This window comes from Astatotilapia calliptera, chromosome 19 (assembly GCF_900246225.1).
Source record: "Astatotilapia calliptera chromosome 19, fAstCal1.2, whole genome shotgun sequence".
Classification (NCBI taxonomy): Eukaryota; Metazoa; Chordata; class Actinopteri; order Cichliformes; family Cichlidae; genus Astatotilapia; species Astatotilapia calliptera.
This window is the reverse complement of record NC_039320.1, coordinates 26090768-26234946: the sequence shown is the minus strand read 5'-3', so window position 1 is coordinate 26234946 and position 144179 is coordinate 26090768. Positions and strand designations below refer to the sequence as shown.

The 144179-nt window shown below is 41.9% G+C and overlaps 4 protein-coding genes across 6 annotated transcripts; all 4 read right to left on the bottom strand.

The window, feature by feature from the left end:
- Positions 1–3339: 3339 nt before the first annotated feature.
- Positions 3340–9204, bottom strand: vsx2 (visual system homeobox 2). 2 transcript variants are annotated; one of them, XM_026151024.1, is made up of 5 exons: positions 8445–9204; positions 7970–8054; positions 7360–7483; positions 4738–4918; positions 3340–4362 (listed from the first exon to the last, which is right to left on the bottom strand). In XM_026151024.1, the coding sequence occupies exons 1-5, from the start codon at positions 8860–8862 to the stop codon at positions 3983–3985; spliced, it is 1188 nt and encodes a 395-aa protein (XP_026006809.1). In that variant the 5' UTR covers positions 8863–9204; the 3' UTR covers positions 3340–3982. The 2 variants fall into 2 exon arrangements, with proteins under 2 accessions (XP_026006809.1, XP_026006810.1); XM_026151025.1 differs by having other exon boundaries at positions 3340–4299.
- Positions 9205–13150: 3946 nt separating this feature from the next.
- On the bottom strand, positions 13151–25991 carry lin52 (lin-52 DREAM MuvB core complex component; the record flags this gene model as incomplete). Its single annotated transcript, XM_026153004.1, has 6 exons — positions 13151–13546; positions 22539–22622; positions 22811–22877; positions 22977–23014; positions 23100–23174; positions 25859–25991. Coding segments are annotated over 6 exons (453 nt in total), but the record flags the coding sequence as incomplete, so codon positions are not given.
- Positions 25992–26451: 460 nt separating this feature from the next.
- On the bottom strand, positions 26452–35116 carry pomt2 (protein-O-mannosyltransferase 2). The gene is made up of 21 exons (XM_026152161.1): positions 34017–35116; positions 33857–33941; positions 33667–33771; positions 32787–32895; positions 32458–32566; positions 32180–32339; positions 31978–32084; positions 31812–31894; positions 29990–30099; positions 29821–29887; positions 29636–29696; positions 29466–29544; positions 29176–29327; positions 28998–29089; positions 28832–28908; positions 28671–28742; positions 28539–28598; positions 28353–28458; positions 28134–28274; positions 27755–27866; positions 26452–27165 (listed from the first exon to the last, which is right to left on the bottom strand). Exons 1-21 carry the CDS (start codon positions 34307–34309, stop codon positions 27060–27062), a joined length of 2286 nt encoding a protein of 761 aa, XP_026007946.1. The 5' UTR covers positions 34310–35116; the 3' UTR covers positions 26452–27059.
- A 4742-nt stretch (positions 35117–39858) lies between these two features.
- Positions 39859–129042, bottom strand: LOC113011632 (latent-transforming growth factor beta-binding protein 2). 2 transcript variants are annotated; one of them, XM_026151208.1, is made up of 41 exons: positions 128060–129042; positions 125379–125452; positions 111485–111755; positions 93896–94155; positions 92825–92998; positions 89776–89976; positions 88099–88382; positions 86938–87040; positions 76350–76424; positions 71503–71625; positions 71244–71408; positions 69498–69818; positions 68315–68334; positions 68050–68086; positions 66994–67068; positions 66004–66129; positions 65424–65552; positions 65126–65245; positions 64684–64803; positions 61156–61275; positions 60842–60964; positions 60605–60730; positions 60362–60487; positions 60041–60166; positions 59797–59922; positions 59177–59302; positions 58097–58222; positions 57719–57838; positions 57458–57583; positions 55662–55784; positions 54886–55014; positions 49240–49368; positions 47512–47646; positions 46272–46469; positions 46077–46172; positions 45343–45471; positions 45052–45192; positions 44717–44887; positions 44284–44553; positions 42003–42152; positions 39859–40540 (listed from the first exon to the last, which is right to left on the bottom strand). In XM_026151208.1, exons 1-41 carry the CDS (start codon positions 128527–128529, stop codon positions 40365–40367), a joined length of 6240 nt encoding a protein of 2079 aa, XP_026006993.1. In that variant the 5' UTR covers positions 128530–129042; the 3' UTR covers positions 39859–40364. The 2 variants fall into 2 exon arrangements, with proteins under 2 accessions (XP_026006993.1, XP_026006992.1); XM_026151207.1 differs by having other exon boundaries at positions 44717–44890; positions 128060–129041.
- Positions 129043–144179: the final 15137 nt, after the last annotated feature.

The following is a 144179-nucleotide window of genomic DNA, read 5'->3' as shown; positions in this document are numbered from 1 at the left end:
AAAATCATTCTCTCTTGCTTAATTTCACAATGTTGATGCTATAGGAAATGTCAACAGGTGAGCAGGTGAGGAAACATAATGAAATGTTCTTGTTTTTTACACCAGCTACTCATAAATCTGCTATACTGGGGAGACAATAGAGGATTATTCAATGCAGCAGACGTCAACAACAGATTAATCAAATGATTTGAGGGTTAAAGAAGCATAATTATTGCACAAAGAGACTAATATATCATGCAGACACTCAGCACACTGATTTCAGTGAAATTTAAATATTAAAGAGATAATAATTCTAATCCAGAGACTTGTAAGAGACAGCCAGCTGGGTCAGTGTGGCTTTCCAAAAAAAAAGAAAAAAGAACCTTGGAGATGAAATCAGTCCCCGGGCAGCACAGATCATTTAGCCACAGTATCAATTCCATCTCCATTAACCCACAGCAGACAGCCTCATCACAGAGAGCACCAGAAGACTGACAAGAGATGACAAATATTGATCAAGATATCAGATCCTGTCTGCTCAGAAGCTTGTTATACGACCCTTTTTCTCTTCATCCTGACAGATATGAATCGATGATAAGATGGAAATGATTTTCTTGGATTTTTGTACATGGACAGGATTTTGTGAAATATGTAATTGAGAAGCTGTGTTTTAATTAAATTTACATGGACATACGTGAACTCAGGGCTTTTGATTTTAAATGCTCAAGATTGAAGCTCAAGACTGCCACCGTGTGGCCAGAATAATCGATTTCTTTATCAACCCAGAGCATTTTACATTTTATGGTATTGATAGATAGAGTGCAAATACTCTACCTATCTATGTTAACAGACTGTATATGCACACTGTTTGTATTTATAAATGTTATGTTAGTGTATAGTATGTGGGAAAATAAAATACCAGTGCATGAATACGTGCACAAATCATGGCACACATGCTTTTGCTATGGTTATGGGCATATAACGATTATTTTATGAGATGTGGATTGATCGTTCAGATTAAAAAGGAAAACAAAAAAGAGAGAAATGGAAATTTTGCAAGTTTGCAGACAACTCAGCCATGTGCTGATAATGAAATCTCCTGAGCAGATATTGAGTTTTCACCTGGAGCTTTATTATTTCCTATTAGTATTATTGTCTGTTTTAAATCTAGCTTGTGGCGAAACCTTCATGCACAAGAGAAAGGCATGTTATTCATCACACGAAGAATCACTTGAGGTGAGAGTTTTGACTTCTTTAGTTGTGCAGTGGCTTTATTTCTATGGTTTGGGGTTTTATTGTTAACTCCTGCTTGTGTGCTGACATTTGAACCACATACTTTGCAATTTCTAAACCCACCAGAGAACCTGTCATCATGTTCTCAAATAAAGATGTAATGAAAAGCCATCTGCTCAGCCAGATGCTCAGGTTTTTGATTGTACTGATAGGGTTATGCAGCAGGGGGCAGAACAGCACCACATTTCATTACACTGCGGTTTATCTATATCTCCGTTTGATTTCAAGTCTGCGTAAAACTGGAGCCAAGAGGCTTCCAAAATGATCTGTATGCACTTAATCTCACTCATAAAGTCATATCGCTCAGAACCCCATCAAAAAGAAATTGAATGTTAATATTGCATTAGTCAGAAATCTTTCCATAAAGCTCCCCCAGATATCACTTTGCATGGATTGAGATGATCTTATCATGGTCTTCAACAAGCAGACTGCCCATCAAAAGGGATACTGTGAATTACCTCCTCATATCCAATGTAAACAGCTTGATCTTCACCAAATCTGGTCTATAATAACCTTCTATTTCACTCTCAGAGGATTAAATAGCTTTGCACTTTAGAGGAATAATCCTAGCTCTGTATATGTCTTGGCCTCAATAACTGAAACGGGCTGAGGGTATGTGCAGTAGATGTGTATGTATATTGCCATTCATTACGCTCACTCGATTTCTTCTTCAAGGATGGTGCAGTAAGGAGGATGCAGTTTAATGTGATGTTTATTTTCAGCTTTAAATTCTTCAGAATAGTAAGAAAGAGGAAGATTGAGAAGGAGAGAGAGAGATAGCAACTTGTAAGAGTTCAAGAGTTTAACTTCAGGGCGCTTTAGGAAAGACAGGAACCATCAATCGCCAATTAAGTACTGTTAATTGGTTGGCAGTTGCCTCTTATTGGCACCACAGAAGAAGTCATGAGACCACCAGCAGGGTTTATCCTCTGAGGATCATGAATGTCAGTGCAACATTTGATTGCAGTTCATCCAACAGTTTGTTGAGACCAGCAGAAGGGTATAAAGCTAAAATAAGATATCATTTAGTGATACATAAACTGGAAACATATGTCTAGGTTAGCAAAGGATACGAAATAAGATTAGCTTGAAACCAGTAATGGTTCTTGTGAGCATGAAATGTATCTGCTGCAGTGTCCCTTAATGCTAGATCTATCAGGTCTGAAGATTATTCTGCAGCTGGTTATTTTTATGCTCTGCCCTGAAAATATAGCAGGAACAAATATCACAAATGATGACATCTGAAATATCTTTCTAAGGTTATAATCAAGAATTAAACCTTCCTTAACATTGCTGCTCACAAATTAACTCATCAGTGGAGAAGAATCTTCTTAACATCAACATTTCCTGCTATCCTGGCACATCCCAGAGCATTTTTACCCATCATTGTTGATTGTATGTATACTTATCTCTGTCAACAAAGTAATTAACAACCTTTTCCCTATCGACTGACATCATGATTTCGAACTGAGAGCCATTCACTCTGGGGCCACACTGAGCACAGTCATCCCTTGCCTTTTGAAATTGCTCTCTGTTTAATTGGAATGGAACTCAGTTGTTCAACTCATTAAGAAGCCCCATTAGAAAGTGTGTGAAATGTGATATGGATTATAGCTAATGCGACCACGTAGATGTGTTGTAAAGCTGAATTCAAATGCCCTGATAGAAAGTTTTATAAACAGCCGGGGGAGAAATGAAGATTACCAACAAATGAAGCTGTTAGACTTTGGCTAAGTATTCAGATAAGAGGATGAAAGAGCTTGAGTGTTGGATGCTAACAGCATCTATTGAAGTGATTTGAAATCAGGCTAAGGTCATCCTGCTTCACTCTCTTCTCCTGTCCCAAAAGCTCTGGTTCCCCTAGTTTAATCTGAAATTGAAGGCTCTCAACTGCGACAGATTATGGGGGGCTAACCCAAGCATGTAGCCAGGGGCGGTCTCCTAATGAGCCCAGCCAGCAGAGCAGCAAGTGACAGCAAGTAGCTACTCCAGCAAGGAGGGGGTCTTCAATGCCATTCAATAGTTAGAGCAACAGGGTGGTAATCGAATCATTTAAAGCAAAAGAACTGACACCAAAACCCGCATTTAATAAACAGTGATTTCTATTTTATGCTTTGTATTTTGAGTGATACATATTTTGAAATGAAAACACAAACATTTTTAAGACTACATGAAAACATATTTCAAATTTGTGTCTTTAGTGGGAGCGATTAATATATCAATTATTTACAGCACGATATAGGACAACATTTACTTTCTTTCTCTTGAAAGAGTTCTGTCGGTGGGGCGCCTCTTATCTAAAACGCCAGCACTTAGTAACTGTACAAGCAAAGGTTAAAATGAAATGCAGACTTTGACACACTGACTGCTCGTTGCAAGTACTTCATGTTGCACTGGATGAAATTCTGCTCATCTGGCTGTCTCTATATAATTGCGGGATCTATATACAGGGATATTTCTCACTCTTGCTCTTTTCAACCTTTCTATATGATCAAGCAACAGCTGTATGTTTTGAAGTGAATCAGGGAGGGGGGGAAAGTGCATTTGCATCTTGTGTGCAGCAGCAAACCAGATGAGTTTTCTCCTTAAAGGAGTCCAGATGCAGACCATCTGCAGGACAGTGAGTCATACCAGGTAGGTCCATGCTTAAAGCAGCCAGACCACTGGGTTCACTCGTGAAAACAAGAGTCCTCAGCGAATTCGACAGTCTCTATGGACTTTTTTGCTCCTCTGGTGAACTCAGGGGGTCGCTGGCCTTCTCCTCGGCTTCCTGTCTCTCCGGTTTGCCCTCCAACTGTCTGTCATGAGAAACTGTTCCCAGCACTTTGGCACTGTGCTCCTGTGCCTTGGCCCTGAGCGCGGCAATGCTGTTCTCTCTCAGTTCCTCTTTAGAAATGACGGACTTGCCTTCTGACCTCTTCTCCTCCGCCTCGGCGTCTTCTGCCCTCTGAGAGCTCGGCTGCTGGGGTGCATCGTCCTTTCCTGACGGCGGGGGTGCTCCAGCCTCCACGGACTTTTTGTGCATCCCTGCAAAGAGTTGCGGGTATTCAGATTTAGAATAGCGTCTGTTGATTGGTAAGCCATCCTGGACTGAAAATAGCAAGCAAAAACAGTTGCGGTTTAGAAAATAATGTTTAAATGGACAGTGGCAATGCATGACCAGGGTACTGGATGAAAAATATTTTGCATGCTGATTTCAATTTAGGAAATATATTAGTTTTAAAAGGTCATGCTTAGGGGGGAAAGGGAACAAGACACGGGGTACTTGTGGAAAGTCAGAATAAACGCATTAATCTCAGCTTCTTAACTCAATGAAGTGCAACCTCTGATTATTTAAAATTATGATTACTCAGCCATCACTAACTGACTGAACTGTGCAGCTAAGATGTGCTTTACATCTACAAAAATGGATGAATTAGAAAAACAAAAGCGGAAAAATCAGTAAAAGTAAAACAAAAGCCTCACCAAGCAGCCAGGGGGCGCAGGACTCCATGATACCATCCTTTGCAGACTTGAGGATGGACTCTGGCAGAGGGATTGAATGCCTCACCATGGCTCCATACAGTCCATATTCAGCCATCACTGTGCTGCGACCCCAGCATTTCTCCCTCTTCCTCCACTTGGCCCTCCGGTTCTGAAACCACACCTGTAACACAGGAAGAAGTTCCCCAGTTTTTAGCTATATCGCTTAAGTCATCATATTCATCAGATTTCAGGTCACTGCAGCAGAGGCCAAAATACGTGCAAGAGATTAAATTTGATTCATTCAAATAACCTTTTAATTTTGAATGAATAGTTTTTGGAAACAGCCGAGATGGACTTGAATAGTGTTGGGGCTTTTGATTACTGTTACAGAGGATATTGGGAATGAGTTTTCAGTAATTTGGGAACCACAAGAAGAGGAAATCAGAGGAGTTTCACCGTGGCAGACTGTTTCACAATGGCAATCTTATTGAATCTGCTGCATTATGTGCAAGATGCAACAATTTGTATCCTAAACAGGTTTGGGCTTTTTTGATGGATCGTCTGCATATCTTCTAAGCCACCGATGAGAGCAAATATTGAGGAAAAAATCGGTTTGAGTTGTGTTTATCCAGCCAAAACGTGCTGTTAGTCCAATAATAAACGCTTAACGATGACAAAGAAATTCTAATTCAAACGTTTCCAGAAGGGATCATCAAACCCTCCTAAAATGTAACTAATTAATCCATTCCATCCACTTACTGCCATTTTAGGCTTTTCTAAAAGCACCCTTTTAGAAATGTTAAGCCTAGTCTTAGCTATTTTAAAGATGATCCATTTAGGAATCCAGTGCGATTCAAAGTGACTTAAGATAACAACTTAAGTCCTGTTTTGCTTGAGTCCATTGATTTCCCATAGCCTGCAGGCTCCAGGTGTAACAGATCTCTGCCTCCTGTCACTGCTTATCGCAAACTACCTGGTGGCATTATAGATGGTGTGACACAACAAGACACTTCACTTGGCTACAGCCAGCAAACTGCTTAAAGCCCGGAGTGTCTGTGTGTGCGCTGAGAGAAAGAGAGAGGCCAAATTGATTGTATAGCACAACACAGGATTGTTAAGCACTCAGCTTAGGCACCTCTGGCTCTGAGAGAGGAGGAAGGTGGGGGGGCAGAAAGAAGACTCGAGCGAGGACAGATTTTAAATCGAAAGCGATCAAATCGTTTTCAAGCTTTTTTATTAGATTTTTTTCTTCTGGTAATTCTGATGGATAACCTTTATTTCATACAAGATACTTTTTTTAATGAGAAATTGCTTATGTGCCCCTTAAAAAGAAGCCAGTGTGTAAGCCGCGAGGAGGAGCGACCCAGGGGCACGCCGAGGCTGATTGAAAAATAAGTTAATTTCAGGCCCAATCGATGGTGGGCAGGCGGGCAAATATCACGGGAAATTAAACTACCGGGACTCGTGGGATCAGCGCTATTGACCCATGCTAATAAATTCAATGTAGTTATTTCATTTGAACTCCCTGCGTCTCTCTCCAAGCAGCAGCAGCAGCCAGCCTCCCGAGCTCGTCTGATTTAACTAATTACACTCAATGAGAAAATTGGGTGTTAATTTTATTTAGGATGGGAGCAGGGTTATTTATTTATTTCCTTTTATTATTTATTCCAGGCCCTACTGTTGCAGCCCGGTAATGAGAACGAGATTAAAAGGCACCCCGGCAGATGGATGGTCCAGGTCACACTGCAATCTTCTTCCGCCTTGATAGCTTGATTAGGTCGTTAGCGGCTCCTTCTCTGAGAACAAATTGTTTCACATCCAACTGCGCCTGATGAGAGATTATCTGTCCTGGCGAGGATGCTGGAGGAGAGCAGTCTTTGTTCAGACGGGAGGAGGAGGAAGAGGAGGAAGGGGAGGAGGAAGGGGGGCCCCATCGCTGATCGATTTGCTGGGGCTCACTTAGACCATCGTCCCTTTAACATCAGAGCAGCATCAGGGGCAGCTGGCGGCCTCCACTCAAATATTACAGCGGGTTATTAGCACTGATGGAAAGGTGAAGGATGAGCGAAGCGCATTCGCCCGAACAGGTGCATATTCATGAGGAGAGCGATTAGAATATTCACACAAATCATTACGGCAGATGAGTTCAGAACGAACCCGGTTTTAAAGAGACTGTTGCTTATTTTTTCAGAATGGCCCACAAAGCCCAGATGCGCTGTTTAAAAATGTAAAATTAGATCGAATCCTTTGAATACAACGAAATGAATGTGAAACACTATGAGATACTTTCACTCTGCTGTTGCTTTGATTAGCCTGTTGTTCGTATGTGCAAAGCAACTGTACGAAAAAAATATGTACAAATAAAACTATGCTTCAAATGAAGCATTCCTTTATATTTTAAATGAATAATATGAAACGTCGCATTTTTACAGGCACAACTGGGCAAAAGTAGATTGAAATAACCGAACAACTTTATACTTCATATAAAATAAAATAAAATTCTTTGAACAGCAAAAAAAAAAAAAGAAAAATTGGAAAAGCTCCATGGTCTTTTTTTCTAATTCAATAAATATTCATAATTTTTTTATAATTTCTTATTATAATTATCAGGGGTTTTTATACCTGTATCCTGTCTTCAGGTAGCTCTGTTTTCATGGCCAGCATCTCTCGGGCATAAACATCCGGGTAGTGCGCTTCATTAAATGCCTTTTCTAGCTCCTCCAGCTGATACGAGGTGAATATGGTCCTGTGGAAACGGGTTAAATACAGGCGAGAAATATATATTAATGTGCTTTGAAAACAAAAAACACACGCACACGCAAAAACCCGATTTTTTTCTTTCTGACAAACTAATGAATACATGTGCATGTTTTAACACACACAATTTGCACTGGAGAAAAGCTAAAAAGGCGTTCAGCTTTAAGTGCCAGTTTTAATAACTTAAATAAAAACTAATCATAACATTACCCTGTTTTTCAGATAATTTTTTTTTCAATTTGCCTAGATGGCAATAATTTGAGAAAATAAAAGCTCACGTGCAGTAAATCCTTATGTGCACAGTTGTGAGTGCCAAAGAAAGAGTAAGACCAAAAATTAGAAATTAAAAATGTAAGAATAACAGCCACTGTGCATTTTATTTTATTTTATTAAGTTGAACAAAGGGATGTTGTATTAACATGAAATTTAACATTTTCATCATTTTTCCCCCTGAAATCCAGAAATCAGCACTAACCGGTGGCGTCTTTTCTTCCTTTTCTTGCTCTGACTTACTGACGACTTGGAGAGTTTTCGTTCATTAGAAGACAAATCTTCAGAGTCTGAGAAGAAGACGTAATGTTAAATGAAATTAAAAGATCAGAGCAAATGTTTGCAACGACACAGCACAGGTTTAAATAAACCTGTCACAGCCTAAAACATTCCAGTTCAAACACGATACTAATACTACTATTACTATTACTATTATTATTATTATTATTATTATTATTAATAATAATAATAATAATAATAATAATAATAATAATTATTATTATTATTATTATAATAATAATAATGATGATGATGATGAGGAGGAGGAGGAGGAGGAGGAAATGGAAGAAATCTGGAATCTGTCTTAATCCACAGTAACACAGTGAGTGGAAATGCGATAATAATATAACTGCTGTAATAATTTCACGGCTATGAATCATTAGAAAGTGACTGCAGATCACCTGAGCTGGCAGACTGGCTGGTGTCCAGCGGGCCCACGGACCTGCTGTGGGGCTGCAGGTGAACATCTTGCCCGTCAGACAGCACAGTCTCCAAAAACGCTGGCTGGCTGTAAAACGATGGAATCCCACCAGGGCCGATTAATCCCATCCCGACACCCACGCCGGCGGGGCCCAGCATGGACCTGGCGGCGATAAGGTGCGCCCCGGCCGGCAGCGAGGCCAGTGGGCTCCTCGGGGCTGCGGATGGCTCCTTATTCAGACCCAGTATCTCTTGGATGCCGAAGCCGGTGCACCTGGGCGGTGGATTGGTCGCGCCGCTCTTCGGCTGGTGGCTGTTACTCCCTCCATTAACACCCAGAGAGGTTTTCTCCGATAGATTTAAACTTTCCGACAACACGGAGCCCTGTTTCCCCGTCATAGTGTCTCCGATGTTCCTTGAAAGGCCTGTTTCTTATCACGGCGTCTAACAGGACGGTCCCCAGTGCATGATCCTCTGCGTAACACACAAGAGCCCTTTAGAAAATGGTCCTTTTATCCAACAGGTCCATCCCAACAAGAGGCAGAACCAGCAGCCAATCAGCTGCAAGGATTCGGGATTCCTGTGGATCATGGATGCATTATACGCCCTCCCGAATGGATATCTGTGTTTTCCTGAGGACTGCGTGGATAAATGAAGACTAGATCCGAGGTAAAGAGGAACAAGCGATCTTTAAGTTTGCAATCTGTTGGAAGAAATATGAACAATGAGCGATGGAACAGATACACACACACACACACACACACACACACACACACACACACACACACACACACACACACACACACACACACACACACACACAAAGCCAGTTCTCTCTGCCCAACCACTGGCTCATAGGAGTGGATAATTGATCTCCAGATGCTGTGGGAAACTCATCACACGCAAATCAAAGGCCCTCCCAAAAACGACAGCTGGACGACATGGACACAGTCTGCGCTGCACGGTCCTGCACAGCGTTAATCCCACAGCAGCAGCAGACTACACAGATTATAAACCACAGGGGGATTTTTCTTGGAGGATGTGGGAAATTAAACAGAATATGAGCAACGAACACACAAAATAATACAAAACTAACAAGAAACTCCCACAGCATGTTTTTTTGTTTTATAATAATAATAATAATAATAATAATAATAATAATAATAATAATAATAATAATAATAATAATAATAAATTATAATAATAATAAATTATAACATAATAATTTCATTCATTTTATTGCAATAACACAACAAAAGAAAAAATGTTTCTTTGCGTTACGGTTTTAATGACCTTTATCTTTATTATTATTATTAAAGATGCGGACCAAAATGTTAAAAATAAAAAATCTTATAAGGATAATTTAACAGTTTTCTTTTAAAAAAAATACTTATGATACATTTATTTGGAAAGCACAGAGGACAGGGATTTGCCCGCTGTGTGCAGAGATGATGCAAATGTTTTTCATTTACTTTCTTTACTGAGGTAAACGTGCCAGTATTATGCAAAAAAGCAATCTGTGTGGTAAAATCAGCATCGTCACAGGTATATCATTCTAATTAAAACCTGTGGGAATGAGTCATGTGGGTGGTGAAAGCGTGGGTCTCCGTTATGGAAAGAAGAGTCTGGTGGAGCTCAGAGCCTCAGCTGATCAAGACTTTAAAATTTGACTATTAAGAAGGAGAAAAAAATATTTATTGCAATCAGTGGTTGGCCAGTTGAAACTAATTAGGCCCTATTTGGTGGAAATTCTATTAATGACGAAGTCAATGTTATTAGGATATGCTAATGGCACATCGGCCTGCTGGGATCGAGTCATTTATTAACAAGGAAGAGTGCGAGTCACAGGGACATGGCAACTACAGGGAACTTAGTTCCCTCCCTCTCACTCAATCATCACTCCTGTTGCAATCTATACGTTTTTTTCTTCTCTTCTCATGATTTTGTCGGTAGTAGGATGGTTCCTCCTTTGTGTTTACTTTTATTAGTCCATCTCCTCTGAAAACTGGTCCGTGCGGATTTACATGCAGAAGAGAGGATGACTAATAGGGCTCGAGATTAAGGGAAGATTTAGTTCAGTCATTCGTGTAGATTAGGTTGCCCATCAAAGACCTGCAGGATCTAACGCATGTAGATTAAAAAGAAAACAGCTGTTGGATTTGATTGTTTTTTTCAGTTTGTTTATTTACCCCCCCCCCCCCCCCCCCCTCCGAGAACGCACATACACACACACCCTACATCATTTCTTTTCTTCCCCCCGCTCTTCGTGCTTCCGTGCTGCGTGTCCTCAAACATTTGGAAATGAAAGCAGCTTTCAGAGAGGAGTGGCCTGCAGAAGGTGAGGCTCTGCTAAAACAGCTGTGAGATTTAAAATGTTAAAAATAAAAAGGCCAATGCAGCGTATTTACGGGAAGGTCACACACACACACACACACACACACACACACACACACACACACACACACACACACACACACACACACACACACTGGTGAATGGATAAGTCACATGGACTGCCTGTGGCTTTCTTTTGAGGTGTCCAATCTGACTGTTGTCAAACTGTTCAAAAAACAAAACAGAAACGTCTTATGCAAGAGGTGTGGGTGCTCAATCAGTTTGAATCCTCGGTGTTGAAACAAGGTGCAGGCAACTTGATGACAGCGCACATGTAGCGCCGAGTCAGGGAGGGGGGGGGGGGGGGGGGGGACTACTAAAGCTCAGCCAAAAGCCTCTGCTTTCCCAAAGCACTTCCAGGGCATGATGTTATGCGATGCCCTCCTCCCCTCTCCTCCTCCCCCGGTATACTGAAATAGTTTGCAAGCCCCGCAGCTTTCTCATGGCTCCTCCACAATGGCATGTTTGGTAGCTGCCCGTCGGCATTGCTTAATTAGGCGAGGAGTTGATTAATTTGCACTAATTGACAGCTAATTTAAGGACTCGGGGCACATCGGATTGACGTTTGTCGGGGCACAGAGGCTACGTGAGGTCAGGGCAACGCACTGCGGATGGATGGAGTGTTTCTCTTTTTTTTCTCCCTCCATATGGATGACCAGCTCTGCGGGGACTGACCCGTTTCTCGAAGAGACTGCTTGGCTGGACTGAGGCTATACGGGTGACAGGAAGCCACAGTGCGTACACCATATTGAGGATGTCAGCTCGTTTAACACGTCAGCGCTCAGCAGACTGATCAATGTTCGCCAGTCAGCATCAACAGGTGTCTACATTCAGCCAGTCCCACAGACGGCAGGGGCACTTCAAATGGGCACAGTTGTTGCACTGAATGCATAAATGCGGGAAATGCAGACACACTGACTTTAAAATAATGCACTTTTTTATAATGTGTATAAGTTCTGCAACAGCCTACGATTAGAATCACAACATCGTCAAATGCACTCTGTAGAGCATAAATAAAAGAATGCATAATCTAAGCTTCTGCACTTTAATATGAATAGAATTTGCATGATTTCAACCAATCCCCTCACAAACTATTAACTTGTCCTGTTTTGATATAACATTATTACACGTTTTTGTGTGGGGGCTTTCACAGATAATATGAAAGTAGTTTTTAATATTTATATCTAGAGGGACTTCACCTTTTAGCAAACTAGGAAGTGTAATGCGCTTTAAAGTTATTGAATGCATTAATAAACGAAGGCCTTCCGAAAAGAGAATAGAGACGATAAAACTGGAAACACTCAGTTTATTTTTTGTGGCTTTAAAATATCTACAAATTATCAGTAAATGTTTTAACTTCATAAAGCCACCGCGTCACAAGTCATTGGTGACACTTGGTGGGATCAGATCTAAAAAATAATTCTTCAGTTTGATCCCTGGTTTTATTTCTGTTTCTCAGCACCCGAATGACAAACTCCAGCTTAAGAAGCGTGCACAGGCCTTCAGCTTCTTGAGGCCATAAATAAAGACGGGCTGGGCTTCTTTTCTGTCCACGCTTTGCGTCAGCGGCTCGCCAGACTGCGCGTCCCAGGACACTTCAGTAAGAAACACGGACAAAGCCAAAGTGCTGCATGAATACATATTTTCGGAGGGGTGAGCCAGGGTCCGTGTAGGTCACGAGGGGTGAAGCCAGTGAGGCAATGGCGGCCTCTGTCCGTGTGAATCGGAAAGACGACTGGGGGCTTATTACCGGCCTGGGGAGAAGTGTAACTTGTTGGGAGTGAGCGGCCAGAGCCCCTGCGACATCTCCAGCCGAGAACAGTCCGAGGCATTGTCTTACCTAATTATGGCGGATGGACTTCTTTTTGTTTCCCATTCGGCATGCCTGTCTGATTCTCTTTTTGCCCGACCGCTAGCTCCGACAACGTTGAAGTGTGCTAATTAGAAAAGAAATGGTCCTAGTAATTATGTCAACTCTTATTAACGGCGATGACAATGAGCAATATTATTTTTACTCAATGTTTTGTGTAGGAGACCCTGCTTCCAATGCTCATTAAAAAGAAAACATGCCCCGATAGCCGAGAAAGTACTCCCACGTCGGAGCTCCTTACATGTCCACAGCAGAGAGGTGCTGCACTCTGTGGAGTGGCAGAGGCATGAAGTTATTGCCCTAATTAAAAGAAGTTGAACAGTCTCTAAAAACTTTTGCATCACTACAGTTGGCTCCTTTGGCTGCAAACGTAATCAATTCACAGGAGACTTAAATTCTTAAAAAAAAAAAAAAGCAAAGATCTTTTCATTTTAATAGTTTATTAAATAATTTCACAAACTGAAAAAAAGTTTCATGTTCAAAAGTATGAATAATTAGGGAACATTTAATCAAGGTAGATCTACAAGTCAGAGAGAAATCCAGAGAAAAGCAACAACTTTCAAAAAAAAAGAAAAAGATTATTTAGAGAACAGCAGTTGTACAGAGGAGTCTGATGAGAAGACATCAGCAATGTTAGTGAGCATTTTGCTCTATTTAATCAGAATGCAGTCCTTGAACTTGACTGTGAATGTCTGAACATGTTCATAGCGTACTGGTGAATGCAACGACTGCAATCACTGTGAAATCCAAACAAAAAGATAAATCACTTCTTGGGCTTCTCCAAGATGTTTAGAAACTTTCCTCTGGTCATTTCTCTGGCTGGAAAACAAGAAAACACATATTTTAGATAAACTACAGCACAGTGTCAGAGACCTTTCAACAGTCTTCTTAGTAAGTTGTTAAAATCAGAAACAAATCAGTCTTGTGCAACACTTGGTTACAGCTCTAACAACTTCAGAAAAGCTTGTTAGTAATGCACAGCATGTATTTAATATCTCCAGTGTCACATCGGGAGGCAATTTATACAAACATCTGTTCATCCAGGACATGAAAATCAACATAAAATTGAGACGTAACTACCAAAGAGTCTTGTGATTACAAAATTGTTGGCTCGCTGTAGTGAGGTACAGGTACTTAGACCTATGCATGTATAAAAGTATTAATGTGTATGTGATTTAAGAAGCAAAAATGATTACAGGTTATGAATAGTGACAGACACTAACAGAAACATAATACTCATTCAAGTATTAAGATGAATAATTGAGTGAGTGAAGGCTTCATTGTTAGGGTTGCGCAATGAACTTAGTAGTTGCCAGCCTAGAGGTCCCATTGATAAATGTACGGGGCTGTGACAGGTCATCCTCCCCAAGAAATATTACATTATTCAGACAAGATGCACACTGTCCTAAAAAACTATGAGTTGCTAGTTTAGTTAAAACTCTGGATACAACTGTTTTAAATCTGTTGGTTTTCTTCCCTTTTTTCTTATAATTTAACTCTGTGGAAGCTGATGCTTCAGATGAGAAGAAATTTAAACATAATACACAGTGAGTGCAGCAGCCTCACTTGCTATTAAAATGTTATGTTATTAAGGGGCGGCCAATCAGAAAGAAGGGGAGAATTGAGGAAAGAAGAGAAGAGCCCAGTAAGGAGGATTATTTTCAACTCTGAAAATAGAATAAAATGTGAAAATTAAAAAAAAAAGAGGTGGAAAAGAGCATAATAGATCCTTCTATATTGCATCTACAGGAGATGAGTCTTCATACCGTTTAGATTTTCCATTATAACAGAGTGTAAGCTATTTAATTTGAAATGTGTATAATGAACAGCAATTTTATCACATCCACACACTAATAAAAGACCAACCCTACCAACACAGTCGCTTACTGTCACTATAGCACCAGATAAAGAAATGTATTCAAGTGGGATTCAGTGAACAAGGTTTTGCCAGCATCTTGGCACCGAGTCTTGAAAGATGAATGCTGAAGATCCTTTGTTAAAATGGCTTTCTCTGGGAGACCAATCATTGCTGAGGCTTTTCTATCAAAGACAAACCCGAGTGTGAATATAGAGACTACAGACAGTTTCCTGCAGCATCATCATAAACCCCACAGAGGCACCTTCTTGGTACAGTAATGACTCTACTCGAGATAAGAAGACGATCAGCCTCTCTGCTTCAACTACAGATTTTAAAAAGCACAAAGCTTAGATCGCCTTCTTTACTGTTACAAATGTTGTACATCAGACAAATAAATGATGACAGAGCAGCAGACAGCACTTATTTTAAATGGGCTTTAAGCACAAAGTCGCCCACCTTCATAACGCCTGTTTGGTGTCTGCGTGTGCTGGTGCAGAGGGGCCCCGCCTCCTCTGTCCAATGTGGCTAATGAAAAAGCCAGGGCAGTTAGTAATTTAGATGAGTTGCCCAGGGTGGAATGATAATGGTGCATCTGGGCGTGGGGGCCATGTCACCTTGAGGTGTCCATCATTAGGTTGAAGATGATGCTAACTGGAATGGGATGGGTTCATTTTCCAATTTTCCATCTCTTCAAATCACCCTAAACGGAGTCATCAACGGACCTCTGGCCACGCATAGGATTCTTTAGATTGAAGTGAAGCCATCAAAATTAGGCAAGGGAAAGCAATTACACTGGGATGACCCTTAAACTGGCAGAAAGATGGTGTCACTATTATTTGAAGCAGCATCAGAAGGAACAGTAAAAGGGCAGCAGTTAATATTTGCATTTTTAACATGAAATGCTTCTCTCCTTCTTATTATCAATTTCTCCAACCCGTGACGAGCTCAACCTGTAAAACAGATCAAAGATAGCAGTGCCTCTCCTGAGATTACGCGCCCTGCTGAATGTCTCATTAATTACGGTTCACTTCAGCCTCCCCTTTCTCAGATAGAAACTCAAATATCTAATATCATAACATTAAAGACATTAAAGTTATGAAATAGTAATGTGGGATTTATTTTCATAAAACGAGAAGTGCTGGCAGCGTGCGGGGCTCTGTGTGTTAGTGATAAAGTTTTTAAAAAATGCAAAGCGAGAACAAACTGTAACTAAATATACTGTCACTGTCTGCAGACAGACCACAGGCTCTATCCAGCTGAAACTGAAAGTACCTTAACCTAAAAGATAACAAAAGCCAGTATGATGTTTGAAAAAAGTTAACAAAATCTGAGAATATCCACAAAAACTGTCTGTATTTTTTCTCTTTTTATTTCTCTGTCATTTTTTCTCTTATTTTTGGTTCCAAACAGCTTAACACTCCTCATATGTTTTAACAATGCAGTAGCCCAAGCAGTTTCATAAAAATCCTCTATTAAAACAAGTTCTAAAAGTATTTTTAAGACTTTAGTTGAAGCTTTTTGCATCTGCAGTATAAAACAAGAGAGCTACTACTACTATTGCTATTATTTTAAAGGATTTGGCTCTTTTGCATCAGCAATGTTACTCTGCAATTCCACTGAAAATTTACAGCACTGTTACAGCTGCAGCCTCCAGCATGCTTCTGTAATATACTCATGTACAGAATTTTTATAAATGCTCAGAGATATGACAGCTACAATGTACAGAAAAAACAGCAACGTAGTAGAGTCTATGGCCTTAAATGCGGTGCAGCATTCTGCTGTTCATGCAACAGGGATAATAAAAATTATGCCTATTTGTGGAGTGATGATATATTCAAGTAAAGTACAAAATCTCTCAGTCACACAGTTCAATTCAATTTTATTTTTTAGCGCCAACATACAACAAGAGTGACCTGAACGTAATGACATTACAATATTAGAGAGTAAACTCCAACAATCAGATATAAGCGAGCACTTGGTGACAGTGAGAAGGAAGAACTCCCTTTTAACAGGAAGAGACCTCCATCAGAACAAGGTTCAGGACAGAGCAGCCAGATGCCATGACTGGTTGGGGGTTGAGGGGAAAGACAAGACAAAAACTATTGCAAGGGAAGATATATGTTAACAGCTGTCTGCAGTGGTTATCTAGTTAGTGCACAATAATCACACTTTTTATTGCAGGACTGAGTAGACTAGACATAAATAAAATTTTGAAGACAGCCTTTGTCTTCTCCCATTCAGACTGCATTTGCACGTCAATGGCTGTGTCCCAATTCAGGGTCTGCAGCCTTAAAGGCCGCATTTTAAGGCCGATTATGTCACAGCGACGCGACGAAGGCTGTCCCAATTCAAGGGCTGCTCGAAATGCGGCCCTCAAATGCGTCCTTCATTTCCCTGAATTTTAAGGACGTGGCGGTGTAGACTTCGTGACCCAACGTATCCCAGAATGCATAGCGCGGCGCTGGGTGTGGATAATTTTGCCGGAAAAAAACGGCGGATGAGGGGCGGCCGAAGAGTAAACTTTAAACTTTAAGTAAGTACTGAATATTATGTCACTTATTTATGTGCAAATGTTTAATAACGAAGAACATTAAAACATTCCTGTTGGCCACATGTCTGCAAAGTTATGTGACGTTAGTGACGTTTGTACTAACTTGGTTTTACAGCCTTTACTTTAAAATATACGCCGTTCAATAGCTGAGCTTAATCTCACAGAGAATGATCAAAGCTCATGTAGGAACAAACAAATGAACAAAAGATTTTGTCCTTCATTTCTGTCAAACACAGCTGTATGACACGTTTCCAGCTGTTAGTATCATGGTTGCTAGGCAACCTGGGCAGCGCAACGGAGGCTAGAGCGTCCCATTTCACAAGCCTCGCACTTCCGGCCTTAGCGGTCTTTAAGTACGCGGCCCTTGTGGGCCGTTAAGGCTGCAGACCCTGAATTGGGATACAGCCAGTGTTTTCTACTTCGTATCCATGTTCTCTTTTCCCTGTAACTCATTTTGGATTTGAGCCCAGCATCCATGTTTACAAAGTATAGACGGACCAAAGTGGTACCCTCACAACCCAAAAATCACACATAGATTGCCATATACTGTAAACACACTCAGACGAAATTATGTATCTCAGATAAAATGTAACAATAAGTGGTTGATCTTAATTACAATGTTTATTTTGCTGGATCTGTCTTTTCGAGATTTTCTATGACTGATCAAAAGAGACTCCAATAGCTGTTCATTTTTGGAAAATAAACAAAAGAGCATTACTACAGAAAACCTGACTCACTCAAAAGCTTGCTGACCAACGCACACAAACACATACACACAGGCTTTGTCATACACCCGAAGAGATCAGATCAATACTGATTAGGGAGACTTAGAGATTTGTTTAGTTGATTAGAAAGGTCAATCACTAATTTTGCACTAAGTTAATCAGCATCTTGTTACGACTACCATCCATACTAAATGGCACCTCATGGATTCTGCAGGCCATCGCCTTGTCCTGTTGATTTGTTACCATCTAATTATCATTTAGCCCTAATGGCCACAGATTCCATCATCATATGTTATGGTAGGTTATCAAACACAGCCACAACATACAATATATGTCAATTTTACCTAAATTAAACATTCCCCTTGGCTTGATTTGCAAATTTAAAAAAAATAATAAGAAATTGTACCTTATCAGCCCCATACCCTCTGGATGTGGATTTTGGCTCTGATTTGGTCCACTGAAACAATGGAGATTAACCTATATCTGCAAGCGGCTAAGTATGCCAGGAAATATGCCCTTTGAAGTATCAGAGCCTGCACTGTTGCAACCCAAATGTTGCTGCAATTTTCTGCTCCACACTGGTAAATCATCCTCACTTGCCAAATCCCATGTGGACGAAAGGAAAATGCAGAGGAAACGCAGTGGTGTAACATCTCACTTTCCTCTCATTTACAACAAGTGATCTGCGTGCCATTGTAACAGCCCCCCTCCTACCAATCCCCTGTGTATAAAATGAGAGTAATCATCACTTTGCCCAACCCAAATCCCCCCCCCCACCACCACCCAAATGACATGCTCCCAGTGAGCTCCCCGATGCCTGTTAGAAGCCAGGACCGATGACCACCTGGGTTAACTGAAGTCGCAGACCCCAAGTCTGACGGACCCGATTCACTTTCATTAAGCGTTAAGAGGACTTATCTGACCCTCAATGACCATCGCCGAGAGGTGCTCAGCTATTACGGGGTGTAAGCTTTATTTAATGGATTTAACATCCACTTTCACTGCCCTTGTCCCCAGGGATGAGGGAGACACAGAGGAAATGACACACACAAACACTCAAGCATGGAAGGACTTGGAGGCACACATATTCATCCAACGCACCCGCTGAACACCCCCGCCTTGCTACACATACACCTGACGCTCATGTTTGTGTTCAAAATTCAATTACCCACTTATTGATACTTCACAGGGATATTTAAGATGCAGACACGAGCTGTGATTTCCCAGGGGAGCCACTGGTTCCTCTTTATGTCCCAACCGAGAGAGGCCCACCCCTCCTCCTCCTCCACCTCCAATGCATTTTCGCCCGGCTGACACACACACACACACACACACACACACACACACACACACACACACACACACACACACCAAAACAAACACATCTGCACCTCCCAACCCCTGCCCCAGCCTATGCCTGTTCAAGAGGTGTCCTTATTAATAGGCAATCAGTCAAAAATCATTCATTAAAAAGCCTAAAAGGTTTTACACCCGCACTATGATTAGCTGGGAAAGAAAATCCAATGAATTCCTAATGCCTTTATGGAAATGAGGTGTCATTTCCGATCTGCTCAGGGAGGCAGCAGCAGGCAGGCAGGACTGAGGAGCAGTGAGTATGTGTGTTTGTGTGTTAGCTCTGCCTCTCTCACACAGCCCCAACACTGATTCTTGTATAAGATATGATGAAGCTCTGTCAGATACAGCTGCAACATGCTTACCATGGAAGGAGATGCTCATGTCAGCCTTTTGCAATATGTCTGTTGAACTACTTAAGAGTTTTCAAGATGATGAATGATGACGTGTATAATTATTAGTGCTAGTTATGAAATAAAACCCATCCATATTTTAGCAATGCCTGTGCGGGAGCCAATTTCAGAAAGCTAATAACAGAAAGCCTACAGGTACTAAGTGCTTAAGATGATTAAGAAGGTAAGAATTGAACCATCCTAGATGCTTATTTTACTTTCAGCACACATGAGGTGCCACTGTGAATGAGATGCACCACAATGCTGCCATTCATTCTAACTATGAGACCAAAGAAAAGCAGGGGACAGGTAAAAAGGCTAGCACAGGGAACTAGCAGAGGTTAGGAGGAGGAGGAAGAGTGGTAGCGGTGGTGGGGAGGTATCCTCTGTTCCTCATTCAGCTGTTGTCAGCTGAGGTACTTCATAACCACCCGCCCTGCGGTCAGCCCGCCCTGATGGATTGATGGAGGCACATTAGCACTAGTGGGGCCCAGTGAATGCAATCATATTCAGCAGCGGCATGCTTCTAATAGGCCGGAGATTGATCCTAAGGGTGTGGAGGAGGTGGTGGTGGATGAAGCCCCATTAGGAGCTGTCAAAGCAGGGTGACCTTCAGTCTCACCTTCACACAAGAAGATGCAACAGAGTTGGCCGGGGTATGTGCTGGGTGGCATCATGGCAGGAGAGAGGTAACGCAGGGTGCAACAGAAGCCACGACATATGATTGCACACCCAGAAGGCAACGAGTCGTGTCGTTTTTCTTTTTTTGGAATCGAATTATAAGTGATATTTTTCCTTACAATTTTTATAACAATGTGGAGATGACAAAATTATTTTGATTAGTTCTAGCGCCTGGCAAAATTTTGAGGGAGGAAAATATATTTAGGGTTAACTTTAAAACTTTAAAAGGGTGCATGTTCTGAATATATTATAGTAACCACTGCTGAGAAACATCTGATGTCACTGTTATAAGTTCATGAAAACACTCAACAACCACAACAACAACAAATTTTCTGTTGTTCTGTGTAATATGAATCTTCAATAACAACAACTAATGACACATTCTAGGGAAGACATGTTAAATGGCAGTCAGTTGAGGCCACAAGTGTGAGAGTGCAAAATCCCACCAGCTCCAGCAGCCGTGTTACCAGTCGTGTCAGTAGCTGAGGCCCTTCAGTGCATCCCAAAGGAACACTCAGCTTTCAATTACCTCCAATAACAGCACTTATCAGAGTCCTCAGCTTTCCCTAGAGACCACAGGCTTGATGCCCACGCTCAGTGGCCCACGACAGGGGTATTCATCATGGGGCGGAGTAACAGATGGGGCCTGAGGAATAGGCACGCGCCAAACCCTCTGGGACTAACTGGGCCAGCATCACACAGCCCTTTTTTAGGGTTGCTTGTGGGAGGAGGCTGTGTCCTTATCCCCCTCATATCCATGTTACATACATATGTACAAATATTAGAAAAAGCAAAAACCTACACTAATTCTGCTTAAGCGCATTCTAGGAAAAGGGACATTTCTGGTTCAAATCTCCTTTCTCACTGCAGTATGGTGGGCGGGTTTTCACTACTTGATTGTGCTCTGCCATTAACCAGCTCCAACTTTAATGGTCCACATGTTGAAGGGGGGAGGGCAGTAAATCCTGTCCTCTGCCCTCGCTCTGCCATGCCTCTGCGGAGTATGTTTACGGGTACTGAAGAGTGCACAAACATGATGAAAAAGTAGCTGAGATTTACAAGGCCTCCCCTGACAGCCCGGAAAAGGAGAAAATTAAACCAGAGAGCATTAAACAGGCACCGATTACAGGGCTGCTCTGACACCAATAATAACCGTCATTGCGTCCCGTCATCCCGGGGTACATGACATGATTGCAAAGCCTGCAGTCCTGCACCTATGACAGCTAACATCTTTATACCAGCCAGATTACATGCTTCTCCTGGTTTAGGCAAAGGCTGGGAGATCAGACATTTTTCAACTAAATAGATTTTAAAGTTATGGCTTATGCAACTAAAGCACAGGCACCCTGTTAATATTTATGTACCGACAGACATTTGTAGATGAGAGCATTGTAGCAAATCTTTGCCATTAAAATCACTCAACCATCTAAAAATCTCACATTGTTAGACAGTTGAACATGTGCTGCTTTCAAATTTTTATCAAAGCCTATCCATATTATTTTTTGCATTATTTGGCTCAGATTGTCTTTATTGACTCTTACAAAGTACTGCACTTCTAGTGTAATTGAGCCAAAATCTGACCATTTTGCCCTTAGGTGGTAATTTAATTGAGTTAGCAAACTTTCCATGTATATTTGTAAGCATAAAAAAATGCTAAGGTTGTATTGCCATGACAGGGGTATATCACAGTTTTTCACCACTTGCATGCTTCTAAACTGGAAAAATTAAAACCGATTTTTCTCTTCGGGAAATATGAGCACTTAGCTACATCTCTCTAATCCACACTCCACAAGGATTATGACAATGGTGGCACTGGGGGAATGGATTAAAAATAGATTTTGCATCCATCAAATGCTTAGGCATTTGTCTCCTCTGGGCGTACTTTTCTTTCTTACCATTCAAGTTTACCAATATTACCCTAAATACGGTATTTAAGGCGTTGAGGTCAACATGCTTGCTGTTAGACACAAGCTTTGGGAGTTGAAGTTACATTTTCATTTTTTTTTCTGTCTTTGGACAAAAGCATACAGGCCCACGTGAACTTAAATCTATTAGGATTTCTCAGTGTTATGATTCTTAAAGATGCTGGGAAGTTACTTCTTCCAGACAGAGAAGCAAAACCCAAGAGAGGCCTATGAGCACCATCTAGTGGTAACATGTGACCACATCCTTTTCGCACTCTCAGTGATTTTAAAGGTATAAAGGCTGGATTATCTGTACACTGGCATGTGTGTGCTGTTTGTGTACTTACACTCCTCTAAGCCCAGTTGGTATGCTAGATTCTGAAGTCCTTTGACCTTCTCCATCAGGTTGGCTGTGGTCAGGCTACCCAGCTCTACAGAAGGATAACAAGACCCATAATAAAAGCGCTAACCTAACTTCAGCAAAATGTTAACCATTTTGACAGGATTATATATTAAGTCTGCTTCTGTCCACCAGTCTTTCTGTTTAACACCAACTGTAACAAGTAAATTGAAAAATCTGTCTGGAAAAAACCCCATAATTTTAGCTATTTGGACCAACCTTTCAACATTTCAATATCCTCACTCTCCAGATCTGACATCCATTTTGGAGGTGAATTGCAGATGGGCTGTGATAAAGAGTTACAGATCACACATCATGAAGTGTGACAAGCCTATTTATGTTTCTAATGTGTAACTCAAACTCAGCCATATTAAATCTAACTCACAGTTTTACAAGATGCAGCAAATTCTGCGACTCCAGGCACTGTATGAGAGATCAGAGAATAATAAAGTTTATGCATAATAAAAGCTACGGTAACCAGTCACATAGGAGCAGGAGATAAACTTACACTGCTCTGGCCACAAGTCTGGTGACGCTCTATCCAACTTCTCAAAACTCAGCAATGACGACTCAAAATCATCACCTATCAAGACAAAGAAAACAAATTAGAGCCAGTAGATTTATGTTCCTACTGTAACCATGAGGGACGAACTGTGGGCGACGAATACAAGAATGACATTGTGGATGCAAGTGGCAAAATGATGCTTCAGCGTTTTCTTAGAGCTAATATTCCTCTGCATCAGAAGGAGCCACCTCAGGCATCTGACGAGCTAGGCACTAAATAGATGGATGGATTTTTACAGAGTAAAAACATCTTTATAAAAAAAAAAAATCTTTCACCCAGTGACAGTTGTGATAGGGTCCATTCTCCCTGCAACACTGAATAATCCTGAATAAGTGGTTTTTAGATACTTGTTAAACTGTAGCCAGCAGGGTTTAAGTGTCTCTGTTATGAGGAGGGAATTTTGTCAGCATGATTCGGGTTCACTTGTTCAGAAAAACATGGGTCTCCTAAAATCAATACATAGCTGTTTAATAATCACCTTTATCATATAATTAAAAACAATTCTATTTTGATTATAGAATAACAATGGTCCCATCTATATCAGATTCTATGGTACTCACAGTCACTAAACCTTATTTTGGACTGATAAGTCACAAGGCGCTCCATTAAAAAATAACAGATAAGGATCTATGTTTAGCAAGAATGGTGTTTCAGTGAAATTACAGGGATGTAATAGCCTTAAGAATTAACATAGAATTAAGTTGTCTATGTATACTTACAGCATGTCACAATTATATAAAAAGTGGAAAATGCTGGGCTGTTTACCAGCTTTCCAACAATGTATTTCACAAACTTTCACAAACACTGATTGACTGTGCACCATTATCTGCTCAGCAGTAACATGACCTGCACACAGTATCAGAATCAGAATCAGAATACTTTATTGATCCCTGGGGGAAATTATTTTTTGTTACAGTGCTCCATTTTAAACCAACATTAAGACAAGACAGACAATACGCTAACTAAGAATAGTACAATATATACATATATATACATACATACATACATAAGTCACTTATAAATAAATATTTGGAAAAGAAACATGTGTAGTTGTAGCAGCAAACAGTGTGTTAAGTGGATGCGTTGTACAGGGAGATGGCCACAGGCAGGAATGATTTCCTGTGTCGTTCAGTGGTGCTTTTCGGTAATCTCAGTCTCTCACTGAACGAGCTCCTGTGACTGACCAACATGTCATGGAGTCGGTGGGAGGTGTTATCCAACATTGTCTTTATCTTGGACAGCATCCGCCTCTCCGACACCACCTTGAGGGAGTCCAGCTCCATCCCCACAACATTGCTGGCCTTACGGATCAGTTTATTAAGTCTGTTGGCATCTGCGACCCTCAGCCTGCTCCCCCAGCATGCAACAGCATAGAGGATCGCACTGGCCACCACAGACTCATAGAAAATCCTCAGCATTTTCTGGCAGATGTTGAAGGACCTCAGTCGCCTCAAAAAATAGAGACGACTCTGGCCCTTCCTGTAAAGTGCTGTGGTGTTTTTAGCCCAGTCCAGTCCAGTAGTGACAATACAGGCAGAAAATTGGGTCAGAGCCAATCTGTTGGGCAAATTGTGTGATAACACCTTATTTTAACAGCCTTGGGCATCTTCTTCCATGTTTAATGTCATGTACAGTACAGTGCAAAAGTCTTGAGCCACCCATCATTTCTTTGCATTTTCCTTCCACTGAGCCAGACTTTGACCAGTGTTGGCTAGTAGTTTTTCTTTGGCCATTTGTTACTTTTCCCCTTATTTTCCACCTTATGATTAATAGCTGACCATTTTCAGAGGATTGTTTGTCAAACCACTTAACACTGATTTATGAATTCATTCAAGCATACAAAAGCACTAAACTCAAGAGGTATTAGGCACTTTGTTACTAGCAGCCAATTGCAAAACATAATTTTCTCTAATTTCTTCAGTTGAATCTACAAAGAAATGACAAATATAACACGGACTGAAAATATAAAATAGCATTTCGCACATCAAGGAACCCAAAGAGCTATTACCCCCAAACCTGGCATATTTACAGAATGCAATGTGCATCTGAGGAAAATGTCAAAGTATGTCAAATTACACAAAGACTAGATTGGATGGATTGCAATGTTAAATTTTGGGTCAAATTACTCTCAATTTGTATGGATGAAATCACGAGAGAGGTACAACAGTGAGTGTCTACAGTCATCTGTAAAACACACGGTGCTTTACTGTTAAACATACAAGATGATCAATTTCAAGTACACAGCTTCCAGTAATAAGAATAACGAGATGTACAACACAGAAAAAAAACGTTGGGAAAAAGAAGAAGAAAGCAATACAACCAAAACAAAAACATTACACTTGTTATGAAACTGGTCTAAGGAGGGATGATTTAACCTGTTAGTAGTACAGCAGTAACTAACAGCTAATATTTTAGCTAGCAGGATGCACAGCTTCAGCTCTGCGAGTCAGACTACACGAAAGAATTCAAGCTTGCTACCCGCTCTTCTTCCCCATTTACTGGACCGAACACCGGGGCTAGTGAGGGCTTTAGCCAACGGAAAAACATGTCCAAACAGCAAAAATACGGCACTAACATGCGTATTCTGTCGTCTGTGGGTCTTCAAATAAAACAGGATTATAGTTCTTAACGGTTTAATGTGCTTAAAGATCTCAATTTTACATTTTATACACAGCGTCGCAGGGTAAAGAATTAGAATTTACCTCCATTTGGAGACGCCATCTTCACAATAATCACGTGATAAACGACAGCCAATGGCAGCGGCAGCAGCAGCTCTGACAGTTGACGAGTGTATGTGGTGTACTTCAGAAACACGCCACCAGGCGGCCCGCCGGTTTATTGTTATATCCAGCATTAAGTTCAAGTCAGAAAAAAATAGAACGAACATTAAGTAACTGACGGTTATATTTGGGTCGGGGTGACTTCGGTTCCTACATTTAAACTAACAATATAACTTTGGGAGCACAGGAATATGTTTATACACCTGCAACCAAAGCAATGTATTATATTATATGTAATTCTTTTCAAGGGGACCAATATCAAGCTGTTGCAGTGTTACTTTTTATGTTTTTACATGGATATTACTGGAATGATCTTTTGAACTCTATGACTTTTATCAGATTTCTAAACATTTCTGAGCTTTTGGGGATATCTCAAGTAGTCAATCATATTTTAATTATCAACACTGAAAATACCATGTCTAGTAAAGACATGCTTCATGTTATTGTACAGAACATAAAAACAATTTAAAGGTTTCCTTCAACTTCAAAAATGTAGAAAACTTTACATGTATAGATACAGAATGCAGTATCACTGTTTATTGATCACATTAAAATGTAAACAGAGTCGGTAATAGTCTTACATAGTATAAAAATAGTGTGTAACACACAGCACTAATGGCTAAATACAGTACCAAAATACTAAGTAATGAGTAAAATCAGAAAATCCCTAATCAAAATACAGTCTAATAGTTTCTAACTGTACAAAATTTAAAAACGAAAATCAGGGAGATGTAGCATTTAAACCTTTAAAACTTACTTTTTAAAAACTTTTTCCTTTCAGGCACTTTAGCTTATTGTTTTTAATTACAGTACACGTTAAATCTAGGAACAGAAGTTGTGATGTTAGTTAAGGCCTCTCAGAGACAAAGTTAAGATTCCCACTTACACCACAATCGGGCTTTCACATTGCATTGAGTTAGGTCTGCCTTAACAAGCATTCTTCATGCATGATAGACAACGTCAGGTGCAAATGCTGTGACACAAATACTAAGACACGTAGAATTTCAGTCAGTACCTTTTAAGAATCACTTCTTTGTGCAAACACTACTCTGTCAGTTTTAAGTCCCTTATACTCAGAACAGGTGCAAGTCACATCATTAGTGTCATCTTCCTGCAAAGCAGACTAGAACTCCCAGGAGTCCATCCACTTCAGATCAGCCATGGCGCTGCCCGGCTCGTGTGCTAGTGGACCCGTCATGCCATAGGACAGCGGATGAAACAGGTAGAAACTGACAGACAGTGAATGGATCAAAGTCAGTTACACTAAGTAGATGAAATACTTCCATTCTTGTGCTAAAATGGGCTATGAGATCTAAAGTCACAGCAGCAAGAAGTTCAGTGTAATTATTCTTTTAATATTTAGTAAGAATTAGCAGAGAAGCTTCTTTCTGAGAGCCAGATGAGAAGGTTGTAATCCTATTAGAATATCTGTATGATAGTCCATCCAAACTTGAAAACTGTATTAAATCTACATGATATACATGACAATATATAGCATATTAAGAGCACCTGCTTCCTTTAACTTAAATGATTTATCAATCATGATGGGCTGTAGGTATTAATCTTGTCATTAACTCTCAACAAAACAATAACAATCCTTTAATAATTCATAATCCTTTCATCCACAGCAAACAGAGTCTGCTACAAGAACTTCATGGCTAATTAAACCATTAGGACCATCAAGAGCATCAATCAAAGTATAAAACAATAGTTGGACTATCATAAGGAACTACATTATGTAGCAGATACCTCACAGTAATGATAGGCTGTTTCTGACAGTGTTAAGAACAAGCTGATTCTTCATAGTACTCAGCTCACCTGTAAAGAATACTAAACAGAAGCAGCAGCTGCCCAGCTCGCTGGAACCAATAGGAATAAGGTGGGTGGAGTAGAAGGTCAGCACTTCTGAAAAGGATGTCTAACGTCAGTCCTGGAGGAAAAAAATACAATTATTTAACCAAAATTGCAAAAACTGTCTGTCAAGTATGCAAAACTGAGATAACTGTGTCCTAAACACTGTCGACTCTAATGCAAGCCATTAAGTGAAGTAAGCTGTAAGTGAAGTATTGGCGACACTTTCACCCACCAAACCTGCTGAAAAAAGGTTCTTATGTGTGGCTTCTACTTCACTTCTGTACCCCTGCACTCCCCTCTACACGTTATAGTTGGAATACAGAAATCCAGCACAGTTTGGTACCTGTTAACATGCTGCTGAAGAGCATTGCAGGGAAGTAGTGGTGAAAGTAGAGGATACGACCCATGGTAAAAAAAGGTGCATAATGCAGGAGCCAACCGAGCATCAGCAGTCCACCTCCTCTCACAAGCACAAGAGAATGCTCTGAATCACAGGACAATAACGCTTTACTTAAAGTCACGATGCAAACACATACTGTTAAGGCACCATTATTTACCATACCTATTCTTTGTTGGCCCAATGAAAAACCTCTTTGGGTGGCTATGGAAGCCACCGCCACCATGGTGAGATACAACCCCAAACTGGCCAGATTTATCCACCACACCACCTGAAAACCATTTTCACCATGAGGACACTGATCTGCTGGTTAAATGAGATTGTAAGCATAAAACTTAAAAACAAACTTACAGGGTTCCCCAGCAGGTAAACGCGGTACTCTGTCGCATTTACTCCTGAAAACCTCAAGCCCTTCACGGAAAGAAATTACATGAAGTTAAAAGATATTAAAAAAATAATTTTATTTATTTATATTTAAAGCACCTGGTAGTTGATTGGCCAGTGCCAAGGTTTGGAATTCATCTCATTGTCTTTGGGTTTTAAGCCACTATTTCCCTAAAAGACAATAAAATAAAATGAAAAGAAATGAAGATGCACTTTCTTTTAAAGCAGATGAGCTTATTTATTCTCTTATTATTACTTACTCTAAACATAACAATATGGGACTCCAGTAAGATTTCCAGAAAATTGGGCTTCAGCACAGACAGACTAATGTTGGGTACTGCCAGAACACACAATACACAACATGTTAGCTGCTGTCTGACATCAAGAAGTGCAAACACAAAATAGGAATGAATGAATTAATCATACATTTTGGATTAATATGGTCCTCAATGTTCCACTGAGAGCTTGGGGTCTCCTTCAAGTAGGGACTACAGGTCACCTCTATTTGTTCCCAGCCCCTAAACAGAAACAACACTTGTAGTGCGTTGTGTACAAATCGGTTGTGTACAAAGTCATCTCAAATTTAAAAGTATGCTCGTTTTACCACTTTGGAAGAGTTTTGCCAGAGGAGTAAAGCACACAGCCGGTAGCTCGATGTAGAAAGCGAACTTTGCTGCGCAGCACCTTTACTGGGTCACCCTTCCGACCTCCGCACACCTCCACCTGCCACAGGTCATTGGCGTCCCCTGTGCCATTCTAAGAACAGACCAAAAATAATTTTAGTGTTGGGGTACAGAACACCCATAAAACCCCAAAACAGAATATGCAATAAATCTGTCGAGTCCAACTGAATCTGTATTTTTAGTGCAGATGTTATGTTAAAGCCTTCCTTACAATGCCATAACCTGTAACCTGGAAGTGCTTCTTGGTCAGAGGCGCCTCATGGAGGTGACTGTGAAGGTTACGAGTTGTCCTGAAAGAAAAACACACACACAAAGAGATTTGGGATAGAACTGAGACTGAATCACTTTAAATAAAATGTGCATTTTTCTTGTCATACTTACTCTTTATGCTCCAGTCGAACGATATCACCATGGCGAACAAGATCAGGGTTGCCAGATTGAGCTTATTAAAAAAACAAAACCCCAAAACAATAGATATGAACAATAAAACAACAACTCTTTATCCCAGCTGGATTTTAACATTGTATTTGGCAACATTGTTAAATATATCAACGTCAGTTCCTCACAATTATTATCTTGTTGTCTGTGAACCACCCACAAGTTGTTGTAGTCCTTATGGAGGTAGGCTGTCACCTGTAAGCAAAGAAATTATAAGAAAACATTTAAAGTTAAAAAAACAAAGAAACTACAAATATAAATATATAAAATATTTCAGTTTTGAACAAGTAGCCTGACCTGCTGCTGCCTTGCGCCAACTCCTTCTGGGTATAAGTGCCAATGAGAGTGCAAATAACCTCCAGCAATACGGAGGTTTTTTATCGTAACGGTAGAGCCAAATGCCAGGTCTGCATGAGAAAATCAACAAATCATAGGATCACTACCATCGTCAGAAAATGTAAATTAATAAATTAAATTAAACTTTTTTTTGTTATGTCTCACATAACCACATAATGCACACAATCAAAAAAATTTTAAATAGCTAAGAGACTTAATAAAGTCCAATTATTTTACTGTTAAACAATTAATTTGCATTTAATAATATTTATATTATAATAATAATAATGGATTGGATTTATATAGCGCTTTTCAAGGCACCCAAAGCGCTTTACAATACCACTATTCATTCACTCTCACATTCATACACTGGTGGAGGCAGCTACAGTTGTAGCCACAGCTGCCCTGGGGCAGACTGACAGAAGCGAGGCTGCCATATCGCGCCATCGGCCCCTCTGGCCAACACCAGTAGGCAAGTAGGGTAAAGTGTCTTGCCCAAGGACACAACGGCCAGGACAGAGAGCCCAGGGATCGAACCGGCAACCTTCCGGTTACAGATGCGATTCCCAACCCCCTGAGCCACGGTCGCCCCAATCTGTAATCTTACAGAACATATTTCTTTATATTTTGCTTCGAAGGAGCAAGACTTTGTTGCAATGCAGTTCCTTATTTTAAAAGTGCTCTTCTAAAAGTCTTTCTCTGGACATCGGCTGCTTTTTCACTCAGTTTCAGTCCAGTCCTCGTCTCTGATCACAGCAATATTTTTTGTCTGTTAAGCCACTTAAGAATCAATTTTAAATTGTTTCTTTAGGCACACTGTTAGTAGAACTCTGGTACAATAACATGCCATTTGTTTCCATTTATTTAGCAAAGATAACACAGTTTGACAGGCACAAAATTATTGCACCAAGGTGATTCCCAAAGTAAAAGTGGAAAACCTGGCATACATCATGTGAAGTGTGCCGTAAAAATAATTGAGGAAACTGGACAAGTGGAGGACAAAAGAAGAAATGCCAGGTCTAAAAACTAACTGTAGGAGATCAACAGCATCTAAAAGTCATGTCCTTAAGAAATGCATTTAGTCAAAGCTGTTAGGTTTGCTTTTGCACTGATCCTGAGAATGAGACCGATCTGTCTTCCCACAGCCTTTCCCGAAACCAAACCATACAGTTAGAGGAAAGCACAAAATGAAAACAGAACTTATCAGTGAGAGAAACAGAACCCAAATTGCTGTCTCCAAGTCTTCTGTGATTTATGCCACCGCAAATATCACAAACATAAATTTGTGTGATGCAATGTAGAATTGCAACGGCTTCGACTTTGTAATAAAGACTCGGACTGCGTTCTACAAACAAATGATCAAACAATTAGTAAATAATGATTAGTAATCAATATATCATTTGACATTTACGGTAAATAACTATTAACAATTGCTGAATTAACGATAGATTTCCCATTTATCAGCAACAGTTGATGTCAAGGTGTTACATCATGGAAACAAGTAAAATAATTACATTTATTCAGAGTGTCTATTGAAATGTTTTGAAAAGTAACAAGTGGTCCTTGCACCAACCGCTTAAGGGATTAAACCCTTGATAGTGAAATCCTTATAAAACTTTCCCAGGACAGTAAAATGTAAGCAAACCTTTCAGCCCATCTGGCTATCATATTAGAGGAATGTCTACGTTTCTCTTTGACCTCTTTTTCCACTTTCTGAGTAGCGTTTAAGTAAACACAGCTGCAGTGACATTTGGTTTTATTTAGAGCTCTGTTTGCAACTCACACTCAGGCATAGATGCATTGTGTAGGTTGTTCCCAATTAGACGAGACTGAAAGGCCGAACTGAAGAAACCATCTCCTGGTCCACTGGCAAGAAAAAAAACATAATGATTACTCACATAATACGGTGAATGTCAACATATGTGTACTTATTAAACACCCATTCTCACCTTTTGTTCAGCACAACAAAGTGGACAGCAAATATTGTAACATAGAGGATGACGGGAAGCAGGATGAGTGCAAAAGCCCGAGCAAGAAAGTGCTTTGCAATGTCCACCTGGTGCCAGGAAACATGAGGAAAAGGGCGGTCAAACCTCCAATAACCACTGACGATATCGGCACCAGTAAGCTTAGTAATATCCTGCTGTTTACCAGCGAGAGACTCATATCTCCCAGAAGTCTCCATAGGTCCCAGATTGTGTTCAGTCCCACCAGGATGATGACAAACAGACCCACAAACTTTACCCCCAAAGCCCCAGCAAGGTTTATACCAGTAAGTACCAACCAAAGCCACCAGGAGGCACTGAAGGACCTGGAAAAAGAAGAAAGAAAAGAAAAGATTCAGTAGGGAAGAAGGAAAGTAGTTAATATTATTAACAGGCCATAGTGAACCTTTCACCTTTGACAAACAGATTCTATTGGTGTCCTACCTATATCTCTGCTGGTTGAATTTCACCATACTCAGCACTGCTGCCATGATGAAAAACATGAGTATAGGGTCTAACAGGATGTACTGGGAGATGGTGATGCAGCCAGTGTCTGTCAGAAAGGTGTTGAACATATTGATTCACCTCAACATACACAGTAATCAAAGGAGGTATCAGCTGAAAAGGAAGACGATGACCAGGATGGAAAATCATTTTTAAGTCACTCTGAGTCAGAGTCATAGTGTAGTCATTTCTTCACTGCTTACATACTGTTCGTATGTGTAAGAAATCCATAGCAACTTTCATCATAAGACAATTAAATGATGATTTACCAAATATGAGCAAGGTAGCAGCGATGATAGCAGCGGTGCAGGAGTTAGACAGCTCCAGCACTATAAGGTAGGCAAAGATGGGGAGGAAGGAGCCCAGCGTGGCGCAAAACTGCAGGAAAGGAGGAAGAACAAACAAATCAGCACCTTGAATTCATTTCTTAGGTATTTCTTACATTTGTCTATTAAAACTGTATCGGCAATCAATTAGGAAATTCCATGTCGACTGCATACATGCTTCCAGTCTGACAATCTCTGAGACATTTCTTCATAAAGAAACTACCAATTTTGAGCTTTCTAATATTTTAAGTTTGCATATAAAATATACATATTTTGTGATGAAGTTAGGGGCATTATACATTTTCCCCAAACTAATTTTTTAAATATTTACATTTTTCTTTATAAGCACAGCCCCAGAGGGTACATTTCAATACTTGTGAAATTGACAGACTTTATGAAAAAGAGCATACATTTAGTATGGTGGTTAGCAATACCTCACAGAAAGAACGTTGGGTTCAAATCGACCATCCTACTGGGACCTTTCTGAGTGGAGTTTGCATGTTTTCCAGGTACTTTGGCTTCCTCCCACAATCCAGAAAGATACAGTTTGTGGGGTTAGGTTAACTGGTGATTACGCAGAAAATGCACTTCAGAAAAGGCCCCTGGGATCAGCACAAAAAGTCTTTTTTTGTATTAACATGCAAACTAATTTCAATTCAATTCAATAAAAATTTAATTTAGCAGATTTACTGTTAAGAATCATATCATAAACCAGGATTTTTTAATCAGGGAAATCAGAGAGTGTCAGACAGGGAATTCTTATATTTGGTCAATTCATGTTTTGACCCAAAAAGCAGTTTTCCAAGTGTGACAAGCAGCATACCCCTCTCATCCCCCAGTAGTTTTGGTTTTCATATTTATCTCCTGGCTTTATGAAAGGAAAGGTGCCATCGTAGCCACTCATGTAACCAGCCAGCCCTATCAGCATCTGCAACAGAGTGTCAAAGGTCAACAGGTACGGGACTGAAGAGCCTTGCATGAAGACAGACCAAAGACATACTCTGCCATCTCACCTTCCCAAGAGGAGGGTGAACATCAAAGAAGAAGGTCCTGTTGATGTAGTAGCTCCCCATTTTTCCAAAGTGAGTCTCATCCCAGCTGAAAGACCCAAATCACTCATCTTGTAAACAAGACTCAAAGTAAGCATTGCTTCATGGAGTAAATGTCACTCACCACACATGAGGGGGCTCAGTTATCATGTAGAGGCGTGTAGAAAAAGACAGCCCTGCCACCAGCATTAGCAGCACTTTGCTTGGAGACTCAATGCTTTCTCGAGCCAAAAACTGACCAGATGGTCCGTTTGAGGACTGTGTGTCACCTCCTGCTAAGTGTCCAGCAGTTTGACTGTTCTTGTCCTTGGACACAGGAGTGAATGTGGTCTGAAAGCTCTTTTCTGGTGTGGGGCATGTTTTCCTGTTCCGTAGTGCTAAGGTGTTCCACTTTGGAGTGCATTCTGCTTTTGCCATTAGGAAAATAATCCTCTAATACAAACGACTAGATCCCTTTCCCACCAGGTAAATCAGTATTTGGGTGATACTACCTAACCATATGATATGTGGTGATACCTAACTGCGCTGTCAGGGGGCGAGGAGCTAGACTCAGCACGGATATAAATAGGAAGAAACGTTTGAACAGCTAGCAGCACTTCTCAAAGCTGTGTGTCAAAACAGGCGATACAGACAGTGAACGTCACACCTACTCTACTCAACAAATTACAACACATGATATCAGTTACACTGCCCCCAACTTAATGACAAATTTCTTCAATAACCCCCCTCTCTAACTTTCTAGCTAAGTACGCCGCTGGTCCAATGGCGACATTTAGAACGATATTAGCTAGGAGCTAACAGTCTACAATTACTGCTTAATTAATCAGTGGTTTTACATTAGGAGGAGCCCGGCACCTTACGGGAGGTTGTAGCTCGAGTCAATGAAACACGTTTGAGACACGCTGGCTTCTAGGAGATGTATTTCTGTGTAATACATCCACGTATTTATGTGGACGATGGATGATGAAAGAATAAACTAAATTTCCCAAAATCCTTCTTCTTCTTCTTCTTCTTCTTCTTCTTCTTCAGTCAAGTTTAACGGCAGCTTGCATCCAAAACTGTTGCATTACTGCCATCTCCTGGCTGTTAACCGTCCGTCACTCCTGAACCCTCAGATCCTCATGATGAGACCAGTACTTCTCAAAAAACGAAAAACCACCACTTTCCCTTCACCACGACTTAACTTTTTAACCACTTGTTCAAACGTAAGTTCCTCCCAAAATCCTTCTGGGATGCCGTAGGGATACCTACGGATCCCTGAAAGGGTCATGTTGGCATGTTAGGAATTTTTCTTTGAGATTTTTCTAAAATATTGTTTGTTAATATTGTTTAATATTGTGTTTGTACATTTCCGTTTTCCTTAATACACTCATGGTATACTCACCAGATCAGGGAGCCGCTTTTTAGACTGCGAATAAACGCATTTAAAATTTGGCCAATGTGGAAAGGCGTGAATACGTTGGTGTAGTTCAGAAGTAAGCCCACTAGAGGGAAATATAGTATAATAAGTACGTTTAATTAATAAGAGAACATCTCACGGTAGATTTTGTTAACACAGTATGCACTTGCTGACCCCACACTCGTTAGCCTAGTGGATACACATTTTTTAGGAACTGGATTTGGTCCATCACTGATCAGTCTTGCGCTGCAATGTTGAATCATTTTTCTTTGACATTTTAAGCGTTTAATTTACCACAGTTTGAAGAAAAACGGTCAGCATGTTTGTGTGTGTTCATATCTGTCAACCCCTGCATTTAAAACAAGTGTATTAATTTAAATAAAATGTTATTTTGTCATAGATCATCCTAACAAATAGTTGTCAAAACAAAAGGAAAAGTATTATCTTTATTTAGCTTTATTTTGTATTTTTAAACGTAGTTTAAGAAATTTGTAGAAACAGGTGCAAATTGTAGGCTTTTGTTATGTTTTGAGTACAATTATTTTTTATTATTTTTTATTTACGTGGCTATAGCTATATATGGGTAGGATTCAATTGATTACTTAATAAAATTCGATTAAATGTTTAGTAATAAAAATCTAGAGGGGTTTTTTTGTTTTCCAGAAAATAGTAATACTCATTCAGGAACATGTATTCATATTGTTATAACTTGTTACTGTAATATACGTATATATCATTCTTTATATAAAACTTTGGCCTTCAGATCAATCTTTTGACCCTGAAGCTGAGGTCAGAGGTCAAATGTGACAAGATAATTTTTATTGTTTTATGTTGCTTTCTATATGTTGACAGGACACAACATACGTGTAAGAATCTGTCATGGTCTGCGACTCCGTGTTTATGTTTAGTTTATTAGTATTCTGTGGTTTTGGTTACCTTGGGTGTTTGTACTCTTCTGTTTCATGGTTCATGTTCCTATGTTCTGTGTCCCCCAGTCTGTGTTAAGTTGGTGTGTTATGTCATTGCGTGTATGTGTTTCCTGTTTTATTGTGAAGGTCTGCGTCTTATGTGAGTGTTTTCAGTTTGCCTCCCTAGTCTCGTCACGTTAATCACTCCCAGCTGTGTTCCCCACCTGTGTGTAATCTCCCTGTGTTCTCTGAGTGTTTTTAAGTTGTGTCTTCTGTCATAGTAGTTGCTATTTCGTCTGTGTTGTTTCCCCTCGGTCTCCCTGCGTCTCTCCACGTGTATTTCCCCGGACCTCCCTGCATCTTCGTTTCTGGTTTGTTTTGTTAGTTTTACCCAGTTTAGGTTTTCCTGTTTCACCATCACCCACACCATTGCTGTTTGTATTTTCTTTTGTTTAATAAATACTCATCTGCACCAGAGCTGCCGCATTTTGGGTCCTATCTCCTATTCCACACGTCTGCCACCCGCGGTCGTGACAGAATCATAGTCATCACAGTATTTATCGAAGTCATAAGGCTTTTTGTCCATTTTTGACCAATAAATCATTGAGCTGACCCTGAAGACCTTGGTGGGTGTAAGCCAGATTTTAATGGATTTTAAACATCACATCATTCTACACCCCTGCAAAGTTTCTCAAGCCTTTTTGAGCTAATGTGTTTACAGACAGAAAGAATGGCGTGCACGCAAATGCTACCAAAAACGTAACCTCCTTAGCAGAAGTAATAAAAAAATCAAAATAACTCTGCTTCAATTTATATGGCTTCTCAAACAAATTTACTTTAATAATAATTCAGTAACATCAGTAGTTCCTAATAAGGCTTAATTTATTTCAGAGGGGAAAACACTGACATTTGTGAAAAAGAAAAGAAAGAAATCCTACACGTGTTTAACGACAAGATGTGTTTCTGCATCAATACTTTTACTTCAGAATGATTTGAAAGCTTATAGTACAATTAAACTCTATTTTAAAAATATAAAATAAGTTATTAGTTTTTATTTATTGATTGAAATTGTTCCAACAATTACCACCAAACATATCATGATTACAAAATAATATGCCCATGATTGGTGTAGATACTTTAACCACACTGTTTGGGAACCTCACAGCTTTGTGTAGCAATAAGCCCTAATGACTTTAATGATCATCATTTGTATATTGCATACTAAAACAAACTTACTGTTCTTGTTTTATCCCAGTAAACTCCCCAAATTACTCTGCGCGTATACACATGATGAATGCAATGTGTGTTGGGTGCTATTTGTCAAAGTAAATTATCAAACGTGTAGATCTTTTTTTATGTTTTATTTTGATGACTGATAGTGATTACAGTCAAGAGGTAAACAAAATGAATGAGCATGATGTTTCCACTGACCACAGCTTTACATTTATCTCAGGTTATTTGTGGTTTTGAAAGATTTTAAATATTCTTTTAGTTCTTTTAATTCTTAAAGTTATGGTTCAGGTGATGATTTAACCAGAAGAGAATAGTGGATGTAGAAAACAACACAAAATATTTATACAACTGTAGGTTTATAGGCTGGGGAAGCAGGTTAATGGCAAAATGTAGTCATCCTCCAGACTCTGAATTAGACTTTAATGTTTCTGTGTTGCTGCAATTTCATCCTGAAAATACAAGACTACAAGGCACGTGTGGTTACTCAGAAACCAGAAAGCTGATACTGTCTATGATACATTCATGACATAAGGATCCACCAGAGACTAAAGCTCACAACGACTAATATTTAGCTGTAAAGTTGTGATGTGCAGAAGTGGGTGCTCGCCTTCCAAAAGCATCGTCTTTGCAATGGAGGAGTCAGAATGTCTGTAATTAGAACAGTGCTGCCACTTCCAAAAAATATAATTCATTGTCTGCTCCACAGGGCAGGGTATTCACACAGTTCCTCTGGTACAGTGTCAGCCACTCTCCTCATACATAAAAAGAAATGCTTTAAAAAACATTTTTACAGACATATAAATCTACAAAAAGCTATAATGACAGATATTTCTTACATTTTATGTTTTATGTTGAACAAAATATTTGTTGTGCTATAATGCAATGAGAGAATATATAACAAAAATAATACATAGTACTAGATCTGTACAAAATATACCAAACCTCTCCAACAAATGAAGCCTTTGTCTTTACATGTGTTCAGAGATGCAGACATGGGAAGTGTCTGGATGTGAGATTCGAAACCAAATATGTTATGTGTGGAAAAAGAAATCCTTTTGCCTGTTTGATGTGGTTGCATGAAACAAATTTGCCCTCGCACACTTTCAAAGCCAACAAAGAGAATCAACGCTGTGATCGTCTACTGTAAAACAAGCTTAATACTGTTAATAAGAAAGGTACTGTTTTCCTACATTGCTGCTGATATCGCATGAAAATGGAGTCAAACATAAGAAGACAGGTTCTATACGCTCACTGTCCATTTCATTAGGTACAACTGTTTATCTGCTCCTTAATGGAACTTGCTAATCGGCCAATTACATGGCAGCGACTCTACAATTTAGTAAATAGACCTGGTCATAACGAGTTGATGAAGATCAAAGTACGCATCAGATGCTGCTGAGATTTTTCCCACATGACCATCTGTAGGTTTTAGAAGAAGGGTCTATGTACATGTTAAACCTTGAATCAGATTGGCTACGGCAGCAAACGACCAGACTGGGCGCTAGGCCTGTCAGGTTCACCAAAATTGGACAAACAAAGATTGGAAAAACGCTGCCTGGTCTGATGAGTCTCCGTTTCTGCCATGACATTTAGATGGCTGGGTCAGAATTTGGAATAATCAACATGAAAGCATGGATCATTGGTTCTGGTGGTGGTGGTGTAATGGTGTGAGGGATATTTTCTTGGCACATTTCTACTCCTGAGAACTGAGAGAAAAAAAATCTTTTAGTTGAACTTTTTTTGTGATTTGTTTGTCCACTACAGAGGACATAAATGAACAAGCTGGGTCTCAGGAGCATAAGCAGAGATCCCACCTGGGCTCATTAGTACCAAATAAGTCCACCAAAGTATTGTTGCTGATCATGTCCATCCCTTTATGACCACTGTGTATCTTCAGATGGCTGCATCCAGCAGGAAAATACTCTGTGTCACAAAGTTCTAATCATCTCAAACTGGTTTCTTCAACATGAAAATGAGATCACTGCACTTAAACTGACCAAAATCTCTGCTGAATGTTTCCAGGACCTTGTTAAATCTATGCCACAAATAATTAAGGCAGTTCTGAAGGCAAAAGGGGGCCCAAACCAGTACTAGCAAGGTACACCTAATGATCTGGTCAGTGAGAGTACATCACAATGCTTTCCATGTGTCACACAGATCATCTTATACATCTACAGTCTCTCCATGCCCACATAAAGGGTGAAGCTGGTATTATGGAAGCTTCGCTGCTTTGACCTCCCAGTTCTCAGGCCAGAGCTTCTTCAACGGCAGCTTGTAGGTCATCTTAAAGGAAGACAGCTGTGGGAAAAGTTCCGTGTTGAATTTCTGTTTAGTCCAATGTAACTGAGACTGAGAAATTGATGAGAGGTTTGACAGTGATGAGCATCCCGATATACAGTATGGCTGATTTCTGATGACATTCCTTCTTTTACAAAATACATTTATTATTTCCCCACACTGTCTCTGACATCAATTACCGAGACAAGTAAAACGAGACGAATCAAGTACGCCATCTGAAATATTTTGCTTTCTTAGTTAGCAGAGGCCCGTCATGTAAATGAAATAAATAACACACAAAAAGAGAAGGTGATAGAGAAAATAAAGTGGAAATATATATATCTGCATATCAAATTGCCTGGGCTTACTGAATAAAAAAAGTCCACAAAATCCCTTTAAGGCAAATGGATATTTGGAGAATGCTAAATCCCATGTAATACATTCACTGCACAATTCCTGGTCCTCTTGAATGTGTGTGAGGGGGATATAATGCATCCTGTGCTGAATGCAAGTGTGTGTTTTCTATATGTACATGTGTCAGTATGTGTGCGTGTGGTATGTAGGGAAACGAGACTGGACGTTTCAGCATTACTGTTGGAGGTTTAGAGTCAAGCCCTGGGGGAAAATGGGCAGAGAAGCCGGCACTCCAACATACTCAGTTTCCTGCCTCCCTAAGCCTAGACTCTGGGATCGCCGGGATGCATTTGTGTGGCTTGGCGGAGGCCACGAAGCCCGGCAAGCAGGTGCATTTGTACGATCCCTCTGTGTTTGTGCACTCCCCGTTCTGACACAAAGGCACTTTGTCGCTGATGTCCTCACACTCGTTTATGTCTGAGGAGAAAGGACACAGCATGAGTTAGTCAGCAGGGAGAATCCCAGAAGGAAAAGCTGCCTATGACACATCTGCTGCTGAGGGGTCACCTCAAAATTATAATTCTTCCCTTTCCCGTCCTTTCCATGTTAAACTCCAACAAATTTGAGTTCTGTTCTAACTTTTCATCGTGATAAATGATCACATCAGAAACTATGATTTAAACACATGAAAATACTTTTGATAATTACTTGTTTTTCAAGAAAATAAATCAAACAGCTAATAGTTCTCAAATGTGAGGATTAGGTGCTTGCCTTTCTCTTGAAGTATTGTTCGACTCACATCATACAGTACACAAATCAGTGAATGCATCAGGGGTAATTTGGGGTTCAGCTTCCTGCCAAGGACACTCGATATGTGGACTGGAGGAGGTGGGGATCAAACCACCAACCTTCTGATAAGTGGACAGCTCATCCTATCTCCTCAGCCGTAGCTGCTCAACAAGTGACCAACACAAGTGTTTTAATTACTTTCACAAAGGTTTGCTGTTGGAGTTACTTTCCCTCAACACGATAAACGTGTTGCATAGAATCTCATATATCTTTAATCAAACATGCCGTCATGTTGCGTGTCAGCTGGACAGGATCTGCACTCGATTTCCCAGCCATCTTGAGAGCCGGACTTCTAAGAATGATGGTAAAATTAACAATCCACTGGATTGTGTTTCCTTTTGGCCTTCAACAGGTTGTTCTTTCTCTTTTCCAGCATGGGAGGTCTGATTGTCATTTCATAGCAGTCAATCTCAAATGACCCTCTTTGTGTTTATGTCATGTTCTGCTGGGGAAACGCTAGCGGTGAGATTTATAAAAGGAGGCAGGGCATGAGTTGCATAGCTCCCACATGTTTCCACGGTTTTCAATGACTTTTCTTGGGAAAACTGGCTAACCTTGAAGTCGATAAGCCTGTAGCGGACACAATCTTGCAATCATAGAATTTCATTACTAAAAGACAGACTCTGTTTTCTTACAAAACAAACAAAGTACATTTATAAAAAATATCTCATGTAACACACAAGTGGCTAAGATTCAAGGCCTCCTTGCTCTTGGCAGTGTACAACCAGGGAATGTCAAACCAAAGGGTAACACACGATGGTTTTGTGGAGTACACGGCTTTCATTAGTTTCCCATAAAACATAAGTTAATGCAAGGTTGTTAAATTTAAAGCTTCTCCTTGAGGGCAAAGATTTACTGCATGAAGAGTTAACCTACTGGCTCCAGAAGTTTGAAACATGAAAGCAGAGTTCACTGTGGTTTGTTTTCAAGATTCAGCACCATATTTTTAAATGAGATATGATGTTATATGAAGTGACTGATTCTCCTATTGATCCAAGGAAGCCCCTGAACATTCTTTATTAGGAAAACATGATCTAAATGTGGGCAGCCTACTGAGAAGGCCCCTAAAGATGCTGCAGGAAAAACCCACCTATACAGGCCATCTTGTCTAGATCAAGTTCATAACCGTCTAAGCAGTCGCAGGTGTAGCCCTCTCGCACTCGAACGCAGCGACCGTTTTCACACCCATTCAGGATTCCACATTCCTCCGCCCGGAGACCTTCAAAACCTTCATAGCGTTCTGATTGGACAAATATACAGACAGACATGATATTGTTGCAACATTTATTTAAAGAAAATATTTTCAAACTCTCATAATGCTAGATGTCAGTTGACCTGTTAGGACATCCAGTCCACTAATGGGTCATTTGATATCCTCGTTCACAAAACTAATATAAAATATTCTGGCTTATACGTTGCTGTACAAAAGTTTTGAGCCACCCGTCATTTCTTTACATCCTAGTTCTAAGGAGCCAGACTTATCTTGTACTTGAGCTACAGTTTTCCAGGCTTTTAAAGGTCTTTCAAAGATTTTCTTTGGACATTGGCTGCTTTTTCACTCATTTTCACCCCAGTCCTTAACCATTTTCTCAGCAATGTTTAAGCCATTTAACACTGATCCATCGATCATTCAAGATTAAAAAAGCACCAAACTTGAGGGATGAACTAGTGTTGTGTCTACACTTAAGAGACAACTTAGCAAAGAACCAATTTTAGGTCATTTCTTCAGCCATTTTGCTACTATTAACCCTTTCAACAACACATCATTTGCTCTAATTTCTGTTATTGAATCTGCATAAAATTTTAAATATAATGATGTTTGACAGCATAAAATTGTATTGTAATTGCACCAACAAGGTGACTTACAAAGAGCTATTAGATGAAAAACTGACATGTATTGGAATGGTGTGCGGTGTGTCTTTAAAACAAAAAAATGATCTACAGCAGATGAAGAGTGTTTGTAAGCTACGTCTTTAAGAAACTGGACAAATTTCTCAATGAAGCCTTATCAGGAAAGGTCTCATTCAAAGGGTGGCTATCAAAAGGCCATTCTTAAGGAAGGGAAAGAAGGAGAAATGTCTGAAGTATCCAAAATGACACAGTGATTGGGCTGATAATCAGAGATAACAGGTCTTATGGAGTAAAGAATCCAAATGAGAAATTTTGGGTTCAACTTGTCAAAATGTACAAAGGAGATGACAGTAGAGAGGTACAGCAGTGAGTGTCTACAGGCATCTGTGATCATCTTGGGATCTTGTCACAACTGTTAGAATTATGAACAATAGATCAGATTTGATCCACCATGCAATACTATCTGGTTTGACACTATCTCTACTTTCAAGATCAGGCTTCAAACTTTCCTTTTTGCTAAAGCATATAGTTAGGGCTGGACCAGGTGATCCTAAATCCTCCCTTAGTTATGATGCAATAGACGTAGGCTGCCGGGGGATTCCCATGATGCATTGAGTTTTTCCTTTCCAGTCACCTTTCTCACTCACTATGTGTTAATAGACCTCTCTGCACTGAATCATATCTGTTATTAACCTCTGTCTCTCTTCCACAGCATGTCTTTATCCTGTCTTCCTTCTCTCACCCCAACCGGTCGCAGCAGATGGCCCCGCCCCTCCCTGAGCCTGGTTCTGCCGGAGGTTTCTTCCTGTTAAAAGGGAGTTTTTCCTTCCCACTGTCGCCAAAGTGCTTGCTCATAGGGGGTCATATGATTGTTGGGTTTTTCTCTGTATCTATGAAGCGCCTTGAGGCGACTTTTGTTGTGATTTGGCGCTATATAAATAAAATTGAATTGAATTGGAAACAGCTTCATTCTTAAGCATGACAATAATCCTAAACACACTGCCAATACAGTAAAAACATACCTGGATAGAAAAACACAGAATGGAATACTGTCAGTCATTGATCTCCCCAGAGCCAAGAGCTCAACATTATTGAAGCGGTGTGGGATCACCAAAGAAGAGCTTTGAATGTCCTTCAAAAAGCCTGGAGAACTATTCCTGAAGACTACTTAAGCAATTACAGGAAGCTGCCTAAGAGAGTTCAGGCTGCGTTCAAGAATAGAGGTGCACATACTAAATACTGACTTTCAGGCTTGTTAGAAGTGTACAAGCTGCTAAGTTTCTCCCTAATATGCTATATATCCATGTATGTTTGCACAATTTAATAAACTGATGTACTGATTTCCTAGCAAAACATAAAGAAAGCAGGGTGCGGCTCAAGACTTTTGCACAGTACTGTAGCTGCTGTATATATTAAAGCTACTTTGAATCCCAGGTAGGTATATTTGCCTATACCTGATAAGCTTATGAAATATTATGTTAAACTACTAAAACAGAACACAACTGCATGCATATAGTCACCAGCATATGGATCCACTCGCTGCGGCTGGTACTCTCTCGGCTGCACACTGGGCACACGGACGGGGACGTGGAGGGGTGGCTGTTGAATGCCGTAGTAGTTCTCACCTTCAGAAATATCATAGGGTCCACCAGCACCGCCGTAATGATCCCAGTATGGAGGGCCAAAATGTTCTGCAGGGTCATCTATCCCCTCAACACCGTACTCATATCCTATTCGCTCTCGCAGACTATCTGAACTTCCTCTTACGTTGCACATTACTGCATAGTCAGCTGTACACAGCAGCAAACAAGGGATAGAAATGATCATTTACTTTTGAAATCAAATGGAAAATTACAAAATCATTACTGTATGAATACGCTATGCTATGAACATGGTACATAGATTCATTATGAAACTAAAAAATCACTATCTTATCTGATTCCTGCTTCTCACCAGAGTCTTTCCTGGGACAGAGGGCACAGTGTTCACTCCAGGCAACACCGTGCAGGCAGCAACACTCAGTGTATGTAGTTCTGCGATCTGATAGCGGTTTGGCACACATGTTGTCGCCCTCGAGTTGCTGCCAGCAAATATCCACGTGCACGTCATCTTCTGAGTCCACAACTTCTGGGATGTACAATGAGAAGGGTTTAAGAGAAAAAATAAGAGAATCAGAAAAATATCACTTTAAGAGTCAGCTAACCAAGTTATACTTTTTCTTTGAATATCCAAGAAGAATAAATTGTCAAAAAAAAAAAATAGAATCGGTTTGTGTGTGTGTGTCACACCCTCTGTGGTGTTGAGATCAATGCAGCGTCGCCGTGTGCTGTCGAGAACCAACGGAGGACTGCAGAAACAGTTGAATGACCCGGCCGTGTTCACACACACCCCGTTCTCGCAGACATTTCCAAATGCACACTCATCATAATCTTAAAAAAATTAGTGCAAAGAGACTCAGACGTCACCAAAATCATTGCATTTTAGCACATTAGCATGGTAATACAAAGCAGACCACGAATGAGACCATACATTTATACATACACCATACATAATAGGTAATAAAAAAAAGACTTTCTTACCCACACACTCAAGCCGGATGTTATCGTAGAAGAAGCCGGAGCGACAGTAGCAAGTATACGTAGAAAAGAGATTTGAACACTGCCCATTCTTACAGATGTCGGGCCCAAAAATCTCACATTCATTTGCATCTAAGGGGCAAAGACAGAGAGAGCTGCGTCATGTGCGTCACGTTGCGATGTGTGAGCTGAAAAAGTTTCAAATCCTGACCCTGTGCTAGAACTGTCATTCGCTTCTTTTTTTAAAAGCTGCAATTACAGTAAATACTCAGGTATAGAGGCACGTTTACCATGAGGCCGGTCCATCTGGCTTTAAAAGTTGCTGCAGGTGAAAATAAAACATTTCACCTTTTTGTGCCATTAAAAATGCTGTTGACAGCCAGTCCTAACCCCTGATGCACTTATTGTATACATTTGAAAATCCTGACTTCCTTCTCAAGTTATTGCACAAGATTTTCAGAAAACCTGACCCTGTGACCCTGACTCCGAGGTCAAGGTTACTAATATTAACTAACTAAGGTGACATCTTTTTTAGAGATTTTCAGAATACTTGACTCAAGGCCTCCATTATTTAACCTGGTGTCTTTCTCGAGTTATCACATTTGCAAACTTGGGAGTCCATGCTGCATGCCCAACCCCAGTGTGAGAACAAAACCCCATCGTGCTTTAACGGCTGAGGGGTTAAAACAGGGAAAATCTACAAAACGAGGTAGCATTTACAAGCGAAGAGTGTGTACCTATGTAAGCCCGTTGCTCATCTCCAAAACTTTGTACAGAGGAAACAGGCAAGGGTAGTAATCCACTGCCGTAAGGGCACAGCTGTTTGTAATCATCTGAAAAACAAAGACAAGCAGATTAACAAAACACAGAAAAACGCTGTTCTAATATTACAATATGTTCACTTTATTCCGATAATAAAGCTCTTGTTGTACCACTTCCTTGGACGGGACAGGCGTGGATTTCACAGTTGTCGCCCCAGCCTGCTCCAGCCGTGCAGCAGCACTCCTGCTTGGTGGTGTTGTGAGACAAGACGTTGTCGCAGAAGTTTGCGTCATTCAGATTATAATAGCACTCCCTCCTCTCCTCTGCCGAAGTGGGGAATGCAGGAATGGGTTTGGTGTCCCTCTCAGCTGTAGGTGAACAAAGAATAAAGCAGGTGAGGCGATGTCAGAGATCACGGTCGTGAAAGCATCTGTGGATTTAGTCACGGTCTGGTGTTTGAGGAAGGAAAAATGCTCTCTGATACAGCTTTTTGAAGTCATACCTCACTACACAGACGAGCTCTCCAGGAAGCTAAAGTTACAATAAATCCTAACCTTGAGGTGCACATCATCACACCGTAACAGCGTCAAAGGGCCTCCGCTCTTTCATCCGTCCACATCCCTTCAGCAGGTAGTGCATTACCCTCGCCTGCCACTGCTGAGCCTGCTCATTTGTCCAAAGGCATGGGCTCAGGCATTTCACCGTTAAGCTGCTGGCTTAGCCAAATGGAAACACTGGCATGTGAGTCAACACACCATTCAGTCTCACATGATTGATTAACACACGTCGAAAGCAAACAGTGGAATGTGGCAGAAAGGTACACAAAGGCATAACTGGGGTTTAGAGCCCAGGCAGAAGAAAAAACATCCCCGCTGAGGGCACGTAGCTTAATAATGTAAATACCCCCAATTTGTGTACACATGTGCCTATCAAACTGGGAATGTGATGATATTTCCATGACTCAAAAGGCTTTAGTCATCCTGAAATTACACTGCATTACATATCTTTAACCTCTGCACTTTCCGATTATTTTAGCACAAGAGCACAGAGCAATGTGTCTTTAGCTCTAATTGCTAATAGCTACACCTTATCCCTGTTTGTCTTGGTGGGGAAATGGGTTTACGGTAACTAAGGCCCCAGGGCATTTGCTTGGCTCCGATCGAGAAGTTACTTCATCGTTTGTCTGGCGGATTAGGCTGATACAAATTTTTGCGGGAAACCCACCCAACCATAACCCCAGCCTGTAAAGAAAAAAAAAAGGAAACACGCAGGTCAAAAGATACTCTAAGAGATGTGGAGTAAGCCATGTCCACCTAGTCGCCCTTGTTTGGATAATGAGAGACGGCTCATTAAATCAGGGAAAACTTCGTCTCCCAATGACGGGATTGAGTTCTAGTCCTGCTCTATTACCCATGGAACGGCACTGGCTGGTGCGGGGATCAAATTCCTCATTGTCGTTGGGGCAGATGCACAGGAAGCTGCCATCGAAGTTCTCACACAGGGCCTCCCCACACAGCGCCAAGCTCATCTCGCACTCATTCACGTCTGAGAAAAGCAGGAGAGGAAGCTTTAGGTCAGTAAAGGATCGGGAACATGCACACGGTTGTCAGAAGAGTACTTGATATTCAAATGAAAGAAAAGTCCTTCATGCATTTCTTTATAAAACTATCTTACATCTATTCTTACATCTATCTATCTTAAGAAAGATTTGACTTTTTACAAATAGATGATAAATGTAAATTTTTATTGTTTAATAACCAGCCAATAAATTCTCAGCTGGAGGATGTAGTTTTTACCATGAGTGTTAACAGTGTATGTGTTAGAAAGTCTTTCATTTGCAGATTTGTACACAAAAGATGTACTTTTAAGATTTAGACTATGAGAGTGCATACGTGGAAGTGGTTCAGAATGACTATTAACAGTTAGTTTCATAATTTTTTGGACAAAGATACAATTTTTGTAGTTTTGTCTCAGTATACCGCTGCAGTGTTTAAAGCAAACAGTTAAGATGTGACTGAAGGTCCAACTTTAACTGAAGAAGTTTAACAAAACTGCTGCATCGATTGTTTAGGAATTACACCCATTTTTATGCACAGTCCCTCATTTTCAGAGGCTCAAAAGTAATTGGACAATTGACAAGCAGGTTCATGTCCAGGAGAGGCCTGCTCCATTCTTATTCCATGAAAAATGAAGCAGACATAATCGCTGAAACTGATGCAGGGTGTTTAAATATGAATATGACGCCACCAATAGGCAAAAACAAAAACTTTAGGAGTCGGCGAATCGTCAAACTGGGGCATTTTTAAAAAGAATGAATGCACTGACCAGCTCATCAACACCAAAAGCGCTGAAAGATCACAGAAGACAACTAAAGTAAATCATGTCAAAATTACTTACATATCTAATAATTTAAAAAAACAAACACTTTATAGCATCTAACTGATGTTGTGAAGCAGCAGGATAAATGAAGTGTACAAATCTACACTCTCTGCCCAGATTCAGCCGAACGCTGCAAAAGTAATCAGACAGCTCTTCACAGCGTTGAATGAATTCCAAACCATACTGCGAGAGTTTTTCAAGGGAAAGAAATAGGATATTCTTCATGGCCAAGTCAGTCTCAGTCCAACAGAGCATGCTTTTTAGTTGCTGAAGACAAAACTGTAGGCAGAGACACCCACAAACAAGCAGCAGCTTAAAGTGGCTGCAGTAAAGAACTAGGAGAGCATCTCCGGGGAGGAAACACAGCATTTGGGCCTTGGGTTCTAAACCTCAGGAAGTCAAGACAGCATCTGTATTAAAAAATATATATCATATTTAAGATTTAGGTTTTGGAGCCTCTGAAAATGGGGTACTGCGTATAAAAACGAGTGTATTTCCTAAACAGTTCATAGACTATCTTTATAAAACTCCTTATGCTTAAACTGCATCTTTGTTTGTCTGATTTAACATCCACCATGGAGGTGTACAGAGTATGCCTCTGTACACCTCCATGGTGGATGTTACTACTTTGACCAACGAATTATGGATTGTATTGGAATATATTTCAACATAGTGTATTTAATTTTGAAAAACACATTTATATGAACAGGCTAGTTTAGCTTGTCTACAGCGGATACTTTCTGGACAGCAGTAACACACCGACACATCTGGTCATATCTCCCGGAGGGTTGGTGTAGCCTCGGTCACACTGGCAGCGGAATGAGCCGTCTGTGTTCTCACAGAAGCCGTTGCTCCCACAGATGGTTTCGTTGTCACATTCATCAATATCTGCAAGGCGAGAGCAGGCAGAGAGGTGAGCGCAGCGTTAATATTTACAGTGTCATTCTGCACAACAGACTCTCGGACTGCCTCCGTAAACACTACGCCGCTTTCTCCAAAATAAACACCACTACCATTCTGACCGTACAATAACAAGAGAAATCACTGCCATCATAACATGTCAGGGACAGTGTACAGATTAGACAATTCGTTAAGAAGCTTTTCAAACTTTGCTCCTCATGGATTGATTCATGGGGACTCGCTCTCTCTCTCTGCATGGACACAGTGTAAAGTGAGCGTAATGTGGGTCTGGAAAGCTGCGGGTGAATGTTCTTTAGTTGTGTCAGCCGAGTGGGAAGTGACAGAGGAGTCCGCAGCATCCAGCCAACATTCAGTACTCACCAAGACTTTACAAGCAGCTGGAGAGTTCAGATCTGGCATTAAGAGCAGCTCTCTGGCATGAACCACTTTCCAATCTAATCAATGAATGTACTGAAAAACAGGCTCTTACTATGAAAGGACTGAGAGCATAGGGGGACTTTGTGGGGGCCTGAAATGGAAGTTAGGAATCTGGCGGGTCTGCAGTAGTTTCTTGTTTGCAAGGCATTAAATCATAAAACATGGTTGATAAAATCACAAGAGAAACTATATGCTTTATGTCAGTTCGGCTTGTCGAAACTGTTAACAGCGGACCTCGTAACCGCACTGACTCCCCCTACCAGTTGCTGTTTGAAAGGTAACATTTGTTTGCAATTTCTAACATACATGATTTAGTATTTCTTGGCATCGCCAGCATAGCAGAAGCCAAAGACTGATGCTGCAGGGAGGGGGGTAAAGCTGATTATAATTGTTTTAAAAAACACTCACAGTGCTTAATGGTCACACTTTAGTGACATGAAATTATTCTCTGGTCAGTTTCCCTCCTTCTTGGGTTGCTGGAATATAAATTCAGGTAACTTGATCAACAATTTGGATAAAGTAAAAGTGACAAACACAGCCAGAAGTTAAGTGCTTGTACTTTTTCTGCAAGGCACCAAGTTAAAAACATTACAACAGGCAGGCCTCACAACTGATATGAATTGTACAGATGAAATTAAAGAATACTACTTTACTGTGTCTGTTTTATTGTAAGCGTAATTTGATTTTGTTAATATTTTCTTTTTAACTTTCATAACCTTCCATGGAAACTATTAGTTTCCATGACTAATAGTAACTCCACTGGAGTGATAATAGGTTTTGGAAAAAACAAAACAAAACTTGAAATTAAAAAACATTCTGAACATGGAAAAAATCACGACATCTTGAATATTTAAATGATTTTTGATCCGTTCCACTAAAAACTCTCATACATCTGCCTCTAACTGTAATAAAGACAAGATGTTAAGACCAGTGGTACCTTAAACTTTCGTGACAATATGATTTATGGTGTAAAAAGCGCCATCATTCACATGTTGTCTAACCCTGTTCTATTTTGCCTATGAGGACTAATACAGGCCGCTTCAGCTGAAAAAAAAAAAAGGGGGAAGAAAGTGGGACAGAGAAACCGCAATCCATCTGATTTGAACAGCACGCTTGGCCAGGGCCCCGTCCTCTCCTCCAACGCAGAAATCTCCTTTCTCAGGCTCATTGGGGGAACTAATCCTCTACCAGTGTTTCTGTCCTGACTTGGACATTTCTCTAACATGCCTCTGGGGTCAGAGACAGGGTCTCCCACCAGCTAATAAAACTGTGGAGACAAAATTGCCTTTGTCATTTGTAAAATGTTTCCCTGGAAGGGCTGAGGAGGACTGAAATTGCTAGAATAGACTTGTGGGCTCAAATGGACGGACACATACTAAGAACCGCCAACTTACTGGATGTGCTTTTGAATACTTTAAGGAATTGCACACAATTGAAAATTTTTTAGGGAATAACATCTCAAAGGCCTAGTTAGCCATGTTTCTCTATTAAAGGGGGGGAAGTATTGTATACCAAGGTTTAAGGAACATTTTTCTCAAGTGTGAAGAGCTTAAGTGGAGTTAGGAATGTTGGAATTGACAGCAGAGACCAGCTGGGAGGTCCGGGGAGGGAAGTCGATGAAAGCTCTCTGCTAATATGTGAAATAATCAGTGTCTGAAGGCAGATTTTCATTCGTGTGTGACATGGAAGAAAATCTGTTGCAAACCACATGTTGGCATGAGATGCACTCAAAGTATCATATCTGAGAGGAACAAGAAAATCTGGACCAAAACAAAAACTGGAATTTAGTCATTGCTGTGCCCGTCTTTTTGCAGTGTTTGAGTGATAGCATTACTTGACCAGCCATTTAGGTCTGTCAACCACAGACAGTCAGGCTGATAATTGCAGCACTAATGATTTGTGGGAAAAAATGAATATTACAGCATGAGATAACTCCACCAAGAGCGAGTCTCACACTAGCACGACATGGGGTTGCCTTTCTTAGTCTTTCCATGCGATCATCAGTTACGTCAGGACACATGCAGCGCTGTAATTTGCCTGGGGGGAAGAAGTGAGGCAGGAAAGCTGAGATGAAGGGGCAGCACGGGCCCAAAAACAACCTACTCTAACGGCCTGACCCGGGAGGACATGCTTCCTGGATCCGGTGATGGTGGATTTGGGTGTGGAGGAGTGTTAAAAACTGGTCTCTGTGCCATGTGTTAATCTGAAGCACATGGCGGCAGGCAAAGAGAATACAGGGATACATCAATGACTGTTGACTCACCCCGCCACAGTCCACACTTCTCCGTTGTTCTTCGGGCAACCCCTTGTCTGATTGGACCCATATGCAGAGGTTATTTCACACATGATCGGTTAAGGATAAGGTGAGGTATTTGCCTTCAGGGAAGCATGTTTGTGGGCTTTATCAGATATTACATCAACAACCGGTCCTGGGTTAACTACACTGATGACCAACCTGCGGTGTGACCAGTGTACATCTTAAAAAGAAAGTACAACTGCACGAGGAGTCACACACATGTTAAAGTCTTCAGATTTCTATACATTTACAGGGGTGGGAGGCTGGCAAGAGTGAGACCGCAGACAATTTCCGCCCTTGGGTAAAAGCCTTATTAAAGACGAGGCATAGCTCGGGGGAATTTACGAGCGTGATGGTGAATTAAAGCTAAAAACAATGATGTGCAGCACGCATACACACACGCGTCCAAACACTTATGTACGGCATCGTGTTAGATTTGAGCGTAGACCTTATAGCACAGTTGCGGTGGCAAAAAAAAGCCCCTCTGTTTTTCCCTTTTTGTGTCACGGCCTCTAAATCTAAATGAGCGCAGGGAGCAGAGCCAACGACAACCGCTGCCTCTTTCAAAGGCGGGTGAGTAAAAATAAAGCAATACCCCCTCGCAGAAACTGCAAATTACCACGTCTGGTCTCTTCTTGAATATTTGATGATTTTCTTTTTGCAAGCCACCAAAAAATGCCCGGGAGTAATTGGGCTCCATCCTTGGGCTTTTTTTAAACATTTTTTTATTGAGGTGACGGCAGCATCTCCCAAAACTTCCATTCGCGAGGTGAAACAAGCCACTATTGTGTGTAACGCTGAGTGATTTTAAACGTAAGAGGGCTTGGTTCTCAAACCGGGGCTGTGAGTCAACGCTGAGCTGTGCGAGTGTTTGTTGTAGCATCTAGTGAAAACAGCATCACAACATAGCAACAGGAGAAAAATGGTCAAGCACCCACAGAGATGAGATAAATAGAGTTTTGTGGAACTATAAAAGAAGATTTTGTAATCAGGCCACATCTCAGGACTCCTCAGGAGCATGTCAGACATGTTAGCAACTGGGTGAGTGGCTCAGAAGTGGAATCGGACTAAGAGGTCCAAACCCAGGCAGCTCTGTGTGGAGTCTCCACATGTCTGTATGAGCTTTCTCCTGGAGATCTGCTAAATTCCAGCACAACTCCTTCAAAAGACACTTTCAGCATCAAGAATTTCACGGTTTTGGGCAAATAAAGGTATAAAAGGGATCATCACACTAGAGGCAACTAAAGGGCACATGGGGTGATTTAAATAAAATGCATATATCATGGCAGGCAAAGTCCTTAAGCCCTAATGCACAGCAAGCAATGATGAAAATCTAACCTGTGTGAGCTGCTTAGCAGTGTTTTGTCTCTGAAGTCAAAAGAGCAGAGGTGAGCAGCTGGCTTCAATCAAGTCTTGTTGAACTAAAGGCCTCTGCACTCTTTAGCCGGTGCCAGACAGACAAGATCATAAAGTGCAGTGAGGAGGCAGCCACACATAGCCAGGATCAGTGTAGTAGACGAGGGGTGGTGGGCAGATCTACGATCTGTCACCGGTCAACACTGCCCGCAGCAGCATTTTCTCTCCAGAGCATCACTTGATAGTCTAATAAAAACTTTGGGTCATGAAAACATGTGAAGCCACACTCTGCCCTGAGTGCATCTCTGCAACCACCACAGTCTCTGGTTCTCTTTCTCCAACACAAACACACACGGGAGGATGCCAAAAAAAACCCAAAAATAACCCCACACTTAACCACAGACGTGCGCACACACAGTCACGCTGACATGCACACGCAATCGGCCACAAACACCCACAGCTTCAATCTACGGTCCAACACATCATTCCATTCTGATGCTCTCAGTCTGCTTTCCCTTCTTCGCCTGTCACTCTCCAGTGACTGTTTGGATCCTCTCTAAACATGAGGAAAATATCTAGACCTTCTTTTTTTCTGGTCATAAACTCCATTTGTTGTTTTATGGTGCTATGAGAGTGACAAAGACAAGCAATACCACATTACAAAATAAAGAGCAAAAAAAAAATCCAATTTGTTGTGCAACAAACTTTGCAAATGTCTTGAGCCCAAGGTGTTCAGTCCTGCCAGGAAATACATAAGTCTTCGTGGACTCTGGAAGTCATGGACATGTGCCTGTTGTTGTTGGCTAGCTGTGTTCACAGATGTAGCGTGAGTACAAACCCATCCAGCCAATGCCAGGTGACTGTGGCTTCTCTACGAGGGTGGGGGGGACAAACAGTAAGCTGGCCTTGCCTGACTATCTCATCTTTCTTCTCTTAGAAGAACTGCAGCGATCAGGTTCTACTTTGGGACTCTGCCAGAGTGCCCCATTATCTTCTATCAGCTTCTGGCCTTACAATTGGCTTCCAATGACAGTGCGGTATTGTCTTCAAAGGGCCTCAATATTGGGCTATTTCTCATTATCTTCCATGGTGGCCTTTTGTGCAGGAAGACCCAGAGGTCTTGATAGCTTTTAACTTGCATCTGTCCCTATGTGTGCATGCCAACCTGATATGTGCGATGGGGTGAGAGACCTGTAGAGTGGTGTGGTGGTGGTGACTTGATTTGAATACTAAACTACAGCCATGGAGTAATGAAGTATTAGGTCATGCACAGTCTATAAATAGATCAACCCCCTTTCAATACAATTAAATTTGCTTACACACAAAAACAGGCTAAAAATGCCTGTTTAATTCTTTTTCTCCACATAATTGAGCGTGCTAGTCTTTTTAAGTACAGTGCAATTTTGAAAACTCACCACAGCCTGTGGCGAGTTCTCCCTCAAGGCCAGGCTGGCAACCCACAAAGCACCGGTAAGAGCCGATGGTGTTCTCGCAGCGCCAGGTGCCACAGACTGAGCTCCCAAACTCCTTGCACTCGTTCTGGTCTATAGAGAAGAAGAAAAGAGAGAGAGAGAGACAGATGTTTGTCAGTAACCGACAAACAGAGGCGCAAACGTAACCACATGTGCAATCAGACACAAATGCGCGCACCCCCGCACGCAAACTCGTATTCCCACCACTGCTCCTCTGCTCCCGGTGTAACGGCTGCAAAGCAGGAGTCGGCCAGGAGGCCTGTGGTGTAGCTGTCCTCAGTAAACGCAGCAGGCAAAGGGAATGGCCAAGAACAATATTATCACAGCAACCAAAGAACTTGTGAAGGAGCTAAAGGGAGACGTTCCAGAGGGAGAAACACCTCCTGCTCACAATGGGGTCATTCATGCTTCCCACTGGGGAGAGGGAGCTGAGGGCTCCAGCCATGTAATCCAGGCACCCCTCAGTCCCAAGACCACGGAGGAAAGCCTCTAAGCCAGGCTTGGACACTTTCACTGGAGCCTGACGTGCTATAGATAATCAATCATATCCAACTGTGCTATACTGCGTATGTTTGAGCCTTAATGTAGCGTGACAATCAAACAGCTAAAGCTGACATGTTGTTTTAGTCAGACAGATGAAACTTCTGGGCAGAGGTAGGGTCAATAACAACCGTGACAAACACAACTTGAAAACAAAAGGAAGTTTTAATCAGTCTTACCCTCACAGTCAGCCGTATCAGTGTTGAATTTGAAGCCGGCCTCGCACAAGCACAAGAACGAGCCCTCGCCGTTGATGCACTTTCCTCGGATGCACACATCATCCTTGCTGCATTCATCCACGTCTACGACGGACAAAAAGTGGGGAAAGAAAAGCAGACAAATTAGCGGAAAGTGCGGCTCAAGATCTTACAGATTGATTAACAGCAATTATCCGCACGGATCCTCCATCTTCAGCGAGTCCACGGGGAGCGCGGCTTCTTCTCGTATCAGAAAAAGAATGTGTAATCAAGCGCTCATCTGAACACTAGGCGTGCTGGCCATTTGGAGCGCTTCATGGTATACTTGCAAACAGGAAACAAAGCAGAAGAGAGATCTACCTCAGCTTTTCAGGCTGAGAACATTTCCCCCAGACTCGTTAAAATTAATAACGAATGCTCGATGCCTGATTAGCTGTAGATGGGTGGATAATTGCGGCATTACAGCATAGCTTATACAGTACTTGGACTTGTGGTGAAAGGTGAGGGAAAACGCAAGAAACCAGAGGAAATTCATCACTGAGGAAAATGCCTGCCTTCCTTTTCCAGTCTTTTGATAATCAGATGAATCTTACAGAGACGACAAGGTAAACACCCGATTGCAACGATAGGGAGGGAAAAAAAGCAGCACTCCAGACTTTAGGTAAATACATAAATATGCTGTGACTGGATAGCTTTGGAGTGTATTCAAATCCTTCAAAGTCTTATTGAAAGGAACAGGAAGGCCATGGCAGAAGTTGTTGATTTGGATTAAGCTGAGGTATGTTTCAGTCCGCTGTCAGTCTTTTATTGCTCATGCTGTTTTTTGCTGGTCTGGAAAGGCCAAGCGTCGTTTTGGCCCCACCTGACTGAACGTATCTTTCATTCCCATAACCTCACAAACCCTCGTCCTCCCTTCTTCGCGTCCTTCAGGCTCATGTCAGAAGGGGGCCTGGCTTTTATTGTGTCAGCACTGTACACACAATGGCAGACTGCAAGAAAATATATGACAACTGCTGATTTATAGGATAATTAGGGCCCAATATTTGTTGGGGCGAATAGCCAAAGTACCTGATCCATGTTGGGCAACTTGCTCAGTTTGTGATATCTGAAGCACTCCAAGGCCAAAAGAACGCCCCTGCACGAGGAGTGACCCTTGTCCTCTGCTGCAAGTAAATTCTGCCAACTCCATGACCATGCCAGCATCTCGCAGAGGCCAGCCTACCTGCTTCATATCATGACAGAACAGTTCACTGCCAGACATCTTTTACTTAACTCATCCTCCACCAGATTGCAAGACCCACCAGAAATAACACTGATCCAATTCTGACATCCTAGCCGGAGTTATTTCATGTATTGTTTTAGTAATTGCTCCAGATTCTTGTAAAGCCCTCCTTTAGCTGATGATCAGGCTACTACCAGTGGGTCACTGGGTGCGGCTGGAATAACATCAAACTGTCCAAGCTGAGGGAGGGTGAGCTGAGATAGTTGATGAAGCCATGGCCCATTACAGCCTGTGCACCCATGCCAGGTGTCCCAGGCTTGGCTTCAACTCCTAAGAGAGCATGGCGAGAACAGCCTGTCTGCACTCAATGAAAAAAGAAAGAAGAAGCAAGCCAATAATGTTACTGTAAATGACTTAAGCAATATTTGAAAAATCCATTATTACTTTATTAACAACTTGCTCCAATCCCTAGTCTACTCCACTTATTTACACAAAGCCCAAGAGAATCAAGATTTCCCACTGCTCTAAGCGTTCTAGCTCCAGTGCTATACTGCACCTTGGCAGCCGGGGCTTCCATCGGTGGTGGTATACCCATTAGGACAGATGCATAAGTAGGAGCCCTCAGTGTTCAGGCAGTCTCCTTCCCCACAGATCCCTCCAGCGGTTAAACACTCATTGATATCTGTCACAAACAAGCACAAATACACATAAGTACATTTACACAGCTGTGTCAATATCCCAACATGAGGTAAGCCACGAGAAACGACTAACCACTAATTTCATATTTTAGAGCTATAGTGCATTTGCATGTTTATACCTCTGCAGAACGTCCCATCCACCAGCTCCATGCCAGAGGGGCAGGAGCAGCTATAGGAGCCGATGGCGTTTGTGCATTGACCTCCCACACACAGCCTGGCGTCCTCACATTCATTGACATCTGAATTGACACACACACAGACGTCACCGGCATGACATATCCACACCAGCTGTAAATCACCGTGCGTCACTTCAAATTTGCCCAAGTTTTGACATCTAGACCGAAAAACTTCCAGACCACACTGAACATGTGAGAGAAGTCGTGCATCATGTAAGACGGCAAGTAATGACTTACTATATTGGAACAGATGACTGCGAAAATGATTGCATCGAGATCATAAAATCGAGCGACCGCAGCGAGCCGCCCATTTCAGTGTACCTTCACATGAGCGCCGGTCAAATGCCAGCTCGAAGCCCGGATCACAGGCCATGCAGGAGAAGGAGCCCTCTGTGTTGGCGCAAACACCTGTGGGGCAAGCACTCGGAGACTGGCACTCATCGATGTCTAAGAGATAGAAGAAGAAAAGATTGGCTGTAGGTTATCATCTTGAACAAAAAGGTATATAGAGCCCCGTTTTTGTGCTTCCACTGTCTTATCTGCTAAAAATCATTAATGAGCTCAGCTTAACCTACTGTGCTGCCTAATGTACAGTAAGCAGAGCCCTCCTTATTAGATCACACTGACAGTGTTTTATTAAAAAGGGTAGAAAGATAAGTATGTGGGACAGTCACTGAATCCAAAACAGCAAGCTATTACAGGTGGCGTATAATTACTATATCTACAAACAGTCACTGGCTCACTGTTATGTGATCTCTCGAAATTCCTCGAGCTGGTAGGATTGTATTTCTTGTGGTGAAAATAGTGCGGGCCATTGTTAAGTGATTGAGATGGCTCGATTTTTTTTTGCCTTTGGGTGAACAGAGTGAGTTCAACAGGGCGAGTTTGCTGCAATAAGTGAGAAGCAGGGGAGTGGCTGACTTCATTTCAAATTAAGTCCTTAATATTTTCCATGGCATCAGAGACATCCATTAAAATCCTATCAGAGGCTGACTCAGAGTCGGGCTTTTACTGTGCGACTTTTTCCCAGCGCTAAGATACATCGGTGGGGGGGTGGGATCTTCCTCTGAGGCTAGATCCACACTTCTGTTTAAAAACACACCAAAGTATATGAGGCTAACTGAGACCATGTTTTAATCCATTTAAATAATCATTCCTGTTCTGCTCCCATGAAGTCATGACAGACTTTACTGGATTCCTCAAAGCAGCCATTTCCCTGCATTTATCCCATAAATCATGTCATGAAAAATTACCAGACGCTGTAAAGATTTTCTGTAATCATGTTCTGGGCCTAATGCATTCCTCTTGTACTGTGGTCCACTATAACTTTGGCTCAACTTTGCAGCATACTGAAATATCAAACTTTTCTAGGCAGGTACTTAAGTACAGATGCCCTCTTACCTTCACAGTAACGGCCGCCCTCATTCACTTGAAAGCCGGCTTCACAGCTCCTGCAGGTGTACGATCCTTCAGTGTTCAGACACAGCTGACCCGGGCACAAGTTAGCCACTGAGCACTCATCCACATCTGGACACAGATACAAAGGCACATCATAGCACAGATTACCATCTCTGGCTTCAAATAAATAAAGCTTGCCAGTGGTAATCAGTTAGATGGGTAATCACTAGGGCTAGGAATCACAAATGTCGACACCTCTATCTTTTTAGCTGAGCTATCTGCAGGATATTTGCCTGACATCATCCTGTTCTATTTGAGTCTCATTGTGTTGAGCAAGGAACAGATGATTGGTGCCAGAGCCAGAGGGGTCCAGGATCCAGCTATGATGTGATGTCTAGAAGTATTTTAGAGCTGTTGCCTCAGATGAGGAGACTTTGGGTTCATGCTACCACACCTCATGTTATTTACATACAACATAAAGCAGCTGAGAAACAAATCTGCAGAGCAAATGAGATTCTGTTAGGTGTAGAGGTGAAGTCTGGCATGTTTGGAAAGCCAGATCTACACACACCTGGACTCAAGCATGCAAACATAAGCAAAGACATTCCACCACAAACTCTCACCATCGCACCGCTGTCCATCCTCAGAGACTCTAAAACCGGGCTCACAGACAACACATGTGAACGAACCCTCTCTATTTGTACATGTTCCCTGGGGGCAGGCAGTGGGCAGGGCACACTCATCAATATCTGTTAGGAAACAATATGGAGACTTAGACATTCACTGGCAGATTGCAATGTTTTCACAACAACAAACTCAAAAATAAGAAAAAGCTCCATTTAAGTGAGTAATTTTCAATAAGCCAACCTTCACAGAGCTCTCCATCAAACGACACTCTGTACCCCGTGGGGCAGTTCTCACAGGTGTAAGAACCTTCTGAGTTTAGACAGATCCCGTTGACACAAGTAGACAGGGACTGGCACTCGTCAATATCTGGAAAAAACACACCGTGTATATCAGTGTAAAGATTCCGTACATACAGGAAATGCAGTTTCGAGGGAAAGTCAATTTTACAGGGAAACGACAAGCTGCTCAAACGTGTTGAGTAAGCCTTTAATAGTCATAACAATGCTAATGACTTTCGCTGAACGACGAGAACAGCTGGAAACAGCTGGAGACTGTTTTTACCTTCACACCTCTGCTGGTCTTGAGACACTCTGTAACCAGCCTTACACCTGGTGCAAATGTAGGACCCCTCTGTGTTGGCGCACACCCCACCTAGACACAAGTCGCCCTGGGAACACTCATCAACATCTGGAAAGCGAAAAAGGGGCGAATATCATCACAAGTGGGCAAAAATATCATCACCGCCTACCGGTGTTACCTTAACACGACACGTTAGTGTAAACCATTAGGCGGCCAGTTTCATACCTTCACATCTCAGTCTGTCAGCAGATGGTTCAAACCCAGGCCTGCAGTTCTGGCAAGTGTAGGAACCTGCAGAGTTGATGCAAATTCCCGCAGGGCAGGCATTACCAGTTGCGCACTCATTGACATCTAGCAGGGAAATAATTTGCAGCCATTAAGTTGCTGTCGAGAGTGCGCCACGAGCAGAAAAGTATGCGGTGATGAGTTACACCCAACAGCTCTAGATAATCCTTTGCAGACCTTCACATGATTTGCTGTCTGAGGTGACTTGGTAGCCATGGTTACAGGTGCATCTGTAGGTTCCGTCCAGATTGACGCATCGGCCGTTGAGACAGACTCCCGGAAGCAGACACTCATCCACATCTGGAGAGAAATCATAGGGGGAAAAAAGAAAATAAAGCCAACCTCTAACTCTTTGTAGATTTCTTTTTTTAAATAAACCTTCAACGGTACTGCAAGGCTTCCACGACTGCCCTGTGGAGAACTACTCACAGAGAAGTAACTTTGACATGGGGTGTGAATAATGTCTGACCGATCTTCTGACTGACATATACCTTGGCAAACATTGTCTGGTGAGAGTTTGTAGCCTTGGAAGCAGTTGCACCTGTAGGAGCCCTCGGTGTTGACACACCGCCCACGGCCGCACACGCTTTGGTTCAAGCACTCGTTCATATCTGAAAACGTATACAGGAAGGATGTTTAGGTTTAAAGGGCAGTAGCATGGTGCAGCGTTTAGCTTTGACACCCCATACAAGGTTCTGGGTTCAAACCACCTCCTGGGTGACTGTGTAAAGCAGGGGTGTCAAACATAAGGTGCGGGGGCCCAGAAATGGCCTAGCAAAGACTCCAATCCATCCCGTTGTACTGCTTTGGAAAATGTTGGGATCCGTTTTGGATGTTTTACTGTATTTTCACAAGTTTTTCAGCTTTTCCAAATGATAAAGACCTCACACAAGACCACTCATACTAATAACTAATACATTCAATGTAATTAAGAGATAGTTAAACAATAAAATGACAGAAAAGTTCCTACTTTTTTTACTCTCTGATAAAGAATTTTCTAATTTTCACAGTGATTTCAGACTAAAGGGGAAAAAAAAGAAAGTTTTATAACAAAAACTTTGTTTTATAATTACAGGACAGTCTGGGCAATGACATGCCAGAACGTTTTCTGTAATTTTATGCATTTATTTCTTACAGTTTAAGCCCAAAAAAACCACGCTAACAGATTTCTTTCCTTTACTACAGAAGCATGTCTTTAATACGCACAAAGAATGAGACATGCTGCTGAAATGTCACTTCTTTTTTCCTATTTTAAGATATTGCAGGGGTTAAATATGTAGTTAAGTTTCTTTACACTGGTGTGGCCCACTAAAGATCAAAGCAGGCTGTATGAGTTTGACATCCCTGGTGTAGAGTTTGCATGTTCCCCCTGTTCTTGCAAGATTTTTGTCGAGCACATGGCTTTCTGGTTGCTTGGTGATTTTAAAAAGGCCACACGTGTGGATCTGCGGGCATGTTGCTGCCCTGTGATGGACCGGTCATCAGAACAGGGATAACCTTCAGCCCCGACTCTGACCATAAGTTAGAAAAGCGGTTAAGAAGACAGATGCATGGATGGATAAATGGATGGATGAACAGATTTTAGGTTTCACCCTGCCACAACTGTGCTGTGGGACGAGCATAAATTAAAAGGCTTAGCTCACTGAAAATAGAACAAAAAACACACATTTTCACCACTTTTGCAGAATCTAAAATTATAGATTTGTTTTTTATACTTTCAGAAATTGGCCTCTGCACACAAAAATCTTTGGATATAAAATTAAAAAATGTCTCTGTTTGGCTTGATGACACTGGGAGTAAATGAAAAAATATACTTTTATGTAAATAAAGCCTTTAAAAAAATACAAGTCTGACAAAATGAAAAAAGCACAACACAGCAAAAAAATGCTCTAGATCTCCTTTGAAAATAAGGGCCGTGTCAGCATTGTTTAGCAGGAAAAGGGAAACAATTACAGCATAATTAGTGTGTGTAATGACTACAAACAGCAGTCATTAAATTACAGCAGTGCGCAGACCATGCCTCATTCATGAAAGCCTTTTACTATTTGTTGAAGAAGCTGTCTTTTCCACCTCATGAGTCAGAGCTGTTGACCCAGGAATCATAATTGTGGAAAACCTCATGTAGAAACAGTGTTTTATAGCATTGTAGTGGAATTTATCAAGTGTTAACAGTGGCGTATTTATTTATTTTTTAGGTTAGATTAAATTGCGGGAAGAGAATGAGAGTGAAGTGTGATCGTGTGGGCGACTGAGAAGAAGACTATCAAAGAGGAAGGAGGCGGTCTGCGAAAGGAGGAAGGGAGAAGAGAAGATCGTATTGAGAGGTGATAAATGTTCGGAGACTGAGCACACACGCTGGAAACTGCACGAGAGTCACAGAGCGGGTTTTGTTTGCTTAACCACGGGCGCTGCCAGATGTCTGTCAGTGTGGCCCAGTGTTTTGTTTCTGCTATCACCCGGCATCTCTTAGGCCTGCCTGCGATAAGCCCCGACAAGGGAGTGGAACCGTTTTCTCAATCACGCCAACAATTAGGCTTATCCACGATTTGGTCAATTGGATTCAAACTACTGCACTGTGCTGTCGGCAATTGACTGAAGCAAACGCTGGAAACTTGCTGCTGATGCTGTATGTTTTATGTGACTCCCGAAGCGGCAGACCTATGCCGCAGGACTGTTAGCGCTGCTTGTGCAAAGGTCCAGAGCAAAAATATTTACCTCTGGTGTTATCCCTCATTTACGAAGTTCCTCTCAGTTACTATTTATACACCACGGGTTTACAGAGAATGTATAATAATAGCAGACTGGCAGAAACATGAAAGTGGCTAAAGCGGTGTTTTCTTTGGTAGCACGAGAAATTGTGAGACTTTAAACCTGAGCGTCGCTCAACTGACTCACTGATAAATCAATTTTTAAAGAACTCATAAGTGTCACTGAAGTTTACTTCCATATTTTCCGTCGTGCTTTTTCGCCGTGCGAGCATTTCTGCGTTATTTCCAAACAAATTAGAGGGGTGCAAGGTCATACGGAGGGGATGTGGTAACTAACAGCAGTTGGGTTGTTATGTAACAGGGCCACTTTTAGGTTGGTAGCCGCTGGCGTGTAATCTTAAACAAAACACATACCGAGTGTAATCTGTCAGCCATTTGTGTGGTCACGTCTAGTAATCTGCAGTGAGACCTTTACAGCGGGCCACAGACAACATCACGGGTGAGTGAGAAAATTTGTTTGCGTGCCGGGACCTTTTAGCGGCGGGGGAACAGAGCCTTCGACCTTCTCATACGTCTCCTGAAACACTCACCTAGCCCAGCAGTGGTAATAAAGCCTCGCTCGCCTCTGCCGGGAGAGCTCTCCAACAATAATACACTGTTTGTTCAAGGCTGTAGCCAAGAGAAAATATTTGGACTCTCCCAAATTGAAGTATTACAAACAATCTTTTTACAGGGCCAGTGATATCAAAAGATCAGCAATAGCACGGTGGATGTGTTTAAACAATATTTGGGATATTCTGGGGCTGCTCGGGTGGAGGAGTCGATTTATTATACGTGGAAGCACTGAATAGACAAAGGCGGTGGAGTCGTGCTCTCAGTCCATGCTATATAGCCATCATCACTGTGGTTTTTGGGCTGTCGTTGGGGCCCAGAAGTGCTCCTTGCTCGACATAAAACATCCAATATAAAGTCGTTTGAAGCGCAAAATACTATTTATTTTATCATTTTAATGCACATCAGCAGTCCCTTTGAGCAAAAAGCCACAATCCTGCAAATTTAGTTCTGCTTGTGATATTTGGGGAGCTGTACTGCATCATCGGCTGTCAACACATCTTTAATGGCATGGCCTGTTGCCTTGTTTTTTGTTAGGTTTTTTCGAGTGATGCCAACCAGGAACAGCAGCTTCAAGTAGGTAAAAGTTACCTAATACATAATAGGGAAGCCCTGTTTGTTTCCATGCAGCGGTTGGAAACACCCTTAGGATCCTGGGTACTGGTGCCACTGCTATAATGGGGTGTGAGGTTGCCTTACCCACACATCTTTCACCGACAGGCCTGAACCCTGGTCCGCAAACCTGGCACCGGAAGGAGCCGAGAGTGTTGACGCAGACACCGTTGGGACAGGAGCTGGGATCTCTGCACTCATCTATATCTGCTCCGGGACAAAGTGGAAAATATGAAAAAGAAAAATCTGAATGAGTTGTTGCTAAAACAATGTTACTAAGACAATACGTGCATGCATAGAAGAAAGAGAGGGTGTAAGGCCGCAAATGTACACATACACAGTCCGTCTGTCACAGAATGAGCAAAGTTTTCTTCCTGGCTTTGACTAAAGGAAAATACAATATGTGTTTTGTTAGTGCCCAGCTCATTCAGCTAATTCATGGAAGCAAACAAATAGGCCTGGCCAGGACTGCCCTGTTATGTGAACTTGAGCCTGTATGCGTAGCTGCTTGTGCACGCACGCAAGTTACCTTCGCACACGCCTCTCCGAGACTTGGCGTAGCCAGCGTTGCATTCACAGGTGTAAGATCCCTCTGTGTTGACGCATTTGCCATTCTGGCATTTGTTGGGCATGCTGCACTCATTCATGTCTGCCAGTTTGAATGAAAACCAAGGAGAAGGGAAAAAAGAAAGTTACTGTTGTGTTCCGCAGCATTAATTAGGGCAGAATACTTTTAAAATGAACGGCGCTGACAGACGAGGACTTGCAGTGCTTAGTTTCCATTGGAAACTTTATATCTCCTGCTGCTGATTGGGGCTGTGTCTCACCTTGACAGAACTTCCTGTTCTGAGTGATCACCTGGCTGTAGCCACTGTGGCAGTGGCAGGTGTAGGACCCATAGCTGTTTATACAACGTCCCTTTCCTTCACATGGATCCTCATCGCACTCATTCACATCTGCAGAAAAAGAAAGGAAAGCACGTGGCTGTTGCACTTCACCAGCACAGTACACTTTTAAAGCACCGACTTTAGAGCTTCCTCTATGAAACAGAAACAACACGGGCCAAAACCCAGCTGTGTGGAGCAGAGGCTGTGTCCAAAAGCCTTTGCGAAAAAAAAAGGACCACAGCATCAGCTCTCTGGGTGGGACGTGAGCTGTTGTCAAGCATCACAGGACAGGGTAGCATAAACAAACAGAGTCCTATCATTTTGGCTCACTTAATTTCTCAAAGGTTTATAATCACTGGTGATGAAGACTGGCTTTTACTGTGATGATGACGGACAGAGCTGCCGTGGCATCTGGTGTCAGCATGTCTGTGTGTGTTTGTGTGCTCCTCCTTCTCTTTGAGTGTCCCACTGTTACCCCTGTTTTGCTTCATTTTTCGCTCTTGCTCCATTTGTTAGTTACCAATGCAGTTGGTCTGCAGTGCACTGAGCTTGAACCCTGGCTCGCAGAGGCAAATGTAGCCCGTTTGCACAGAAACGCATCTCCCACGGCCACATATAGAGGGGGTCGTGGCACACTTGTCAATACCTATGGATAGGAACAAAGATGTGCAGAGTTGTCACTTGAAAAACAAACAAGATTATTTGTGACCTAAGGTTGCGCAACATTGGTTTAAAAAAACTAAAAAATATATAAATGTGCATTCCACGAACACATGTTGTTCTCCAGGGGAACTCATCGTGCTGTTTTATAGGTGGAGTCGTGGATGGGAGCGCTGGTTTTACAGCACTGTAGCGTTCCAACAGGTGGTATGGAGCGCGTACAAAGTGCTCGGCAAGAAACAGGTCATGCACAGTAGAGCCTGACATTAGTTTTGTACTTGTGTTTTTCTGTCCAAAAGAGCCATGTTAAACTGGGCCTCTGGGTCTGGCTGACGAAAAGAAAAAAGAAAAAAATCCCATTTCTCTATAAGATTACTAAAAATTCTTCTCACTTCCTAAATCTCTCTGTCACTCTCTCGCTGAGTCTGTCACACAAACACGCTTTCACCATGTCCCGTGCTCTTCCCAAGTTTTTCATAAATCTGGCCTCTGTCCACTCAGAGTAGCTTCCTCTTCCAAAAGGCACACTCTTTCTTGGTTTCTCGCCCTCTCACCCTCTGTGCAGAATAGCAGCTTCAAGCCAAATTGGCTCTGGGAAAAGAGGTCAAATTAAGCTCTCTCCAGCTTCACTTTGGGTAAGCCTACAAAAATGCCTTATGAGTCGTGCTGCTGTCTGCCAGAAGTTTACAGAGTGTATAAAAAATGAAGAGCTGAGCCCTGTGGTGCTCTTTCGCATAGCAACTTCCTGTCCACCTGTTCATTGTCATGTTGTTTGTTTTGTTTTAGATGTATGAAGTGGGGCTGAATATATCTGATTTCCTATAATGTGACTTTTTAATCTATTGTTTACCTGTAGCTGAATCAGTATGGGATGGTTCCTTTGAATCCGGCCTCGGGTTGATGCTCGGGAAGTCCGGAAAAATATCTATTAAGACAGTTAAGGTGAGTCATGGGGCACTAGATAAGCACAAATGACAAAGTCAACTAAATCTCTTTTAAACTTTGACAGGTTCTAGTCTCTACAACCAAAACAAGACGCTGCTTGATTTGCCAGCCACTCTAATGCCTTAGCTGCCTATTCAAGACTATAAAAGCGATCTAGTCATTTTTCCGGGCTAAAACAAATTACAATGACCAAAATAAATCAGGTAGACTCATTGAACATAGCCTTCAGACTTGAATGTCAGTGTTTTCACTGACGTGAGGGCAAAGTAAGGACTGTGAATGCCACTACTGTGTGGGAGCAGTTTATAGAAATTACACAACATGTCTGTGCTTGACAGAAAGCTTAGAGATTGTAAATCAAACCCAAAGAGGCAATAAACAACAGCTGGAGGCAAAACTCCTTTGTCCCACACGCCATCAGACTGTTTAACTCCTCTCTGGAGGGGAGAGTGGGGGGGAAACAGGAGGACAAAGGAGGGGGGAACAACTAAGCTGTAGTGCCTCTTCACCTCACTGTACAATACCTTTTGTGCAATACTTTTTGTAAATAGTCAACAGTGCAATAGACTCAATACTTGAAATGTGCAATTCACTTGTATTTTTATTTTTTATTCCTATTTATTCTATTTATTCCCTTTGTATATTTTATTTATATTTGTTTCTGTATTTATATATATATGTGTGTGTGTGTGTGTGTGTGTGTGTGTGTGTGTGTGTGTGTGTGTGTATATATATATATATATATATATATATATATATATATATATATATATATAACAATTCTGTAACTGTAACTTCGGTCGTTGCTGTGCTTTTTGGAAGTCGAATTTCCCAGAGGAACCCACCCGAGGGATTAATAAAGTTCTATCTTATCTTATCTTATCTTATCTTATCTTATCTTACTTGTTCAACTACCAGTCTCATATGATCTGAATGAATAAAGAAGGAAAAGAGAAGATACCTGGATACTGTGGCGGTAACTCTGTCCCAACAGCTGGCTGGAAAACGAGCAAATATTACTCATTAAAAAACATTGGGCTACATTTTTCACCACCATATTTATATTCACAGCATTCCGGTATTTGTTGGTAAATTCTGTGCTAATTAGATGTGCGCATCTACCAAAATGTGGTCTGAAGAAGTTATATAATCATAACAAACCCTCCAGCTGAAATAGCTAGAACACATGGCGAGAAGAAGCATGCACCAAAGGAGGGAGAACTTACCGGGCTCAGACTTTCCACATCTACCACAAAAAAAGAGGAAAAGTTTATCAGTGGAGAACACATTACATCTGCATTAACATGTGCCATCACAAAACACATTTTTGTTCAATTATGTATACACGCATGTTGCCTTTAGACACTCGTCTGCAGCTTTGGTGATCCTTTTTTTTCCCTAACAAAAATTGGCCAGATTTTTTTTTTCAAATATTTGTGAGAGATAGTGTACACTGTTGGCCAAGAAAAATGAAAGAAAAACATGGAATTAGATATCTCCGATAATGAAGACAAAAATCCCAAAATATTTAAAGAACTGTCTCCACATACAAATCAAAATGTTGCAGCACTGCCAATACAGTATCTCACAAAGCTTAAATCAGGAAGATGCATTTGCTTAAAATCCTGAGGATTAAGCTTCATGATCCGTGTGGATTACTTGTTGTTGCAGGCTTTTTTTGATGCTCGCTGGGGTTTCACTTAGACCGCTGTGAATATGTTCCATCTATCAAGCTTTTATTCACGGAGATCAAAGCAGCTTGTTGATGTTTACATTTTCACAATAATGTTAATGCACTGCATCCTGTCTATAAAAAACTGCCATTGTGCAATCATTGCAGCTGCTCTGAACTGTTTATGTCACGGGCTGTGGCAAAAATCAAGCTCGTCACTCTTCTGACAGACTAAACTCATCAGCTGATCTACGTGCCAGCCCATGTCAGTTGATGGGTCAGCTCATCCCCTTTGATGCATCCAGCTGGTATGTGTTGTTTAAGCACTACTTAAGCTCCTCTAGCCAACTTATAGTTGCTTTGCATCTTCGAGACACTTTGCAGAACAGCTCCACCCCAGCTTCCCCCTTTTCTTCTGGGTCTGACTTAATGAATGTCATCTGCTCTCAGTGATGCCTGCTCTGATCTGAATGGCCCTGCTGCTGCTTTGCCTGGCATGAAAGGCTGACTTGTGCTTTCCAGGTCCCAGATCAGAGCCATACGGTCAAATGTAAATCATTGCCAGAGAATTGACAATCTTCTTTTGACCACTGTATGGTGGTCCTGACTGAAACATCCTCGGGTTTAAATGAATACCATGTTTAGGTAACATCCAAGGCCTACGCATTCGCTAAGAACACTGTTTCAACTCTTTGTCATACAGTGCAAATATTTACCAACATAAAACTTATTCTTACCATCTGTGTGTGGCGGTCTAGGTGTTTCTCTGGCTGGATGTGAGGGATGCTGTGGAGTCAAAGGGTACTGGGGTGCTTGTGGGGTCTCAGAGTATTCGGGGTATTGGGGTAGCTGCGGTGTTTCGGGGTAGCTGGGGTACTGGGGCCCACTGGGAAACGAAGGCTGAGAAAATGGAAACTGCGGATAAGTAGGGCTCTCATCCTCGAGTGACACTCCCATGCTCTGCAGCTCGACATCATCCAGCTGTCGAAGAGAAATCTGGACGTCAGATCGCGAGTAAGTGTATCCGTGGCCAGCGGGGCAGATCTCCTTGAAGTGGTCTGCAGCACAGGAGACACAGGAGCGACCAGTAAGTGATCGAAAACATCACCTCTGCATTCTGAGCTTCAGCTCGAAAAACTGACATTTAACTTTTGACAGCATAATCGTGGCTCTTATTTCTATCTGATATTCAAAGTAACACCATAAGCCATCCATGTAATACAGTTACGACAGGCACGCTGTACTTTATGCTCTGCTGTGAACAGGGAGATTGGGTTTCGGTGACTGCTGCAGAACTTAGCAAGCTGCCAGGCCAGTGACAGCTGTCAGAGGAGGCTAACAGCGACGGGATTTGAAAACATGTGGGCATATCGGCACTCTCAAACTGTGGGAAGTAGAGGATCATGTAATGCTGAATGACCTTTGAACTCTTTGGTGTAAAGGCATGTGAGTGAGAGGCTAATGGAGGATTGGCTGGCTAGATAAAAGGCAGGAGACTGCACCTCTTTGTATCGGAGTCCAAAAAGCCTCAGCAATGGTGAATCCATTACAAGTGAGAGGCTCTTTGTCCCCTACCTGACCTGAAACCCGGCTACTCTATGCCAAAAGAGTCTGGAATAGAGATATGAGTAATGACAGATATGCGGTCACTGTAAACGCTTGTGTAAATACAGGAAACGTGGATATGATAGGCTACTGAATGATGAATTTAAAGTGGAGGGAAATGGGGCTATATATGATCAGAAGCCACATCTGAAGAATCGGCGTAAATATGGAATTAAACTCATTGGGCTCCTGTTACCGAGTCACAAGTAATGGCTCTGGCTGCTCTGTTCAGGGGTCTAACAGCTTTTCAGGCCATCCAAAAAGCTAACGTCCGAAATAATCAAAGGCCGTGCGCCCATGCACTGCGTCGGTCCTAACTGAGCAGCACCGTGGAGGTCTGTGTCTATGATATCTGATCTATGACAATCCCCATGAATCACTGGCTAGTACAGACACTCAATAAAACCAGCTTGTTTCTCTCAGAGACTTTGAAGATTAAATCAGTATGAAAAAACGACAACTACTTCCCATGTTTCACTTGGCGAGGTCACGCATTTCTGCTGTGAAGCTTTGCCGGTTTATTAGTGGGGTTTCTCTCTGAGGGTTGGAGCGATAACACAAGACTGACTCCCACTCTTATGTAGCCTCCAAAATATGAAAACTGTTATGTTTTTGGTCCTTTTCCACTCCAAACACAGTTAGCTATTTTGAACTGCATTACACGCCTGGCAAAGAACAGAATGGTGACTGAGCGGTAAATATTTTTTCCCCCTATTCTTTCATTACCATTGCTAGCCCTTGCATAAGATTGCATGCAACACTTTATTTCTGCAAAAGCGTTTAACTCAAGAAGGGGAGTACAGTCATGCAGAAATAGAAAACAAGATCATTTTTTGGGTCAGCAGAAGAGGAGCACAGGGCAGCTTTTGGGGCTGTACCTGATCCTGGTAAAGGACAACGATCACACCCAGCTCCCCAGGCCTTGCCCACTCTGCTGCAGCAGCAGATCTGCTTGGTGAGGTGATTAGTGAGTGGCAGAGAGCATGTCGCCGCTGAAACAGACCTGTAGCACGGCGCCCTCTGGTCAGACACTGCTTTGTCCGCTGGTAGAGAAGAGAAATTGGAACACAAGAAAGGCATAAAAAAGCCTAGTCTTAAAGTGTGTGTTACGAATCCAAAAAAACAAGCAATACTTACAGACACAGTGGCTTCTGGCAGGATCTAACATATAGCCTGGTTTACATGTGCACCTGTAGCTTCCTTTGGTGTTGAGACATTCAGCGTTTTTACATATTCCAGGCAACAGGCACTCGTTGATGTCTGTGAAATAGGCAGAGTACATCAGTCATTTCAAATATATCCTGGCTTATGGAAATTTCATGAAGTCATGTTTATTCCCAGGAAAAAAAAACGATTTTCAGTCTCACCCCCCACCAAAACTGCACATATCAATATCAACTTTGGTGCATTTTCTTTCCAATACACTGGGCAGCAATGATTCACACATTGAAAGGTGTCAGAAAATTGCAACAGATTATGTAAGCAAAGCCGCTCGCTGTGGGGAGGCGATGAAATATGGAAACATTAAGGTTACACAAGTGCATGAAATCGTGATGACAGGAGGGAGACGTACACATTTGACGGGTGTAAAACAATACACGCTCAAAATCCTGTCTTGCTTGGGAAGTAAAATATTGCAGCTGTGGGAACACGTGCAGTCATGTAGACATAGAGCATATCACTGAGAGTTTCAGATTGTCATCATCCTCAGCATCTTTCCTTCACAGCGTCCAATATGGTTACGAGATCCTCAGCTTACGTCAATAAGTGAAAGTTATTAAAGAGATTTTTTAAAATGTATTTATTTTTTCCTCTGTCTGGCTTAAACCACATGCAGAAATGGTAGAGTGGCCAGAGGAGTTTGCCTCTCGCTCCAAGAGCTCCTGAGTCCCTAAGGTAAACGGAGACAAGCTAACAAGTGTGCCAGCCAGAAGCATAGGGGGACATGCTTAAGGCGCTTAGTCATGTGATCACACTGGGACCAGGCAAGGATTGTTGTTCTACCGTGTTAAACAAAGAGTACATCATTAGGTCTTTTCCCACTGCATTGACGACTAGAACCCGACAACCTGCCACCACAGATTTTCCCCCAATTTGAATGAATCTGCTCTTGTTTTGTTGTTTTCCTTCCTGCTGGAAAAAGTGAGCTTACAAAAGGTCGGGGCTGATAAAATCAATGGGCTGAAAGAAATCCAGGGAAAGCCTTAATGTTTTTCTTGTTGTTTGTCGCCCCTTTTTCGTTTCCATTTTGGGTTTTCGTTGCGCTTTTCCACCTTACAGTGACGTACTGTGAAGAAACGAGTGATGTCATGCCGGTTTCCCCCAAGTCTACACTTTTTGTAGTGATTTAACTTTAGTTCAGGTAGCGTCTGGACACCTGAAATCAGGTCACCGTTTATCTCATGGTCTTTAATCCATGATTCAGTCGAGTCCCAGATTAGTGGTAGTGTTACAGTCTGCTGGTGGGTTGATTTAAATTGAAACCGGCTTCCGTGGCAACCTTCCATGACCAGCGCTAATCTCAACATCTATTCTGAATTTATGCTTGGTTGCTCTTCTTGACAAACATCACTTGTGGTAAGAGCTCACGGCTTTTAGCGTGACTGTTTTTATAGTCTACCAGCACATGACAAAGTTCCCTGATTTGAGCATCAAACAGTCTGCTGCTTACTTGACCTTTCCCCTCTTTGTTCAAAACCCATGTGAACACCTACAGAATTATCTACAGAAACTATGTAAAGCAAACTGGCAACATTGCTCCCTATACTGTGTATTTTGGGTTGTGAGTAAAGAGAGCACCTTTGGACCACTTTGGAAGTCTGTGAAGTGAATACACATGGTCAGAATTTAGCCAAAGCGCCATTACTGGGAAAACCAGGCTTTTTCAACATATTTCTCTATCAGTATTGCAGCCTGAATACCAGGCTAGCAAGTCGACACGATGAGTGTCAAATGTCAGTGTTGTGAAATCATAAGCAGCTTTTATTAACTTGATCAAAAATGTCCAAAGAGTTGCATAAGACTTCATTAATCTCCTCTTTGAAGTGGTGTATGAGTAATGTGACCTGCTCCCAGCACTAGTTTACCACACACAACAGGGCCTGCACATGCATCTCTGCGGGCTTTTTCATCTAACAACCACAGCTACAAATGGCCAATTCAGTGACCTAAATTTTTGAGAAGGAAGCCTCTGAAGATAAGGAATCATCTCTGAAGTCTGAGACCTGAGAGCATGACGCTGATAGGAAATCTTATCGTGCTGTGGCGACGATGTCACTGACCGCAAAGGTCAGCGGATGTAGGCAGACTGGCAGTAAATCAGGACTATTACCAAATACGAGACAAGCCCTGTTCTGTTCCAATAAAACACATTACAAGCAGCTCGAGACTGGAGCCACAGGAAGGAGGGCTTGACCCCATCCTAATAATAATGACAAAATCTCAGAAAAAGCTGATTTTTTTTCCTTCTTGGCAGATAGCAAAAGTCCTTAAATTAGAAATAATTTTTGGGGGAACGGAGCAGCAGCAGAACACAGATTTAAAGCACTTTAGTAAATATTGTGGGTAACTGTCAGCTTTGCTTTTTTGGAACTCAGGAAAGGAGCAACTGGAAGAGGGAAACATCTTAAAGCAATCACAGAAGAAAAGCATGAATAATAGAAAGATAAATTTCTACATTCATTGGCTGCTCGACACATTATTGGAAAACAGGAGCGTCCTGCTCAATAATTACCTGAAAACATCAATATTGTGATTGTTCTCTGCAGAAAACATGTTGAACTTGCTGAACTAAAGGATGAGGTCTTCTATACGGAGAGTCAAAACTGGACTTTTAGGTTGTTCTACTCCGTATGCCTCAGCAAGCATTGCCCTTTGGATCATGACATGATAATGTGAGCCATCAGAAAAGCTGCAGTTTGTAACTGTTAGCCTCAGTTGTCAGTGTTAGGTAGATAGCTCAGTAGGTAGAGTGGTGGCCCCAAGGTCGGGGGTTCAAATCCACTGAACGGCTACCCTGAGGTACCCCTGAGCAAGGTACCGTGCGTACACACTGCTCCCCGGGCGCCCAGTGGCTGTTTCACTGAGTGAATGGGTTAAATGCAGAGAGGAATTTCCCCACGGGGATCAATAAAGTATACATCATTGAGCCATTTCCAAGGCTATTTACTGACACCAACAAATGCAAATGGTTGGAATTCTTTAGCGGCAGAGTTGACACCGTGGGTGTTTACTGATTCCTAAACCAAACACAAGCTGACAAACAGCCACTGCTGGGATGTTGAAATGGACGATAACACAGTGTATATGTTCAGGGACAACCATGTTTGTTTTACATACAGATGGACGGGAAAAGCAGGCAAAGCAGCAATCTGATGCTCACAAGTACTCAGAGAGCCATCCATGCCACGATCACAGCCTACCACATTAACTCAGAACCCCAAGACCAATTAAAACAGGAGCCCCAGGTGCTTATTGACTGCTGAACTCTGACCCCAGACAAACCCTAACTGTGGTCTTGACCTGTTTCCCAGACATGGGAAGTGGGGGGCAAAAAAGTCAGTCTCCCAAGCAAGGACTTTAATTAAGTGTGTTCTCCAGGTACATCATCGGTTACCACAGTATAATCTGAACATTTGAAGATTTTGAAAGTACTTCTTTGCAAACTCGAGTTTCCCCACTGGGGGGCTAACCAGGTTGCTGCTGGAGGTCTTCTATGTCATTTTGTGTTGTTACCTGCAAATGACAACAGCAGTCCTTCTTCTGCTCTAGAAATGTGCTGTGAGCTAGATGGCCACTATAAGCAGCCCTTCTAGGCGGTGGAGAAATGATTCATATGTAGCTATCACGAGTAACATTCAAGATAGTGGATTTGGTGTCTATCAATGACTAGAACAGGCATGTATTTAGTTCTTTTAAGCATGTAGACATGGTCAAAACAACCTGCTTAAGTTTAAATTGAGAATCACAATGTGGAGGAAACTTGATTTAAGTGACTTTGAATGTGGTTGTTGATGCCAGACAGGCTTGTCTGGTCTTCAGTATTGCAGAAACTGCAGATCTACTGGAATTTTCCCACAAAACCATCTCTAGGGTTAAAAGAGAATGATCAGAAAAAGCGAAAGCATCAAGGGAGCAGCAGTTCTCCAGGAGAAAATGTCTTGTTAGATAATGGCCACACTGCTATGAGCTGATAAGAAGGCAACAGTAACTCAAAGATACACTTGGTACAACCAAGGTATGCAGAAGACCATCTCTGATCACACAAAATGTTAAACCTTGAAGCAGATGGGCTTAGTCTAATGCCTCTTGATTTCAGCTGAGACGTTCAGATGGTAGGGTCAGAAGTTGGAGTAAACACCATGAAAACATGGATCCATCCTGCCTTGTATCAACAGTTCAGGCTGGCGTTTGTGGTGTTATGGTGGATGGATGTTTCCTTGGCACATTTTGGGCCCCTTAGTACCAGTCAAGCATCATTTAAATGCCACAACCTACCTACGTATTGTCCATGACCACAGTGCACCCATGTTTTGATGGCTGCTTTCGGCAAAGCCATCAGAACACATCATGTCAAAAAACTCATACAATTTGAAACTAATTTCTTGAACATAGCAATGAGTTCACTTTATTCGACTAGCTTCCACATTCACCTGACCTCGATCCAACGTGGTGGAACCGTAAATAAATATAATGGAGGAGCAGCAAGTGTGATGCTGTCATGTCAACATGAACTAAAATCTCTGAGAAATCTTTCTAGCACCTTGCTGAATCTATGCCACAAAGGATTAAAGAGGTCCTGAAGGTGAAAGAGGGTCCAACCTGGTACTAGCAAGATATACCCGATGAAGTGGACAGTGAGTTTATTTGATCACAGTGATTTAATTATTTTAATATATCTTTGTTACTGCTAAAATAAACATGCAGTCACTTAAAGCTCATAAAATGTTTAAACCCTTTCCAGCATATTTCATGCAAAGGCTTACCTTGACAGTGTGTGACATTCATTCGTTTAAAACCTTTAGAACATTCCACCTGTCCATTCGCAATCACTGCATATGCTGTAAACAGAAACAAAAACAACAGTTCAGAGAAGCTCAGTGATCTTAAATGATGTGCTATGATTCTTTGGTACAGAGGAGTGCTTTCATCAGAGAGGGAGAAGAGAAGGAGCTCAAGTTTAGGAGAATTTAAGGTCTCAGTAATAGGAAAAACAAGGAACCCACAACTGAGCCTTGAGGGACTCCAGCTAGAGTCAAATGGGCTCCCCATCAACTACATTTATAAGGCAGCTTTGTCATCCAACAAAATGTAATAATGCTCTATGCCATTCATAATTGTGTAAATCCCTAGGCACATCATCATAAATTTGTTGACTAAGCCTTTATGACAGCCCTGACCGTTTTCATCAACCACGGTGCAAATCTAGTTAAACGAGAGACTAAAGCTTTAAATGTGCGCACAAGGAATGACGATTAATGTGCTGCTCACAGGAAAATGATTGGCCAAAATGTCTTAACGCTTGTTTTTTGCCAAAGCAGTACAAATCACGTGGCATGTGTGTGTTTCAGGTGTGCGCTTGAGAGGTGCTGCAGTAAATAACACATTTCTCGGTTACTGCCCCAGTGCGGGCAAACTGTCAGTGTTAGAAGCCTGAAAACATGGTGTCATTACTTATTCGGCACCCAGTCAAGCCCCGGCACGCTCCATTAAATGTACAGGGGGTCAATGTGGCAAAGAGTAAGTCTGTTAGTGTCTAAATGTGTGTGTATCCATATCTGTGTTTTTTAACAGAGATTAGGGGGAACTCTATGAAAGTCTTTCTTAACATAGACAGTGATTATTGGTACCAGATCTTTCCATGACTCAGATGACTCAGATTCTCTATGACTGTTGAAAAGATAATATCTAACTTCTGATTTTGAAAGAAAAAAACATGTATTTTTGGCTGTAGAGGACTGTAAAGAATAACAATATGCTTGTTAGCAAGACAGAAGAGTCTTTAGCTATTATAGACTGTACAGTGTGACACACATCAGACAGCTCAGAGAAATGATTACAACACCCTGTGCTATATACACTATATGAGGTGCAATCAAAACTTCTCTCTCCGCCCATAAAAAGCAAAAACTATTTAAATCTGGTCACTGTCTGATTCAAAGTCATCTCCTTGTGTACCTCTGGAGCACTTCCATTACTTCTAAGCCTGAAAATGGGGCATCAGGTGCAGAGCATGACCACCAGTATGCTCATTACTCTCTCAGACTGGTAAGGCTGAATTTGTGTAATAGCCTTAAGCATCTGAGGGAGGATATTAAGTGCAAGTGATCATGCACCAGCATACAGCACATGAAAAGTCAGGAGTTTTAACCATGCCAACACAACTGCCACTCAGCGCCCACACAACCAAACAGATTTGGCTAAAGACTCGCCCTCTTCAAGTCATCATCCACTGAGAGGAAAAAAAACATGAAGGTTTTTTGCTCAAGAAAGGAATGACAGCAATGACAATCTTTTGATTCACACTATGGGCGTAAAAAATAACATTATACCACAGCAATGCATTGCTTTGAATCTGCTGCCACAGTGATGAAGGGTCTAGAAAAGACGTGACGCACGCAAGGACGTAAAACACCACTGCTTTGCCAGCAGAGGTATTTGGGAAAGGGAGAGAAGTCAGTTCGGTTCAGCCCAAGAAAACCAATGTGTTGTTGACTGAAAGAGTGCTCTAGTAAGATGTAAATGATGCCTGACAGGGTAAGAAGAACCAGAAAAGAACCTATCTCTATAATCCATCAGTTCTTTCTGTCTGTACATGCCACCAGTGTTAAATACATGCTTCGGGTATTGATTCAGCTGCTCCCTTATTTACTATATAGTGTACAAGAGTCAAAATGCCAAGACAGCAATCCATCAAACCAAAACCCAGCAATCAGTCATGAGTTTGTGCCATTTTCCCAGGAGTGACTGGAATGTGTGGCACTTCTGGGAATGAAGTCCTGGAAGCTGGGTTGTGCTTTGGTCCCGCTGTGACCCAGTCGACCAGGCAGGGTCAATGTACCTGAGGGTTGACAGAGCAGAAGTGGGTCAGCATGAAGCGGGCAACTCGAAAAGGGGGGAACTGTGTCAAAGCAACGCCCCTATTCCTGCCTGCCCACCTCCTCATCTTCCTCCAGACCCTCCTAATCCCCCTCCGAAGTTTCTGAGTAATGAGATGTTGTGGTAGGAGCGACGGGCACGTCCTCCCGCAGTGATGGGATCAAGGAAAGTCTGGCCTGAGTGACAGCAGGGCGCACATGCCAAGGGAAGCACAGTGGGGGAGGTCCGGGAGTCTCAATAAAGCTTATTAGCAGGGAGAAGAAGACTCCCTGCAGAGATGAACAGCTTTAAGATGAATTTGAGAGACAGGTAATATGTTGTGCTTGTGCATCTTTAAAGCCTAATTATTTGAGTAACAGTGGTGAAAAACTGAAATATTTGCACATATACAGGCACATATACAGGCATGCTAACAGTAAAGTACTGCTAGCACAGACTCTGTTTTGGTGTCATTATGGTTTTAGGGGGTTTTCCGTGTATCTGAGTTTTGGATTCTCGATTGATGTCATTTTTATTCTAGTAACGGTGAGTTTATCATTATAATTCTACTTCCAGTTCACCTTTCTTATGTTTATCTAGTTGTGGTGCGTCTTTGGGTAACTATTTTCGTGGTGCAGGGGTGTCAAACATAAGGCCCAAGGGCTAGAACTGGCTCAGTGGATGGCTTTGAAAAATTGTGAAGGAGGCCATTTGGACTTTTAAATGTATTTTAACAAGTTCTACAGATTTTCCTGCTGATAAAGACCTCACCCATGGCTATTCACACTACACCAAAATAATTACATTAAATTAAATGTTGATTAAAGAATTAAATTTCCTGTTTTTTCACTACTAACTAAAGAAATTTCTGTTCTTACAATGGGACCACACCCCCAAAAAGGACGTTTTCTGTGAATTAACAGACATTTCTGTTTTATAATTACAGGACAGTATAGGCAATGAGCTACCAGAACTTTTTTCTGTAAATTTTACACATTTATTTCTTAGACGTGAAGCCCAAACAGTTGTGCTGACAAATGTCTTTGATTTGCTACAGCTGAATTCTTTGAAAAAACTGAGACATGCTGTTGAAATTGTACTTATGTTTCTAATAATAAGATATCTCAGGGATTAAATTCATGGTTAAACCCTTTTTCACTGACAGTGATGCCAAACATTTTACTCAATTGTAAACTGAGCTGTATGTGGCCCATGATGTAAAACGAGTTCAACATCCCCGTTCTAGTGTTTTGATTTTATTTTTCAATTGACCTTTAGTTCCTTACTTTGAAGGGTTCTCTTTCCTGTCTTGTGTGAGTTTTACTTCCTCCTTTGTGACTGACTTCACCTGTCATTGATTGTTCTCACCTGTCTGCCTGCTCCCAGCTGTGTCTCATCATGTAATCACTGCTCTGTGTATTTAGAGTCCTCCTTCCTCTGTGTCTTTGTTAGATTATCTGTTATTTGCACTCATGTGCCTACCAGGTCTCCAAGTTTTTGCCTTGACTTTTTTTTTTAAAATTCCTGTTTGTTTCCTTAGATGTCAGTTTAGTTTGCTGAGTAAAGGTCGGTTTTCTCCTCTTTTGGGTTTCTAGGTTCTTCTGCCAGTTTTTTGAAGTGTCATTTATTAATTAATAAAGCTTTAGATTCTGTATCCTGCACTTAAATCAATTCCTCACTACAAGCTAACAGGCAGATAGTACTTAGAGTTTCCTTAAGCATATCCTGGACCTAAAAATGCTTGAACTTTAAGATAAGTTCAGTAAAAGTTTTATTGGTCCACAGGGTTGAGCTGTTTGTGGCTAGTTAAAAAAAAATTGCATAAAAGCGCTCTGCCTGCCAAAATTCACAATGACTTTCCTAATTACTGGTTGAAACTGTATCTGCGAATCAGAACCTTGTCTTCTAACCTCAAGAAAAGATAATCAGCCCCAAAACTAAAAATGGGTGACAACTTGGCCATGTAATTTTCATTAATATCCAAAAAGTAAAGCATGATTGTGTCCTGATTTAATGGCGTGCCAGTTCCCATGCTTGTTTCTACAATGATTTGTGTAGAAAATATAGAGCTCCACAGCCAGTGGCTTGCAAGAGTGAGCTCAAGCTGCGCATCATTAGTGTCGCCCTTGGTTACAAAGACTGTAAACTCAGACGTGTCTGTATCCACAGAGGGAACAGACAAAACCTTTCAATTGTTGTCTATCCATTTAGCCCTGTTCAACAAAAGACTTCGTCACGCCTCACTAATTTATTGTCCATCTCCATTCAGTTGTGTTGTGCATTCCACTGGAGGCTGTTCAATAATATTTGCTCAAATTCCCTGACCTGAAAGTGTAATTCAGATTCCTTGAAACTTCTTGATAGCTGGTGTTATCCCAACTTAAATCTGAATAAATCCCTTAAGTAAAATTTGTTTAGTGAAAAGCACTGCTGGGATTTCAAATGAAAGGACAGCTTATGCAAAATAAGAGAGCTGGCTAAGAAAAAAAAGAGACAGGAAGCTGAGAAGGGAGAAAGCTTAGAGTCAGATGGGTTTCTCAGCCATACAGAAATCTTTAATTGCAGATTTTTGGTGCGATCACAATGTAGACCACCCGGCCTGCAGGCAGTTCTTCTAAGACGATTGAGTGGTCTGGTCCATCAATCACAGGGCTCAGAGCCCTTCACCAGCTTCTCCAGGGACTTGCCTCAGTGTTGGGCTTCTTCTCTTAACCAACTGGAAAACCTGAGAACTTGTGGGACAAGAGGGAGGAGGGATGGATGCCATCCACAGGATGCAAACGGTAGACAGTCTTCCTTTCTCTTCCATCGGGGTATACTCTAAGAAAAGACCCAAGAGCAAAGCCAAGACCTCATGATCCTTTCCATAAAATTACTTTCTGACATTCCGCCACAGGACGAACTAAAAGAAGGAGCAAACGGAGCTCTTTAATCATCACAGAGTTTCAGGTCTTTTGAATCGCAATGATGGCAGAGCCATCTCTTCTTGGCCTCTGAGCCAATACTTGATTGGAGCAAACAGCTTAAAGACAAGTCATTTTCTCTCAAAACAGAATGTTTCCTTGGCAAAAGCCATACTTGCCAATCTGGCACAGTCCATATCACACGGCCTGTAAATACGTCCCTGCAAGTGAAGCTAAAGCTAATCAGCAAAGATACGTGCGGTTAGCATGAGCGTCACACTGCGAATGCATACCAATGTAAAAGCTGCAACATACTGCATTTGCTCAATCAACAGCAGTCTCATCTGTATAGTATTGCTTTCACACAACGATCCCATGGGACATATGATGCAATGACAAAAACAGCTTTGATGAGGAGTTTATTTCATTTTTCTGCCACATTAAATCTTTTACTGAAAACATACTTTTCATTGTCTCTATTCACGAAAGTATGCATGTCATGTCAGTGTTTGTAGTTTGACAATTTTGCTTAATAATGTCCTTTTCCAAGATGCTGATGGCAGTGTAACCCGCATGAAACACATTTAAAACAGAACCACATTCCTCCATGATATCTGTGGACTATTTACCACCTGGGCTTCTTCCAAAATAAGGCATGCCACGGTACATTCCCAATAAAAAAAACATGCTTAACGTAGCTTGTATCGAATTAAGAAGCATCGCAAATTTCAAATCCATGCGCCTCCAACTGGGATTTATTTCTCGTAGTGGTTAGGTCGGCTCAGCGCTGATTAGCTACACTGCTGCCCAGCTAATAGATTCCATAATTTGAGTTGTTAAGGGATAACGCTAAGTCAACATCAATGAATCAAATGCTGTCAAAGAGATGCGACATCTCTATCTGATCACCACGAGAAGCTGCTGTGAAGTTGTTCCAGTGCATCTGTTCTGTTGCTGCTTGTTTCTAAGGCAAAGTAATCGCATCTCTGGTTTTTGTTGGTCATTAACAAGTGTTCTTGTTTGATCAGCGCTAATAAAAAGCAAGAAGCACAGGCTTTAGCTGGTCAGTTTAAATGTCTCAGGAATAGATGGAAGATTTAGGAAGGGATGAGTTCATGTGGGAAGATCTGGAAGTTGTGGAGCTCTCCGAGTGCCCCCCGACCCCCACCGCCCCTCCTTCGCCTCATCTGACTTTACTGATCTAAACCTCATGAAGAATAGCTTCCTCATTACAGAGAGAAAACAGAGAGGAGTGGGGAGCAAAAAGAGGCAGATGACTTACACAGACAGAGGTCGAATTGAGGGTGGGGCAAAACAGTGTGAGGGCAGTGACAACACGGTGACCTCGGTGACCCAGGAAGGTAGGGTTAGAGAGAGGAAACCAAGGCTCCCGTGGGTGTGGTGGTTACTTAAAGTCCCTGGGGACCTCTGATCCGACTCCTTGGGAAGCCTCCCAAGGCTTCAGCCTGGCTCATGGAGAGAGTCACTGAGAGGAAAGCTGCCCATCAGTGACAGATGGGGAGACAAATGGCTTGTGAAATTCCATGAGCAGTGAAACACAGTGAGGAAAAGGCTGCCAGCTATAGAGTGTGATGCCAACACGACAGTATAGGTCAGACTTGGGCCATAGCAATTTGCCTTCAGATAACTGGGAACCTCTGATTAATTTTCTGATTGAAATGTATCCTTAACCCAGAGATTTGCACAAACAGCCCTATCACTTGCTTTTCAAGGATAAAATTCCTCTCAGCTTATAACGGATCCAGTTTCTCTTAATGGGACTCATGTAACCAAATCACCTCCTGTCCAACTCACCTATTCTCTTTCTCACTTGACTTAACAAGTCACTGGTTAGTTCTCAAACTTGAGGACCTCTGCATTGCTGAAAGAAATTGCAGTGATGGAATGAAATGGTTTAAAATCCAAGAAAAGCACAGGGTTTGCTTTGTTACTCCACTTCATCATCCGAACTAAAGAAATGGAGCTGACTTCAGCCTGGTCGATCTGGAACTCATTACAGGCCAGGAATCCTCAGCATGTGACTTTTAAAGGCACTAACTGCTAAGACCTCATCTCCCACTGAGATGGGACACACTGGCATTTATGCCTCTGCAATGTCAGACCTTCTTAATATAATGAACACACAAACACATGCACAAACAGTAAAACAAGCCCACAAAATATCCCTAAGTGATACAGTGTTCTTGGTGCATAATAATATATCATATCCAGCTGTGTAACACAACTAACTGTACATTTACGGACTTGAGACACAGCCAGACTGTAACAGTAGCAATGCATTCTGGATCTATATGACTGTATCGAGTGAGTGCGATGCAGATATACTGACAGTGATGTGCAGGCAGGCAGCAAAGACTTAGCAGTCCTGTCTGCAACAGCACCCCATTAAACTGTGGTCATTCTGGCATCTTCTACCAATATCATAAAAAATGAAGTAGCAAGCCTTGCTCTTAGTCAACAGCATGTTTAGCAATAAACTGACCAATGGTAGTAATGCACGCCTAGAAACAAACTGGGCTTTCATGACATCATTATCACGTACTCAACAGGACACACGGGAGAGTCCTATTAAGCTACACGACCTCTCTCCTCACTGCGAGCCGACGGCTGACTCAGTCGCTATAAAATAAAGAGAGACACATCATTCTTCAGGAGCTCCACATCATTCCTGTCAAACGCATGAGAAAGCACACACCTAGACGAGTAAGCAGGGAATGTAGCTTAGAGATAAAGCCCAAGTCTTTACCCTGAGAACAATAGCACTCTTGGAGGAATTCAAAGTATTTCTCGTATTAAAACTCACCCAAAGACTTCTGGGAGAGAGTATACAGTGGGGCAAAAAAGTATTTAGTCAGCCCCCGATTGTGCAAGTTCCCCCACTTAAAATGATGACAGAGGTCAGTAATTTGCACCAGAGGTACACTTCAACTGTGAGAGACAGAATGTGAAAAAAAAAATCCATGAATCCACATGGTAGGGATTTGTAAAGAATTTATTCGTAAATCAGGGTGGAAAATAAGTATTTGGTCAATAACAAAAATACAACTCAATACTTTGTAACATAACCTTTGTTGGCAATAACAGAGGTCAAACGTTTACTATAGGTCTTTACCAGGTTTGCACACACAGTAGCTGGTATTTTGGCCCATTCCTCCATGCAGATCTTCTCGAGAGCAGTGATGTTTTGGGGCTGTCGCCGAGCAACACGGACTTTCAACTCCCGCCACAGATTTTCTATGGGGTTGAGGTCTGGAGACTGGCTAGGCCACTCCAGGACTTTCAAATGCTTCTTACGGAGCCACTCCTTTGTTGCCCGGGCGGTGTGTTTTGGATCATTGTCATGTTGGAAGACCCAGCCTCGTTTCATCTTCAAAGTTCTCACTGATGGAAGGAGGTTTTGGCTCAAAATCTCACGATACATGGCCCCATTCATTCTGTCCTTAACACGGATCAGTCGTCCTGTCCCCTTGGCAGAAAAACAGCCCCATAGCATGATGTTTCCACCCCCATGCTTCACAGTAGGTATGGTGTTCTTGGGATGCAACTCAGTATTCTTCTTCCTCCAAACACGACGAGTTGAGTTTATACCAAAAAGTTCTACTTTGGTTTCATCTGACCACATGACATTCTCCCAATCCTCTGCTGTATCATCCATGTGCTCTCTGGCAAACTTCAGACGGGCCTGGACATGCACTGGCTTCAGCAGCGGAACACGTCTGGCACTGCGGGATTTGATTCCCTGCCGTTGTAGTGTGTTACTGATGGTGACCTTTGTTACTTTGGTCCCAGCTCTCTGCAGGTCATTCACCAGGTCCCCCCGTGTGGTTCTGGGATCTTTGCTCACCGTTCTCATGATCATTTTGACCCCACGGGATGAGATCTTGCGTGGAGCCCCAGATCGAGGGAGATTATCAGTGGTCTTGTATGTCTTCCATTTTCTGATGATTGCTCCCACAATTGATTTTTTCACACCAAGCTGCTTGCCTATTGTAGATTCACTCTTCCCAGTCTGGTGCAGGTCTACAATACTTTTCCTGGTGTCCTTCGAAAGCTCTTTGGTCTTGGCCATGGCGGCGTTTGGAGTCTGACTGTTTGAGGCTGTGGACAGGTGTCTTTTATACAGATGATGAGTTCAAACAGGTGCCATTCATACAGGTAACGAGTGGGGGACAGAAAAGCTTCTTACAGAAGACGTTACAGGTCTGTGAGAGCCAGAGATTTTCCTTGTTTGAGGTGACCAAATACTTATTTTCCACCCTAATTTACGAATAAATTCTTTACAAATCCTACCATGTGGATTCATGGATTTTTTTTTCACATTCTGTCTCTCACAGTTGAAGTGTACCTCTGGTGCAAATTACTGACCTCTGTCATCATTTTAAGTGGGGGAACTTGCACAATCGGTGGCTGACTAAATACTTTTTTGCCCCACTGTATGACTTCATTTTTTACTTAACTTTTCCCTCTTTCTTTCTTTCTTTCTTTCTTTCTTTCTTTCTTTCTTTGCCATTGTGTGACCCTGGCCTACGATATGCTGCCCCCCAAAAGGAGCCACAAAAATGAGCAAATTGGGTATTCACTCTGTTTTCTCCCCCAACTTCAAAGGAGGGAGCAGGGGAAAACATCTGGGAGCCAAAAGAGATCATGCCGTGGACTTAGAAAGAATTGGAATCTGGCATGCCTGAGGAGACAGTGCGTGGGAGGCAAGAGAATAGATCGACATCTATTATCAAGGTGCGAGACAGAGAGAGAGAGAGATGATGTCTGCTTCTGATCAACGTCTGGTCAGATATTAAAGAGGGTACAGTCAATCTAACAGTAAAACTAGCAAATCTGCGGGGTATGACCATAATATGATTGAGATACGCGGGAAATAACTGAATCTCCCATGTGGCACTGTACGCTGTGGGAGTGCCAAAACCAGTGCATGGACCACATCGTGCTCTCCGAGTAGTAAAAAGAGCTGTCAGAGCCCCCATCTACAGTGGACAGTGTCACCACCAAGCCTTCCTGCCAACATACAACCACCCTGTTGCTGTTTCACTTACCTACCGCATCTCTGGTTGGGAACCAGTTGCTCATTTCCTCATTCATTCAAGGCCACATTGGCTTGCTTTGCCCGCAGGGTGGGTGGCACGCCTGCCAGGCTCTCATCTTCATGCTAAATGTGTTTTCATTTGCTTCCCGGTTTTGGTTTTATGGAAGTGAAAACAGCTTCATTTTAACAACTGGGAGCATGGGCGAGTCACGCAGCCGCTTTCAAAGGTTTTTAGAAATCTAACAAAGGCCGCTATGTTCTAGTCATCACCGCTCATTAGCATTGTTTAGGCCTGTAAAACATGCTCTGATAAAACTCCACCAACCATAAACAATGGCTGCTAAGGCATTAATTTTTAGACACCTTAATATGAAGCAATCAGAGTGGGAAAACTCTACCTTTTGAGTTGATGTGTGGCACAGAGCAAGATTACCAAAGGACAAACATCAACAGCAAAACAGAATTAAACCAGATTAGTTTAATTCTGTATGAAAAAAGTGACATAACTCTGGTGGATTAGTCAGAACAGCTTACCTGGTTTGGTCGGACACTTTTGGCACTTGTTTAGGCCCCAAGAGGCGCCAATACTTCCACAGCAATCATCCTGTTTGGTTAGCCCTGGAAGAGGCTTGCCGCACTACAACAAGACACATCTGTGTTAAATCTATGAAACAAGTTTGGAGAATGAGTGTTACATGTTTGGGTAGGCACGCTTGTTTGTGTGCAAGCGCGTGTGCGCGCTGGCAAGGGTGCAAATGTTTTTGTGTCAGGGTGTGCGTGTGTACCTTTCTGCAAGGACAGAGAGAACCAGACACATCGGAGACTGTTTAGTTAGAGGTGGACATAAACACACCGAGTCCTAAGAACAGCTAAGAAACTCCTGGTGTGCTGCATTAAGGGCTCTTGGTTAAATGTCCTATCAAACCCTACTTGTCGGATTTTGTCTGATAGAAATTAAACTTAAGAGATGATATTTTTTCCTCCAGATTGAATCTATTATGGTTAAATAATATGGAAATTTGCAGGGTGAATCTGCTCTTTTGCTGAAGTTTAGTTCTTCTTTGACATAGTGACTAAGTGGTTTAATTTAAATTGCCTTACTTAACCAGAGAGGAAATAATGGAAACAGCACTTGAGCACAAACAAACTCAAGAACTAATTCTGGCAAAAACAACTCGTTGTGTTGTTGCAACTGAAATACTAATAAGACCCAACAATAGCCAAGCTAACAGATGCTGTATGAGGTCTGAGATTAGCCGAGCTCACGCACTGCCACTTAAAGTCCTTTCCTTTTCCCAAGTGCTTTAGGATACATTAAAGCAAAGCACAGTAAATCTACAAAATGTGCCACACTCTGAGCACACAGGCGATGAAAATCTCACCGTTTGGGCCACATGGGGAGGTTTCAAGCCTCACCTTCACCTCTTCTGAATGCATCCTAACTCATAACATGCTTTTGTTGAGGAAGCGGTGGAACATGAGATGGCCAGTGTGGCCAAGCCTCATAAATCCCGGACTTTACACATAAATCATTTTCACAAACTTCCTGTTTGAAGCAACAGCTAGCAGAGAAGGTTAAGGGATGTGACTATATAATGGCAGCTGTGGCTAAAACACTGCGTTCCAGTCGTTTCAACACCTAGACCACAATACTTTATGTGTATTGATATAAGTTGAGAGCAGTGTACACGGTACCTGTCCATCGACCGTCTCCTGAAAGCATCTTCCAACATTTCCGTTCTGACGGATGTGGGTTGTGGCGTGGCCGTGGCCATTCCCGTTAGCGTGTGGGTGTCTGCTGCTGTGCTCGCTGGCGTGTTCGTGTCCGTTTCCAGGCTGGGAGCGCTGCTGGACAGAGTGAGCCCCCTCTGTGGTGGCTGGTCTTTGCCCAGGTTGGACTCGAGCTACTTGGTGGATCTGGACATCAGCTTCTGGAGGATGCTGAATGTGGACGTTGACCAAGGATGGGTGGAGAGACACTGGAGAAGAAGAGATCCAAAGCTTACACAGCATAGTAGATAGTTTACAGTGTCAAAATTTGAACCGTTTAAGGGGAAGCATCCTCTGCCAAGGGATAAAATCTGTATATATATATACTGCAGTGCATGAGATCTCAGCTAAAGTCTTACACAAACACTTGCTTCATCATCAAGTCATGAGATTTGGTGCATATTGGTAGTTCCTGGCAGTGAAGAGGCCCTTAAGATGCTACAAAACAACAACAACAACACAGAGCGTTTCGGATTCTCTGGTTTAAATCAAATCGTTTTAAAGACTGAAAACAGTTTTGCTGAAGAGTTGAGAAGATGTTGCAATGTGAGGCTCTGTTGTCCTTCTGACACGGGGTAAGCATCCATCTTCAGGGAGTGCCAGGTTTTTTCCCAGAATCCCGACCCACTCTCATGAATCATAACCTCACACACAGACAGCAGAAGCCAAGGAGAAAATGCAAAACTTAGTCCAGGACAAGAATGGCTCCATTTCATATATAAAGCATACAGGCAGGACAAACAATGTCTTTCCTGTACCATGATAACACACTGACTGGATTTGTCATTAAATGCAATTATTAAGTAATTAATTTTTCAGAAGAGGATGAAATGTGTCTGAGTGTAATTTAAATGAATTTAGACTGACCTTCTGCTTCTACTTAACTGTTCCCTAAAATGAGAAACTAAGAAAGGAGGACACGATAGCTTACACCAGGAGATGAGAGTGAATTTATCTCTTTTATTCACAACAATTCGTATTGCTGCCGTGCTCTGTTTCTAATATCTTCTGTCTGGTGAACGCGGCATTGTGTGAACAATAAGATGACTTGTACTGAGTCATCTATGAGCTGTTCTGCTTAAAATAGAAAGTGACCTCTGCTGTTGGCAAGGAAAGCAATAACACTACACTATAAACAATGTTAAAAATGAAGCTATGCTTTTTTCTTCCTTTTTTTTTTATTAAGGCAACTTCTGTTGCAAAATTCAAGTCAGGTGATTATTTTATGTTGAATGAAACGGATTAATCGCAGGCATTCATGAGATCGTTTGCTTCTGGAAGAAAGGAAGAGCCAGGAAACCCACAATTGTTGTTTATTAACTGTGTTTTGCTTCTTTTTTCGACACTTCTCTGTTGGAGTGTAAGCTTTACTAGAAGAATGGAAACCTTGCAGTTATGAGGCACGAGTACAGCCAGAGTCATCAAGAAATGAACATGTTAGCTAACTGACAGTCAATCTGAGGTCTCTTAAATATGCACAATATCCTAAATGAAAAGTGATGGCCAATGTCACACACACAGTGTCAAGCTAACAGCACTCGTAATGTGAAGACATGCTAATAAAGTTAGAGTGAGTGGGGAGGCGTGCCGGAGCGTGATTACCTGGCTGATTGGACAGTGGGAGAGTGTACATGGAATGGGATGGAGATTTTGGTTTCTGGTGGTTCCTGTGGCTTTGAGGGGTGGGTCGGGCAGGAGGAGGGACTGGCAGGTGACAAAACCGTCCTGTTGAGTTTGACGGACACCAGCACATGTCCCTGCCAATGCACCGGCCTCCATTAAGACAGGGGATCTGACAGAAGACTGCAAAGATGAAGGACAAGAAACGGAGAAAAAAAGGGGTTATGAATGAGAGGAATCTTTAGAATACACAACATACCACATTTAATTGCACAGCATCATCTAACCTTACACACAAGGATCTGGTAATAAGAAACAGAAGGCGTAGTCCTAATAGGAAGGGCATGTGCTAGGGCTTCCTGTGGACAGCCTTTGTTTGCAAACGGTTAGCAACAGTCATGCTGTTCTCTGCTTTGGCACTACCAGACACCTCATTCCACATGACGTTTATAAAATCTCAACTTTGTCCTCGCGACAGAGCCATGCCCCTCACGCTGTGCCTCCTTCAATGGCATGTTTTGCCTCTCATCAGTAATTACATACTCCTGTGCAGGATGATGAGTGATGATGTATGATTCATGCTGTAATAATTTGCAGAAAATAATAACAACATACCATATGGGACACGTGTTTGGATGACAAAAGGCGAAAAAGTTCCCCTAAATATCAAATATTGTCCAGAAATTGATAGGAGTGCAACTGGCTCATAGCCATCCAAGTAAATCCAAGTCCAAAATGTGTTCTGTCTACAATTTGATTTATATTTTGTAATTTGCCGTGGAAAGAAAAACAGAACAGACCAGCAGTGGCCAGATGGTGTTTGACAGTAGTGCTTTAACAGCCCTTTCATTGCCTTATCTTTTGGCATAAGGGATGGGTGCCAGCCCAGCGCCCTACATACCTGGGCCTGTTCCCATCTACAGTTTCACTCTGACCTGACCTCTCCTAACTGAAAACATCAAAGACAATCAAATGAGGAAAAAAAATCTATCCAACTATGACGAATATAGAACTATTCTGGAGCATGAAGGATGAGAAAGTGAAGCAATGCACTTCTACAAAAACAAGAGACTGTTTTGCAAGATACAGATTCAAATGGCCTGCATGCTATGAGATTAAAGAGAATGCCAGACATGGAAACAAACAGGGAACTTCATCCTCTGTGTCTCACTGAGGTTAACAGGGTGCAAACAGGGAACAGGGAGATGCTGGCGGGTTCTGATGGCATGTAGGGAATGAGCTCCCTGTCACATAACATTAACAAGAGTGAGACCACAGGATGAAAAGAGGGAGGAATAGAACAAGAATAGAATCGTGTATCAGATGGGACAGTAACAGGATTAGCAGGAGAATGCTAACAGAATAGATTAAAAACAGAATAAAAAGAAACAGAAATAAAACGAAGGAGAAACAATGCAGGGACAGAGACGGGCAGAAAGACTAAATATGTCCAGACACAGAGAAAGACCTCCTGTGATTCGACATGCGGGCTAAATTATCAACTCAAGGAGGGCTATTAAAACCTCTCAGTGTTGGATGCATGTCTGCACTGGTCTGTGTCAGGCCAGTCCCACCCTGGTATGGGGCAGGAACTATTCTTAGACAACATCCTACTGTCGACTTTCCGCAGCAGGTTCCATGTCTGCCTATCTTTCTGTCCATTTAACAACCTCTAACGAGCGAGACGCACATGCGCACACACTTCTCACCCAATAAACAGACTTCTACCAATCTAATATCAGCTTTAAGTAAGTGTTGTACACAGGCTGTGCATCGAGAGGCACTGCTGCAATTATCCAGCCGTTTTTACTGCGCTGTTTTTACTGCGCCGTTTAAGCAACGTAACAACAGCATGAGATAACTGTTTGCTGTCCACTTGACATTCCTGGACGAACACGCAGGCCCGAGCAATAACAGGATGCGAGCCTAAATGGAAAGCAATCTCTTTTTAATGTGCTCTTTAACGCATGCTTTTACATAACGAAGACAGGGGATTTTTGTTTTTTGTTTGAGAATAAAAGTGGGACATAAAAACTAACCACTGAGGAAAAAGTGGAAATGCCGGGAATGTAATCTCGTGAAGGGTCTCTGCCAGGATGCTGAAGTGTTTAGAATATCTACACCGTGTTCCAAAACCCTGCTAATGTGCACATAAATCTGCAACATCGACCTGTTTATATATTCATAAGCCTGCGATGTCCTCCCTAAATAAGCTAGTGCATTTCGGTGAGGGTTGTTTGCATGTTTGTATCGTTGTTTGAGTTTATATTTATGAGAGTTGTAACTGGAGCGGATCTATATATGTATGTGTGTGGTATGCGCGCCCTTCATCTCTAATCCATAATTAGTCTGAGGTCTAAGCTGGACCATTAAACCTGATGAGAAAACTCAGAAACACGCAGGGGGTACGACCCTCGTCTTGGCACTAGCCGCCCCCTGCTATCCCATGGACACTCCTGTGTGAATTTGGAGCAAAGCCCTCTGGATAAATGACAGGTTTAATGTAATCCCTGTAAAACCCTGTTCATGCTGCTACTCTTTCTCTCTTTTCAGCCTCTCCCTCTCCTTTTTCATCCATTCCTGCCCTCCCAGAGAGCATGTTAAACGGTTAACGGCGAGGCCAACTGCGAGGTGTAAACCGCAAAAGGGATGGGGCTAAGTGTTGGGGAGCGTGGGACCACTAGGTCCACGTGTCTGTGTACAAGGGGAGATTAGGCCCCTTTTACAGAGCTTGCTTTTAATCTGCTCTCCCCTGTCCGTCTTTTTCTTTGACAGTGAAAGTTTTCAGCATAGCTCTCATGCTTAATCTACACCACTCTGCCTCCTGTCTAAGATTGGTATTCAGAACAGACAGCATGCCCATTTTATCTAGCTCACCCAATAAAAAAAAGAATGAGATACCAAACACAGACTGTGTGGGAGAATCGAAAGGGAGAACGAGAGACACTCAGGGACAACACAGAGCAGTATCACAGAGATAAGCAGGCAGACAGGCATTGCTGATAGTCAGAGGGCCGGGGTCGACACTCACAGAGTCGGAAGCCCTGGTTCTTCGGCTGCTGATGGGGCGAGGTCTCGCTGTAGACCTCGGTCATGTCTCCCTTCTCGCAGCTATTATAGCAACGCCCTCCAGAGCACACCCTGCGGCACATCATAGGTGTGAAGACGATCTTGATGCGATCCAGGTTGGAGGTGAGGTTGGCCCCTGGAAAACACACACACACCTGGTTGAGAAGGGGCAGCAGCAGAGACAGGCTAGAGACGAGCTGCATCCTTCCACCTTCAGCTTCACTGTGACACACTCCCCGTCTGGGCAAAAGGGAGGTTTATAAGTGCGAGGGTGTGTGCTGACGGTTGGCCAGTGGCACGCTGCAGCTGAACGTGCGATGTGCCACAGACCAGCAAAAGAAATAAAAAAAAAAAAGGGGGGGGGGGGAGAAGGCTATTAGGTTTTTGGGCTAGGCTCCAAGCCCTTTATCTTTGAGAGAAGGTGTTTTGGATATGTGTATGGGTGAAGGAAACAAAGAGAGTGTAGGTGAGCACTGTGTAATGGTGGGAAGCTGTTCAACAGCCGTCGCTGCGGTACGTGGCTAAAAACAGGAGGATGTGGAACGGCAGACAGCTGTGCACGTTGGATCAAAGAGAAGGGGGGGAAAAACTGGTGACGTTCACATCACATTTCCAACAGCAACCAGGGTCCAGTGTCTATCATGTCAGAGAAGTGTCTGAGTAAATTCCCAAAGGTTCTGAAGTACGTAACTGCGCAATCTCGCACATGCTCAAACTGCAATAGCTTTGATACGAAACGTCTGTGCATGTGATGAAGACCACAGAGGGTGTGAGGTGTTTGGACAGAGGGAGAAAGGAAGTGCATCCTGGGACGCTGCCAATTTTTCCTCGTGGCTAATGTTGAACAATGACACCACAGGAAGTATATGCATGTATTGTGGTCACTCTGAATTTCGTCAGGCATTCGTAGCGATTGCATTTGTTTTGAGGTAGCTAGGGGCAGAGGATGTGAAATGATAACAGAGCCACGATTTATGATATTCACAAATATTCTAGTGGAAGACATACATGTATTCCGTCTCATTACACTTACCTGCTGGTAATAATGCATTGCTGAACTGTCCGTGCAGCTGGCTGTTGCTGGTTGGCCTGTGAGTATTGTGGGAATGTGTGTTGGTATGCCCGTTCCTGTTTCCATACCAGTTCCCGTGCTCGTTGCCGTTAGAGTAGCCATTGCCATTGGGCAGAGCGTTGGAGGTTATAGGCCCAGAGGATGATGGATAACGTTTCACAGTACGGGAGGTCCCGGTCTGCTGAGGGGAGGAGTCAGGGGGTCCCCGTCTCACTTGGGTCCTGTAAATTATCACAAGGCCATAAACACATGACCTCAGACAAAAGCTAACGTCCCACACACACATATATGCAGTCACAAAGATACACCCATGAGCATCTTATACGCGTCACCATGAGTGTAAGTGTGCTCAGTGTGTGCAACAGAAAGTAGGACTCCTAAGAGACAAACATGGCATCTAGCTCATAGATTACTTAATCATACTTAATCAATTTTATAGAATAAACATTGAAGTTTAATGGAACTGATTTTACTGAATCATTCTTTAAGCACTACAATGCTAAAATAAAATAACAGTGGGCCTAACACTGTATTCTCAGCGCCATACTGTTATTCTGGATCTCCACTAGAACAGCTATTATTTATTTGTATGCAATCCCTCAGTTTTATCACCATCAGAAACAAGTTATTTTAGCTCCCATATCTTTCAGGCCATCCTCTCAGTAAGCAAACTTACTTCTGATTGGTTGTCGGGTTCTGCAAACAGACTCATGTGCTTGTGAGCACCACATCCTCAACTTCCCGGTTTTGAGGTTCCAAAAACAAACTTTAAATCTTTTAAACAAAACTCAGTTTCTTGTTTTGTCAGCTTCTCAAATCAGTTGGACATCTATTCTCTGTAAATATTACGCTCATTACCTGCTTATTAGTGGACTTAGTCTTTCAGTCAAATGTTGTACGAGAACAAAAGTCTCTACTGTCACCCACAAAAAACGTGTCGAATAATCGTATGCAGAGATCTCTGTTTGGTCCTCTCCTGCACGAATCCAAGAGAAGAAAACAGTAACGGCAGTCTGAAGGTCGAACTTTTGGCTCACACAAGCGGACCTTCTTCTTTGAATCTTTGAACATGGTTAAAATGACCACCCACCATTGTATCAGTGTACATATGACAGCACACTGCAGACATCTTAAAGCCATTTCACAGGAATAGATTGGCCAACAAAATATTAGGCAGCCAAAGAGAGTCTGTGTGTGGCTCGTCTTAGAAAAGTGTGTGATTAAACACATCAGATCTTTCCATCACACATTGTGTCTGCATGACTAGATTATGAACTCCTTGTTTTGTCTGACTGTGGCCAACCAGAGAGCAACATCCTGAGTGTTGCGTTGAACTGGAGGAAGTATTAAAACTGGGGTCGACGAACAAAGCTCGACCAGGGCTGCAAGGGGCCAAGTTTTTTCCCCAGTGAGCATTTCATTTGGGTCAATTACTGAGCCAGTGTTGCACGACCTGGAAGTTGAGCTCATGTGAGTGACCTGGAGGAGGCGCGTGCCTCTCAGACAGACAGGCAGACAAGCCTACCTGGGTCTAAGACTGATTTTGGAATGCCGGGATTCAGCCCTGCAAAAAAACAAACAAACAAACAAAAAAAAAACATCTGGATCCCACTGATCTGCCCTGACAGACAGGCAGTGAAGGACAAAGGTGAGCTATGCTGGATAGATCAAATAAACACTTGTACAAAACTGTTTTTTTAAACCACACATCACAAATCAGCTCTGTTAACCCCCACACACACTCACAACAATAATCAAGCAAATAAACATGTGCGCACACGCACAAAAATGCATATTTGTCCACACAAAAGCAAACACAGACACACCATGTCCCAGCTGTCGTAGATATGGGCAGATTTTGGAGAAAGGATGTGACACAGGGAAACAAGAGGTGCTACTGCCAAGGTAATAACGGTGGACAGGAGGTGGCAAAAGACCATTACGCTTCCATGCTCAAATGTGATTGGGTTTTTCCATCACTAACAGTGACACCTGACCTGCAAGCATCCTGCCTCACTTCCTAGGCCTAGCCAGATGTTGCTCTGTCTACCTCTCGTATGTTCAATGGCAAAGTGGTTTCCTCCCAGTGTGAGCTCATGTTTACCCTCTCTGCCTGCAGATCAGGGAGCACACGGGGCAAGCACAACCTCACTCTGACGTCAAGGCCTCTGTGGCTTAAAGCGGAATCATTCCCCTCCCTTGTTCTGGGTGACTTGAAAGCAATTTCGAAGTTTACATGGGACATGGGCTGTACAGACAGATGGAAGTAATGTTTGGGGTATCAAGCAATGGCCATACAGTTTTAATTAAATCACTTAAGTCAGCAATAACAGAGCTGCTGAGCACATGGTACAAATTCTGAAATAAGGCAAATAAAAATGAATGGGAAAAAAAAATAATAGCTGCGTAGTTCTCAGTCTTTCAGCAGCTGGTATCATCTGACACTTTTCAGTTCAACAAAGCTACTTAGCATTTATGAAATCCAAAAAGCTCTCACCAAGCACCAATCAGAACAGACAACGCTAGCATGTAATATAGGTTGGTAAAGAGGAAACACATTCACTTGCCTGGTCACTTTATTAGGTACAACCTTTCAACTGTCAAGGACAATTACTAATCAGCCAATCACATGGCAGTGACTCGATGCATTTAGGCAAGTAAACATAGTCAAGACGACCTGCCTTAAGTTCAAACCGAGTAGGGGATTTAAGTGGCTTTGTTGCTTCTAAATGGGATAGCTGTTGGTGCCAGATAGGCTGTTCTGAGTATTTCAGAAACTACTGATTTACTGGGGGTTTCTACACATCCATCTCATGGGTTTGTGGTGAGAAAGGGAGAATCTTGTGAGCAGCAGTTCTCTGGTTTAAAAGACCTTATTGATCACAGAGGTCAAAGCAGAATGGTCAGAAGGCAACAGTAACTCAAATGCCAAAGCTATGCAAAAGAGCATCTCTGAATGCACAAAAAGCTGAACTTTTGACTAAGGCAGCTAAAGACAGGAAACTTAGTTTAAGATTCACGTGGGTTCGCTAAAATTTGGCAGCAGAAAAGTGGAACAATATTGCCTGGTCAGATGAGTCTAAATTTCTACAGTAAGATTAGGATGTTACAATCAGAAATGAGTGAAAACAACATAAAAGTATGAATCTATCCTGCTGTGTTGAGCCTGAGGAACAGGAGAGTAATAATGTGGATGTGCAGCAACTGTGTGATGATATCATGTCAATATGGACCAAAATCTCTGAGGGATACTCCGGCACCTTGTTTGAAGATTTAAAGCAGGCAAAAGGAGCCCAAGCAGGTACTAATAATGAAGCGTAGAAACCCAAGAGCTGACACCAAAAGACAGATAAGAACTTACTCAGATCTCCAGAAATTTGACTAGTACTGCTTCATGTTATTTAAATACTGAAAGGTTGCAGGGACATCTACTTCCCTTTCTGAATAATCAGAACCTTTTAACAAAAACAGTAAATATGAACTGACACCAAGACTGGAAATACCATTCTCAAATCCAATGCAAGCTTTAGAAGCAGGCAGTGGGTGGGCGTATGCTAAAGCATCAGTAAAATGTACATGCCGGTATACCAGATATTAAATCTGACTTTCTGGTGAGACGCTTTTATAGCATGAGAAAGACCCCGCCATCTCCCTAAAGCACAATTGCAGCACTTCACATGCAGACGTAAAATTGGTAGTCATCAGATATCACTCTCCAAAATAAGCACACATAATGTAATTTATGATTTCACTAGCAAGGCCCAAAGTAGTGCAAGCTTCTGAAATCATAAAGTAAAATGAGGTTATATCCATTTTATAGTTATAGATGCTCTGTGCTTGGACACTACCATATAGTGCAAAGTTTGTCTGAGTTAAGCCCATGAAATGAAATAATTCATGTTCAGAACATGTGCTCGGTAATTATATTCACCGAGAGAGAACGAATTCTGATAAATCTTGATCCAAACACTTGATCAAAGCATCAGCTCGTATCTGACAGCAAAGGAAGCCTCCAACTAAGACATGAAGTAACTGTCAGTGTCCACTATCACTCATTATCATTCATTTCACATGCATGGAAAACATTTAAAGCTAAACCTCATCACATCTGAAGAAATTACAAATCACATTCGGGGCCAAGAATATAAGCTCTACATGAATCAACACTGCAACACTTCCAAAACACTGCAAAAAGTATTATTTGGCACTCAGCTTGCGACATACTGTATCTTTGAACTCATTTAGCATTACAATATGTGAACATTAGCTCTCACAAAGGCATGACAGCCGGCGTGAATGCCTGTTCCAGCCTCGTCAGGCTCAAATGAGTTGGAGAGGAGGCATTTTTGGAGCACAAACAGTACACAGTTAAGCACTGTGAAAACAAGCCAATATCAAGAACTGGAGGACAGTCAAAAGGACTACAGATCCTCCAACTCAGTGACGCTTCCAAACAAAATAGCAGGTGTAGCATGAATTTTCATGTTAAGACTGTGATCTGTGGAAGGGCGAGGATAAATGTGGATAAAGTCAGCTATCTGGATTTGTTTAAGCACCACGAAACTCCAACAGCAGTTGCTCGAAAAGCACCGCTTCCAACCATCCCAGTGGTGACTGTTGTTTCTGTAAGTTGCCCGGTGTCTAGCCTTTTGCTCCGACAGAAATTCAAGATTTATCTAATGATCCTGCTCACCCCGAGCACTCGCTCACACACACATGCATGCAGTGACCCAGATCTTCAAGAACTGTTTACACCTTAAACTGTCTCCGTAGCCCACACTGCATGACGACGCCGGATAAGTGTTTATGTGAAGCACAGCGCAGTAATGTATGGGCCACAGCTGATTCATTCACTAACAGTTCTGTCTCTGAGGCGCTTTCATTACCCACTGTCTCTATAAATCTCCTTGCTATATAAAGCACACTTGTCAGTTTAACGTATTTCAGGCAGAAACCGTTTTTTCTGGCCTCAGGATGCTGAATAAGTTGGAAAGGTCAGGACTGTGTGATATTAAATGGTTTTTCACTAGCTTGCTCACCACTTGAAGCTCAGCACATGTCCAACCTGGTATAGCACATTTTTCATTTTGATTTGTTTGAGAATACCAAAGTCTGTAGCCACATGTAATGGCTTGGGTTGTTGACTTCTAGTAGCTAATGCAGAAAATAGGCTGATACGAAGAGCTTGTCTGCTTGTTAGATGGAGCCATTTGGCTTTGACGAGACTGTCAAAACAAGACAGTCTGACAGTAGGCAGAAGTGTCTGGCACGAGCATCCCAGTCTGGGTCACAGTGGCTCTCAGCCTTGTCACTTGGTCCAGTTTTAGTTTTCTTTCTGTGGAGTAGGACATAACCTCTGGAGCGATGAGTGGCAAACCTCTGAATCCATCAGCAGGTTTAAAACCAATCAACAAGAGTCACTCAATAGCGCTGAGGAAAATCGAGTCATTATTCTTCTTATTTAAACAAAAAGTTAAATAGCTCCATTTACCTCTTTCCAACATGGAACATCAGCCAAAAGAACCCTTATTACATAAGAGCTGAGCATAATTAGGGCAATTTGAAGCCTACTTGTTAAATGGGGAAATAAATGACGGTCATCAAAGACCAAGTGTAAATCAAAGTTTACTCACATCCATTTCATTCAGAGGAAGCGCTAAACGCTGTTGTTCGGCTCAAAAAGTTATGTTTGGATATGCATATCATCGCTCAAACTGAAGGGGGGGGGGAGCACAAAACTGGGAAAAAATGTGCAAACAGCAGCTGAAACAATGAAAACCTTGTACTACTCAACCACTGCAAACACTGTTGTTGGCAACAAAGAAAAGAGAAGATTTATGAGCGTATTCACGACAGACGTGCACTTTCGCAGTCAAAGAGGGAGCACTGTGAACTGTACGGCGCACTTTGCGAGGGGGTACAAAAAGTTTGGGGTATAACAAAGTATGCTGGCCATTTTCCAAAGCTTTCCAAAGGTTCCTACTATGCGGCAAAGTAACGGTTACGAGATCTGAACTCGGAAAGAATTAGCCACGCAGCTAACAAACAAACAAAAAAAACATTAAACCGAGAACATCTTTGAAACAGACAGAAATCATCCATCTTTGTGTACAATATTTTACAATTGAGAACGTCAGCAAGGACATTTTTCAGCAAAATCTCTACAGCAGATGGTGCTCCGCATTACACAGACTAAAGCCTGCAGACAAGGAGGGAGAGTGCACACTGTTGAAACTAGTCCCAGGAGGTGTTATTCAAGAACATTAGCAAAGACATACACACTTGACTCTTGTTCGTGTTTTGCTATTCAAATCCCAGTAGTGTTGTGAATCTGTGTGATGGTCCAAGACTCCAACCACAATGTAGCAAGGAAAATAGAAAATATTCCAGATTAGCAGTAATGATACTTGAAGGATGGCTAAGAGTCTCGTTGCCAACTATGACTTGTTTGCTTCAGAATTTGATTTAGCTAAATCTGAGCTGTTTGTATCTGATATTTGATAAGAAATTAATTACTCATTGGATATTTTGAGTCTATTTTGGTTTTTGCTTTGAAATCATAGCCTTGTTTTGCCATATTCGATCTCCCCCGCCCCCCAGGAAAATGGGGGAGATGCTTGGTTAGGAGACTTTGGTCTGACTTAACAGCCTTGGTGTATTTTAGGAGGTGAAAGAAGTCTGAAACAGAATTTATTCTTTCTTACCAACCCAGTCAACGCACCAAACCATCTGCACCACCGGTGGCCAAAACCCCACTGCGGTCACACATCTCATTCCTCAGACTTTATGGAGAACACTCTCATCCATTCATCATTCGCCACCGAGGTCCCTGTGTGTTTCTTTCAATAAAACCCTGAGGTCTGATCCTAAACATGCACCAATAAATATAATATCCAACCCCAAGGACACTTTCATTTTATTGTTGTTGTGTCCTTCCTCATAGCAACAAGGTCATGCAATGGCATAGTGGTAAAGTTTGTGCTCAGTGAAACTTCAAAAATAACTCAACACCAGCCTCTGTCACATTAAAGTCTTACCCTAAATTACAGCTTTTTGTGAATGTTTAATGTCTGGTAGTAAATGTTTTGACCTCCAGAGTCTTGGCTTTTGTCGCAGCATCTTTTGCAGGATAATCATGCTGATATCTGAGTCTTAGATTGAAGCAAATATCTTAACGGGTCACAAAATATGCCTCATCTCCTCCTCGACCAAGCTTAAATGTGCTGCACAGGCAAGAGAGTGATAACGGTCTATTCATTTAAGTTGTGGCAAGAAAAAATAAAGAATTTTTCCAATATTCGTGACTTTTTCTCTTTCCACTGTATATGAAAATGAACAAATTTTAACTGAGTGCACCTTTGAAATTCAATTTAAATGTGCCAGAAGTGCCAGTGGTCCAACATCTGTCCCATAATATAAAGTATGAATAAAAGGAAACACCTAGTCACTGGAACATGTGCATTGCTTTAACGATAAGCTCCTCTCTACTAAAACAGGTTTTTCTCGTATACGTGGCCGCATAAGGCCAAACATCAGTGAGCAATTAAGGCCCAGTCTTTCTTTGATAACATCTCTAGTCATTATGACTTGGATAATTGTGGGTCCTGGCAGAATATTCCCCCTTGTGAAAATATGGGTGTGTCTAAGGGCTTATCGCACCAGCCACGGAGGCTGGATTAAATCATGTTCTCTCTGTCTGGACGGCCTTCCAGGAATCCCACTAGTAGCAGCCAGAGCCTGGGTGAAATGAGTTACAGTGGGGCTGGATTGATTCAGAAAGCTTTTTATTCTCCCCCAGGGGAAGAGTCTTATATTAGTGCAACAACTGGGCCTGGTGCACCATGGAAAGCAGAAAAGGGTCTTGAGAAATTGACTGAGCAAAGACTGTTATTCGGATCAGCCGAAGTGCCGCGCAGACAAATGAAGAGATGAAGTTCCACTTAATTTTATAGGTATAACTTCCCCCAGCGTCTGCATGAAAATAGATTTTCTGTAAATCTGACCTCACTGAGGTTTGCCGACATTACATGATCAAAACACATGACTCCTGCCGTCTGCTCAAACGCAGCGCAGGCCAGCACCTGTGAAATAATCAGCTCCCTTTTTTTATCTCCGGGGGGTGGGAGGGGGCAGGCAGTAGCCGTGCCAATGTGCCAAGTTTTCGCCTCAGCATTTAAAAAGCAGGGTTTTCAAATCCAGGAAGCAGTGAGTCTGGATGAAAGAAAATCAGTGTGGTTGCTGTGGTTCAGGGGCCAGAACCAAAATGCCTGCAGGCCTGGTGAGCTGAGAAGCCATTTAATATTCTCCCGTTTATTGTAGTTGCTCTGATCATTAACTTAGTAAAAATGCCGCAAGACAGGTCAGCAGGAAGAGCCATTACCAACTGCTGACTGAGGCTATATATGCTGGTCAGAGTCATATGTCAGACTGCTTTCACGATAAGCCAAAAAGGGTTTCCATTTAGAAGAGTGATTAAGCAAATTTTTGAATTGGAATATAATGCTGGTTTGAAAAGAAATTTTACAGGGACCACAGGGCAGAAATGTAGACATGAACAAGTCCCGCTTTTGGAGGTCTACTTTTGTATAGTTTTAAACTTTTGGAGGTCTACTTCATCCCCCAGTGGAACCCACAGGAACCCTACATCCTGACATCTGAATGGATTAACTGGTCCCATGCATAGCCATACTGCTAATTCATGCTTTCAACACCATGCCCCATATCTGGGAGATGTGTCTGATTGATGCTATCTCCATCTGCCTCAGTGCCGGAGGTGGAGGCCGGAGAGCATTCCGGGACAGGCGTGCTTCTTTCTTTCTATAATTGCTGTACAGTATTTGTCCGTCCGACAGCTGCATCTGCACAGGCCAGCTTGATGAGGTGGATTTGGCCACGGACGCAGAGCCCGCTGGCACGGCGACTCAGAGAGAGTGTTTCAGATGGGGCTTTAGGAGAGGTGGGACGGGGGAGAGAAAGACATATCTGTCCCATGCTGACTGCTGAGTTCTCTATGGTCCTTTGTTCCCTCTGGCCTAGCAGGAAGCCAAACACTCATGGGACTCGTTTGGCTCTGTGATTGTAGGAAAAAAAAAACACCAACTCTTCCTGGCCTGGCTCGGTTAGTATTGTTGTGTGTTAAAATTGCTCACATACAGCAATCTAGAATACATTTAGATGTGCATAGTAATAAGTGTAATGAAAAATAGCTGATCAATCTTTACTATTTCACGCTGAGACGAATTTAACACGCCTTTTCTATCATGTGGAGGGTTCACTTAAGGACAGTGTAGCCTCCATAGCTCTACTCTGGCATATTAATGCAAAAGCAAAGGGACCCCCTGCATCCTCCAATACCACATCAAGTCCTGTAAAACCACAACAGATGACCTTAAGCCATACTCCAGAAAGCCCTGGGCCATTCACAAATTTTAAAAAAAAAAGCTCACCAGGGATTGAGCTTCAGGGTACATGTCAAGTTTGCAACATCAGCACAAAATACTGTATAAACAAGCAGAAAGCCGGTGAACCTGACTCCACACAATTTCACTCCCATGCCGGGAGACAAATCAGTCCTCTAGACATGCAGTCATATGCCTGGTTTAGAAGAGAGCCCTATTCAGAGGAGAGCAGCACACACAACCTGCTGGAATTAACTTTTACCCCTTTACTATACTTTAACCATACTTCCTGTGTAGCTCTCCTTGTTTTTGGGAGCAGCCAAAAAAAGAGGATGATTCTATACAGTTCTTCTTTGAGTAGCAAAGCAGACTGCCAGGTGATACAGTCAGAAAACTTTCCCAGGCTGAGCCTTGGATATATGTTTCAGTCATAAGAAAACACTTATCTGATCAAAGTTATAAGTTTCAAGTGCAACATGTGATGTAAAGCTAATGTGGGATTTGGGCTGCTCTTAATTTATTATCCTCTCAACTCAGTTGTATTAACAGAGGCTTCCTGAGCGAATATCCACTCCTGCCTTTCTGCATTTAAGCTCTTTGTCTCTCTTGCGTCTGATACCTGAAATTCCTCGGCAAGCATTGTGATCATTGCTCCTAAGAAAACTGGCGATAACAGCAAAACAATAATTCAGCGCAGGTGCAGAGTACACCTAGGGGATTTTGACAAGTCCCAGCAGCGCTGGTGGTGTGGTTTGTCTGGAGTGGGAGTGAAAGCAACCAGTGATCCATGATTAACATGGAAAACTCCCACTACAACCACAGTTTCCTCTGAGAAATGGCTGTGTGGCTATGTACAAAGCCTTGAGTCAACAAGCCACATAACCGCCAGCCCTATTAGTCACTAGGAAAATGGTGGGGCCGATATAAGCAGAGAACCTGTACGTATGACCAGAACACTGGGCGTTTTTCTTTTTCTTGTAGTAATTCAAGTGAATTACTTGTGAGGAAATTCAAACAAAGAACCAGTGTTGATGACACAATGATCCAATTTCGTTTTATCCACTACTTCCAATATTAGTGGCATTTAAACCCAAAGTTATATTTCCTACCTGACTGCACTGAATCATTTTTTGTGAAAAGACTGAATCTGACAATACTGAACGACTTTATGTTGTACATTTTGAGCACATCATAGTGATTATTAATCAGATTGATTGTATTATATGTTTTATACTTATTCTAACAATGATAATAAATTTGATTAAATTACTATTAGCATTGTGGCTGCAATCATTCAATATAATCAGTGTGATCACTTTGTTCAATTTGCTTTACATTGTCTGTCTATGAACAAGATGTTTTAGGGTTCACTGTAACAGTCAAATTATCTGTGTGCCACCACAATCTAAAATGAAAGAATAAAACTCCTGCTACGCTATGTGGAGCAGTGGTTTGGTGGATTAGCACTGTTGCCTCACAGCAAAGAGGTCCTGGGTTTACCTCCAACCATTTGGGCTTTCCGTGTCATGTTTGTAGGTTCTCTCTGACTATTCCTGCTTCCGCACGCAGTCCAGCTACATGAATTTGGTGGAGTTTGGTTTATCTAAATTGGTGTGAATGTGAGAGCGAATGGTTGTCTTTCTCTCTGTATTAGACCTATGCAGAGTGCACTCTGCTTCCTGCCTTATGGCTGCTGGATAGGCCCTGCATTGGGTAAGTGGAAAACGATGGATGACAATCAAAAATCAACTGAAGTGTTGGCTTTAATTTACTGGTCTGATTTTTCTTCTCACATTAAACAGTGAACTTTGGACAGATAAAAGTGGAAACTCTACCTCAGGCCTAGAAATCTGCCTTTTCTCCAAAATTAGAAGACATTACGTTTGACCAAAAACAAATTATGGGGCCTGTTTCTGGTGGGTTTCCGTCCCACAGTTCAAATATATGTGAGGTTAATTGGTTTGTACGTTTCTAAAAGGTTTCATATTGTACAATGTCACTGCACTGTGTAAAACTGAGGTTTAAGCATAATCTCAGTAAGGTACAAACCACCATGTTACAGAAGGGTATAGTAGCAGTACCATCATGGGCACCACGATGTATCACTATAGCTAGAATAATGTACTTTCTTTTGCTGAAAGTGTGTCATTTATTTTCTACTGTGAAAGTCTTCAGACCTGAAGTCTAGTCTAAACATAACGGCTTGAATTCTATGTGGTATGAATTGCAGCTTTGTTATCTATGTAGCTGCCGACGCTGGCCCTGAGTCAGATCATGTAACAGACCAGAGAGAGATGACCTTTAGAGGGGAAACCTGCATGCAGCATACATCCTGCTCTACCCAGCTTTGTTTCCTGCAGAGAACTGATGTCAGAGAACGGCAAGGCAGTGAAGATTATATGAAGGACTCATGGTGGTGGTGGTGAATACACCCTTTACACATGATCATTGGCCCTGACCTTCATACCAGGGGCCAACTGTGATCTACAGAATCTAATGCTGACATCCCACCACAGACATTACAAGAAACACTGAAATGCATTTGTTCTACAGGTCAGAGGAGGAAGCAGTTATTGGCTTGCCATATACAATGTGCTGAGTTTTACGTTTTATGGTTAATCCCACAAAACAGGCAGTTAGGACATTTGGGACAAAGCTGAAGGGGGTCGGAAGAGAGGCTTAAGACTGAAGACAGGAATACAGGAGGAGGGAGTATGACAAGGAATTGTGCTTCCCAGAATCCCACAGCAAAGGAGGCTCCTCATATGTTTTGTCCATCCCACCAAGACTTTTATTTTATGCCGTCAAGCATAAATTCATTCAGTGGGGGTATTCATGGTGCACTTTATTCTCAGTCCCCCCACAAAAAAAGGCAGACAACAAAAGAAACAGTTTTTCTTGATGGAAGAAATTATCACCATGGATGAGATCATTTCTAATAAATAAGAAGTTAAAAAATATGTGATAAAAATAATTTAGATAAATTATTCATAGTCAAACCTAGGTCAACATAAAGACACGTGGCCATGAATAGAAGGTGAGGGTCTTAACTGAAGAGAAGACATGTGAATGATTTTTAAATATTCCACATTTTTTGGCAGATTTGATTTATTCTACTTCATAAATGTACAAAGACTAGAAGGAAATGCAGAGAGATGAGGACAAAATTATAAGACCTTAACTTGGTTGGTCATGAGATCGGACAGATGCTGAGCTGCCGCTCAAACAGTCAAGCACTGTTGATAAGCACGCATTTGGCATACTGTATATGATGCTGGCTAACTGGCTGCCTGTACAGATGTAAAGACATTTGGCTTATTTGGCTTAGTTGGGCTAAACATCTGAATAGGTAACTGAATAAACAATTTTTACACAATGAGCTAATAATGAGCTTAATTCTTTTTTCTTCTAAACAAACTTAAAGAGGTTTTTTTGAGAAAAAAAAGCTAGATGGAAGCCTAGAAATTAACAGAATACTGTGACTTGCAACAAGAAAACATAAAATTTTGCATGAAAAAAACAACATACTTTTGATCCATGCATGAGCTTAGGAGAAGACAGAATCAAATTGATATGGATTAACAGGGGCGTGTAATAGGAATGGACTGTACACTGAACCATCCTGGAAGACAAAGACCAAGCAGTTTCAAAAACCTGGCTATCACCATCCACCAGCCACATCAACAGCAAAGTGGGATACAAAGAGTGCAGAAGAGGAAAAGCAAGCCGAGGTGTGAGGAGCTTTGAAAGCTAGGAAGAAGTCACTGCAGCTCTGTCAGATGAATCTGGTCCTTTTAAGAAAAAGAGGGTGATAGGTGTAAAAAAGTTCTCAAAAGAAGCCTGACTGCAGAAAAGTCATACGTAGACTGTAAGATGAACTTCTCCTGAGTCTTGCAACAATCCAGCTGCCTCACAAGGTGAGAATACCTCCAGAGTGATATTTGACTCTTTTAACCTTGAGTAATATTACATTATAACATTATGATAAGGTATTTTGAATCCCAAAATAAATTATTTTGTGTTGTTTGTGCATAACAATGCTCAAGTGAGGCCTCAGTCACACCTGTTGGCGAACATCTGGAAACCTCCGGTCTCTAAGGAAAAATGTGCATTCTCTGACCAGTTGCGAGTGATTGCTGGAGGTCGCTGCCAATTGCTGTAAAACCGGTACAACCCCATTCATACAGGCTTAGAGACTAATCAGTGACTCCCTGGCAACTAACCATCACTAGGGCAACGTCTGCATTATGCAACTGGTTGGCAAGTGGTTGCTGGTAGTTGCTAGTAGTTTTCACTGAAAAAAAGTGTTGGTTGCAGCAGTAAGGCAAAACTTTTACTTTGAAGTTCCTCATTTCTACAGCTTGAAAAGTAAATACAGACAAGTCTGTGTCTTCCATGCAAACTACGAGCAATCTCCTAGTGACCAAAGTAATCACAAGCGCACCCTCTTTCCAGCTAGCAACTACTCACCAACTGGGTGGGGAATGCATTTTTTTTCCCTAGACAGGAAGTTGGCAGGAGTTCATTAGCTACACTCTAGGCCTGTGTGTCTGAGGCCCAAGTAATTTCATATTTACTTATTTATTATATAACACAATTAAAAACATAAATGGAAAACCAAAGAAAATAAATATTTTAGTCAAGTGTTGACATCCTAATTTCTTTCATGCAATGGCAATTTGAAAGATGATGTTGCAACATTCTCTATTTGGTTACTGAGTAAATAGTTAAGTAAAAACACTCTGTAACAAACTTACCAAACCACAATATGAATTTCGGTTACTCTGTGCCTAATCAAAAAAAGCCTGAGTCCAGACTCAGAAGTTTTGCTGGCCTGCCGAAAACTGAGGAAAGTATCAGATTCTCAGAGATGTTGACAAACCTCAGCCGCAGACACTACACTTTCCCTGTCTGCCGCCTCCTGACATTTGCGCAGTTGGGCTTCAAAGCTGAGTATTGACTGGACAGTGAAGAGGCCAAGCAACGTGTCTGGACAGAAGAATTACAACAGATCCGACTACAGTATATCCTGGAACTTCATGTTACCTTGTTGACTTTTTCTCTTGTTATCATTGTTTTTGTTCTTTCCCTCCTTGTTTGACTCATTCCTTTTCTACACTATTTCTTACTCTTGGCGCCACTTGACAGGCAGGGTTAGTAACAGGGTGCTGCTGACATAACAAGCCAACCCTGCTCCAAGTAAGACATATATAGTACCTCACACCTTCTGTAGTAGAATAATTACAGGAGACTGGCTGGATGCTGCATGCACCGGGAAGCTGCTATCTCAGTATATAAGTGAGGGCAAGGCCAGCATGATCTATCTCAGCCTGAGCATCTGTCCTCCCCTCTCCAGTCTTCTTACTCTTTCATTGAGCCTTGGCACCAGTCTTTCTAGCTTACTCTCACTCTCTGTGACCTCACGTTGCTCACGCTTTCCTGGCTTTGAAAACAGTGGAACCTCAGCCTGATATATGAAACCGAGACTTGCATCTACCACTTCTCCAGAGGGAGCACTGTTCCACCCCTTAAAGATCATTCTAGGCTGACAATGCAGAAAATCTGCAACAGTTCACAAGGGCTAAGCTTTAAATGTGAATCATACAAGCGCTCAAATAGTTTCCTGGAAGTGTTCAGAGTCAAGTATTCTAATAGCTATTTGATTAATGTTTAAATGAAGACATTTTATAATGTTGGCCGAAGCATTTATTCTGTTCAGAAAATGACAGAGAAATATGTTGGTCACAACAACTAATGCTTGGAAATTTGGAAACTTAATAGCACTTCTTACAAGCAGTTAGTCAGCTTCGGCAGAAACACGACAGTGAAAAAGTCATAGCTGGGGTATTCATGATTCAGAAACACTGTCGGCTTCGAAACAAAGTTGAACCTGCAGCCGAGTCTCACTATTTATCCCAGATCAGTGAGTCAGGACGCAAATATGTCCTGTGAGTCAAGAACAAAGCAAACATATGCATAGCAACTGTGCAATCTTCAGAAGTCTTGTATTGATTAAAAGATTTACTATGACTTCAAGATAATTGTTTTAGGAAGGAGGAAAGGGAAAAAAACTCTTTTATGAACCATCTGCCAAAACATTTCGTTAAGTTTTATTGTGCTACCACAAACACGTGCATAGTTCATCCAGCATAATTCCATAATACTAGCGAAAAAGCCCAAAAAGACACAAGACCCTGGCAATTAGCAAGAGGAGCGCCATAAATGTCAGACATAATTGAGCATTTTTCAGTGGGTTGGTGGAGAGAAATTACCCAAATGACAAATTGTCCAAAAAAGGAAATGATGATCTCAGTGCCCAAACGAATTATGGCACTTAAACTGACTTTGAGCGGATTAGAAAAGCACTGGGCCCGAGCCCAAAGTAGAGCACAAATTGACAAGATAAGTCTGAAGCTGTAAGCAATAAAAATCCATCAAAATATTCCCGGAAACAATTACTCCATTTCAACATCATTGACCAAAAATATGGCTCTAGTCATGGTAAAGTGATTAATCAAACCAAAAAGCCTTTTCCAACAAGATTGGAACTAAAACAGTCAGTCATCCAAGCCAAGAAACTATTAAGCCTGTCTGATTAGCAGTCTTTGGAGAATTTGCTGAATGCGCTGTGAAAGAGGCCTTCATCTGAGCAATTATTAGCTGGATACATTATAGTCGCAAAGTTATTCCAATAAATCCAAGAACAAGCAGAACTGGTCAAAGCTTAAAGAAAGAAAATAATCTCCTTGTACTATTTTAAGAGCAAATAGCATGGGACGCACCATGTTAGGTTTTCCTACCTTTTACAGATTTAACTTAATACTTTTCAGAGCAAGTCAGAAAATTCATACTTGCTTTATTTGATATTAGTTCTACTTAGTGTGTATTAAGGATTTAACATATGAACCCAGTCATCTGGCTTGATTTATTGCAATGGTAAACATATCCAGCACTAAAGTTGTTGGTAATGAACTGCTGTTTGTTCACGAGCCTTTAGATAAATTCTAAAAGCACAACGTGTCGATTTTCTGTAAGCCTGTCTGTATGAGAGCAATTGTAGCTGAAATAAATATCTCAAAACCACAAGAGCTGTATATTCACATGCATTCAACAGTGAAGTGAAAGGAAAAATCTGATGATGAGATAAAAAAGCAGGTTGAAATCGTATTCTTTATTTGCTCAGATTAGTTTTTCACACTCTCAGCTCTCTGCTCAGTTCAGCTACGGTTTGTCTGCTGCTCTGCACAGCCAGCAACCTGCCCGGTTCTCTATGTGTCCATAATCTGCTCTGTCACGTCTCAATATTCCATCTGTGTCCCGTTCAGCCTGAAATAATTATTCGTCTTTTATCTAACTACAGTCTGCTAGCTGCTACATGAATGACAACAGATGGCTAATCTGGTAATTGCCAATAGTAACACGGCTATCGTCAACATGTTAACACTAAAGATAACGGTTTAATAGTTTCGGTGTTGTTGAAACGGTATCTTTACTGAAAACCTTCATAAAGTGTTCAGTGTTATAAACATTAACTACTTCAGCTTTTTGTGAGCAGAGGAGCTTTGTGTTCGTCTGTCTGTAGCAGTTGTGAGTAAGGTAGAAGATGCAAAGATGGCACTGTTGGCATCAATACTGCTGCAGGAGTATCTTAATAATCTGAATATCCTTTGTTTTTTGGGGGGGGGGATAATCAACCTACTACCCAGTGCATCACCGTGTCCCATGAATCACTGTCCTGAAAGGAAATAAACTAAAGTGACAAAAACGTTTTTTGTGCCAGGCTGCTAAAATGCTTTTAAATTCCCTGTAACATGAGAGTTAGTCAGAGCTCATTCACAAGTCTCCAGTGGCCAGTTATGAATTCACATTTTTTAGCTTTTCTCATTTTCAGCTTTTTTTTCTTTTTTTAAACTGATATAGGACCTTCTACACTTTCTTGCACTTTTCAGTAAATCTAATGAATGAAATAATAAGTTATTGCTAGTTTGTTAGCTGATAGCTTGCAAACCACGAGTAGTACCTGCTGTATGTCATAACCTTTCCAGTGTGGCAGGCCTCAGTTTCTAGCTGAGAAAAGGCTTTAGTCTTCTGAGCACTGGCAAAGCTATGGGCTATTTCTGCCTAAAATAAGAAGAGTTAGGTAATCACTTACGCAGTGTGGGCTGGCTGTCTTGTAGTCGAAGGTCGTGTGGTCTTGGCCTTTGTGGTATCAATGGTGTCTCTTTCTGAGGGCCTTTTCTGTGATTGGTCTTTCTGGAAGGGGTTGGTGCCAGGTTGAACACGCCTCAGGGCACCTCTATCACGGATGTACACCTGTTCTGGAGCCACCTCTTCACAGCGGGCGCCCTGGAAGCCTGAGCGACACACGCAAGTATGTGGCCGGCTGCATGAGCCACGGTTTTGGCAGGGGGGCTGACAGTCAGCTGAAGAGAGACCACAGATGGAGATCAAGTTATCAGCAAGTCAAGTCAAGGCATGTACCCCCTGTGTACGAAAGGGCAGAAACAGAAAAGGCTTTGCCTGAACACAAGGGTCCACTTTAAATTGATTTAATCGAGGGGTCGTTAGTTTCACTTTTTAACCAAGTTGCTCCTATTCCTTCAGCAGAGCCCCGACCTAAGAGCCTGTAGGGGCTGTCAAGCACAATTTCTCTTGTGTTTTAAACTGACCTGTTTAGTCTAAATGTATATAATCACTTAGATTAAATCCTTACCCAATTTCACTCTGAGGTAAAGCCTTTAAGACAAGTTCATGGCTCTTTCCAGTGAAGCTGGTATTTCTATATACAGAGCTTTCCTAAAAAGACCTTTTGTCTCTGATCTAGAGTCCAGTATGTGCGTTCACTATAGCGCAGCCAGTTCAAAAAGGTAATAAAAGCAAGCAATCATAAAAAATGAGCAAATAGGAAAAACTGTGCAGAAGGCCAACTGCAAATATCTGACACTTCATCAAAGAAATGTCTTGTAAAGCTGAAAAACAAACTAAATCTGATGGGGCTTACAGTACTTAAGAGATGAATGTGTGCATAATATTTATCAATAGTCTGAAAATACAACGTACTGAGGTTATTTCATGGTCATGGAAAAATAATCTATGTCACTCTACAAGCCCACCCACATCCTCCAGACACTTCAAATACTGAAAAACACTGTGGCATGCAACTTACAGGAAATTCTGACTGATACTAATATTATACTGATATTTTGGAGTGAAACTTGAAACCAATTTTCAGCAATTAAAATTTTTTGATGTATTAATATTTGAATATTACAGTTTTATCACGCAATGTTCTTGACATACATGCATACAGTACTGTGCAGGTCTCAAGCTATCCCTCTTTTCTTCATATTTTCTTACAAAAATGCAAAAAGGGTTCAGAGATTTTTAGAAACATGCAGACATAAATGGAAGAACAGAGTCTGCACAATTCTAACAAGCTCGAAAGTCAATGTTTGGTATGACCACCTTATGACAGCCTAAACTCTCTTATCCAAGCATTCTTGCCAATTTTGTTTAAATAGTCTTCAGGAATAGTGCTCCAGGCTTCATGACGGACATTTAAAGGTCTCCTTTCGGTGTTGGCTGCATTTTGTTTCATTGTCTGTCAAGACAATCGCACATTGATTCAGTAATGTTGAGGTCCAGGTTCTGGGAAGGCCAGTCCATGTTTTTCTATGCACCCATACTTTTACAGTATTGGTACTGTGTTTGGGATCATCGTCAAGCTGAAAACTGAAGCTGTTGCCCATCAGAAGCTTTACCATGTTTTACCAATGGCTGGAGACATTCCCTTCCTTAAGAACAGCATTTTGACAGCCACCCTTCCACTGACACCATTTCTCAGGAGGCTTCTATGAACAGTCGATGGATCAGCTGAAGGACCAGGTCCTATATCAGGTTTTTGCTGGGGGGGGTCTCTTTCTTAAGGAAATGACTTTCCGATATACTGTTCTTTTAGGCCTAATACTTCCTGTTTTGTCACTCGCCCAGTTTCCTCAGACTTTTTTAAGGACACACTGCACACTGTGCCAAGACATGCCAGTCTTTGCTCCCATTTCTTTAGTTGAAAAATGCCAAATTACCCTGAACAAGACTCAGTCCTGTCTATTGCATATGATGTATTAAACACAAACAAATATGCAATAACTGCTTATTAGCTTTCCAGAAGTGTATTTCATGGACTCCTTAGCAACTTGCCGTAAAGATGCTACCACAATGATTTGCATACTCTGCTACATGTGCTACAGAGAGCGCTCAGTGGAGGCAGGGCTGCTCAAACTTATGTGGTGATGTCAAAATTCGTTTTCGAATTGCTCCGCAAAGTTTTCATATTGACTGTACCACAGGATATTTATGTTGATACCATATATATATCAATATCAAGCAGCTCTAATACAGATAATAAGCTCTCAATCTCGGGATACGAATGTATGCAGTTGACGGCCCTCGAGGATTCATGGCATTATCCTCAAACACTAAATCGAGCCACTGGTCTGTAGTGGCTAAAGCAAACAGCGGCGCTCTGTCAACATGGCTATGGAATGCTATTGACACAGATGCTGGAGTGGACACTGACAAATCACAGGCAGGAACGCAGCCACAGCTCTTGGCAGTGAGGAGCGCTGGCAGTCAGATGGACCCCACTGGGTGCGAACGGCGCTCTACCTGCTGCACACTTCCTGTTATTGCAATACTGGTATGACTTTGGACATTTTATGTTTCCTTTTAGTCTTGAGCAAAAGCACAAGAGGACCCCGAGGATGCTGTTTCTGATGACAGCAGATCAAACTGACAGGAGGAAACACGACAGCGCTGTGTAACAACTGTGGCGTCACACATTTACTTTCAAAGATAAGATATGAGTGCCAAATCTGCGTTTGTAGCTCTGTTTTTTGGTTTTCACATTAGAGCCCTTGAATAGTTAATTGAAAACCACTACATTATGCATCGTCAGGCTGTGGTATGATCAGAAATCCTAACAAATTGCGGCTTAAATATCAGACATTCACCGCTCTTTTCAGTTTCATGGTGGAGCACATTTTATTTAGACCACCTAATTCATTTCTTTTTAATTACTCTGAGGAAAATGTACACCCCATTTGATGAAGTGTACACATGAGAAGAAATGTGGTTGTAGATTTGTATGACTTGGTATGTGATCCGAATTTTCCATCATGGGATAAAACAGGGATTGTCTGAGCTCTACTTGGCAAGAATCAAAATACATCATCTAACTAAAGCACGAGCTGGCTGGATGCCACCGTCTTGTCCGGAGTCTGCTTAACCTCAAGTTTGTGGATGAAGCAGTGAATCAACTAGGCCACAGATTCCCGGGACATTATGCTGGAGGGACAAACTAGGTGTAATCAAACTGTATTCTTCAAATAGGCTTTTAGAAACAAAATGACCAAAGTGCACGGAGAGAAAAATAACCGATTCACGGCTGGCTTACGATGAGATATGTTCAATCGCGTGACCCGTTTTCAGCTGCGAGGCGCATAATTGACACCAGACAAACAAATGCTGCCTGTGCTCAGTGACTCTGGACCTGACATATGCCCCATACGAACCTCACATAGGCCGTGACGCCGTATACCGTGGGTATCTGTGTTGTCTCTGTGCCCTGCCTCTGGGCTGTTGAGCACATTGTCACAGTAATTGCTGCCGTCCAGATTTGTCTTGCACATCATTAAAACTAATTGCCTCGCATTCCATCCATTTCACAAATATGCGCAGCAATTATTACTTTGCGAGAGTAATAATAAAATGAGAATCCATTGGAAATAAAAGAGGAGAAATAGCAAACATTCCTGGCATTTGCCGCTTCAGCCTTAATTATGAGTGAGGCAGACGGGCCAAGTTTTTGGAGTTTGCGTCCACATCCAGTCATCTGAAAAGAGGGGGGCTGCTGGACGGGTATCGAAAGCTTTGATCGATGAGCGCAAACACGCTGATCCACACACATGAGAAATGAAGGAAAAAATCTTTAGTCTTTAATGTCCAAGTGGCATCTTCAAGGAAGTGCTTGACAGCTACGGTTAAAGCAAATCTCCATCCAAAATTCACTCATGCAGTGAAGAAACACTTTCCTTTAAATTGCTTCATTTGGGAAAGTTCTTGTTTGCATAATAACTCCTCACCAATATATAAGCAATGCCAGGGGTTTTACTGTTTATAGTTTCTTTATTGGGTTACAGTTACCTCATAACTTCAGGTTTGCATGTGCACGTAAGTCAGACAGATTCTTGTGCCTCTTCCTCTGGTCTCTCGTTTCCAGCTCAGCGCTCGTTTCCAGCACATTACAGTCCACCAGAGATTTGCCTTCCCTTCTCTCTGATTCAAAGTAACACAACCCATTAAATCTTTACAGTCCTTTCATTCTGCAAAGGGTGACCTGAAACCATATCTGACACAATACAAACTTGTAGAAAAATCTCCTCGCTTTACACAGGTCAGAAGAGCAAGCAAGAGGTAACCTGACATTTCTGAAAATAATATTAGTATTGAAAGCCTAATCACAATAATCTCAGGCAGGACCCGCTACAGGCTGAGAGCATTATGCACCATTATGAGATTTAGAGGCTGAAAGCTGCTCTGGAGATTAGAATTTAGTACAATGTGATAAAGGGCTCGACTACAAACCCTGAATCTCAGAGGCAGGAAGTTGGAAAATAAGAATGAAAGTGCAATTTGAGCAACTTGCTGCAAGTTTGCAATCTCCGTCCACATGCATGCGGATGCAATGTTTGCGAAGAGGCTCAAGATTCTGAAAGGCATTCAGAGCATCGCAGGCATGAGTAAAAATCTTGTGACTCAACATGTAGTGGGGTAAACCTCATGTGATGACAGCAGGAGGCTCTTTTTAGGAGTCACCACAGAACCTGACAGATCTCATGAAATAGGTCGAGTGTTCAGGATTGTGGGGGCCACGGCGAAGAGACAAGCTGAAAAAAATTCCGCTCATCTGGACTCCCTGTCCACGGAAGAAGTAAGAATTGGTCTATTGAGCAGTTAATACAATTGACCTTCAATGCTAACCATTTCAAGTGAGTGTTAATCTCTCCGCAACATGTGATTTCCACATGGCTGCTGGAGCGAGTGCCATCATTTCATGCATTCCCCGAATGCTAACTTTGCTGTCTATACCCAAACTGCTGTTACTGTAACTTTGCAAGCCTTCATTAAATGCTCATAAACACACATCTCTATTTTTATAATTAAAACCATAGGGGGAGTGCGCCTGACGCTGTGTGACTGATCCCATATTTTCTCTTTGTGGTGAAGCTTACAAGGGTAATATTTCACTAAATTAAGGTGCTTCTGTCATAGACGTGCAGTTACAGTCACAATGTGGGTTTTTTCTTTGCTTGTTTGTTCCAGTACAGTAGTTAAAAGCTTTTCTTTTCCAAAATCTCTGTGTGTGTGTGTGTGTCTGTGTGTGTGTGTGTGTGTGTGTGTGTGTGTGTGTGTGTGTGTGTGTGTGTGTGTGTGTGTGTGTGTGTGGAAGGGGGGATTTGTTAACCTACATCTGACCCATAACAATGTATACATTACTTTTAGCCATGCTGCTGTGTGCCTCTGCCACGCCCCTCAATCTCCCACATTCAGCCCCTAATGGGTCGCATGCTGGGCCAGTCTGTTTAGGATATCTGGATCGGGGGGGATTGCAGCTAGTAAAGCTGACTCTGTGAGACGTGGTGCTCTCCAAAAACCCACAAACCCCATCCTCGTGAGGGATCACAATCCCAACAACTTCCATATGGTCTTTAAGCAGGAGGGTGCTGTGATATATGGTTGGCTATGGGCTGTGAGAGTGTGTGTGTGTGTGTGTGTCGGTGTGTGACTGAAGGAGAGCGGTGCTTGCTGTTAATGTTCATCTGTAAGTGTCACTCAAGCTCAGGCTTTCTTCTTGGGGTCGCTGAACGATCTACTTCAGCAGATGGACTTCTCGCAACACGATGTCACGAATAAAGTGTCGCGTGTTAATGAAGTAGCTTTGTGTGACTAATTGCGCTCTCCCTCTCGCCTCTCTATTTAATTCTTAGCAGCTTATCAACGATGATAAACAAAAGAGGCATTTTACAAGGAGATGTTTGGGTCCAGACACTGAGCAGTACATAGTTTTCACCACACTTTTGTCTGTGGTAGCAATTAGAAAAACATGTGGTGTAGGAGGCCAAAACAGGGCCCAATTGCAACCTACAATGAGAAGCACCAGCTGGACTGGAGAAAACAGCACTCCTGGTTTGGGAAGACAAACTGAGAGCGGGCTGTCCAGTGTCTATGTTAATGATGGGGTCTGGGACAGTGGGGTGTGTATTGATTACAGGATCTGTCTAACAGGCCATAACTCTCTACAGGACTGCCAAAGGAGTGTCATGCCCCAAAAGTGTAAACTGTGCAACCCCCACAAATCCACACATATGACACATGACGTCAACAGAAACACAAGCATCCTAAAAACCTCTTCCTGTTTTTGTAAAGCAGAGAATAGTGCTATGTTGGCCAGGATCTCGCTGGTATTAGGCCTGATGTCAGTTAAAATTCACTCCTTCAGAGTATTAATGAGTCTTCTTTTTTGAATTTGAATGACTAATCAGTGGGAATGCAGGATTTCTTTAGTGTCTTTGTCTTCATCATATTGGTTGGGAACTAAATTCTTAGTGCTCTACATTAAGGGGATCCTGGAAATCCCATAGAAGCTTCACATTTACACATTTTCCTATCATCAGTAACTCTTCTGCTGCCATTAATAAATAAAATATTCTATAAAATATTCTCATTTTGCACATAATAGACAAACTAGGTCACCTACACATTACAGGAGCTCCTCAGACATGGAAAGCCATGCCGTGAAGCTCCCAGCACACAGTTTCTGTGCTGATGTTAATGCCTGAGGAGGTTTGGAACTGCTCATGAATCAGAGCCGCTGTGACTTTTACACACCGTGGCCCTCAGCACTTTGTGACCCCGCTCTGTAACTTTAGATAGTCTGCAACTTGAGTTGCTGTGAATGCTTCCACTTAACAATAACACCACTTACAATTGATTGTGGAAAATATGTAGGAGGGAATGTCATGAACTGACTTGTTGCAACGGTAGCATCCCACTACAGTGCCAGGCTTGAATTCAGAGAGCTCTTTAGAACGACCCCTTCTTTCACAAGCGTTTGTAAAGGCAGACTGCATGGCTAGGTGCTTGATTTTATTCAGGCACCTATTCAGTGAGATTGGAAACACCTGAATTCAAAGATTCAGTACTTTTATCCATACAGTGTGTATGTGGCGTGTGTAGCCAAGGGTGCAAATAACACTAATGTGCAAGTCCAGATTCTTCATTTCAGCATATGTCAAAAGATTTGACTTGATATGACTTGATATGTCTAAATATGTCAAAGTATTGGGAGTCACAGACTTTTAAAAAATAGAAAGTGATGCAACAAATATGCTGAAGCAAAGATGGCAGACCTGCATTTCGGGGAACTGCTTTGAAGGTCAGAAGACACGTGCATGTACTTGTTTCTTTGCCAGCTGCTTCCCACATGTTATAACAAAGATGAGCATTAAATGCATTTCACACATAAGATCAGGTTCAAAAATGAAGTGCTGTGATGAATAAATAGACAAAGAAGAAGGCATGGTCTTATACTTTTATGGTGAATGCAATTAATGAATTAATTTATAAAGAAAAGGCTTTGTAGGAAGGGATAACCATGAAATTTTAAACAGCAGGGTCGAGCCTTTACTGTACTGTCGGTGTTCCAGACAGGAAAGTTGTAATCCTGCTCAAGCTACCCTGGGGACATGATGGAATCAGAGAAAAATGTTGCTTGCTTTATTTTTTTGCTTTGAGAGGAAAGTTACCTTGTGGTGGCAAAGGTAAAAACTGAGGGAGAGCGATGTTTCTGCATGAGGAGTTACTTTAGAGCCAGGATGGTGCTCTGAAGAGCACAGCAGGCCAAAGAAAGCTGGAAGGGAATCAAAAAGAAACTCCTTTCTACCACCTTACACTCTGTCAATCAACAACAGCCTAAGAGACTGACAACAACTTTATTCCTCCATGTGAATGAAGCACCTTTCATCTGCCCTCTCTAAGAAACAACAGGGTTAAATCAGGAGCCATCTGTGGGGTCACGCTCTCACTGTTAGCCGTACTTGCAGCATGTTGCCATATGTATCACGTGCTTTTGTCAAAACACTGTGATGTATAGTGTGGTGAAATTAATTCTGCCGCTCAATCCAAAAGCGTATGCTTCGGGGAGCACTACGAGCCGGGGGTATAAAGAACGGTAGTTCCTGTCAGTGCTGCAGTTACCCTTTCCCCACTGTTTCCTGCCCTTAAGTATTCTATATTGTCCCATGCATTCACTCTGTGTGTGGCAAACCATGCCATTAATCTGATTAGTAAAACAGCCATCAACCTTCGAAGCCAGAACAACCCAGAACAACTTTAGTGCGCTCTTTTAAAGTAGATAGTAGTATTTATTTATTGTCATTGTCAAGAACAATGAAATTGCGTTTGGGGTTTCCATACAACCCAAAAAAAAGAAGAAAATAATAAATACCCCTTAAAACCCAAGTGTACATATTTAACCCAGTGTGACTCCAATGCAATAAGACAATCCTTAGCAATAATGTTCGTAGAAATTCAGACAAAGACCTGAGAAACATGACAAAATACAACAATGCACCCATTCAATATTATTGTACTGTGAGATATGATATCAGATATGATAGTTATCTATTTAAGAAAGAGGGGGGGGGGGCAGGAGGGGGAAGAGAATAAAGATATGATGCACCAATGCAGACCAGTTCATTGCTATTAAGAAGTTGGATATGGTTATTGTCCGTGAGAGGGGGGCAGAGAGTTCAGGAGCCTCACAGCCTGTGGATACAGGCTGTTGGCCAGTCTGGATGTTCTGGCCTGTATAGACCTGTACCTTCTCCCTGAGGGCAGCAGATGGAAAAGGTGGCGCGCAGGGTGATGTTGGTCCCGCAGGATACTGTGCACCCTCCTCAGACAGCGAGTGGGGAAGATATTACTGATCTCTGGCAGACTTGTTCCAATAATTCTGCCAGCTTCTTTCACCACCCGCTGGAGTGCTTGCTGATCGGCCTTGGTGCAGCTGGGGAACCACACTAGAAATCCATACGTCAGAACGCTGCTGATGGCACAGTTGTAGAAGTTCAACATCAGAGATCTGGGAATGTGTGCGCTCCGCAGTCTCCTCAGGTAGTAGAGGCGCTGTTGGGCCTTCCGTACAACTGAGGTGATATGGTTGCCCCAGGAAAGCCATCCTTTTCAGCACGCGGACTGAAATATTTCAACAGCAGTTGAATAAATTTCTATTTCTTTTTTAAAATAAAGAACATCTGTCTTCTCCCGTCTTCTCTGCTGCCATAATGAGGTGTACACTGTTCAATTTTAAGTGACATAAGTATTTGATGAAATTTTATAAAGATGTTCGTGTCCTTTTCCTTCAGTTTGGCTTTATGAGAAAATACCTCACCTATTTGTAGAATCCTCATCAGCTACAGCTGTGTTTTATGTTTTATGTTTAGCTCTAAATGAAATGCATATAATAATTGGTAATCATCGGCATAGTCACTCAACACATGAACTCAGAGAGTTCAGATTGGGACTGTGCTTTCTCATATGTAGCACACAAAAGAAGGTGGCCTTCCTTAGAAGTGTTCTCTCTGCTTGAAATACTCAGTTTTGTTGAGGAACAGGATGGAGCTCAGACTGAGCACACAGGATGTAACACATATGACGACCACTCGAATTCACAGGTCAGTTCTCACATGGTCATAAACGGACATCACACTGACTGCATGATCCTGGGCTAGGAAGCACTGAATGCCCTGTGGTACTGAGCTGCCCATTTGCATTGTAGCAAACAAGCTCAGGGCTGCAGTCGTCATGCTAACATTATCACTCTGTGCATATTAGCAGGACTGCTTTAGGTGCAGCCCGACAGAGCATCTGTGGCTGCTACTAAACAAACTACAGTAAACTGCTTCCATTTTGGCACAAAAAACCCCCGTGTGAGCAATCCGTAGTACCCTATCCACAAAATGATTTACTGCCAGCCACATGAGCGCAAAGATATGAGTGGAAAAAACACAGTAGTGTGATTTAAATCTACATTCCGGTTACAGGGGGCTTTAAAAGTTTGGGTTCTTTTTTTCAAAACGTGTTTTAAACCAAAACTTTAAAACAGTAATTTTACGCTGGTGTACAAGACGTCTAATTGAGGGTTACTGTATTTATTCTAAAACATGCCAGCAGTTCAAACTTCCCCTCTAATTCCATATCTAAGTATCTCACTGTTTTGTAAATAGTGGTTATTTAGAAGCCGGTGCAACAGATTTGTCGGTACTAAACAAACATGCTGCTTTCTCTCGTTTTTTATGGTTTACTACTTATTGATGTATTTAGTCGAGCTGATGGTTAAAACAACACTTTAAACTGATGGAAATTCTTATGTTTTAGTTAGAGTTTTGACCATGAACTATCTGCAGTTTTCCATCTGAGAGCTGCAGATAGTCACGAGGTTGTTGACAGCACCGGTAATGGAGCACACTGTCTTATAACTAAGGCAAGGCTGCTGCTTGGCTATTAGTAGTGAAGCTACAATATGGGCTCCTTCTGCTCCTTTTTTCTGTGCAACTGCACTTTTGATGAACAGATGTGAATCATCACACTGAGGAACTAAGTCTTAAGTGCTGACCCAGAAACAAGATTCCCCATTTAACTCACCAGGAGCTTCGATTCTACTTACGAGTAAACAGATGGAAATATAGCCAAGCTTGCACCTGGCCTCACTTTACCAGCCAAACGCAACACACACACACACACACACACACACACACACACACACACACACACACACACACACACACACACACACACACACACACACACACACATCTTTGGTTATAAGCCACCATAAATAAAATTAATATTCTTTAGGTAAAACTGTGGTAATAAAAGCCTATAAGCTTTCATCTGTAATAAAGGCAGTTAACTTCACCAGAAGGCGAACAAGCATGACACAGCAGAGGAAATGCAATGTTCTTCTCAATGATTCAAAGCCGAACAGTCAGAACTCGCTGGCTATTTTTGGCACATGGAATTTGCTTTAATACATAAACAAGTCTGCTAACCATCAATCCTGAACTTGAAAACAGAGATAGTCAGCACCAAACCTTCCAGGATGTGGGCAGGACCGAGGATTTAGTGAACCAGATGACGATCTCTAATCAGACGCACGACCGAGACTGAGACGTCAACCTTTTAATAAACACGGCTCTTAAACGTAAAAATAGGCGCACTCCCGGGACGACCTGTGATCCAGTTCCTGTCACGTTTTCTCTGACCTCAACGCAACTGAACAAGGAGGTATTGTGAGGAAAGCGTGATTCTAGACACTCAATGCAGCCTCGCGGGTGAAGCCCTCAGCCGCCACTTTGTATTAGACAATAGTTCAATCCCTTCAGTGAAAATTTCCTAGACACAACTCAGCCACGTTATGTTTTTACTTCTTGCTCCCGCCCGGCACGTTTGTTCCTTTTCTTTCCCCCACTGTGAACATGTTTTCTCAGGTTGCCCTCTCCCAGTAAAGCAGGCTGGATGTCGGGCAAAGACGAAGTATAGATATCCTGAGCTTGTTTTCCTCCACGGAGGTCTTCTACATGGGGGCTTCCAGTCCGCGCTCCAGTCTGGGGCCTTTATGTTGGCACCTTGCCGGCTGTGGCGCTTCACTCAGCTGATGATAGCATAGCCTCCAGTCAGACCTGGGTCAGGGCCAAGCCGTAAGAGGGTCCAGATGGTCAGACAGTCCCCTGGCCTGCTCAGATCCTCCGCCTTGTTTAACATAGGGGCGCTAGGCTGAACCTGTTATTATCTGGCAGATTAAAAGTATTTACTCTTTTAATTTAGGTAACTCCAGCTCCACATTAAATGTAATTTACGCCTTGGTAAGTGTGCCTTTAACTCTGCATTGAGGGAGGGGGGGGGGAAATGGAGGGAAGCTTTGTGTTGAGCACGAGGGAGGCAGATCTAATAAGAAGACCGCTGGAGCCAATCAGCTCGCTGTGTACCGGCTGAAATGTGCGTGAAACGGGGTTGCGTGTGTGAGGGGGAGATAATTAGCAGAAACAAAACAGAGAAAACAGTAAACAAGTCAAAGAAAAAACCATGGCCAGTTTTACTGGATGTCACTTAACAGTGTGGGTTTTACTGCGCTTGTAAAATTTAAAGATAACTTTTACTAAAAAAAAGGTTTTTCATTCCAACCTGTTATTTTTGCCTACAGCACAACATGCAAGAACCAAATGTGGAATGAGTTGCAGCAATCTTACTTTAGGATCATCTGAAATAGCATGTCTAAAAAATGGATTTTCTCCCAGAGATTAGGGCTGCCACGATTTGTCGACTAGTCACGATTACGTCGACTATCAAAATCGTCGACGACTGATTTAATAGTCGACGTGTCGTTTGAAGCTTTGTAAGATCACAAAAGACGCAGGAATAATAGCAGGATTTAAGAGTGTAATAACGGACTGAAACAGAAGATGGCAGCATTGCATGTACAAGGATGTCAGCTACCGTTAAACCCCGAAGAAGAAGAAGCAGCTGTGTCCCAGAATTCATAGCGCGGCCCAGCGCAGTTTCCAACAATGGCGGCAGCTAGTTAGTTTTAATGTTACTCTTATTATTCTTTCTGGGTCACAAAATAAACGTTTAACATATTTTCAGGCGAGAATGTAGCTGTGTAAACCTCAAATATCTGCTCAGTTTATCAGGACACCACATATTTTCAAAAGTGCTCCGACGTTTTCGGAGACATCTGTTACCCACTAGCTCGTTAGCGAGCCGGGGGCTAGGCTCACTAGCGCCGTGAGAACACCGGACTCCCCGCAAATCGTTTTCAAACCCACCGCTGTCTTTCGCTACTCAGGTTAAATATATATGAGTCACTTAGATAACTTAAAATGTTATTGTTTGGCTTTTTTTTTTTGTATTTTATTTGTTCCTGAGTAAATCGGTTTGTCTGAGATTAAAGTTATAGTTTTTACACAGCTGAATAAACGTCAAGCAGACAGCTGATTATCAGAAGTGTGAGATGCTCCAGAATATACTCCAGTGTCCTGTTATATTTTAGATAGCAAGGAGTTTATTAAACTTCACCGAAACAATCTGCAAATTTCATTAAAATTGAATAAACTATCATCTTGTCTTTATTTTTAGTTAGCACAGACCTTAAACACTTAAAGCTGTAAGCTAATGATAGTTATATAAGAGCAGATGCTGCTGGTGCAATAAGCTGTAGTTTTGCGTCCAATGGATGATGATCTGATTAGTCGACTAATCGCAAAAATAATCGGTGACTAGTCGACTATCAAAATAATCGTTTGTGGCAGCCCTACCAGAGATAGTCCATATGCAAGCTAAAGAAAGAAACAGCAACACTGACCTGGGCTGAAAAGCGCTTTTTCAGCCCAGGTCAGTGTTACATTTTAAAGATATGGCTCTGCATTCATTCACAGCCTGTGTCTTCTGTTCCACTTTTAATTATCTGGTTATTCAATACTGCTGCGGTCGAATAAAAAGAAGCAGCAGTTCCACCCATAATTAAGGACTGCTGTCACAAAGACAGCCAAGTGCTAAGTGTCGGTAATTTCCAAGCGAGGGTCTTACATGAAAAGAAAAAGGCAAACACTGCATGATGAACATGACCATGGGGGCAATAACACTCAGGGAAAACTTTCATAGGGCAATTCCGCTTGACAGGATAGTCATTAGTAGCCATTTACTATGTTATTTTTCAGTCTGAGGGCCTTAGATTGTAAAGCCTCTCTGTCTGCAAAGTTTACTAGCAGAGGAAGTTCTCTTCTATATAATGCATGGCAGTGTGCTTGTGTGCCGCTTCACCAATTTGTGTGTCCTCGGTTGCCAAACTGAGCAGCCAAATCAAAGGATATCCAAGCAAGGTACGTTTATTTAAAGTTTACACAGGGTACTGAGTTAACGACACTTACGTTTTATGCAGCGGTTGGTTCCTGGTGCCAAAGCCCAACCAGAGCAGCACTGCTGACCTCCACAGACATTCGGCCTGAACAAAAGATCACAAAAGACGAGAAAAACAGGGTGAAATAAAAGTTCTTTTTCTCAGGTGTTAATCCACAAGGCAATAACTGTGAGTAGGGTGAACCTCCTCGCATGACAAACTGATCTGATTGCAAAGGCTGTTAAGGGTTTCAAATCCTTCTGATGTGGCTAGGCTATTGATAGGAACAACTTGGAGATTACGCTATAATTGCATTTTATTTAATAATGAAAAAAAAATTCAGGGCAAGTCACGAAACTTTATCTGCGTGTGGACCCACAAGTCCCTCGTGCTGTTATGCGAGAGTCCAGGGTGAAGACAAATACAGAGTTATCTGAGCCCTGGAAGGATTAAGCGAGGCAAACGGGACACGAAAAAACACCCTGCATCTTCTATAAATCATAGAGCAAATGAGAGATGACAAGTTTTAAACAGCTATATCTGGATTCTTTTACTCGTTAATCCTAACTGGTAGTCCAGGCCAATTTTTGCGGCGAGATAGATGAAAAGGCACCAGACCGCAAGAGCAACTCTGGGGCAACAGTCAACACGCTGGCATGGCTCTGTGCCCCATCATCTTTTCACAAGATATTACAGTAAGTGGATGTCTGACTCATGGTGATTTGAGAAGATAACGGGGATTGACTCATTGACCTCAGTTGGATCGCGCTCAGTGGATGCTCTGAGTGTTACTGAGGCGTCACAGGGATAAAATGCAGTTATTTGGACCCTCTGGCAAGATTAGTTTTGTCATAAATCAAACACATCAGGTCAGGCTCGTGCCAAAGACATCAGTCATCACGTTCAAATTCCATCAAGGGATTTATGCATGTAATGGAGACCTTCATACAACATATTAGTAGCATGCCCTAGGCTAAAATATAGGTAGATAACACCTTGTTCGCACCTTGTTATATTTTTATTTAAACCTTAACATTAGGAGGCATAGAATTATTTCACCGCTGAACTATCTGGATCAATCACCTATCTGACAGGTGCAGCGAAAACAGAAAGAGGAGTCACACTGAGTCAAGTTTAATGTAAAGGAGAGCTAAGTGAGCCCAGCTCTGCCAGTGCTGCGGGGTACGGTAAATGAGCGAGTGGGAATTCCAAAGAGGAAATGTGTCATGCGAACACTTTCTCTAACAAGCAGCAGATGATTCATCTGAACTAATAAGTGTTAAAATCACCACGCAGACTACTAAAAGGTAATGTTCCCGCAGATTTACGCAACGCCCACCTTTATGTTGCTCGAAAACTCAAAGAACCCCATTCATTCAACGCTGGAATATGTGTTTTTGGCAACATCAAGTAAGGCATTCGCCCTATCCTGCAATAAAGCATGTTGGATCTAATCCTGTGCCGAGCGATTTTCTTTGCACGCTGCTTTAAACAGACAGCACCTCGATGTCTGAGTGATGGATTGGTCCGAATGTGCTGGTTTTTTCAGGTTTAATGGTTCAGACCAAAACAACATAACACATCTGCTACGCAGAGAGAAAGGTACATGTGAGCGCTGACATCATCATATCCTGTCTGTGAAGCCTCGTGAGTTTAGTGGGGCATGCTACTTCTCAAGGTCCTGCTCACCAAAGGCATTACAGTAGAGTCAGTAGCAAGTAGGTAGCTGGGGTAGCAGGCTGTAAGTGCATATCATATGCAGGCCCATCTATTTCTTCTAAACAATCCTCCATAACTTGGACATATCAATAATAGACCTGTTATGCCACACAGAAGAAATGCTTTTTATATATTTTCTGTGACAGCAGTCCAAGATGAGCCGTTCAAATCTCCCTCTGATTATTATGTAAACATTCACCCTCCAGTGTGTATCAAGCTTTGTCCCAGTGGAACAAACAGGAGTGGATGCAGGAGGCTTCATTTAACAAAAAGAAAAGAGGTCTAATATGGAAACAGCCCGTTGTCCTGTTTAGAGTTTAACAGAGACCCAACAGGAGATTTGCAGGCTGGAGCGAGTGCCACTGGAGAAACAGGTGTTTCTGATCACCGAGCAAATTTTTTAAATGCTCACCAGCCAACGCTTTGGTGGAGCCACTACAATACATGGCCACAGGCAAAAGCCTAAAACTGGAGCACTCGCACTGAAGCAGGCTGCAGCCACTCTCCTCCTGCAATTTGAATATACTGTGTGTAGTAATGGGAGGAAATGGTGATAATGCAATGTTAAATAGTTCAAACACAGTTCACCCATATGCATCACATTTGCTGTTCATTACTGCCCCCGCCACATCAGCCCAGTAATCAACGGTGTTTGACCTCAGCTATTATTTCATGTTCTGCCATGACCTTGATAACAAAACCCATACGTTATTATAATTCATATTTAGTTGGCTTAAAGCTGTCACCTACTGGTTGACAAATTAATGCAGTATACGGAGTGCTTTGGGGGAATGTGCTGATTTACCTTACAGGAAGAAAGATTACGCTAAAGGGGCCACCATCACTTTGCAGTAAATCACATGGACTAACCGCTACAGCTAAATAGGTCACACGTTCCTCCTAAAGTAGCCCACTGCTGCTCACCCAGAGTTTGATAAAGCAAAGTAAAACTTTTAGACTGCTGACAGTGGGGAACTTGGCCGTCACTCTTACCCGATAAGTCGCTTAGTGCTGGCAGAGCTGTGCCTGCTGCTCTGCCTGCGGTTCACTCTGTTTCGTTGCTGCTGGCTGGTAGGGTGTCTGGCGGTGCGCCGCGCACCATCCCTCGGCGCAGAGACAAGATCTTCCCCGGAGGTGGCAGCAGCATGGACCGGTCTTTCTTTGGATATGTGCTTGCGATTCTCCTGAGATGATGTCCCCCTGGGCAGGCGGACCAGAGTCCTCGACTGACTGGTCCCAGGTGAAGAGTCACTGGATGTTCTCGAGGACGAACCGTCCCGCGGTCCCCTCGGCGAGTGACCTCGACTGATCCCCCGGGACTGCAGCTGGTCCCAGACCGCCCGGCCTGCCCCCGCACCCTCTTTCCTCCCACCTGCCGCGTCCCTTTGACCGTCACCAACTCGCACGAGCACAACAGTCAAAATCATTAAAAGAGCAAATCCTGCACGGTCCATTTTGGGCATGCAAATTTTTTTGAAACTACCGCGTAAAAGGACACACGCGTTACCGTTTCTATCAAGAGCCACTGAAATAGGAGCAACTCAAAAAAAATAAAAAATAAAACGAAGAAGAAAATACAAATAAAACGAGAAACCGTTTTACACGAGCTCAGCAAGACCGCATCCTCTCCCAACTATGAAAAATGCCCGGATACCTCTTCATAATGCCCAGGTAAGACGTAAACAGAATGTCTTCAGGTTATCAAGTCTTTACTTTTCTACAGTCCGAAAACACTATCAGCTTTTTTCTTTCCCCCGCGCTGAAAAAAGATGCTGTTTTACGCAAACATTATTCTATCTGCGTCTCTTTAGTTTATGTTGAACAAGAAAAGAGGGGCAAAGAGAGCAGCGCGCTGGCTCTGGGCTCTGAGGCTGTATTCTTACTCTAAGTGAGAGAGTTTGAATCGTGCTCGCATGAGTATCACCACCTCCTTGGATCTGAAGTCACTGGGAATTTTTGTAGGGATTGCATGCGCTTTGCGTGGAGAAACTCCCCCTTGTCGGATGTATTCTTGCTTCTACTTACAGCATCGCTCGGTCCATGTGCCCACACGCACTTTCTCTGCCAAGTTACATGTTGTTGCTCTGAATTTCTTCGGAGCAGGACTGTTTTATGAATGCAGCTGCATTAATCATTACCTTCAATTTAAATTTAAGTTGACAGCGTAGAAAATATTATACAACTTCCAGATGTTTTTTCTTCCTTTCGCAGAGCTGATTGTTTCATTATTTCAAAGTCACCGTTTTATGATTATTTTTAATTAATTAGGCTTATTATTCTATTAACCCATTTCTGTGGTAGGACACACTGTGAGTGCAGTGTAAGGGCACTTTAAAGCTAATTTACAGTGGTACTGTTAAGCTTTTATAGATTGCAGGATATATGTAAAACGTGCTTCCTGACCATACACACATTTTGATCTGGCAGTAAAAAGCTCACAGTTCAGACTCCCTCAAACTGAAACCTTGGAAAACTGGTCAAGTTATGTAACATCCAATTCATCTCCTCTTTTCATCTGCTGCATCATCACTTTCCTTCTCACTGTCTGGAAATAACACATTTCTCTTCTCCCATAAGACCCTAAACTACCCAAAGAGAGCTGGCTCGCTTCTCTCATTCAGCCCACAAAGATGCACGCCTGTCTCTTTCATGAGCGCTCTCCTTACTCCCTAAGCACCATTACCACTCACAGAACTGCCATCCAAAACACACAGAGTGCTGTTTTCTACCCATTCATTCTTTTTCCCAGCCATGAAATATCCAAAACCCCTGAAAAGTGATGTCTGTGTTCCTTTTTTTGTTAGCGATCCATGCAAACTAAATCTGTGAAGGCTCGGACTGACCACTACAATTGATTACAGCTTATCTTCCAACCCATACTAATCTAATTACAAAGGATGCCACATTTGTCTTATGCATCTCTAGCTTGCTGCCTGCTACTGTACCCTATTTTTGCCTGATAACAGTTAAATCAAGCATGCTTTCCTAATGCAGATAGCAACAAAAAGATCACAGCCATCTGACCCCAGCATCCATGAGGGTTACCCCTACATGGACAGACAGATCTCCTCAGTGACCTGTGCGAATGAGCAGCTGGCTGCTGCTCAAGTGTTCCTTGCTGAGTTTAAATCAATGTCTTAATCTGTTTCTGAGTCATGTTAGATGCTCTTGTATCTGTGTAGGGCAGACGTTGCCAACCTTTCCTGGCAGGTGTACACCCGTGTCACACTTAAATACCTCCTTATGTTCCAGTCAGTTGATGCTTTTATTAGAAGTTTTTTAACACTATTAATTGTTCTTCCACTTGGATTCTCACTTATCGACAAGCATTTTAGACAGTTACATTTAGTTTAGTTTTATTTATCAGCTACAAGAAAATATGTCAACAGGTTATCTGTCCAACGCCTTTAGTTTCTTGTCAAAAATCCATAATTTATGTTCTTCTCAGCCATCTAAAGAAATTTTCACCTGAACTACTCCAAACTTGGGAGGTGTGTTGTTGGGAGACCTGATTAAGTGCATTAGTTTCACATCGCTGTGGATGAATTGTGGCTCGCTGGTCTTTGCAGGATCTTTTAAAAATAAGCCACATGGGAAGGGTTTTGAGCATGAGCGACATGTTTAAGGTTACACCAAAGCATTTCAATCAGATTTAAGTCCAGACTTTGACAGGGCCACTCCAAAAACTTTCATCTTTTTTTAACCATTCAGACGAGGACTTGTTGTTGCATTTACAGTCACCCCCTCCTGCAGAACACAAGACTGCTTAACCTTCAGGGCATGAACTGATGGGTGGACATTTACCTTCAGGATTTCCTAGTAGAGAGCTGGCTTCATCAATTACAGCAAGTTGTCCAGGTGTTAAAGCAGTAAAGCAGTCACAGACCATCACACTACTACCACCATCTTAGACTGATGGTGAGATAAACGTTAGGTAGATGTATCTCTGTCTGCTCTTCGGCTATCAAAGGAACTCTTGATGCAAACTACTCCAAACTTGGCAGATAGACACATAGATCTATATCTGTTTATCTGATAGATAGATAGATAGATAGATAGATAGATAGATAGATAGATAGATAGATAGATAGATCGATTGATTCAGATTACCCTAGATACAGTCTTTAACATACCCCTTAACTAACCCTTGTTTGGGAATCATTAAAAGTTTGTGGAGCAACAATGTTATGAAAGTGGACTTTAATGTGGCCCAATTTGATAGGCTTCAATTTGCAGCATCTGGAGAAACTCTAGAATAAATACCAGGAGGATGTCTCTGGCTATGACTGACGCTTCTACACAAAGAGTCCTTTGAAAGCTCTGGCATGACAACCAAGCCACTCCTATCATCTTTCAAATGCAGAGCAGAAATATAACTGCATTACACTGCGAGGTTTCACACAAAGCGCAGGGTCAAATCAGCAAAAATATCCAAGTCCCATGACTGAACCGACGATCCGCTTATGTGTGCGTGCCTGTGATTGATACAGCAAGCCTGAAGTGGATTTGAATTGCCTCCACATTATTAAGTGCTTTTCATTGTCTCACGTTCGATGGCGTAATCTTGGACAAATAGATGGAAGCTGATTAACTGCATCGAGTTGAATCCGCGCTGTCAGCGTGAATGTCATATTTGCATCAGTTTAGTTGACGGCCTTGTCACTGCTGCACGAGCGAGGGGTCAGAGGTCAAGTGTAAGACACAAGACAACTAAGCAGTATCTTTACCAGAATGTAGGGCTCCTGTTATAACCAAGTATCAACTGTGTATTCTTAGCCTCTCCTCCAGAATTTTAAGTGATCTATGTGAATCGGGCTCTTGTATTGACTTTCAATAGAGAGCACTAACAACAAGGAGCGCCAATCTCTTCATTAGCTACCTTTTGCTGTTTGTATCAAGGACTTCAACTCTCCTTTCTTTTTGCCCGGGAGCTAACATAATACTGACATTGTTCAGACTGGGCAGTGGTGAGGACCTGAGGGAAAATGTGGAAAAAGGAGGGTCATTTTGGCAGAAAACCACTTTGTAAAAACTCGAATTACGTGCTTTATTGATGTGTTATTTTTCATCGAACATGGCAGCTTTTCCTTAGAAGGATCATTACAGAAGTTCTCCATCACGCTCCAGCACTGTACATAAAACAGGCATTCGCACAACTAGAGGAAACAGTTAAAGATAGAGCAGGATCAATCTAATGCACTTGGGGCTTGGGCTGCAGGGTCTTTCCCAGCTTGTGTGAACAAAGAGCTGTCAGCTGGATAATAGAAGTAGGTCACATGGGTGTTATTTAAGACAACCACCTTCACTTTCCCTTTCGTGATATTCGTACTTTTTATGGGTGTTAGAAGTGCAGCTGTGAAACAACTGAGAAATGCGTGTGCGTTTGCCTCCGAGCCATACTGTACGGTGCTGGATCTAGAGGGAAATCTTTCAGCTCCATCTACACTTTCAAATGGCGGAGCACTCCAGAAACACGCTACAGTCAGACAGACTGTAGCGCCACTGGCAACGTTTCTGATGCATGTCATAGCACTGGCAACGCGTCCGCCTCAGCTGAGTGATCGGCTCTTTCATTTATGGGTGTGAGTTGTTAAGTTAACAAAGACCTTTAGCTGACTGGAATGATGAAAACTGTAACAAAGATTAGATTAAGTACTTCCCTTTTACAAATTATCCTTTTGCCCCCTTTCAAAAGATTGGCTTTGATACAGAAATAATTATGTATTATTATAACCCATATTGCAGCACAGTCTGTGAAACGGAGAAACTCCTAGCAGCAGAACTGTGTATAATAAACAGTATAGTAGACAAAGACAAGACATCCATTCTTGTACCTGCTAGCAAATGAACCCCCGTGGAGCTTTTGCACAACTTCTTGAAAATGTCAGTAGACTCTGTCTACTGACATAGACTCTGTCTTTCTTTCTGTGATTCAATCTAGGTACTTAAAAAATTGATTTCATCTGATTGGTTTTGTCTAGACCAGGTGTGTCAAAGGTGTGTAGAGCCCACTTTAACCTTAAGTGGGCCAGACCACTGAATCTCCTCTTTCCATCAGTTCAACTAGTTATAATACTAAGACTACAGGTATTTAACCAACGAAGAAGTTTAACCTAAGTGGTATGGTGTGGTATGAGCGGTCGTGGGGGAGGTCTTTTTATCCACGGTTCAGTATTCACAGAATCACCTATTTCTGGAACGTATTCATGGAAAATTCATCTATTCACAGATTTTTTGACTTGACAAGCTATTGGCTGGCGTTTGCAAAGCAGCCAATCCAGGAAAAAATCTGGTACATTAAGATTAAAGAGTCGGAGAGAAGGAAAACCGTGGATGTTAGCTTCTGCAGCAGTGGGAAGATGGTTTCTACTGCGCGTGATAAGAGCATCGTCAGGTATATTTGGTGTTAATAACGCTTATAACTTGACGTTGACTTTTATCAGTAGGAAAGATTTTCAAACGCATGTCCTCGTTAATGTCTTTGCCAGGCTGATTCTGGCCCCCGGGCCTCATATTTCACAACCCCAGTCTAGATACTTCTTGGTGTTAATTTGCTGAATAATGTATGCTACTTGAATTTTGATCCAGAAATCAGATAATAAATGTAAGGTTTATATTTGATTACGCCAAAAGTCCTGCATCACAAAAAAGAATATAGAAGATTCCTTTGGATTCATTCAAATGTAAAATTCTAGGTTATGACATTAAAGTTGCTGCCATGTATTGTTGTCTTCTTGTATGGCTTCAGTAGGCTGTGTAATATGCTGCCTTTGTTTTGTTTTTTTTACACTTTGGTTAAGTGTCTGCTGCTCCACTTCAGCCTGAAATTCTCTTGTGCAGTCCTTCTGTCTCTTGAAGTTTGATTTAAAAATGTCTCCAATGAACAATATGCAGAATGATGTCATACCGCTGCATGATAAATGCTGCTGGAGCGGATTCAAAGGGTGGATCATGCTGGCAGCCAATTAGGTCAAATAAGAACATGCAATAACTTTCCAGAAAACATACATTTTTCTAAAGATGTGGGGGCCTTCTACTCATTAGCCAGATGTAGCCTAAAAGATTCAGAAATCAGTCACAGCATAAATCAGCACTGGCAGGAATGTCTAAATAGGAGTGCGATGGAGTGCCCTTGGTGACATGCATTCTTGTAAATTCTGAGTATTCAGTTCACAAAAGAAAAAAACAGCAGAGGGAGGAGTTAATGTGTGCGATAGATCATTCTGGCGTTTCAACCGGAGCTTTCTTCCTCCTCTCTGCTTTTCTGTCTCCTCCCTTTCAATTTTCCTGGCCCCTTACCCTCGATTTAAGCGTGCATCTCGCGCCGCTGGCCCGAGCCCCTGGAGCTCTCTTCCTTCTGGTCCCCCTGGTTGTGACCTGGACGCAAGGCGCTCTGGGCTGACTCTGTTGCTGTTTTGTCTTGAAGGGTTTATAGATGGGCCGTGCCTCAAAGCTTCGGCCCCTATTCTCATTGCTTTACGGCTTTACGCTGTCTCTACCAACCGACCGTGGAAAATCAAGGTCAAGCATTTTCCACATTAGCAGCTTTACCAGGTGGACAGAAATGGATATCTGCTGCATTTACCCCTCAGCCCCTTGCCCACCGAAGAAAAACAAACTGCTCCACACGTGTATCTCGCAAAAATGGTAACTGATGGTTCTGTTCATCACGTTTTCATAACACACAACAAAGAAAGATGCAAGGGGTGATATTAGATTAGGTATTTTTAGAAACTGGGCCAAAGGTGAGACAAGCACTTCAAAGTACATGCAAACTGTGTGGCACCAACCTGGCATCTAAATTCAGGGAGTGCACTCGAAACAAAAGGACTATTTTTTCAGTGGGAAAAGTTAAAAAGCAATAAAGGAGCGATTTCTCCTTCTTCTTCTTCTTTTACACTTTATTAGTGTCAGGTAGCGTCTTATAAAATAGACCATACATCTGAAAAACTGCCTGAAAAAACGCTGTTCCCATTAGAGTCCTTTAATTGCCTCCAGAAGGTCACGATGATTTAAGTCTAGTATCAACAAACAGCCTGTAATGTTTATAATATGGAAAGTATAGGCCTGTGTGGTGAATAAACTGTACATCTGCCTTTAAATCTTATCTTTATTTACAGCAGTGTCAGCTGTAACTCACTTTTTTTGTTGCTTTTTAAACCTTGTTTTGCTGCAGGGTTTTTTAGTTCACACGTCGACTGTGTTATTTTATTTCACCCCTAAGCCACCCATGTGTTAGTCTGACTGCACGCACCATAAAGCAAAGATTGAACAAATTGTCAGTTGTTTTGATATTAGACTGCAGGCCTGTTGAGTAATGCAGGTTAAGTTCTGTTTATCTTTACTGCTGGGAATGGATGAGACATAAACCCTATTTGGTGGCTGACTCACTGATGGCACGTGCTTCCCAGCCTTCAACATGACAGCACATAAACTTGGTATGGCGCTGGAGTTTGAGGCAAACTAATTGCTAGCTGTGTTTTGAAGGAATAATCTTCTTTCCATATGCAGCACTCGTGTAATGCTCGTGTTTAAGGCCTGCTAGTCCTGCTGCACGGGCCTTATGCTTGGTTAGCTGTGAGCAGAGAATCATGTGCTCTCTTCAGCAGTTAGGAGAATGAAAAATCTTCTTCACTGCCCCCAATTAACAGTGAAGGTCGAGCACCAGAAAGTTACGATGCGATTTAACCCCCCGCATGAGGTCAATTTGACCTGAATAGCTTCTTATTAAGCATGATAAATTTGTTATTTTTCAATCCATTAAACCTTTTCCCCATAGTCCATTTAGTCAGAACAAACCTCTGGCCCACCATAGCCTAGTCTCTGTTTACCACAAGCAAACTTCAAGTAAAAAGGGGATGACACGACGATTAACAGAGATGACTTCAAAGTGCTCTCTGCCACAGGCTTTTGTTAATTATCAGTCGCCAGTGTTGAGTGCGTGAAGGTCAGTAGGGTAACATCAACGGCAGCATTCAACAACGGCTAAACTTTAGTCCAGTCAGTGGAACAGCTATCAATGAAACCTTGTTACGACCATGGGATCCATGGGACTGGACTGGAGGGATGCAAGGTTCAGGGAGGAAGTCTCTCTGACTACCCTGACCTGTCTGCGAGAGCCCTCCAGGCAGACAGAAACTGAGGCCTCCAACAGATGTTTGGGAAAACTGCCCCATTCATCATGGCACTTTTCAGGAATGTCTTTGAACTGTTTTTTAAATTAGCGTCACATTCATCTTTGGCAGAACCAGAGGACTTAGATAGATAGATAGATAGATAGATAGATAGATAGATAGATAGATAGATAGATAGATAGATAGATAGATTGATTGGCAGCAACAACGTCAATAAAGTGTTTTTGAAAACTGCCAATGACTCTTTCAAAATGCTGTGGAGGAATTTCAGCCCACTCTTCTGTGCTTTGTCCTTTTTTTGGTGATTTTGCTGGTGCATTTCTGATCATTGTCATGCTGCATAATTTAACAGGCCATGAACTGTTGGTTGGACATTCTCCTTCAGCATTTCCTGGTAGAGAGCAGAATTCATGGCTTGATGAATTGTCCAGGTCCTCACACAGCAAAACAGCCCCAGACAATCACACTACTACCAGAACAATTGACTGTTGGTTTGATGTTCTTGATGGATGGATAGATAAAAAGAACAGGATTTTCATGTCTTTTAAGTCGGACTTCTTGGATGTTTCCCATAACTGCCCACTTTGTGAATCACACCCATGAGAGAAATCTTGGACTGGTTATGTTATTGAGCAACTCTGTCTACCATTGCCCCACATCACACTCAGCTTCAGCTACAGTTCTCATGCATACACATGCACACACACATTGGCATGGTGTAGTGTGAACTCACGGCATGGCTGCAGGGTCTCAGTCAGCCCATGTGGAACAGCTTTTTTGCTCTCGCTCTCCCATGCTGCTGCAGCAGTGGGGTTTAAATCACCCAAGGCAAAGCTGACAAGATGACAATGACAAAACGACATACAGAAACTGTCACCAAGCCAAAGCAACACTTCTCCACATTAGCTCACAAAATTTATTTCCTCCTGAAATAAAACATGGAGGAACAAGCATAGAATTTATTCTGTGGACTGTCTTTTGTTAACATTCCAGTTCACTGTAATGTAAAAGTATTCATATGACTCTAACCCGGCCTGCCGGTACAGCTGAGTTTTATACCGAGCGCTCAGTAGGGAGCAGGAAGAGAGGCCCCGTGCGTCCAGAGCCTCGTCTCCTGAGCAGCACTAAGCACTCAGCAGGCTTCAAGGGCGAATGTTCATTAGGGAGCCAAGTTTTAATAAGCCCGCAGACAGACATGCTGCTAAACAGCCTCAAGTGCCAGAAGAGGTGAGTTTACTTATTGTGCTGATCCTCATGACTTCATGGCATCATGAGCAACACATCTAAATATCTACAGGACCTAACAATCAAATACTGTACACGATTGACTGTCAGGATGGAAATAAGTAAATAAGTACTTAGTATAAGCTGATGAATTTAGACAAAATGATTAAGCAGTGTTTACCTCAACCTTTATTTATAAGAGGAAAATTCACTGAGTGTGCCACGCTTGCTTCACAGTCACACCAGCTCAAGGTCATCCAAGAGAGTTAAATCTGTTTATTTGCTTACCTCAAATTAGTCTCCAGCAGGCCGTGCAGTCTAAACCAGCAATTAGATGAAACTTTCTGCTGCGAGGGTATTGCTTCTCTTATCAGGAAGGAAAGGGTTTTGGAAGAACTTTTCAGATAATTTTAAAGTTATTTTAAAGCACTGCTTTAAAAGTCCTAAGACCTATAAAGGATATATAAAGAATCAGTTTAGAAACAATTTCCTACACAAAGCTGCTCAAAGCTGCTGGGGGGGGGGCTTCTTGAGTCACCAGGTTATGGTGACGAAAAGTGGATTTTGTGAAGCTATAGATACAAATCTCCAAATTCACCTGCCAACATAGCTGAAGGTCTTTCATCAAGATTTAATACATGTTAATCTTTATGAAACCCAGGAAAAGTGTAAAAGCTAGCAGTTTAAGAGGCGTTGGACAGAGCCTGACTAGCTGTTTGTTTCCAGTCTTACAGTAATGCTAAGCCAAGCTAACTCTCTGCCTGCTGTAGCTTCTCTATAGAGACAGATGATAAGTGCTTACCTGTTCATTTTTCCTCACCTGCAGGTTGAATAATATCAGATTGAGTTTCTGAAATAAAACTAGAACCCTTTTACTTAATAATGCTGCTGCTGATGTTACAGTAAACTTCATGGTTACTGTACACCACTGTTTCCAATGTGTTTACACGAATCTGCAGCTCTATCATGTCTATCAGCCTACTACATGTTCAGTCACAGTCAGTCTATCAAAGAATTATATCCTTAAATCCAAATTTAAAAACAGGATCTCCGCAACGGGAGCTTTGGTTTGTTTCGTGTGACTAATCTTAAGATGCAAGAAACCAGTAATATATAGCACAGTGAAATGAGATCAAGGTTGCACTTTATCACTCTGTCATTAAGGAGCTCTTTGACTTTAGGATAACTAATGCAGTGTTGTTTCTGCACTCGCCCTGCAGTACCCAGGACCCCTTTCTCCACGGATTGTCTTGGCACGGTCCGGAAGAGTGTTTATCATAGGAAGAGGTAAGTTACTAAATGAATAAAAACAGGATGACAGCTGAGTAGAAAAATACACGGTGACACGGCAATTATGGAGAGCTGTTAACAAAAGGATAAAGTCATAAAACTGTCCTTCAACTGTTTCTACTTAGCTGAAGATAAGATAACCCAAGAGGAATCAATCACAGGGCTTGTATATTAAGACTTGCGTGATAGATCATGATATAAGTAAATGGTGCGTGGGATGTTTAGATGCATTTCAGAGCAATTTTAAAAAAGGATTAAAATCATGCACGTTTTTTGTTGTGTACCAGATTTTTACGTTTGGAAATTATGTAAGGCTCCAGAGGATTTTGGAATGGGCAAACTGGACAGTGGAAAGGAAGGGGGCAGTTTTTATTTACAAACAGCTCGGTCTCTATTTGTTGTTTTATAGATCGATTGTGACCAAGTCTCCCTCATAAAATAAATGGAGGTACAAAAGACCTAGATGGCTCTGATGGTTGAATTCACATAACTTCTCCTACTGTTTCCCAACACCTTATTGTTTTTATGTCACCAGTTAATAGCATGTGATGAGAAGTTTGGTAACTGTTGCCTGTGCTTCTAAACGCTCAACCAGCTGTCCACCATTTAGCTTAAATAATGATTTCATGTTTGCACAAAGAGTCAGATCTTCTTATTAGATCACCGCGTCATCTCTTATGATGATGGATAGTGTCATGAGGGGTCACCTTTTTTATTGCTGATCAGAGTCAGCGTGTGTGTGTGTGTGTGTGTGTGTCTGAGGCCAAACCACATCTGGAGACAACCTGGGGGCTGTTAATCACAAACCTAAACAGAAAATAGCTCAATCTCCTTGTTTGAAACACCCAGAAACATCTTTGGTTGCATAACAGCCTTTTATTGTGCCATTTTCATTCTTAGGAAAAAAAAATGGGACCAAAAATGGGAGGCTTTCATATTTATGCTGTAATAAATACAGAGCGTCTGTGGAGTTTGACTGAAAAGTGTTACACACACCGTATTTACTTGGAAGTTTATTTCCATGCAAAACCTCCTCGGAGAAGTCTTTGGGCAAATTCTTTGTTGAGGTAATGTTTACTTTGCCACAAAAATGTTGCTGTTGCGTTCTCTAACGACCATAACAACATCACTGATGAATTTGGTGGATGGAAAATGTCTCAACCGCATTTTATGTACAATGTTGGACATCTGAAAAGTTTTTGCATGCCCTTGTGGAGACGCTGGCCCATACTGTGAGCGATTTTGAAACGACGACGGCCGTTCGCCTGGACGACTTTAAAAAAAATTGGGGGATTCCATCCAGTCTGTGAATTATGTGAACTAACTGGCACGAAATGTAACGTCTTAACAGCCGGGCTGACTGGTGACAGTTTAATGGCTGAAGATATAATAAATATCCAGTATTTTGTGTATTTACTGGGTTTCACAGCTTGGACAATGTCAACAGTGGGCCTTTACCCAATATATTTTTTTCCTCATTGTCCAAATACGGCAACCAAACTACAAGCATGTCAGCATCTCTCTCGTCTGTCAGTCTAGCCAGAGGAGGATTATATGCATGCACAGTACTGTGTAAAAGTCTTGAGTCACCGCTGATTTCTTTATAGTTTACTTCCAAGGAGCCAGACTGTGTTGTTTAAGCGTTACACATGACAGACAAGCTATTAAAAAAAAAGTTTTAAATATTTTTTTTCTTTTTTTAAACCAGCAATCTGTCACAAAAGTACATCATTTGTTCCCATTTCTTTAACCAACTCTACAAAAAGTAGCAACAATATGAGCTTGACGACATAAAATGATATTTTTGCATCAGGAAAGAGCTAGTAGTTGAAACCCTGACATACAGTATATCTGAATGGTTTTGGAGCGTATTCCTGAAAGTTTTTTGGGCCTGCCAGTTCTATCTGCAGCAGATGATCGGTATCTGAAAGTCACATCCTAAACAGGAAAAAATCCAGCAAAGACCTGACACAGGACCTGAGAGCTGCATCTGGACCTTCGATTAATCCATCTCCTGTTCACTGAAGCCTCATCGGAAATGTTTCAGTGGAAGGGTGGCTGTAAAGATTTTTTAAGGAAGCGAAAAAGACTGAGGTATGCCAAATTACACAACAACTGGACTAAAAATCAGTGGCAAATTTGAATGTGTACTTAAGAAATCAGGAGAGAGGTAGAACAATGAGTGTCTACAGCCATCTGTAAAAAAACAGTGGAGGCTCTGTCATGTTTTGAGGCTGTATTGCAACCAGTGTTGTCAGCGTTCTTGTCTAAACTGATGGAATTATGAACCTTGAAAAGTAGGGTCAGATTTTGATAGACCATGCAATGCCACCTGGGAAGTGTAGGATTGGCAACAGCTTCCGTTTTTAACAATGATCCCAAATCACACTCCCAGTTCAGTCAAACCATAAGTGCACAGAGAAACACACAACAAAACTGCAGTTAATATTCTTATTTTATTACCATATTTACCTCCTTTCCTCTCTTGATTTCTCATCATTGGTTCCTGAGCTTCTTTGACCGTTGAGCTCACCTGGCCCTTTAGCTTGCTCGTCTCACTCCTGCAGCTGAAATGAGTTTTGAGAATTTTGAGAATTGTTCTTCTCAGTTAATGACTTATGGTCCAACCTTCTTTTCTATTTAAGAGTTGAGCACTCCATTTGTGTTCTTTCTCCAGTTTAGTTACCTTTAATGTAAAGTGAAATAAACCCAGATGCACTGTAAGATTATTGATGGCTGTTTCCTTTATATTTTGGCCCAATGCCCGCAGTAAAAGCAACTTTGTGTGAGCTTCCAGCCTCCTAATTTGCAGAAACATTATCAGTCATGGATTGGCCTTCCCAGATCCATGACCTGAACATAGATGATCAAGATGTGCAACCATTTTAACAGAGAACAGAACATAAGGCTAGCCAACATACAACTTTAAGAAGCCTGAAGACCTATTTGTGAAGAGTATGACAAACCTAAAGAAATGACGAGAAGCTTCAGGCTATGTTAAAGAATAAAACATGATCACACCAAATATTGACTTTCAAGTTCTTAAAATTGTAAAAATTCTGCTTTTGTTTTATATGCTGTATTTTCATATGTTTGCAAATGTTCCAATAAATTGCTCCACATATTTCTCATCTTCCTAGTGAAATATAAAGAATTGTATGTTTTTCTTTTGACTATTACTACGCAGGCATTTCACAACACTGACCTCTTTTAGAGGATGCTTCTCTTTTTACAAATTGTTTTAAACCTATGTGTATAACTTGACTAGCTTACAGAGTAAAACAAACCTTAAAATATGATCTAGAGAACATTCAGAAAAGGAAAAACATTATTTTAACTCACACGTTTGAAAGCTATTGTTGAAAGTCCTCATTTTAACATCTCTAATGTAATTAATATAGACGTGTGGTGAGCCTCAGTAGCAGTCCCTCTCTAACCTTGATAAATACACAGACAGTGTCTTGTGTAATTCATACCCAGAGCAAAACAAACACTTGATGCCATGTCTGTGGCCTCTCTGATGTCCACGCTTATTTCTGGATGGCATTCTCATCATCCCATTGGGCGATGACAGCCTTAACGAGGAAGCGAGCCCTGCCATGACAGACTACAGTGCTATCCCAGAAAGGAGCCTGGATACATTACATCATATCGTGATAAGGCTTGCACATGAAAAGTGCCCTGCTACAGACTAGCGATCTGCCCAGGGTGAACAGCACCTCTCGCCCTGTGACAGCTGGGAGAGGCTCCAACCCTGCTGTTACCCTGAACTGCATAAGCAGTAAAAAAAAAAATGGATGGAAAAGTGTAGATTATTCAGCAAGATTACAATCATCAGACTTCTATATGTGTACTGACAGTCAAGAAGACCCATATGAATCTGCTATTCATGAGAGCTGAAATGCAGTCACGAGGGAGAACATGAAGCCTCTTTTTCACAGGGTTTAGGAAGCAGCCTGCCATTATCTAAATGGCTGTACATGTTGGGGAAGTAGCAGCTGATAGGATGCCGTCAATCTTTCTGTCAGTCCAGGCCTCACCCTGTTCCTCTCTCTTTTCAGGGTGGTCCCAACTGTGTCGACCATCTCTTGTCGGTATGACTTGGCAGAGATCACCGCAGCAGGCAGGAACACACTTCCCTTCAATCAGCAGTTTCCAGCAGGTGTGCTGTACCTCTCCCGTTCTTTCATCTGCAGCAGTATGTAGAGTGTAATTCAGTCCCGGCCTAAGCCCTCCCAAACTGGCACCTCTAGGCTGAGCTGGATGTGTGCAAATAAAATGCTTTGGCTTGTTTTTGATGCTTCTGTCAAACTCTTCTTTTTCTTCTGTCCTCTCAACAGTTTCAATTTCACAGCACAGAAGAGAAGGTGATATCTGGCTCCGTGCTGTAAACACACTGTGAGCTGGATGCTGCTGATATGTACACAAAAAAAGATGGCACATGTGTTGGCCAGATGTGGTTACTATTGTTGTATTTGCTTTGCTGTGGTCAGTGAAATCCATTTAAAGCCTCTTTTTTTCTTACCGGAGAAAGTATGAATGGATTTATTACCCCCCTGAGTAAGAAAACCGTACCTCCGAGGATGACTAAAAGCTGTCAGAGTTCCATGTTGTAGTGATCTGGCCCAAGCCGCAGACCAGCAGTGGAGTGCTTTTTACAAATAAGGAGCTCTAGGTTGTGCAGGGGAACTGTGGGTAAACCTTAAGCAGCTCTTTTTATTTTAATTTAATAAGGAAATAAAGCACTTGAATCCACTGTTACAGTTTATAAATCAAAATATATTAAAGGCACCTGTATTGTCATTTGGAAGCGAATTGCCAAATAAGCCAAGTTTGTTGTAATACACAGAGTAGAGGACAGTACAAAATATGACGACTGTGCTGAACATACTGAGCTTCCTAGGTGAATAATTACAGTGCTTGGGATCAGCCCAGTGGCCTGGAGCACTCTACTGACTTGGAGTGGATGTGGTTGGAAAGAGGACCAATGCCAGGCTTATTATTGGCCATTTTCTACTAGACCCTAATATTTCTATTTGCATAACTGTGGGAGTCAGAATTCATGACAGCTAGTTTGATCCTGACCTTGTGGCACAAAAACCAGAGTTATGCAGCTTTTTATCACGCCAGAAGAATTTGTTGTAAACAGTCCTGTTCTTCTTCATGGTTCAGAAACTGTATGAAGCATTTTACATGCGCGCAGTAAAAGGGACAATTTGATATGGGAAACTTTATGAGGATACGGACAGAAGGACTAAAAGAGCTGAGAGTCAGACTAGTGGCTCTGTAAAGCTGTATTGGAATTAAATATCCAACAGTGTTTGCAGTATACAGTGTTGTGCAAAAGTCTTGAGCCACCCCTCATTTCTTTATATCTCACTTCCAAGGTGTCAGACTTTCTTGTGACTTTGAAAGTGCTCTTCAGCAATATTATTTGCTGAAGTCTTTTCTGCTTTTTCATTCGT

What these genes read in the sequence shown, in the direction of transcription:
- LOC113011632 (XM_026151207.1), bottom strand. Translation starts at nt 128,529, where the DNA reads ATGCCCAAAATGGACCGTGCAGGATTTGCTCTTTTAATGATTTTGACT. An exon ending in GAACAGGAAGTTCTGTCAAG is followed by an intron (nt 65,246 to 65,423) that starts GTGAGACACAGC and finishes TCAAACTGGCAG; the next exon opens with ACATGAATGAGTGCAGCATG. An exon ending in AGATATGACCAGATGTGTCG is followed by an intron (nt 47,647 to 49,239) that starts GTGTGTTACTGC and finishes TGCTTTTCTCAG; the next exon opens with ACGTGAATGAGTGCGAGATG.
- vsx2 (XM_026151024.1), bottom strand. Translation starts at nt 8,862, where the DNA reads ATGACGGGGAAACAGGGCTCCGTGTTGTCGGAAAGTTTAAATCTATCG. An exon ending in CAGCCAGTCTGCCAGCTCAG is followed by an intron (nt 8,055 to 8,444) that starts GTGATCTGCAGT and finishes TCTTCTTCTCAG; the next exon opens with ACTCTGAAGATTTGTCTTCT. An exon ending in TACCTGAAGACAGGATACAG is followed by an intron (nt 4,919 to 7,359) that starts GTATAAAAACCC and finishes CCTGTGTTACAG; the next exon opens with GTGTGGTTTCAGAACCGGAG.
- pomt2 (XM_026152161.1), bottom strand. Translation starts at nt 34,309, where the DNA reads ATGGCAAAAGCAGAATGCACTCCAAAGTGGAACACCTTAGCACTACGG. An exon ending in ACTGGCCAATCAACTACCAG is followed by an intron (nt 28,599 to 28,670) that starts GTGCTTTAAATA and finishes CTTTCCGTGAAG; the next exon opens with GGCTTGAGGTTTTCAGGAGT. An exon ending in TTTACCTGCTGGGGAACCCT is followed by an intron (nt 28,459 to 28,538) that starts GTAAGTTTGTTT and finishes AATGGTTTTCAG; the next exon opens with GTGGTGTGGTGGATAAATCT.